This window comes from Chiloscyllium plagiosum, chromosome 8, assembly GCF_004010195.1.
Source record: "Chiloscyllium plagiosum isolate BGI_BamShark_2017 chromosome 8, ASM401019v2, whole genome shotgun sequence".
In the NCBI taxonomy this organism is placed as follows: domain Eukaryota; kingdom Metazoa; phylum Chordata; class Chondrichthyes; order Orectolobiformes; family Hemiscylliidae; genus Chiloscyllium; species Chiloscyllium plagiosum.
This window is the reverse complement of record NC_057717.1, coordinates 95,980,807-96,115,368: the sequence shown is the minus strand read 5'-3', so window position 1 is coordinate 96,115,368 and position 134,562 is coordinate 95,980,807. Positions and strand designations below refer to the sequence as shown.

Genomic DNA, 134,562 nt, shown 5'->3' with positions numbered 1-134,562 from the left:
CATTTAGGAGATATGAAGGAGGGCATAAAAGAAGCATTGGTACAGAATAAGGAGGGAAAGGCTTAGAGACAAGAAAGGAAATTGCCAGAACGTCGATTTCGAAGCTCCTTGGATGCTGCCTGAACTGCTGTGCTCTTCCAGCACCACTAATCAAGAATCTGGTTTCCAGCATCTGCAGTCATTGTTTTTAGGAGAAAGTGAGGTCTGCAGATGCTGGAGATCAAAGTTGAAACTTTATTGCTGGAACAGCACAGCAGGTCAGGCAACAGCAGGTCAGGCAACAGAGAAAATGGACAGGCACCAAGAGAAAGGGGAGCCAGAATTATATTTAAAGCAGAATACAATTTTAAGTAACCTATAGAGATTATTCATTATAATTTTGGGGATTTCTTTAGGTATTTACATTTTTTAATTGATAAGGAATATATTAGATTATTGATTGAAAGACAGCACATTTGCCAAAGATTTACATCTTACTTTCCTGGATGCTGCCTGACCAGTCATTGTTTTTACCCCTGGAAAACCACAGCAGATCTAACAACATCTGTAGAGAGAATCAGCTAATATTTCGGGTCCCGTGACCCTTCAGGAATGATGGTAGCTGGGAAAAAAACATGGTTTTTTGCAGGAGAGGGGAGTAAACAATAGGTGGAGGTAGAGCCCAGAGAGAGAAAAACAGTTGGACAGACAAAGAAGAGGACAAAGAGTATCCCAGGTAAATGAATAGCTGCTAATGGAGACTATTAGTACCTGGTAATGGGTTGTGAGTGGTTGTGGACCATGTGATGACAAGGCCTGGTGTTTGGGGGTAGGGGAAAGTTGCTCAAGTCCTAAAATTGTTGAATTCAGTAAGTCCTGAAGGCTGCAAGGTTCCCAAGTGGAAAAAGGTGCTGTCTTTCACTGGAACACTGCAGCAAACCTGAGACAGAGATATTGGCTGGAGAACACTGGTCTGTACTAATCTCGGAAGGGGACATGATCAAAGTGCTGCAACTGGGCACTGAATGCTATCCAGTAACCTGCTTGAGGCAGCGATTGATGGGGAAGTTTAATCTCTGCTAATCACAAGAATGACACCATTAAGATACAACAATCAGAAAGATGTCAAGGCTGACTGTGAATAAATTACACAGAAATTAACAAATTATTAATTCTGAAATCTTTTATTGTGAATATTCATTTGGTGGTACAGAACTTGAATATTGCTGAATATTAATTACCATTGTGTCATTCATTATCTAACTTGTGAATTTTCCAGGCATCTCTCCACCAATCAGAGTTCATTTGCCAACCAGGATTCACCTTTCACATAGTATAAAACTTGTTTTCCTTTTACATTGTCTTTTCTTATGGATTATCTTGATTGAATACAAGATGTAAATCTTTGGCAAATGTGCTGTCTTTCAATCAATAATCTAATATATTCCTTATCAATTAAAAAATGTAAATACCTAAAGAAATCCCCAAAATTATAATGAATAATCTCTATAGGTTACTTAAAATTGTATTCTGCTTTAAATATAATTCTGGCTCCCCTCTCTCATGGTGCCTGTCCATTTTCTCTGTTGTCGGTGTAACTCAGTCAGTAATCCTATGACCGTTTGTAGCTGAAGTGAAGAATTTAGTATTTGGTTGAAACATTCTATCCAACTTTGAGCTCATGAGATCACCTCCTATTGTTTTGAATTTAAGCTCTCAGACTCTCTACCCAACAGATATAGTTTCTTTCTATTGACAGAAATTCCCTTAAAATCTTACCAGTCCTAATTTTAATCCGTTTAAAATCTACCCAATTTTTAAAGCGTTCCATTCTTGTAATTCCTTCAATTTAACGGTTTACCCTAGCTTTTCCCTTTTAACCATTCAAATTCATTCTCTTCAAGTCCATTACAAATTGGAAATTAAAGGTGCAATGGAATCTTATGCCATCGGCCTTCAGGTAATGTGTTCCTGCTGCATGAAAGGAATTTTCTTAATTTCTCCTCTTGCTAAACTGATGACCACTGGTTATTGCCACATTTGCTAGAGAGAACAATTTCTCTTACTTGCTTTATTAAGACTGAGATGGGGTTTATCAGTTAAAAGTAGATTCCATTAAGGTATTGATAATGAAGAGTTTAGACAAATGGAGAAACTGTCTCCAGTAGTTAAATGGTTGATGACGAGTGCAAATTTTCCAAGCTTGGCAAAAGAACCAGTTGTGACGTGTTTAAGAGGCATTTAGACAGACATGTGAACGGACAAGGAATTAAGGATTATGGACCATGTGCAGGCAGATTAGATTAATTGTATTGTTCGATGTTGCATAATTTTTGTGAAGGTTTGGGATTGGAATGTACTGCTAGTCAATGTGGGGATATAGACTCAATTTCAAAATGAAATTCCTTAAATAATGGGAGGAGAACTCATGACAGAGGTATAGGGAAAGAGCAGATGAGTGGTCCAACTCTGAAAGGGCTTGTCCAGACTCGATGGTGGTTTTAGCTGTACTGGCCTGTGATTATATAAAAGGTAGAGTCCGTTTTTATATTTCTGCCATCACTATTTGAATTCACCACTTGGTGGCATGAGAATGCCACTGAACCTGCCTCCCACTGCAAATAACAACCACACATTCACTCATGCCTGATGTGCATAGAGAAATACTGCATTTCAGTCACTCTACAGTACAGATCATGAATATAGTAAAGTGCTGCATCACCACTTCTAGAAGACAAGGTTCCTTTATCCTCAAAAGCTATGCATTTGTAAAGGAGAAGAAAGAAAGACAAAATGGTGAAGTGGTTTCATAAACCATATGGATAGCACATTAGATGATATGCTCAATATACTTATCCAATGTCCTGCATGTAATTCTGTATCAATATAACTTGCCACTGGGATACTTGTCATTGGCTATAGCCAGTACTATAACCTGGTACATTGAAAATCAGGACAGCATAATTCTTGGGATTATGTTTGTTTAAGTTTATTTACATTTTTATAACAACACAAAAAAGTTTTATAAAATTGTGAACCAGTCAAGGAGAAGGATAAAGCTGTGAGGTGATGAGCTTAAGTTTTTATCCTTAACAATTTTAAAAAATGTTTTGTAACTAGTGTGGCACAGTGCACAGTGTTTGTTAGCCTCCACCCCCCTCCTGTGAGTCCTCTTCTCCAAGAATGACGGGCTGGAACTTTAATTCAAACAGTCTCTCATTCTCAGTTGAATGAAGATTCTGCCATGTAACTGTTTGCAGTTCAACAGGCAGATAAGCAAACTCTTCATCATTGATGTCCCAGTCTCTCATTTTGGAACTAAGGATCCACCATTTGCCAAAAAACCCAATGTCCAAAACTCTGCCTGGAAAATCTGACCACTGTGGTTTCAAATATTCACATTGTGCATTGTATAAACTGGTCTTTGCATCATAGGGTGCTGCATACACGAGAGAGAAGAGGAGCAGGTTCTGATGCCGGAGTCGGCCCTGGTTTTTGACTGTCACCAGATTCTGGATGTGCCGGTCTGACCGACTGTTCCGGACCCAAGGTGACAAGACTAAAAGCTGGTTTGATGCTTCCAACAGAGTTGCCTGAAAGGATTTGTCACATGGGTTTTTGTATCCACAAACACATGCCCCTGTGAGGAGTGTGCAGTAGAAGGCAGCTTTTCCTGGGTGATCTCTGGCCCCCACAACAATCTCTTTACAGGCCTCTTTGTAATCATTAAGAAGACTCAGTGTCCAGACACCTGCAACAGAACAAATTAGCATGTGAAATGGAAGTGTCTATTCTTGTCTCAGTTCATCCACAACTTCCAAAACTCTTAAAATCCATGCAACTATGTAAAACGAATGGGTTAGACACTGACTACCCTTACAGAATTGGGATGACACAAAGATTGGAAGGCTGGTAGTGAGGAAGAAAGCTACAGGAACATATAGATGGGCTGGTAAGATCAGGGGCAAATGATCGAAACATACAAGTTTCTGATGGGAATAGTTGATAGGATGGATGGTGAGGAGATAATTTGCTTTGCTAGGGATTCTAAAACTAAGGGACGCTGCTTGAGAATGGGTCTGTCAGTTAAGACTGAGATGGGAGGAATTTCTTTTCTCAGATGAGTGTAAATTTTTACAATTCTTTATCCAAACTGAGTGTATTCAAGGTTGAGTTAGATTAATGTTTGATATTTAAGGGATTTGGGAGTTATGTTGTGAGTCAGGAAAGTAGAGTTGAGGCCATGATTAGATAAGCAATGGTCTAAATGAATGGCAGGACAGGACCAAAGTGCCATCTGCCCTATTTCTGCTATTTTATTAACAGAGACAAGTTGACAAGTGTAATGCAATACAGATAATACATCTAGATTTTAAAAAAAAAACTTTTGACTGCATGCCACACAAAAGATTAATGCAGTATTATCAGCAGGACAAATTGCTAGCTAGGTGAAAGACAAATTGGACAGTGCAGATAAAGGATAGTTACATAAAAAGGCAGAAGGTGGAAGTGGTGTCCCACAATAATCAGGTCCGGGACGACTATCCCTATGAACAGTTTATACCAACTGTCCAGACGTTGGAATTAGAATTCAATTTCTCAGTTTATAACTGATGCCACATTGGGAAGGCTTGTTAATACAAAGGATATCTACAACAAATTAAAAGTAAATTTTAATATATTTGAAGAGCAAGCTTATTGTTCGTAAATGGACTTCAATCAAAATGAAACAAGAAAGAAAACTAAGGAAGTGTCATATTACTTGGACAAGAAGAACCTACATCTGAAACAAAGGAGCCAAAATATCTGGGAGTATAAATACACAAATCACTAAAGGTATAATACGGATCAATGAGGCCTTTAGAGAAAATAAAACAAACACTGGGTTTCATATCTTGAGGAACTGAATTAAAAGATGGAGAGATTATGCTAAATTTGAATTGAACCTTGGTTAGGTTCATAATGAGCAAGTACTGTGGATGCTGAAAATCTAAAATAAAAACAGAAAATGCTGGAAAAATAACAAGTTTGGCAGCATTGTGAAGAGAGAATTAGAATTAATAAATTTCTGAAGAACATCACTGGACTCTGGAGGGAAATCAGCATTAATATTTCGAGTCCAGTGATGCTCTTCAGAAATTTATTAATTCTAATTTTCTCTTCACAGATGCTGCCAGACCTGCTTAGTTTTTCCAGCAATTTCTGTTTTTATTTAGATTGCTAAAAAAACTCAGGTCTGGCAGCATCTTTGAAGAGAAATCAGAGTTAATGTTTCAGGTCCAGTGACTTTCCTCAGAACAAGTCTCAATAACACACTCAATCATCCTCCAGCCAATTCATTTATTTAGCAAATTCAGATCCCCAAATGAAACGATTGCCTCCATACTTGCTGAGTCTAACTTAACATGGTGGCTCAGTGGTTAGCACTGCTGCCTCACAGCACCAGAGACCCAGGTTGGATTTCCGCCTCAGGCGACTATCCGTGTGGAGTTTGCACATTCTCCCTGTGTCTGCTTGGGTTTCCTCTGGGTGCTCCAGTTTCCTCCCACAGTCCAAAGATGTGCAGGTCAGGTGAATTGGCCATGCTAAATTGCCCATTGTGTTAGGTTCATTAGTCAGGGGTAAATGTTGAGAAATGGGTCTGGTTGGATTACTCTTCAGAGGGTTGGTGTGGACTTGTTGCGAATGGCCTGTTTCCTCACTGTAGGGAATCTAATCTAACAAGTTACATTGAATTAAGTAACAAATCTGGCAGCATCTGTGGAGAGAAACCAACATTGATGGTTCGAGTCCAGTGATGTTCTTCAGAAGTTGATTAGTTCTATTTCTCTCTTAACAGATGCTGCCAGACCTGCTCAGTTTTTCCAGTAATTTCTGTTTTTGTTTCTGATTACCAGGATATGCAGTCTTCCAGTTTTTTGAAACAGCATCAATGTTTGGACAAGTCATCAGCTTATAAATGTTAACTCACTCTTTCCACATTTTAACTGAACTACTCCATACTTCCAGGGTTTCTGTTTTCTCTATTCTAGATTGGACTACTCTCAAAATTACAGTTCTGGCTGTCTATTATTAAAATAAAGATTTATAACTGATGAATGTTCATTTATTTTTATAAGAATAGTACCAGAACTGTGACGCTATAACTACTAAGAAAACATGAATGGGCTTTTGAAAGAAAAGGCTGAGTTAATGATGATGGAAGGTTTTGATGGAGTGGATGATGTTTCATCCTGTGAACAGCAGAATGAGACAGTGTAAATAAAAGACAATCACCCTGATATCCAATAGGAAATTCAGAATAAACTTCTAAAGAGATGTGAGAATGTCCAACTCTCCTGAGCAGGAGGACAAGCAGATGAGGTACAAAGAAACAAAGAGGATTAAGGTGGTAGATTTGACTTTAGAATGCAGGTTCATAATTCCTTAAAAGTAGAGTAGTAAGTAGATAGGGTAGTGAAGATGACGTTTGGGATGCTTGCCTTTATTGGTCAGTGCATTGAGTATAGGAGTTGGAAGGTCATGTTGCCTATACTGGACATTGGTTAGTCGACTTTTGGAATACTGTGTGCAATTCTGGTCTTCCCGCTATAAGAAGGATGTTGTGAAACTTGAAAGGATTCAGAAAACATTTACAAGATGTCTCCAGGATTAAAGAGTTTGAGTTATAGGGAGAGTCTGAATAGGCTGGGGCTGTATTCTCTGGAGCATCGGAGGCTGAGGGTTATAAACCTTATAGAGGTTTATAAAATCATGAGGGACATGGATAGAGTGAATAGCCAAGCTCTATTCCTGAGGGCAGGGTAGTCCAGGACTAGAGGGCATAGGTTTAAGGTGAGAGGGGAAATATTTAAAAGGGACCTGAGAGCCAACATTTTCACACAGAGGGTGGTACGTGTATGGACTGAGCTGCCAGAGGATGTGGTGGAGGCTGGTACAATTACAACATTTAAAAGGTATCTGGATGGGTATATGAATAGGAAGGGTTTGGAGGGATATGGGCCGGGTGCTGGCAGGTGGGACTAGAGTGGGTTGGGATATCTGGTCGGCATGGACGGGTTGGGCCGAAGGGTCTGTTTTCATGCTGTATGAGTAATAACAAAGGAAGTTCGCATGGACTGGTTGGGCCGAATATCCTGTTCCCTTTGACAAGGGTTTTGTGGTGAATAGCGGTTATTCTCTAAGCAGTCTGGACCGAGCGGGGTTTTACCTATTTTATTATTTCGAACTCGACTCCAAAATCCCGCTTCTGCCGCAGGAGCCGAAGAGCGGAACCATCGCCACAGCGCCGCCATCTTGACTGTGTTCCTGATTCAGGGCTCTCCCGGGAACACGGCAGGAAAAAGAAGGTTCCGCCACGCAGCATCGGACCCGATCCCCAAAAAAAGCAGAAAAAGGAAGAGAAAGCAAAGGTCAACGGCACACTGAGGACGTCGCTGCATTTTTACAAACAGTGATCATGATCGGAGGCCGACCAGTATTCAATCAATTTATAGCCAGTAAACGAATGCAACTTGAAACGGTTTTCCCGTCGGACTGAACTCTCAGCTGCACTAGCCCGTCCGCAATAGTGCGCATGTGCACACTTAGTTAAAGGTGAAGTTGCCACCGAGAACTATCGGCAGAGAATAATGAGGTTGAAAGCAGCTTCTTTGTTACATCCTTATTCTAGCGTCTCGTGGCGCAGGGCTCAAATTAAAACCCCACCTCTTCCAGAGAGTGGGGGTAATAACGTCTTTGAGCAGGTCGATTAGAACGGAAAAAAATAAGTTTGAGGCCAGTTTATATTTTGAAATTTCTCAGGCTGATGATTGATTGATGTGACTGAGTAACGTGGGAAAATGTACCAAAAAGTAGATGGAAGAGCTTGGTTCGGCTACCATGGCTAGGGCAGAGATATTTAGTCAAACAAAAACAAATCGCTGAAAAAAAAACTCAGCAGGTCTGGCAGCATATTTGGAGAGAAATCAGAGTTAACGTTTCAGGTTCAGTGAGCTTTCCTCAGAACAAGTCCCAATAACACAATCTGCCTCCAGGCAATTCAATTATTTAGCAGATGCAGATCCCCAACATGAAGCGATTACCTCCATACTCAACTGAGTCTAAGGTGATGAACAACAAACATCATTGCTTGTATCTCACTAAGTAGATAAGGTGTTTGTACCAAAACCTCAGCTGCACTGTGACCTGTTTATCAAGAACCATTCTCACCATTTTGCTTGAAAGTCTGCCATCCTCAAAATGGGTTAGAAACAAAAAAAAATGTAGATATAGGAAGGAGAAAGAGACGTCTGCAGATCAGAGTTGAGTGTGTAGTGCTGGAAAAGCACAGTAGGCCAGGCAGCAGCCGAGAAACAGGAGAATCGACGTTTCAGACATAAGTCCTTCATCAGGAATTGTTTTCTGAACAACCAAGAGTAAGGTAATGAAGACCAGATCAGTGCTATCCACAGCCAGAAAATCAAATAAGTAACTTATTTTCTCCTCAACTTGGTTTTAAATTTGCAGAACGTATCTTACATGAATCTGTGGAATTCTCTACCCCAAACGTGTGGTGGATGTTGGGACAGTGAGTAAATTTAAGGATGAGTTAGACAGATTTTTAAACTGGAGTAGAGAATGTGGTCTGGAAAGTCTTAGGGGATCACCCATCCACAGGTTCCAACCTCATGGTTCAGGAACACTGCACTGCCCGGTTCTACCTCCTATCCAAGATCCACAAGCCTGACTACCTCAGCTGATCTATTGTCTCAGCCTGCTCCTGCCCCACAGAATTTATTTCCACGTACCTCGATACTGTCCTATCCCCCCAGTTCAGGAATTTCCCATATACATTCAGGACACCACCAATGACCTCCACCTCCTCCAAGACTTCTGCTTCCCTGGACCCCAAAGCCTCATCTTTGCTATGGACATCCAGCTCTTCTACACCTCCATCCGCCATGACCAGGACTTCTGAGCCCTCCATTTCTTCCTCTCCAGATATCCCCACCAGTACCCTTCCACTGACATGCATTCATTTGGCTGAACTAGTCCTCGCCCTCTACAATTTCTCCTTTGAATCCTCCCACTTCTTCTAGACAAAAGGGGTAGCTATGACATCCGCACTGGCCCCAACTATGCCGGTCTCTTTGTCGGTTACGTGGAACAGTCTATCTTCCACAGTTACACTGGTACCACTCCCCACCTTTTCCTCTGCGACATTGATGACTGCATCAGCGCCACCTCATGCTCCCACAAGGATGTTGAACAGTTCATCAACTTCACCAACATATTCCACCCCGGCCTTAAATTCACCTGGACCATCTCTGGCACCTCCCTCCATCAATGGTGACTGACTCAACACTGACATTTTCTATAAACCCACCGAATCCCACAGCTATCTGGATTACGCCTCCTCCCACTCTGCCTCCTGCAAAAGTGCTATCCTTTATTCCCAATTCCTTCACCTCTGCTGCATCTGCTCCCAGAAACAAGGACAGAACACCCTGGTCCTCACCTTCCACCCCACCAACCTCCATATACATCGCATCATCCTCCACCATTTCCGCCACCTACAAAGGGATGCCACCAGAGATAAATATCCTGCTCCACTCCGATCTGCTTTCCGTAAAAGACCGTTCCCTCCGTGACTACCTCATCAGGTCCACACCTTCCCCTGCCACCGCAGGAATTGCAAAACCTGCACCCACATCTCCCCGCTCACCTCCAAGGCCCCAAAGGAGCCTTCCACATCCAAAGTTTCATCTGCACTTCCACATATGCCATTTACAGTATCTGCTGCTCCCGCTGTGGTCACCTTTACATTGGGGAGGCAGGACACCTACCCACAGAGTGCATCAGAGAACATCTCTGGGACACTTGCACCAACCAACCCCACCATGGCCAAACACTTCAACTCCACTTCCGACTTGCAGGTCCTGGGCCTCCTCCATGGCCACTCCCTTACCACTAGACGTCTGGAGGAAGAACACTTCATCTTCTGCCTCGGGACATTCCAACCCCATGGCATCAATGTGGATTTCACCAGTTTCTTCATTTCCCCTCCCCCAACCTTATCCCAGTTCCAACCTTCCAGCTCAACACTGCTCTCATGACCTATCCATCTTCCTTCTCTCTGACTTATCACCTTTACCCTCACCTCCATCCACCTATTGAACTCAGCTACTTTCCCCCAGCCCTACCCCCACACCCCTGCCATTTATTGCTCCATCCACTATGCTCCCATTTTCATTCCTGATGAAGGGCTTTTGCCAGAAATGTTGATTTTCATGATCCTTGGATGCTGCCTGACCTGCTGTGATTTTCCAGCACCACACACTCGACTCCAGCATCTGTAGTCCTCACTTTCACCTGCTAGATTTTTAATTGGTAACAGATTGAAGGGATATGGATAGAAGGCAGGAAAATAGGGGTGAGGAGCATATCAGCCATGAACGAATGTGCAGCAGATGGGTGGAATGGCTCAATTCTGCCCCAATATCATTAACTTATAGAACATTACAGCGCAGTACAGGCTCGATGTTGCACTGACCTGTGAAACCAATCTATCCCATCTATCCTATATTATTCCATTATCATCCATATGTTTATCCAATGACCATTTAAATGCCCTTAAAATTGGCAAGTCCATCACTGTTGCAGGCAGGGCATTCCACACCACACCCTTACTACTGAGTGTACATACCTCTGACATCTGTCCAATACCTATTAACCTCAATTTTCAGCTGGTGTCCCCTCATGCTAGCCATCACCAGAGGAAAAAGGCTCTCACTGTCCACCCTATCATGTATGCCTCTATTAAGTCACCTCTTAACCACCTTCTCTCTAATGAAAACAGCCTCAAGACTCTCAAATCTTTCCTTATAAGACCTTCCCTCCATACCAGGCAACATCCTGGTAAATCTCCTCTGCACCCTTTCCAATGCTTCCACATCCTTCCTATAATGCGGCAACCAGAACTTACACAACACTCCAAGTGCGGCCGCACCAGAGTTTTGTACAGCTGCAACATGACCTCATGGCTCTGAAACCAATCCCTCTACCAATAAAAGCTAACACACCGTATGCCTTCTTAACAACCCTATCAACCTGGGTGGAACTTTCAGGAATCTATGCACATAGATACAGATCTCTCTGCTCATCCACATTTCCAAGAATCTTAACATTAGCCCAGTACTCTGTATTCCTGTTACTCCTTCCAAAGTGAATCACCTCACACTTTTCCACATTAAATTCCATTTGCCACCTCTTAGCCCAGCTCTGCAGGTTTTCCAAGTCCCTCTATAACCTGTAGCATCCTTCCACAGTCCACAATTCCACTAACTTTAGTGTCGTCCACAAATTTACTAACCCATCCTTCTATGGCCACATCCAGGTTATTTATAACAATGATAAACAGCACTGGCCCCCAAACAGATTCTTGCGGTACACCACTAGTAACTGAACTCCACGATGAAACTCCATTCTAAAAGATGAGACTTAAGCAATCCAGGTCTTTTTCAATATAAAATTACATCACACAGTAAACTTTTGCTATGATCTTATATTCCACAACCACCTGATGAAGAGCAGTGCTCTGATAGCTAGTGCTTCCAAATAAACTTGTTGGAACATAACCTGGTGTTGTGAGATTTTTAACTCCAGGATGAACATTTCCCATCAACCAACAACCTGTCTTACATCTCTGAGGAGACAACAATTTTCAAGCCCCAATAAATGGAATCACAACAGGAAAACATTCGTGAAATGCTGCTATACAGCATCTTAGAGGTAATTTCCCGATTCCATCCTGCCTCCTAGTTGATGACGACTAAATATGGATACTTAGAAACGTGAAAATAAAAACTTCAAGCTTTCAAATGTAATATCACAAGTTTTATTCCCACAAGTAACAACATGGATTTCTAGAATAATGGCTACAGAATTAACATTTTTGCTACCTTCATTGAAATGATAATGGGTTCTGCCTTTGCTATTTCAGGACAAATCAAGACAACACTGGAGAGCACTGAAGAGCTTACACTAAATAATTCATGGGCTGTAACATTGTTAAGTGAGTTTTCACAACATGGGATTTGAACTCCAATCTCTGGGGTCGAGTTTACAATAATGTGATGTAGTGTCTTGGAACAGGGATAGCTGGTGCACTAGTTTCTCCAGCATGGCCATGAGAAAGAGGTTGTAGAGTTATTGAACCTGACTCGCTGAAATGAGAGTCAAACTTCAAACAGACACAGTCAGAATAGACCCATAAAGTTCACTAAGTTGACAAAATGGCTTCTGAAAAATCTCCGGAAATCTCTGCACTTGCTGATTGACTTTTTAGTTGGACCAACTGAACTGGATTTCTACAGAGTTAATACAATTGAACAAAGTACACAATTGCTAAGTTTACCAGGCACTAATTCATTATGTATATTTCCAAGTGGTAACAAAATGGGTGGGGCTAGATAGTGAATGTTTATCATAAGCGAGGGTAATCACAGCAAGGCATGGGTGATCTTCACCCAAGTTGCACCTTACAGCAGAAGAAAATTGGAGCAAAACATCTCTTTCTTCTGGGGCTATGGCTGAGCAGTAATCTGAGCCTACAACAGTTCTCATTGTTAAGCCAAGCACTACATGGCTTATTGCATAAATGGGCTCTCCATCAGTTGTAGATCGAAGGTTTGGGATAGTCAGTTCACAAGTTTTAAATGGCAAGTTAATGTTACATTACTAATCTCAATGGGATGATGTTGTAGTACGATGCTGCACTGGAGGTTGCAAATTAGTCATCTCTTGGAAAATGCAGAGTATAAGCAATCCTGGTTTGTAGCCCATTGATCAACAACAATAGCTAGAGAAGCACATCACACAAGGAAACTGCATTCTCCCATCTGGACTTTGCAAGGAAGAGAAAAATAAATTAAAGATCACTCAAAACCATCTAATATTAGTGTTTTATTTGATAATTCATGTATTACAGGATGATTTTCTAATATGGTCTAACAATCTCATGTCGCTGTAATAAAATCTACACACAACACAGATGAATAAAGGTCTAGCCAGACTACAGAAACATTTCTAGATTATACTAAAACACTAAACTACATGTTGGTAAAACCCTCTAGCAAGGTTTGGATCAGGATAGCTGTAAATGGATTAACAAGAATAGTTCAGGGTCAATAACAAGCCTCATTTGTAAAGTAGGAGATGATTTTAAAAAGCCCAAAAGCAGAATAAAAATTCGGCCCAATGCTTTGTACAAATTGTACAGGGAAAACATTTACAAGGGCAGATCCACCAGAGTTTAATTCATCAGATGAGCGACATCTTTCCAAAATTATTTGTTCACAATTCACTTCAACACAACTCTAGCTGCATGGATTACAAAAATAGGTCCAATTAAAAGGGGAATCCCAAACTTTCAAATGGGATCCACATTAGTAACTCTGAACTGTTCCATTCAAGTTTCACCAGTTACTATGCCCCCTGCCCAGCTAATCGCAGATCAATTATCCTTGCTGTCAGCCATCGCTGTGATAATTTATCACATTAAACCCTTACCCATTCTAAATTTTTTTAAAATCCTTTTTACTGTAGAAATATTCTACAAAACAGCCTAATTGAGATGGTTGAGGCTAATGTTGAAATCATGCCTGCTCTGTAATACTCAATTAGGGATCACACTGACACAGGATTATGGCGCAAAGTTCACACACCTTGTAGAATTATAGGTGGTGCACACTGCACCAAGATTCAGCGATCATTCACTAATAAACCTGACAATACATTGCAAGTGTTCCTTCAGCTGTGCACAATGACTCATTCATGCCTATATAACTTAAGAGTTCCACACTGTAAAACTCCAATACCTAACTAGCACTTAAGAAGCATTCTCTATATATTGAGCAGAGCTTTGTGGATCCTAATGGGTGCCAATGTTTTATTTATATTCTGAAAAGCCATATTTTCTGTTCCCATTGGCATGGGTTAAAAGCTTAAAAAAAAGAAACAAACAATCTGATAGTGATTAATAGACTAATACTAGTTTGACCCTCAAGAAAAAGAGGAACAATGATACTTTTTGATGTCCAGGTCAAGAAAACATATAGGCAAAGCCGAGGTGTACGGTTTCCACAGAAATATTAAGCAAGTAGCCCAAACCTTGGTTGTATGGAAGTCACTCCAGACAAGCCAAGCTAAGCTAAGCTAAATCGCAGGACAAAGTCTCAACCCCAAAAATAATCCCTCGACTTTAGGATGTATCAACCGATTTTCAGAGCCACAAAAACCTATTGATGTATTAAAATATTTACCAACCAGATTGATCTGAACATTGTGTAGTATATAACACGCACTCTATAGACCCATACAAGATCAGGTCACCGTTTAGGACCGAAACAATGGGTATGGGTTTTGACAGGTTGGGCAGGGAGAAATCACAGGTGCCTTATCCACTAGTCATGGATGGATTATACTGGTGCATTAGCTGAGGCACCATTCACTTTTCTCAGACTCCTCTTGATGCCCAAATGGCTGTGCTCAGTCAGTAGTTGCCAAAAATCCCAATGTTCAGCTCAAAGCTACGTGGAAGGGTTCAGAGTGAAAGTAATCATTTATGAACCCAGATTTATTTCTGATTGGACAGCAAGGCAGAAGGTGTCATACAACTTTTACAAACTGGATACCTTTTGGGAGGTATGGTTCACAATTTAGTACTTTTTGGGGAATGGAGTAAAAAAGAGAGAGTCACTAGGACAATAGTGACTGGTGGGGAAGAGATCAGAGAACAAACAATGACTGTGCTGGACTCTTTCATTTGTACTGCTTGTCAACCAATGTTAAAATCAAATTGAATTAACAGCTCTTCTGAAACAAGACACCCTTACCAGAAGATTGAGGAATAGCAGAAAACTTAAACCTTTTGCAGCTCGTGTGCCAACAGTTAAAACACATCAATAGCCTGTCTCAGGCAACCACTCCAAAGCCATTGTGAGCAAAATAGCTACGGGTGAGGTAGCAAGGACGGGGATTATTAAAGTGGTTCACTTCTGAGTCATAGGACCTTTCTTTAAAATCATCGCCAGCAAAGCAGAGAGTTACTTAGGATCATGTCCAGCGAGACAACAATTTTTCTTCCAGGCAGGAAGCAACTAACAGTTTTCTACTCCAAAAATAAAACAAATCTAAAAAGAATATTCACAATAAATTACGACTAGACTTTGTCCAAAACGCTTCCTTGATAGACAATTCTGCAGAATAATCACTGTCTTGGAGCTACTGCAACAGCATAAGTGACCTGTGACTAACAATACTGTAGATACAAATTTGTTAAAAGTTACCATCTAATAATTAGTTTGGGATCCAGGGTCATTGACATAATGCTGTGGGTATCCACCTCCTGATTCAATGAAAAGTTCAGTTTAAATGAGACCCATTGTCCCAGAAATTATTATGCAAATGAGAATGTAACCAGCCACCTGTGAACAATGGAACTTTCAATGCCACAACAAAGAACTGGAATTTCAATAGGCACCCACAAAGCTTTACTAAATGGGCCAAATGTGCGATCAGCTTTTGTGCACAAAGCAATAGATAATTCTATCTGGAGTACATGTATACCCACCTTGCACAGCAGCACAACTAATACCTCTCCGCCACATCCCACACCCATAGGTTTCCAAAGAGCTCTTACTAATTGCTATGCTAGACCTGTACCAGAGATGCAGGTAAATCTAACAAATGCACCATCAATTCTTATATTTAAAGCCTCAGCAATGACTCAAGACAATGATCAATTGCAGAAGGTGTCTTTCTTCTATAGGTATAGCTGACCCGTTCATTCCGAATCTACTAATCCTCAATACTTCAACTCACCATATGAAATAAAATTTGCCTGAACCAGAAACTGTCCGCCAAATTTACAAAGCTTGAGTGCTTCAAGAAAATCAATACAACCTCTCTCCATCTCCTGAACAAAGCATTAGCATTAATCGACATCTGAAAAATGAAGGCAGTCAACAAACTCATCAGAGTTGGGGTCCAAGATATTGGAAAGCAAAGAATTTGGCTGATTTGAATCCTCTCTTCAAAGAAAAACATCTTGTATGACAAGACAGCTAGGTTCTACAGTCAATCCTCAGTTTAAAGAAATTCTTCCTTCTATCAGAGATTGCTGCCAGTAATAATACAACTATTTCAATAGAAATATACAGATATTGTAACAATCAGAAAATACTGGAAAAACAGTCTGGTTCCCTCTAAGAGCTGATAGAAAAGTGGAAGTTTTCATTACCTTCAATCTATAGATTTGGAAGTTAATCACAGAAAGGTGTGGGCAAATATAACTTAGTTTATCTGGAGTGTGAAGTACAAAATCCCATACCCTAACCACAATGACCTGTTGCTAGTGAATACATCTACCACCAAATCTGCAGCATTCCTTTTTGTGTATGGAGGTGATATTCAATATACACATATACTTGCACTAAGGTAGTCGGACCCGTTTTGAGTGAGTGTACGGTGCCTGCCATTCCAAGAGCAGCGGCACTAGCAGTGGTGCAGGTTGCTCAACTAACTAGCATTGCAGTTTCAACACAAAGCTGAAATCACAACAAAAATGACAGCATAAAGGTAGAACAGAGAAATCAAACAATTGGATACAGAAAGACAAATGATGTAGGACTGTTAATCATTCCCTCTTTAATCTAAACAGTCATAAAGCTAAAAAGCATTAATACGTTGGTTTGGATCAAGAGCTGGCCAGCGCATGGGTGCTCTTGGCATTGTCGAGGAACAGATAAGCTGTGCAATTTTTAGCTACCCCAAAAACAGCACTAATTCAAACAGGTTCAAGCTTCTGGCTTTGTGGAGATGCTGCAAAACGGTCAAAATGGAAGTAAGACACACAAGAAGCAAATCAGACAGGTGCCAAGAAAGAACTCAACAATGTTCAGATACCTGCTCCTTTCCTACAGCTACTCAGTTCGTATCAGCCCTGAGAAACACTTCCTCCATGAGATGAGCCTGGAAACTTTCCAATCACTGTAGGTTTCAAAGGAGTTGGGGAAAAACATTTTTCATGCAGTCTATCCACACTTAAAAGAAATTGCCTTATAGAAAGAAAACCTTAAATGATAAAATGTCTTAATTATCAAAAACATTTGTAATATTTATTACGTTTACAGCCGATATTTGTCACTTTTGAAACTTTCAACTAACAGTCTCCATTAACCCAAGATCTTCAATTAACCAGATTTAGGTTGGGGTTGGGAAGTTGGGTGAGGGGGCGAGAGACATCAGAGAAGGAAAAGTCAAAGGTAAAACAGGTAATGGATAACTCCTATCAACTATCTGCCCCCAACATACTGGACACGTCTGTTTTAAAAGATATGTTAATTGCAGCGTTCCAACATCAAACTGATGAGAAAATTTATGAACTACGCAGTCTAATCGCAGGACCAAAACAGCATTTATTTTCCCACCCCCATTTTTGTTATATAAAACTTTACAAGTCTGGTATCAAATAATTTGTATGTTGTCATTCCCAATGGCAAAAACAAAGCTCGCGCGCGCGCACACACACACACACACACACGCACACACACACACCCCCACCCTCAGGCTGAACTAAATCCATGGACAATGAATTTGGACAATTCAGAGATTGGGTTTTTTGGAGAGGGAACTGAATCTGGATTTGGTTTGTATCCTCTCGAAAGTGTCAGTTCAAAAAGTCGGAGGTGGTATCATGAATTCTTAGCTCCCATAGTGCATTGTGTTGGTGCTTATGGACATTGGAGAAGCCATGGAGATGGCAGCACCGCCAATGGTAAACTGACTGTTGATTGGATAGTGGCTGCTACTGGCAATCACTCCACCCTGTCCACCGCTTGAAGACCCTAACAAAACAGAACAGAACAAAAAGACAGTCATAAATACAATTACACAGGTTAAAAAAAGCCTTACATTATAAATGGCCACTCAAATCTTTCCTGTACTAATGCCCAAATCCAAATTTCAAATCAAATCCTCTCTCAGATGCTCCTGGGTTTCAGAAAGCTAGCTGGATGCTCAAGCAGTGGAACTGCTGGATTTCCAAGCTAGTGTTTCTCCACAGGGCAGTCTGCTGTTTGCTACCCACTCACTTTGGTTGGGCTCTTAGATGGGTCAACAAATCACTCAACTAAATAGGTTATCCCATTCAAACCTATATACCCAGCACTGAAAGCAACCAAAGAAGCAAAGTTAGAAAATATGGCCACTCGGGGGAGTAGATGGAGAGAAGGGGCCAGTGATACACATTTCTTTTCATTATCCCCTTCAGATAAATTTAAAATCTTAATCCCGGACAGTGCTGTGCTATTAGTTGATATCTGGCATATGATTTTGATCCTCCACACTGAGCACTCAAACCCCTAAGTAGCATAAAGCTAAATTTAGGAGCTAACAATATGAAGAACAGTTGGCATAAATCTAAACTTTTTTTGAATATTATCTTGTTGCCAATTCTCTCTTTTCTCCTGAAAACTGCCTTCTGCTAAGATTTAGTTCCACAGGAATTAGCTGCCGTGCTACCTTGCTCAAGCATCACTATTGACAGGCTGAGAGAGAGTGTTTACAGATTATTTAACCACAGTGCATACAGAAGGGGAGAAGGAAGGCCTGATCGTGAGCCTATTCTCATTGGCACTCATTTCCAAATAGTTTGGTGAGTGGGGAGGGGGTCCACTGAAGAGTAACTAGGAGCAGGAAACTTATAAGCCCCCTCTAACTCCAAGGTCTAGTATCTACCTGTTGGTTTTAAACAAAAGGCTAACATTTGAGAGAAATTCATAAAATACATGCAAGTTAGTTATAGGAAATAGCAACATTTAGATCTCGGGCCAATGTAACTGGCCAATGAAAGAGCACAAGACAGACTGTGGGAATGTCCATTTAGTTTAAAAAACTGAAGTTCAAGATTTGAAATGTTGAAGGTGATTATTCAGTTTGTGATGATCTTGGCAAATTCAATCTAACTTTATGGCAAGGTTTGGCTTGAGACGACAGATGCAATTAGATATCAACAGATCAAACACAACACTTCCTATCCATTTGGGCATTCCTCAAATATTTACCCCATGCAATGTTTGAGCAAAGTTTCAGAAACCCAAGAGACAAAAAGAAAAAGCCATAAGTAAAATCTATTTCTAAACTCTCAAATTTTTCACCCCAGGAGCCCTTGTAAGGAGTATTTCTGTTGCAAACAAAGGGACATGCTGTGTACTGCATTCATCAACTCAGAACGAGTATTTCACAGTAGGTTTTAGAAATCATAGATTTTCTTGATTGTGCTATATGCAAAAGTACTCGTGCAAATTCGAAACGCGATAGCATCTCTGACCAAATTCACAGAATAAGTTTCTTCCATTTGGGTTAAATTAGATCCCTTTAATCCTAATTAGATGTACGAAACAGAAATTGTCCCAAAGTTTATCTTTGAGATGACTGAAGGTAAATGAAAAATGAGCTTTAGAGGACCAAAGGGCTGCTTAACTAAGTGCCTAATATAGTCAAAGAAGCTTCTTTGCTTGAAAAAGTCAAACCATGCTGGGGTCAGAGAGAGCGCGCGTTGGTGTATATTAATCACCAGGTTTCATTATCAAAATAATGCAGCCATTTATGTTAAATAAGCATCATAAGACCAATTTTTAAAAAAAAATTTCTGACAATAGCACAAGACTGCTACTGAAATCCTTGAAAAACGCGAAAGGCTCTTATACCTCAATTTATTTTGCTGGTGCATCCAGTTGCAGTGAAGTTGCACGAACACACACACACACACACAATGTGCCTGCATTAAATTTTGCTTGTGGTGATGGCGGAGGAGAAAATTTCGTCCTCTGATTCAGTCCCATGTCATACACCCTCAGTTTCTACTTGTTCACTCCTATCAAAATGCAGACCTCAGCTGTCAAGTGGCTTACAGGATAACTGAGATAGTTTAGTAGGCCATACTAACCAATTCCTATTCAGCAGTGTTGTCTTGGAGAGAACTAAAAATACTGCCAAGTGGTCCCTACATTTCAACTAGGGGAGAGGAGAAGGGAAAGTACAGATCTCTTGCACACACAATCCAATATTATTTGGCAGCTTTAAAAGACAATCTCCCAGTATTTGATTTGTATTTGGTTTCCTTGGAGGGGAGCAAACAGAAGATACCTTTGATAGTCGAGTTAGATTAGATTAGATTAGATTAGATTAGATTTGAACAGCGTGGAAACAGGCCTTTGGCCCAATCAGTCCACACCGACCTTCCGAAAGGTAACCCACCCAGACCCATTTCCCCCTGACTAATGCACCTAACACTATGGGCAATTTAGCATGGCCAATTCACCTGACCCGCACATCTTTGGACTGAGGGGGGAAACCGGAGCACCCGGAAGAAACCACACTGACACGGGGAGAATGTGCAAACTCCACACAGACAGTTGCCCGAGGCTGGAATCGACCCTGGTGCTGTGAGGCAGCAGTGCTACCCACTGAGCTACTGTGCTGCCCCAAAGGCTTTAGATTTTTAAAAGGAAGCTCCCAACCCAGTCTCCCATGTTTGGTAAGGAAGGTTTGGCCCCAACAATAACACAACAAGCAAGGCTAGACCTCATTTGACTTTCTGCACAGTGCTTTCTTTTCTCCACATTGAGATGAATTTTCTAAGCCAAAAACAAAACAGAGTGCGCATTAAAGACCCTGTGTTGTCATATTTTCAAATATTTTTAAAAAATACACCCATAACAGACAGTTACTCAGAGGATCATGTCTTTTGGACACATCCATTCACTATTTCCTGCCGCTGCTGGAAGCCCAAAGCCTTTCAATAGCGACGTACATACCTACCATAAGCTATGGGAAGACACAGGGCCTTTAATCAACACTTTATCGTTACCAGCATGCTATGAACCTTACTGACAGAAATCCGACTCCAGGCACCTGTAGCAGCCTGCTGCCAAGGGAATTCCTACAGGGAAGGGAGCCTGGAAGATGATGAACCATGCAGAGAACAAAACAATCCCATCAACATCATAAACAGCTAGCCTTACAGCCTAGGTTCCAACTCAAGGCCATTCTTCCCCCTCCAGGGGATCCAAAATGGAGAAAAGATTCAACTGTGCTCATTTTTATGACATGATTATTTGTAAACAAATGTTTAACAGAAATAAACAAACACACTAGGTTTACTGAATGGTAACAGAATTGGCACATCATTATTAAAGAAAGTATCAACCAATTCAGGTAAAATTCATTATAGCAGCGGCAATATTGAGGATCCCCTGGGAGAGTTGGAATGATAGCTGGAACACTGGACAACTGGTCTGTATCAGAGAAGAAAGAGATACACACTTGCACAGGGAGATCAATTCAAACCTCAGAGTCAGAAAGACAAAAGTAAAATTCTGAAACCAATTCAAACCTCAGAGTCAGAAAGACAAAAGTAAAATTCTGAAACAGAGTTCCATCAACCTCAACAAAAAAAGGATGAGTTAACATTTTGGTCTGATGAATGATCTGCACCAGAAACATCAAAGTGTCTCATCATTTCAGGGACCAACAAACCAGCTGTGCCTTTATGATGTATATATTTTATGATAAAATGAAATGAAAACTTCAAAGTCACCAACTGCTTTGAGTAAAGGGTACAATGCAACAACCCCAAACAATTAGAACAAACTCCCATGCTTCAGTGTTGTTGCTCAAGCTCTAGGGGTCTGACAGGAAAGAGGAACATTTAGGGTTCCATCAAATGGATGATCTTCCAGTGTCTGTTTCACTGTATGGTTGTACAAATTAACAGCAAGCACCAGCTTGTTACCAGACAAGCATTAATATACAATCATGCATCAGGGCATAACAAAAACAGCATTGAGATCATGAAAAGATTATGTCAACATGGACACTGGCCTGGAGACCTCCCTCCCCAGCAGTGTTCAGCTGAACAAGCATTCCAGATTGCAACCTTCAATTTTCACAATTAGTATAGTTCAACCTTTGAACTATTAGAAATAGGCAGCACTGAAAAAAGAAAAAGAAATATAGTATAATATTTGTAGCGTTCCAATAATTCACATGGACACCAAAACTTGAAGCTGATGGAGAGCACAGTTAAACTTCATGTCATAGCTTGCACTGTGCTTGCTAATACATTTAACCATTCATTCAACAGAAAGTTCAGTTCTCCCTGTGCGAAGTGCATCTTATCAAGCAGGCCAGCCAACCCTTTATTACATTATCAGCTCCTGGGTGCAGTCTGCCAATCCTAGAAGGAACTGGATTGGCTACAGGTTGCTATGGGTGCCTGGAGCCAAGCAGTTGCGTTTCCATTGGCAAGTTTCATTCGACCGGTCAAGCCTCAGAGGGATTCAGGGCCATGTCTTTACCCTGTATAAATCCTGTGCTCATAATGGATCCCAGTCTTGAGTGAGTGTGATTCACTATCCCAGTGTTGGCTGTGAAGAGAGGAGGAGAGAGAAACCTTCCAGTAAAATACAACAAAGGGAGGGAAAAGCACCATACAAAAGCATAAAGCTCATTCCTCATTAATGCATCACTAAAGTTCAACAATGCTTGGTGCCAGTGCTGTGCTTTCTAGAATTGCCACAGCAATCAAATCAGTATCACAGTTTGTTAACATGCCTAATTCATTAATAAGAGTTATGTTTCGACCAGGATTTCTATGTATTGAGAGGACTGAAATCTGGAATTTGACTGGAGGTAATCTGAATATGGAACTTCAGGACTGAATACTAGGTGGGATCTCAGATTCAGAGTAGTGGATTTGCTAAAGTGGAAGATACATCTGTATTACAATATACCCAGTACAATAAATCATTCCAGCATCATTGGAGAGGTAAAACAAAAAAGACTCTATGTGTTGAAAATTGAACACAATCCGAGCATATAATAAACCACAACTTGACTCTCACTCCCAAATTACAGTGTAAAACTTTCACCTCTCATCTTGCTAAAAGAAGGCAATTCTGTCTGGTTACAATTCAATAACGGCCAAGTCCCTGCGAGGAACAGAACTAAGTGGTCTTGATTCATCAAAGTCTAGGCAGTAAATTATTGGCTAGGGAATTGGGAGGGGTGGTTTTTTTTTTTGAAAAAAAGCTTTTCTATATCTCTTTAAGCCAAAGGATGCTCAGGGTCAACTACGGTGTTGTGATTTCAACTGAACTCAACTCAAACCAGAAAATAGTTATCCATAAAGGCAGTAACTGAGACAACCAATTAGTGTTTCCCTTTTGAAGGCAAATGGGACCAAAATTGTGCCTGGTCATATTTTGGTTGAAGCAGTGGTCAATTTGGCTGACATCACTGCACTTCACCACCAACAGTTATGAAGTAGACCATGTGATATCACAATTCTTCTCTCCATAGCATTTACAGATGAAATGCTCAGCCACTGATCAAATGCAATCTAACTTTGCCAGACAATTCTTGGATGGAGTATGGGGAAAAAAAGTGGGTAGAAAGGAAACACAAACCTACACCAGTTATTTATTTTTTTAAAGCAAATCAGCCTCTAGGTTAGTAGCTAGTCATCATAACAGGAAAAAACAAAGAAGTAAAAAAGAGAAAAAAAAATCAGGTTGGTTCCAACACACTGCATTATATTGTCACTGAAAGCAGAATTTGTGAATACAGACAATACCATGGTGGTAAATTTGCTCCTTCATTGACAATTAGAGACAGTGACATAATTATAATGTGCACAGGACATCATAGCAACTAAGCTAATATCTAAACACAACTATATGGAGGCAAGGTAGAGAATAATGTTATTTTCAAAAAACAAAAAAGGGAGCCCTTTCAAAACAGTAACTGCAAACTGAGGTTATAGTGAGCCAACACAGCAGACTTGCACTGACCCTATAACCAGCAGTGCTAAAAGTTGTGGCATATAGGTTCCCATCTATTTAAGTTCAAACAAAATACAAGCTTGAGTCACATCACATTCATTCCCAGAACAAAATACTTACTCCCAAAAATGGCGTTATTATTTTTTGGTTTGATGATAAACCAGATGCCTATTAAAATGTCTGGGAGCTTTCAATAGCTTACTGGCTAAGTACTAATTTGCTGCTGATACAGAACAATGCTGTCAACTCAAAGCTGCTATTGTTATGTTCATCAGCTTGTTACAGAGTTAAGAGTTTTGACCAGGTGATTTGGAAAGACTGTCCAGTCAGTGCTGGATGGAACAATAAAACAAAAATCTTTCCCAAACTCTCATGTTGAAGGTATATGGATGGAGATCATGGCACGGAACCCAACCAAAACTACACAGTAGAAAAAGACAGACAGCAATAGCTTACATATCAAGCCAGACTATACAAAGGTTCACAGCACAAATTCGTGATCAACAACTGTCTGTATGACCAAGACAGATCAGGGGAATTCTGTCGTAGGAAATTAAGTGAATCATTGACCAATAAACAATATGACAGGGAAAGATTTACCAAAATCTACTTACAAGATGATACCCATGCAAAGAGAATACAACTACTGAAAAAGGTTATACATGCAGAGGCTCTTTCCTTGGAGGTCTTCAAAACTATGGAAGAGTTTGTCAGCTAGATATACAGGGAAGTTCAAGCTACAAGATAGTCACTAATTAATCAAATAAAGTATTAAAGGAGAAACTGCTTTGTGATGAGAATGTGGAACTTGCTACCACGTGGAATGGTCGATGACAACAAAGATGCATTTAAAGAGAAAGCTGTAAAAGAGAAAGATATGGAAGGATATTCTGATAAAAAGGAGATGAAATAAATTTACTGGGAAGAACTTGGTGTGGAGCAGAAACTGGTCAGGATGAGTGGCCTAATGAATTGTTAATTCTACATAATAAAGCTGAACAACCATCCCACATCAGTGGCTGCAATTATACCATTAGAGTGGATTATCCCTAACTGTACTCTGGTATGGAGCTAGGAGGCAATACACAAATCCAATAGACCATCTGACTGTTTCTTGTTTGATCAGCATGGCACTCACCAAGATATTTAAACTGTGTTGCATTGGGGGTTAGTTTCCCGCTGGGTAAAACGCAAATAAAATTAATGAAGAACTGTACGCTGAAGGAGTGAACAGCACTTACATTTTTGTAAATTTAAAACTATGCTGAACTAAAATAAAATACAGATCACTGCCTGGACCCAAGTCTGTGATCTAGAAATAGCATTCGGACTGAATGTATGTTCCCTGGCTAAGAAAGCAGATTTTCAGTTTTGCTGGAAGATCCTGGAATCCCAGCTGCCATTACCACTATTGCACTAAAAGTAACTAGGAAGTGGAAACAAAAAAATTAAACTATTCTGCAAAGAAGGAACAGCTTACAAAATAGCCTGATCTCCTATTTTATAAAAACTATATGTAGTATGCAAATGAATGAGAAACAATGAATTCAACCCAACAACAGGTGAACTGTAGACTCTAATATAATATGCAGAGTCTAAACTTTTTGTAAATGGAACAGACCAGCATTTTGCAATGTATTGTATACTGAAAGACTTAAGTGGGTAATCCCTTTGTTTTATACTTTATTCTAATTTTAATATTAATAAACTGTTGTAAACTATGATTACTCGCTTTATTTGTATAGTCCTCAATTCGGCATGTGGGTGATTTTCCCATAAAGTAAATCATCTAAAAGGATCAAGAATGCAAGAAATTATATCCATTCAATGTGCTCACTGCACAAAAACAGATCATTCAAATATCAAAAATCAGTGCATGTTTACAGGCATTGATGTGAAGGATTCTACGTATGAGGAAATCTTTATTTCTATTAAAGCCGCAGGCTTCAGCAATGTAAAATCAACACATCGGGAAAGACCTGATGGCCGGACATATTTATAAAGCCCATGCACAATAAAAAAGACTTTATAACTTAGGAATATGTAAATGATAGAAGCAATTTGGAAACAGCATTTAAAATTAAAAGAATGTTGTTGTTATGTAGTATGTTCATGCTTTTTCAGTTTCTCACAGATACTGAAACAATTAAAATGGCAACAATAGAAAAAAAAAGGTGTACTGTATATTATGGTTAGCAGTTTTGAAGTCCATCATAATATTAACAGTAAAAAAGTTTTATGGGGTATATTTTAAATATGCCATTTAGTTTGCTGTCATATTATATAAATCCAAAAGTTATTAAAAATATGATGACTTGTGGAACTTTTAGAAAAAGAAAATCACACTATAGATTATTCCTATCTTGTGTTCTCCCATTATGACCCGATTGTCAAGAAGTCACTGGAGAGAGACTGGGAATTTTCCTGTAAGGAGGTAGCAACCAGGCTGGATCATGTCTGCTTAGAAAATGAAATCAGCAAACACTTGAAATGGATCTTTCAACAATCTCCTTAACATTGTTTAAATAGGATGTGGCGGAGTTGTTGCTGGGTGGCTTCTTTTTAAAACAACAAAAAAAAAAATCACAAAATAGAGTGACTTTGCCAAACTGGGTCTCCCATTTGAGGCCCAAAGCAACCTGGTCCCATGCTTGCTGAGAGTACATCAGCTCAGGAATGATGCTTTATTTGTATCACATCATTCCAAAGCTTGAGAGAAAGTACTTGACTACTTTCAATATTTCCATACAAAAAAATGTGTCAACATTCAGTGGTGAGGGAATGTGGGAGCCTTAGCTGGACATGTCGTGAACACTCTGGACATGGGTAAATGGTGGAATTATTTCAGGTTTACAGCACAAATAACAGAGTAATCCTTCAACAGGATATAATTCAAGTTAAATTATAAATATACACTGCAAAAGACTGGTGCAAATGCGAGTATGATCCACTGAAAAATCTAGAGTTTTTAATGTATTCAAATCAAAAAATATTCAAGTAATTAAAAGCCTTCTAGTAGATGATCACACAACTGAGAAAAGACAAACTCCAAACCAAAGTTTTACTCCGCTTTACTCCGAGTAGCGAGATATTAAAATCTAGAAAGTGGAATTCTATTACAGTGTCTGGCACAATGGCTCTCTTCCCAGTGCAAACCAATTTAGAATTTGCACCATTGTCACACAGGACTGCACTTGCATTTCTGTCAGTCAATCGCAAAAAGCACAGAGTTGAAAACTATGAAATGAGCTCTCACCCAGCAATGGAGATCCTGAAGACTGATTTTGTTGCATTAATTTGTAATGCCATAAAAAAAAAACATTGCCATGGACAATTACGCTTTCTTAAGTCGTAACACAGAGGAGTGCCATTTAAAAGCTGAAGTTCCTGTGGCTGAGAGGCCAAGATAGCAGAGGAGGGTTACATTAAAGTTAATCTGGTTTGGAGTTTGAACAACTAAAACTTGACTATTAATGTTTCCATGCAACTGTGAAAAATCCTATGACCCTCAACTGCTGAACAAGTAGTTATTCTCTACCTACCTAATGGAATCAGATTGTTGTGGCTGACTGCAGATCCACTGGCAATTACACTGCTCAGATCATATGCCGTTGGGACTCCTTAGAAAAGCAAAAAAGCAGAGTACCATACATTATATTGTTGCCCACCAGTGTGGAATTTAGTACAAATTACAAAATTTCAGCATTATACCAGCTACAAACTCAGCATATGGAACTAGCAGCATCTTACTATTCCATGAGAATGTGCTATTTCTTCAAAACGTGAGATCCAGGAGACTGAATGCACTTTGCTAAAAGTAAAACGCTAGCTAATTTTCCCTCTACTGAAATGCATCCTCCATAAAAAAGAAACAATAACTCTTTGAATGCTGACATCTAATCTAATGCAGTCTCAATTGACAGTGGGTGAAATTTTGCTGTAATAAGGAATCCAATAGCTGCTACTCATCCCTCAACTCAAACAATTTACATTTTTGCAGACAATTTGGAAGTGAGTGCTGGTGTGGATGCAGTAAGATACGAATGCATCTGGAATTTGAGTGAACAAGTATCTCTAAGTTTATTTCTTGATCCTTCAGTTTGATTAACTAAAAGTTAAGAAGGAAGTAGTCGAAATAATTCAATATCAAATCAGGTACAAAAAGAAACAAAACTTCACCTGTCATGCACTCATCAGGACCATTTGCAAGAATACAAATGTAAAGAACAACAACATTTTTATACTGTAAGATAAGCATGCTGCTTGGTTGACAAGTGGACTCTGATTGGTTGAGGTGCTGGTCATAGAAAATGGACCAGTTAGATGTTTACTGACAGTAAACTGTGTTTAATGCCATGAGTATTAAGAAGGAATCAGAACCATTTTGCTTGGTTAATAATTCAACAAAGCTTAGCAGTTAACAGTCAGTCATCATCTAACTAATGCATGCTCAATAGCAAAATCTCCACTAGAATCAATTTGCCAACCAGCCATTTTTCTGAAACACAATAGAAGTGTTGTTTTCCTTCACATTGATATACTTGTGAAGTATTATAAAGTGCAAGACAAAGAGCTTGGACAAAAAATGTCTTTTTCAGCAAAACGTAAAGTTCTATAATACCAAATAACTATCTGAGAGACAGAAGGCAGATGAGAAATAGAGTGCCATTTACTCATGGTTATTTTGAGAGAAAGATCTGCTGGAAGACCATGCAAAGATATAAGCCTAATTCTAAGGAACAAATAAAATTATTCCATTACCAGACCAGAGGAACGTAGCAAACTTTGTAATTTTTGAAGTAAGGTCAAGCAATAACTTAGTGGGATTGAAAAGCAAATCCCAAAAGTCTGCCAAAAAGCTACACGTACACATCGTGGACCAAACAGACTCCTGAAGCACTATCATCAGGAAGGTGAATTAATGGAAAACGGCTAGAGTGTACAGAAGCAGACAGTCAACCTAGCACTAAGCAGAACAAGATCCCACCACATTAGACATCTATTGATTGCACTAAATGTCTTGAAAGACAAGGGTAGAAAATGTATCGGAGCAATGCTATTTGGGAGTTGTCCTCCAAGTGACACACAGTCCAGAGTTCGAACTATATCTCAGTTTCTTCATTGTCATTGGGCCAAAAGTCTTGGAACTCCATTCCTAATAGCACGACTGGTGTATCTACACCACACAGTTCAGGAAAATGCCTCACAACCGCCTTCTCAAGGGTGATTAGGGATGAGCAACAAATGCTGGTCTCACTAGTGATGCCGACATTCCAAGAAACAATATTAAAAGACATACCACAGAAGAAAGAAAGAAAGACAGAAAGAAAAAGATGATAAAACACAACTAAGATGCAACAGGCAGCCTTGAATTTAGGAGATTGCCAATTAGATAATACTCAGAAGATTCAAGAGGTAGTTTAAAATGTAATATTTACAGCTGGACAGTATTTCAAGATACAGGCCATGTGCAACCTGCTAATCTCCAGATTTTGTGCATCCAAATGCCTTAATTTTATCATGGTGAATACAAGTTCAACTCATGAGTTACACAGTGCAAAAGTAAAATTTAGTGATTCTCAATTAAAATTACCCATATTTTGTAGAACTGAGATAATAAGAGTGTAAAATACCAGATACTGCTAGTCCTGAGCTGAGATTGTAAGAGCCAGATGTATTCCACATGGTCTCAGATGGCGATACATAATGCGAACCTGGAGGTGGTGACGGAGTTGTTCCTGTGTACCTGACAGAAGAAGGGAGGGGAATAGAGACAAAATTATTCAATACTGATTTCAGATAAAGGGCATGTCTTCTAGTTTTCTTCCCCTATATGGGCATATACATATATTTCAAGTGTTCATCTTTTAAAAAAAAAAGATGCACTGTAGACAGACATTAAATTCTTTGATGCTGCCTGGCTTGTTGTGCAGGTTGAAGATCAGGCAGCTCCAAGGTCAGGATGGTCACAGCATTTGCTTTGTGATGAAAATGCTGCAGACACACATGAATGGCACCTGTAACTGACATCACTGAAGCATACACACAGAAGTGATGGTGATCATAGAATTAAAAAGGAGCAAAATTTCACTGAAGTGACTGCACAGAAATAAAGACTCATGGTCTGTTTCATTATCTTTCCTCCTGTTTCTTCTCTCACACCATCATCCACTGTTATTTAATTACTCAGTTTTACACTGAATCTCAGACCTAGCCTTTTGTTCCTTACTTGGTCTCTGTATATATTTAAAGCCTGTCAGAGTTCCAACTTTATCTAGTACTGACAACAGGTAATTGACCTACATTTTAGCATACAAACTAGAAGCAGAGGCAAGCCACTCAGCCTCCAGACGACTCTGCTATTCAACTAGATCATCACTGATTGTATACCTCAATGCCATTTTCCTGCAGCAACCCACATCCCTTGATGTGCTTAGATTTCTGGATATTAAAATCAATCTCTGTTTTCAACACACTCAAAGTGACCAAGCCTCCACAGCCACTGGGCTACAAAATTTCAGAGATTAATTTACACACTAAGAAACAAAATAACTCCTGATCTCCGTATTAAGACGACAGACTTTCTTGGTCAGACCACACTTTCCAAACATGCTCAGCATCACTCTCCCAGATACAGTCTAACCTGCTACTTTCAGCATTTTCTATTTTCATCTCTTTTGAAGTCAACCATGTGTAAGCTATACAGACTTTGATTTCAGAGTTTGGAAGAGAAGGCTTTAGGACTCAATACATCCATTGACTATGCAGAACTGAATGGCTCTAATGTAATAAGGGGTACATCGGCTTCCAAGAGATTGACTGTGATAGAGGACTTTCGAGTCTGAGGCACAGACATTTCTGCAGCCGGCAGCAACCAATCAGAATGGTGAGTTGCCTCGCCAGTGCAAGGATCAAGAATATCTGATAGGGTGCAGAATGTTCTCAAAGGGGAGAGGACCAGCAGGAGCTCATTGTACACATTAGAACTAATGACATAAGAAGGGGAAAGGATGAGATTATGAAGGGAGAATATATAAAGTTAGGCAGGAATTTAAAAAGGAGGTCCACGAGAGTAGTAATATCTGGATTATTCCTGGTGCTACAAGGTAGTGAGGGTAGGAATAGGAGGATAGAGCAGCTAAATGTGTGGCTGAGGAGCTGGTGCAGGGGAGAAGGCTTCACATTTTTTGGATAATTGGAATCTCTTCTGAGGGTATAAGTGACCTATACAAGAAGGATGGATTGTACCTGAATTGGAAAGGGGCTAATATACTGGCAGGAAGGTTTGCTCGAGGATTTAAACTAGTACGGTGGGTCATGGGACCCAGGGAAATAGGCGGAAAGAGATCAATTGGAGACTGGTATAGTGGGAAAAGGAGCGAGTTAAACAGTCAGGGCAGGCAGAAACAAAGCAGAGAATAAGGTAGGGCTGATAAATTAAACTGCATTTATTTAAATGCAAGAGGCCTAACAGGGAAGGCAGGTGAACTCAGGGCATGGTTAGGAACATAGGACTGGGACATCACAGCAATTACAGGAACGTGGCTCAGAGAGCCACAGGACTGGCGGCTTAATGTTTCACAATACCAATGCCAGAGGCAGGTTAGAAAGGGCGCGGCGTGAGAAGGGAGGGAGTGTACCATTTTTGATAAGGGATAGCATTACAGCTGTACTGAGGGAGGATATTCCTGGGAATACATCCACGGAAGTTATTTGGCTGGAAATGAGAAATAGGAAATGGATGATCACTTTGTTGAAATTGTACTTGGCAAATAAATTTAAGGAGAATCAAAAAGAACTTTATAAATATAGTAAGGACAAAAGGTAACTAGGGAATAGGATCCCTCAAAGATCATAAGGCAGCCTTTGTGTTGAACAACAAAAGATGGGGGAAGAGACTAAACGAGTATTTTGCATCAGTGTTTACTGCGGAGAAGGACATGGAAGATCTAGAATGTGGGGAAATAGATGCTGACATCTTGAAAAGTGTCCATATTACAAAGGTGGTGGTTTTGGATGTCGAAAAATGCATAAAAGTGGATAAATCCCCAGAATGTGATCAGGCGTACCCTAGAACTCTGTGGGAAGCATTTGCTGGGCCCCTTGATGAGATATTTGTATCACCAATAGTCACATGAGAGCTGGTAGAAGACTGGAGGTTGGCTAACATGGTGCCACTATTTAAGAAAGTTGATAAGGACAAGCCAGCGAACTACAGATCAGTGAGCCTGACACTGGTGGTGGGCAAGTTGCTGGAGGGAATCCTTAGGAGTTACATGCATTTGGAAAGGCAAGGACTGATTAGGGAGAGTCAACATGATTTTGTGCGTGGGAAACCATGTCTCTCAAACTTGGAGTTTTTCGAAGAAGTAATGAAGAGGATCGACGAGGTGATCTATATGGACTTCAGCAAAGCATTCAACAAGGCTCCTTATGATAGATTAGTTATCAAGGTTAGGTCTCATGGAATACAGGGAGAACTAACTATTTCGATACCGAACTGGCTACAAGGTAGAAGACAGAGGGTGGTGCTTTTCAGACCAGAGGCCTGTGACCAGTGATGTGCCACAAGATCAGTGCTGGGTCCTTGATTTTGGCATTGACAAATAATTTGCATGTGAACATTGCAGGTATAGTTAGTAAGTTTGCAGATGACAGCAAAATTGGAGGTGTGGTGGACAGAGAAGAAGGTTACCTCAGATTACAACTGGATCTTGATCAGATGAGCCAATGGGCTGATGAGTGGCAGATGGAGTTTAATTTAGATAAATGTGAGGTGCAGTATTTTGGAAAGCCAAATCAGAGCAGGGCTTATACACTTAGTGGTAAGGTCCTGGGAAGTGCTGCTGAACAAAGATCTTGGAGAGCAGGTTCACAGCTCCTTGAAAGTGAGTCACAGGTAGATCGGATAGTGAAGGTGGTGTTTAGTATGCTGTCCTTTATTGGTTAAGAGCATTGAGTACAGGAGTTGGGAGGTCATGTTGCAGCTGTACAGGACATTGGTTAGGCCACTTTTGGAATATTGTGTGCAATTCTGGTCTTCCTTCTATTGGAAGGATGTTGTGAAACTTGTAAATCTTTTTTGAACCCTTTTAAGGATGATGCCAAAGTTGGTGGATTTAAGCTACGGAGAGAGCTGGGGCTGTTTTCCCTGGAGTATCAGAGGCTGAAAGATGACATTATAGGAGGTTTATAAAATCATGATGGGCATGGATAGGGTAAATAGACAAAGTCTTTTCCTTGGGGTGAGGGAGCCCAGAACTAGAAGGCACAGGTTTAAGATGAGAGGGGAAAGATTTAAAAGGGACCTAAGGGGCAATGTTTTCACACAGAGGGTGGTGCGTGTGCGTGTCTGGTGTGTGTGTGTATGGCATGAGTTGCCAGAGGAAGTGGTGGAGGCTGGTACAATTACAACATTTAAAAGGCATCTGGATGGGTATATGAATAGCAAGGTTTTAGAGGGATATGAGCCAAGTGCTGGTAAATGGGACTAGATTAATTTAGGATATCTGCTCAGCATTGACAAGTTGGGCCGAAGGGTCTGTTTCCGAGCTGTACAGCTCTCTGACTCTATGACTAATGTTGCACCCAGAGAAAGTTCAGCTCCAGTCTCGCTCTTCTCCAGCAATGCTATTAACTATTCAATATTTAGCATAACAAAAAACAGCATAAAAACAGAAATGGGAAGCTTTAAAATAACAAAACACAAAAGCAAAGGTTAACCTCCATTATTTGTAACCAAGATCCTAAAATCTTTGTAGCTCAAAAGAGCAGCTTAACAGTTACACATAAAACATTTGCTGTAATCAAACATGGACCTAATCTATTAATGCCATTTTCTCAATAACTGAAAATGCAGCACTAGACTCTCAGAGCAGAGGAAGTGCTGACTGTTCCTTGGAACATAGATTTTCCCATCAGTACACGACTGGCAGGGTAGTCCACACCTCTGGGACTGACTGACCTTTTCTCCTACCAACTCATCATGCCAATGTTTCTTTACTTCCCCCCTCCTCCATGACGACGACCATTTATACCTCTTCTGGATCAAACCTTTGTTTTAATACTTCTTTTGCCTTGCAACATTACCTCTTACGTTTATTGAAGTGAATTTAATCACTTATTGTCACACCTTGCCCCAGACCCCGTCACAGAACTATCCTTTTCTTTGCTTATCTCTGTATTTGCTTATCTCGATCACTAGTTTCTAATCAGAAACTTTGACCTCTCTCTCTCTCCACAAATGCTGATAGATTTGATACATTTTCAAATTTTATTTCCATTTTCTAAAATCTGCAGTATTTTGGCTTTGTGCAGTAAAACTACATTGAGGCTTTCAGCTCATTACTGCTTCTGAGCTCATTAGCTGAGTCCAGTATCTTTTATTTTGTTTTCTCAAAGCTCCTGTCACTAACAACTTTGTAGTAAGGACTTTCCAGATAAGAGCAATTAGTTTTATGAAATAGTTCACTAGACATGTGGAAGGATTGCAAATAGCTGAGAATTGCTCTACGGAGAAGGCAAAAATTATAATTCAGCAACTGAGGAGAGATAGTCAAGAAAATAAATTTGGTGGTTTCATATTTCCCCTTTATAGAAAGGGATTACTTGCAGATATAAATAATACAAGGCGGTGTTATTTCTACACTGAATCACACTATTTTGCTTGGTAATGGAGATTCTTAGATGCAGCCAACTGTACTACTCGGAAGAAAACATTTGGGAAATGCAGAAATTGCAATGAGTCGTCATTTATGCTTTCTTTATTCAGAAAGGTAGGTGGATAGAGAAAAAGGAGCTAAAACTGGGAATCTCTGCAATGTCTTGTACAATGATGAAAGGAGCACCTGTCAGCTACACTTACCTGAAAAACGGGTTCTTCAGGTCCAGTACATTACTAGATTTTGAACCAGTCTGATCCACCTGGGCTACAATACTAATATCATAACTTTGCCTATGGAAAGAAAAAATAGTAAGTTCTATTACACAGGCTAAAACCAGTTGACAATTCAAACGATAAAGCTGAAGGGACAGTGGTTTTAGATCCTTGGGAATTTAAGAGTCTACACTGGAATAAAATCAAGACCATCAAAAACCCAGGAAACTACAGATCAATAAAAATTAGTGACTTTGTGTCTCTTAAAAAAAGGTTGCTCACCACATCTCACATTCCCATGACATTTTTTAATTTATCAGCAATATCCTTTGACTACCTTGTTAGTCAAGAACCTACCTTTGCCTTAAAAGGATATCTGAAGTCCCTGCCCCATTGATCTATGGGGACAAGTTCCAGGGGCCCTGACAGAGACCAAACAAAATCTCTTCAATCGCCATCTTCAATGGAAGACTCCTTAATTTGAAACTGTCCCCCCTAGTTCTAAGCGGTCTTACAAAAGGAAATATTCTTTCAGCATTCACGCAGTCATGTTCCCTCAGAGTCTTGTACACTTCAGTAAAACCACTTCTTTCTTCCAAACTTAAATGGATACAGGTTCAGCACATCCAGCCTTTACTCGAAATAATGCTCTCAGCCCAGGAATTAGTTGAGTGAATCATCTTTGCATTGCTTCAACATGGTCTTACTAATGTTCTGTCCCACTGGGCAAAACATCCCTACTTTTATATTCTATTCCTCTTGCAATAAATGACAACATGGGCGGCACGGTGGCACAGCAGTTAGCACTGCTGCCTCACAGCGCCAGAGACCCGGGTTCAATTCCCGCTTCAGGCGACTGACTGTGGAGTTTGCACGTTCTCCCCGTGTCTGCGTGGGTTTCCTCCGGGTGCTCCGGTTTCCTCCCACTCTTGAATTATTTGCTGTACCTGCATTCTAATTTTTTGTGGCTCACATACCAGGACATTTAGATCCTCTTGCACTTATGGAATCTCCTTCCATTTAAATAATAAGCTGTTTTTCCTATTCTTCCTGCCAAAGTGAAGTAGTTCACACTTTCCCACATAATATTGCATCTTCCTTTTTTTACCTGTCTACCATATGACAGGCAACCTTGTATAAAAAAGTCGATTCCCTGAACAAAACAAATCATTTTCAGATATCTCATGTATATGTTAACACAAAAAATCCAAATTGCTTGCATCACCCCACTTGCCACTGAAATCAAACTTGTCCCAGTGTAAACTCACTCATTTGACAGAATCTCAGAACAGCACAAACTTGAAGACAACTGTTCAGCTCATGACTGCACAGATCAACAAGTGATGTCAAGGCTTCTACCTTACTATTGCCACCCTCTAATGTGGCAATGTTTTGTCAAGAAGGAATGGCAGATACCTAGCCCAGTTCAAACCTGTTGTTTTTTTTTAAAATATATAAAAACTTCAATACTAAAGGTTACTATTTGACTCCTTTTGATATACATTTTGGGGGTGGAGTTGGCAGGAAGTGTGTCCAGTGTGGTAACTCAGTTGATGGGACAAGGAACCTTTCAAATCTTTTCAAGATATTACTTGCGTACAAGTGGACCCTTACTTTTACTGCTAAAATTCTAATTTTACATAAAAACATATAGCATGTTCTTTGGCAGACTCATATTCCTACAATTTACTTTCCTACTTATCTTTGCCTTCAGCAAATTTAGCATCCATGCATTCTGTCCCTTCATCTAAACTGTTGGTACAGATTGTAAATCTAGTAAAGCCTGAGCACTGACCCTTGTGGTATGCCATTTGTTGCATCTTGCCAGCCTGAAAATGATCCATTAATGCCTATTCCTAATTAACTAATCTTTTATTCATGCTAATATGCTACTGACCAAATCCTTAATCGAATTTATCAATTCACTTTAGCCAATTCTGCCCTTATAAATTTCCCTTTTAAATTTACAACCACACTCTTCTCTCCTTCAAAGTGAAAGCAAAGTCCAATCATGCTGTAATCACTGCTTCAGAGGTGTGGCTTTTTTAATGAGGTAATCCATTTTGCACCGTAACTAGGTACAAGTGACAATATTAAATAAATCTAACTCTTCATTGATCTTGACTTGTTATACAGATCTAGAATAGTCTGCTCTGAGAGTGGCATGTTTTCAAGCCAACCACAGACTATTCCTAAGATAATTATGAACTCCAATTCCAGGCTATCTTTGTCGATCCGATTCATAAAATCTGTAAGAACATTAAAATCATTAATCATCAATGACCCTCATGTTGCCCCCCCCACCTTATTTCTTCCTATATACTTAGTCCAACAAATGTGGTTACTATTAGGCCTATAAACTACTCTCATGAGTGACTCATTACCCTCCCTATTTCTGAGCACTACCTAATATCTCCATTTTAATTTTGTCTTCTTGCTTTCAAACTCAAACATTCTCTGTTGAAATTCCACCTCACTACCCCTTTCTTCTCAAAAGCTACCTCTGCAGTAATCGTTTCTTGAACAGCTCAATGTCAAAATTATGTTTTGTTATGCTCCTGCAAAGGATCTTTGCATACTTTACTAAGGTCACAGCACTAAATAAATACATATTGTTCTTAAATCATTTTATACCTTTCATTAAAAAACAACCAAGAAACAATGAAGTTCAAACTTATATGATCAGCATTTCCAGATTTAATGGAGTTGTTGGGACTTTTTGCAATTATACATGCCCATCTTACCTTTTATTGGCATTCAGCATGACAGTCCCTGACAGCGTATCACCTGCCTTGGTGAAAAGTGGCGATTGAAGCAAACAGCGAACTTGGTACCAATGGGTCAAAGGTTCTGTCGGAGCAGTTGACAGCCACACCGTCATTCTGAGAGAGGGACATGAGGTCAGTACACACCACCAGAACAAAACTGAAATTAGTTCAGTACACAAAACCTTTAGAATTCGTAGAATCCCTACTCCGTGGAAGCAGGCCAACTGGCCTACCTAGTCCACACCAACCGTCTGAACAGCATTCCACCCAGACCTAACTTCCTACCCTATCCCTGCATAATCCAACTGGCTTGCACATCTTTGGACACGATGGGCAATTTACCATGACTAATCCACCTAACCTACACATCTTTGGACCATGGGAAAACCCATGCAGAGAATGTGCAAACTCCACGCAGATAGTTGCTTAAGGCTGGAATTGAACCGAGTCCTTGACATTGTGAGGCAGCAATGCTAACCATTAAGCCACCTCACTAACCTTTGTTCAGGTTTAGAACTCGCATTGACACATTCATCGATTCATTTTTTTCAAATTTTGTATCATTGCAGACAAAAGAAAAAAACCTGTGTGAATTAGGCAAGCCCATCCCTTCCGCAGCCATGTACAAAGCACCTTCTGCTCCAAGATTTTAAAAACAAATTTATCCATTTTCTGGGACTTGGGTATCGCTGGCTGGCCAGCAGTTATGGCCCATCTCTACTTGCCCTTTGAGAAGGTAGTGAGCTGCCTTCTAGAACTGCTGCAGTCCATCTTCTGTGGGCTGACCCAATGCCATTTGGGAGGGAATTTCAGAATTTTGACCCAGCAACAGTGAACGAATGGCGATATATTTCCAAGTCAGGATGGTGAGTGACTTGGAGGAGAGCTTGAAGGTGGTGGTGTTTTCATGTATCTGCTGCTCTTGTCCTTCTAGATGGAAGTGGTCATGGGCTTGGGAGGTGCTGTCTGAGGATCTTTGGTGAATTTCTGCAATGCATACACAACTGCCACTATGGGGTTGGTGGTGGAGGGAGTGGATGCAGTGTCAATCAAGCTGGCAGCTTTGTCCTGAATCGTGCCAAGCTTTGAGTGTTGTTGATGCTGCACTCATTCAGGCAAGTGGGGAGTATTCCGTCACACTCCTGACTTGTGCCTTATGGATGGTAGACAGGCTTTGGGGTGTCAGGAGGTGAGTTACCCCCTGCAGTATCCCTAGCCTCTGACCTTGCTCTTGTAGTCACTGCATTTATGCAGTGAGTCCAGTTGAGTTTCAGATCAGTGATAACTTCCAAGATGTTGACAATGGGGGATTCAATGATGGTAACACCATTGAATGTCAATGGGTGGCTTAGATTATGTCTTGTTGGTGATGATGGTCATAGCCTGGCATATGTGGGGTTGGTAATGTTACTTATCACTTGTCAGTCTTGCCTCTGGCCTCTAAACAGAGTTACAACTTCATCGCAATTAATGGAATTGTCCTATACATGGAATTAAGAGTTATAGAATGGAGGTGGTCAGAAGGCACATATCAGCCATGCCCTAACTGAATGGCAGAACAGGCTAAAGGATCCAAAATGGCCTAGCTCTGCTCCTAAGACTCCAGTTTGGTCTATTGCTTTCTACAAAGGCAAACCAAAATGGTTCCAGCAATACTTATATAACACATATTAAAGCCACTTGTCGTAACAAATAAATTAACAGCAATTTATACAAGTTTGAACTTAAATACTCACTGGGAACCAATGAAGGCCACATCGAACCAGAATGCCAAACCATGGACTAACCCTGAATGTAACATATGGAACTTGAATGGAATTTCTATCCTGTAATAATAAATAAAGCAGTGAAGACATTTGGGAGAATAATGTCAAATTGATATTAAAACTACTAAAAATAGTCACAGTTCTAGAAGTGTGCACAAGGGACATCCTGCTTCCTAAATCTCTCTCACACACACACACACACACACACACACACACACAGTACCTCAGTGCTGTCACAAAACAGAAGAAAGTTAGGAACCACAAACTTTAACCACCCAAGTAACTCTAGAGAGCAGTTTCACTCTAGCCTTGAATTAGTAAATCAACTCCAAGGTGTAAGAGTTAGCTTAAAAACCCTTCAAATCTCCTTCATTCAACACTCACTAAACCTTTCCTCCCCCTTTCCACACTTACTTAAGCCTCGCTGCTCCTGGCAATGAAACTGCTGCAGGGGAGACTGCAGACAATACACTGCAATTGCCTAAAACTCCAATAATTAGATACTGACATTAGATACTAACCTTAATTAACAGGTTTTAATTAAGATGTGACATTTAATTTTTTTTTCAGTGCTGATTGCACAAATGGTTTTCAGAAGCATTGCAGCTGTCTGCATTCAATGTAAAAATGGTACATTAAGTGATCAGTAGCACAAAAAAGGTACCTCAGCAACAGCAGTAAGGTCCAGGCATTCTTTCATTTATGCAAGAGTGCATAGCTGGCTGTACTTCCACTAAGCGGAAGAATTACAGGCAGTAAGCAATTACAATATTCCTACATCTTGTCATGACTACAACAGAGCTGTTAGTGCAATCACTGTAATGCTAAAGAGCATGCAGGTCAGCTGTCAATGGCTACAGAGTGGCAAAAATATTTCAAAGCCATCTCATGAACGTGTAGTACAAATTAAAATTTTAAAAAAAAATTCACCCTAAACCAAGAATATGGGTTATCTGGGAGCAGTGGGGAAATAGTCCAGGCTCTTTGCTCACAAATTGTGATGCAAGTATAGCCCTACTGATTATTGCCTGTGGTCACTCCCTGATATCCACCATTCTCCAATTGATACAAACAACCATCATCTCAGGTGACTGGAGAAGGAGTTCACAGCAAAACAAAAAAAAAAAAGCATGGAGTTGAGGATTCAGGGCTGCAGAGCATCTGGTTGACACTGGAGGTGAGTGTGGCCAGCATCACCATGTGCTACATTAACCAGGCACTGGATGTAGTGTGGATCTAGGCAGAAGTAGATCAGAGCAGACCTACTGTAATTTCACGAAAATCTCACCCCTCCACATGTTTTGTAAAAGAGGACAGAAAAAAGGTCACAGTATTCAATGTGCACTCCTTGACTCAACATTATTCACCCAAGCTTGCTATACAACTCATTGGTTTGGCAAAAACTATACAGCTAATAACTTGTACATTATCACAAATGCCCATTTACATACAACGATACAAGATTCAGCCATCTCCATTCTCACATCAACTTACCAGTGACTGCAGAGTAATCGAACTGGTCAGGCCTTCTGCAAACAAAAGTCGCCCAAATAACCCTCACTGCATCTATCATTTTGTTTTAAGATATACCTTCTGGGTTATTTTCGTGAAATTACAGTACTTCCGCCCTTGTAATAACATTAATGGATTGGCTGTTGAAATAACCAGGAAATTTAGCAGTCCTGCAAGCAAATCCTGATCTTAGCCAATTGACTCCAGCCCCAATAAATACAGGAGATGTGTGGCGATTCTGTGTGACTGGTGCTCCATCAGCCCTGTTCATTGTGACTCCAGCCCCAGACACAGGAGTTGTGTGACGATTCTCTGGGACTTGTATTCCATCAGCACTGTGCACTCTGAGTTCGACATCTTACCGGTGCAAATCATTCTCTTCGGCTTCTAGAAAGTTCACTGTGTACTTCACCGACTTGGCCATTAGAATCCTGATATCAAATGTGTCCTTAAAAACACAGTAAAATAAGTCACTAACCCTTGTAAAGAGAGGCAGCTTGCACCTTCACAACACCTAGGGACACAATGGAAATAAGTACAGAATCTGGAGTTAAGATACATTTAGTTGCCTCGCATGAGTTGCAGGCTTAGATAGAAGTGGAAATTTCCTATACCATCGACTTTTTTTAAAAAAAGTAAACACATACTCTTCAGTCAATTCCTTTCATGTTATCTTGAACAAACCAAAACATGTTGGCAAGGAGTCAAATGGCTAATCATATCGCAGCTCAGCTGCTTCTGTACAATGTTTGACCATCATGAGTAACAGAGCCAAATACAATCCAATCCATACTCAAATATCCATATGCTTATTTTAGAACCCTGGTCACTGAATAAAAGCAATAAAGACATTCTCTTCCCCAGCGCACAAGCTCAAATCTATTTGTCACAATCCAGGTTTTGGCCTGTTATACATCAAATACAGATCAGGTATCCACTCTCCTTAAGTCTGAAAATCAAAAAACCGAAGGTCATTTTGGAAGTTGATCCGAACAGACCTGTTGATATGTTGAGATCTGGTCTTTTGGACATAAGATTTTTTTGGTTGGTTCAAATGGACCTAAAAGTGAAGTTTATTTTCCAAAGGGCCGAATTCAGTGTATCTACAGGTCCATTTGGGATCTTTGATAAGAAAATCTTCGCTTTTCGGCCTATTTGGTTTAGTGATTTTCTTTTCTCTCTCTACCAGCTACCCTCCCTCAAAAAAAGGGTGCAAACCAACTACAGTGGATCCAAAAACCAAAAGTATCCTTTATCCAAAAACTAGGTGGTCAATTCCTGACCTGTATCTTCAGATTTAATATTCAATCCTTGAAATTCTCCCAGCAACACAGGTGAACAAAAATTTATGGTGCACAATTAAATTGATTTTAAATTAGCATACATTAGTAATGCTTGCAACACACTCACCACAATAGGCTGCTTGAAGTATTCATCTACTGCTGCACCTCGGAGGGCTGATAAATCCACACCGTGGAAAGATGGCTGATACCTGGTATCAAGCACAAGATATGCCAGTTAGTCACAAGAAACAAAAAAGAAAAAGCAGAACTGGATTCACCTCAAAGTTAAAATAAAACAAAATCACCCAGTAAGATGTCAGGTTCAAAATGGAGCTAGTAACAAGAAAAAATAGCAAATGCACGAATTGGCAAAGTTCACAAACAACAAAAAGCTTTGTTACAGCCCAAACTGTAATGTCAACAGGGCCAGAATTATTTATACAATGGAGATCAAGACAACCATAAAAATAGCTTGTGGTCAGTTCAATGCTTGGACTGGTCCACATTTACGACATTCCATAAAGATTTGGGTCTCAACAGTGCCAGAAAAGAGGATAACTTTCCCATAATCAGGGCAAACTGCAGAGAAGCGTCTCGTTAAATACTCGTGCAACTCTAAGTTCCAGTGCAGTTCTCATTGCATCTTGCTTGTGTGGACTACTCTCAGAAACATCCCATCTCAGTGCAATGGAATTAAGGGAAGTAGGTCTGTTCTTCAGTTCCCTGTACTGACTGAGTGGCAGCCAGCAACATTTCTAAAGAAACTGGAAAAGCACAACAGCACTAGCTGTTGACAATTTAGGACTTCAGTGGCATCACCTGCCAAAAGTATTACATTTATTTTTAACCAAGTGACAGAATTCCAGCTCCAGCAGAACAGTGTAGACAAATATATTTCTAGAGACCCAAATATACATCTCAAATTACTGAGGGCAGTAGTGGTAGAAAGAGGGAGTTGGGAGAATAAACAATGTTGTAAAAATAGTCCCAGATCACATCAGGAATATTGTATAAAGAAACCTGTGAAATACATCCCTTTGTGAACATCATTTGCTGACATGGATTTTACAAATATAAGTGGTTTCAGACTGCATCTTGTATATTTGGGTCAGGAAACAGGCATTTATTTCAGCTGGTGCATGCTTAAACAGGTTTTACTATACAATGAGTTGCAACAGATGTTGAAGGGATCTGTTCCCACACCAGGAAGACCTGGGCAGATTTGGATTTATAAATGGCAAGTAATATTGGTGTCACACAAGTACCTGGCAATGACAACTGACAAAAGAAGGGGAGTCCAAAACTACAGGGCATAGGTTTAAGGTGAGAGGGGGAAGATTTAAAAGAGATAAGATTTAAAAGAGACCAGAAGGGTAACTTTTTCACGCAGAGAGTGGTGCATATATGGAACAAGCTGCCAGAGGTGGTGGTGGAGACTGCTACAATTACAACATTTAAAAGGCATCTGGATGGTACATCAATTGGAAAGGTTGAGAGTGATATGGGCCAAATGGGACTACTTCAATTTAGGGTTCCTGGTTGGCACAGATGAGTTGGGCTGAAAGGTCTGTTTCCGTGCTGTATAACTCAATGACTATGACACGTTTCACCATGTACAAAAGCACAAACCAGGAGTACAATGGAATATTTTTCATTGCATGATTGAATGCAGCTCCAACAATACTCCAGAAGCTTGACACCATTCAGGGCAAAGAACCTGCTTGGCTGGCATCCTGTCCATCACATTAAACATTCACTCCCTCTACCACTGGTACACAGTGGCAGTAAGGTGTACCAATTATAAAGTAGTGCAGCAACTCGCCAAACCTCCTTGACAGCCATTTCTAAACTGCTGACTTTTACTGCTTAGGATGTAGAAGGGCAACAGATGCACGAGAACACCAGCGCCTACTTGCAAGTTTCATTTCAACTCTCACACCTTTCCTGATTTGGAACTGTAATCACCACTTCATTACTATCGCTGAATTAAAAAAACTTGGAACGTCTTCCCCAGCATCATCAGGTGTATCTACACCACATGGAATAAAGCAGCTCAAGGTGGTTCACTGCCACCTTAAGATTAGCAATACTTCTGTTGAAATCATGAATAAAATATAGTGCAGACTGAAGCTTAGGAGAGAGAAAAAAAGAAAAAAAAACACTGATCCAGAGTGAAATTTAAAAGGAAGCTTTTAAAGACAAATCCAAAAAGACACATTTAAATAGATATTGAAAGGACATGGCTGGACAGTTAGGGTATGGATGCTATACTCAGATGGAGAATTGCAGGATTGATTGATGGACTGATCTAATATCATATGTACTGAGGTACAGTGAAAAGCTTAGCTTACAAGCAGATCACAGTAAGCAAGCATGTACAGATCAAAAAAGACTTACACAACCACCTGATGAAGGAGCAGCGCTCCGAAGGATATTGCTTCTAAATAAATTTGTTGTATTATACCTGGTGTTGTGTGATTTCTAACAGAGGCATACAGGTTACATTGCACAGGGAGTGCGTTAAATGAGATCAGCGTTGGCAAGATCAGAGTAATTTTTACAGATTTAGAATTTAAGTTTAAAAAAGTGCAGCACAGTTATAAGAAATGTTAGATCTGCTGTAGGGAGCTTGCAAGGAGTCAGTGTCGGCTTAAATGCACAGGATTTGTTTGCTCCCAAAGAAGCTGAACACTGAATTCTTTCTGCATTGAAACAGCTCTGGTATAAAGCATTTTAAATATTTAAGGCCACTTGTTTTAACACATTTTACTCACAATATGAAACAAGTGCTTTCTGAAGAGCTTTCAGTTAATAATTACTCAGATGGGGAACACATTGTTCTGCCTCAAAAACTGTCCTCCCACACGTCTGAAGACACCCCTCCCCACCAAAGCAGAACAACCACCATACCAGAAGTTTGCTTTTGTGAACTGTTCCATGTAAAGCTGCTCATCTGTAAAGGGCGCTAGGTGAACGTCACCAAGGGTTGGAAACAGATTACCTAGAATGAAAGCATACGTTCATTAATCATTGCAGGCATATAAAATACACCAAAGCAGGCCTGGCTATCCACCAGGACAACATAATAGCAATACACTTTTGAAGCTTGGATGCCATGATGTCAAAAGCCACATGGCTTAATTTAACCTGAAGGGTGGAGGTCAATTGACCTGGGTCTTCTCTATTGCTGAGTAACAGCAGCGAAGATCTGAGAGTTGGTCACCAATTCATCTGTCCAGCTGGACCTTGACAGGTGGTAGAACAGGGAGGGCAGACCAAATAAAAAGGGAAATTAATGTGGACAGAATGAAGAAGGTAGAAAAATTGATTGCAACACAGCAGAACTTGCACTATTCTTAATGCAGCAATAAAACAAGCCCCGGTTTTTCTTGCTAAATTCAAGTAGACAACTTGAGGGAAAACTATTTTGATGAAAGTTGACATCAAGGTCATAGAACAAAGCCATGCAAGTTACCCTGCTTGCTCGTAGGACATTTGAATGAGCCCAGGAAAGGACATGAAACAGATGAGGCTCCACATTACAGAGCACACACAAACTTGGCAAACATCTTCTTAAATTTTGAACACCAGACCATTGGGACAGTTAAGAGTTGCTGACTGCTGATCAGGAACAATCTACAGACAAGGAGCACACTGAAACTGGTTCCAGGCCTGATTCTTTTTTTACCTGCCACACTGGTCAATACTGAAGAAGGAATATCAGAGGTTTTTAATATATCTGTGCATTTGGAAAAAGTGGATTTGACAGTAGTAAAGATTGATTATGTGATTCAACCCATGACACTCCAACTCACCGTATGTCTCAGTAGGAGATAGCTTGTTAACCATAGCCTTGAGAAAGAAGCTCATGTTTTAGTGAAACAAACTATGAACTTTAAAAATAATTCAAACAGATGCCTTTTAAGCAGTAGTCAACTAGGAGCAACAAACAAAAATAAAACTGAGCGAAGAACCAGCAGACCAAGGGGATGTAGTGATATTATCACCAGACCAACGTTCAGGCTAGATTGCTGGAAGAACATGGGTTTGAATTCCACCATGGCAGATGATAAAATCTAAACCAATGAAAATTTAGAATTAAAAGCTAGTGTTATGGATCAATTAGGGCTGGGTTATAAATGCTGGCCCAGCCATGAACAAATGAAAAGAAATGCCCGAGAATGCTGATTTGAACCCAGGTGTCAAAAAACAAACAAGAAGAACAGAACAATACAGCTCAGGAACAAGCCCTTCAGCTCTCCAAGCCTGCGCCGACACATTTTGCCCGTCCTTACTAAAACTATCTTTGCTTACAGGATCTGTATCCCCCTATTCCCTTCCTATTTGTGTGTTTGTCTAGGTGCTTCTTGAATGCTGCTATTGTGTCTGTTTCCACCATCTCCTCTGGCGACATGTTACAGAGTTTGATAAGCTAGTTTTGTATCCATCTTGCTGGTTCACCCTTCTACCAGGTGATTTCACTTTTAGTACCAGTCTGCCACAAGGGACCTTGTCAAAGGCTTCACTGAATTTCATGTAGACAACATTACCACTTTCCCCTCAATCATCTTCATCACCTCCTCAGAAAAGTCGATTAAGTTAGTGAGGCATGACCTCCCCATACAAAACCATGCTGTCTATTGCTAATACGTCTGTTTATTTCTAAATGTGTAAAGATGTTGTTCTTGAGAACCTTTTCCAATAATTTTCCTACCACCAACGTGAGGCTCACAGGTCTGTAATTTCCTGGATTATCCCTGCTACTCTTCTTAAACAATGGGACAATATTGGCTATTCTTCAGTCCTCTGGGACCTCACCTGTGGCCAAAGAAGATACAAAGATGTCTGTCAACACTCCAACAATTTGTTCTCTTACCTCCTTCATTATTCTGGGATGGATCCCATTAGGACCCGGAGACTTATTCCGCCAATTTCTTCTCTTTGGTGAATACTGACATGAAGTATTTGTTTGGGACTTCACCTACCTCTTCTGGCTCCACATGGAGATTCTCTCCTTTGCCTTTGTGTGGATCAACCCTTTCCCTGGCTACCCTCTCGCTTTTTATATGCATAAAAAGACTTTGGATTCTCCTTAATCATGTTTGCTAATGACTTTTCATGACTCGTTTCAGCCTTCTAATTCCTTGTTTAAGTTCTTTCCTACTTTCCTTATTTTCTTCAAGGGCTTCACCCTCCTAGACTTTACTTTTGTTTCCTTTTTGACCAAAGTCATAACATCCCTGGTCATCCAATGTTCACATAACTTGCCATACCTACCCTTTATTCCCACAGGAATGTTCCAGTCTTGAACTCTTATCAACTGCCATTTGAAATATTCCCACATGTCCCATGTCGATTTACTCTCAAACAGCTGCCTCCATCAAAATTCTCCAGTTCCTGCCTAATATTGTTGTAGTTCACCTTCCCACAATTTAACACCTTCACCCGAGGACTGCTGTTTTCCCTATCCATGAATATCTTAAAACTTATGGTCTTATGGTCACTAGTCCCAAAGTGCTCTCCCACTGAAACTTCACTTCACCTGGCCGGGCTCATTTCCCAAAACAAGGCCCAGTATGACCCCTTCCCTGGTTGGACTGTTTATATTTTGTGTCAAGAATCCTTCTTGAATGGCCCTTACAAATTCTGCCCCATCCAAGCCCCTAACTAGTGAGTCCCACTCAATATAGGGAAAGTTAAAATCACCCACAACCACACTTCTGTTTTTACATCATTCCAAGATCTGTCTACACATTCTCTCCTCTATCTCCTGCTGGCTGTTGGGAGGTTTGTAGTATACCCCCAGCATTATGATTTCACCTTCCCTATTCCTGAGTTCTACCAAAGGTCTGGTCCAGAGCCAAAAGTTGTATCAAATATGCACTAGCATGTATACAGTACACACTGTACGTACACCTAAAGGCACTGCTATAATACAATCCACAGCAGTTGATTAAAGAACTTATCAACTTATCATTGATTTCCCCAAAGACAGAAGCACCATTAGTTCTCATCTCTGAAGATTGGATGTCAATGTTTAATATCATCCTAGACTGAAATGGGCTGGAATCATCTTCACATCTCTTTTTGTCAAAAGAAATAATAAGCATCAAGATGAAGACACATTAAATCACATTCAGTATTCTAGAGTAAGGATCTTGAATCAAAGGAGGCAAGAATGCCACAAAAGGTCAAAACTCAAGACAGATAATTCACCAGGTGAGCTCTTAACCATATGGTTCACATGACACTCCAAGGTCACGCATGGTCTGTGGCTCTCAGAAGACACTATGCCTGAAATTGTCAGCATGCAAAAATATTATATTCTTCTGAATTATACACAAGAAAATACCTTGAGCAGCAAAAACGAGCCGAGATAGCTAACTATGCTCAGAGATGACGGGAGTATTTGTACTCTTGGGTCATACAAAGTTAAAAATCACAACACCAGGATATAGTCCAACAGGTTTAATTGGAAGCACACTAGCTTTCAGAGCATCGCTCCTTCATCAGGTGATAGTGGAGGGCTCAATCCTAACACAGAATTTACAGCAAAAATTTACAGTGTGATGTAACTGAAATTATACATGGATAAATTGATTGTCTGGGTCATACAGAATGTGACACGTTCTATTTTTTTGGATTATGTACAAGCAGGACAGAACCGATCTATTTATAAATCAAAAGCCAGCAATCTAATACCATGCTGTTAAGATAAATCATTCCAAATAAAAGGATACATCCTCAAAATTTAGATCTAGGGAGATACAGCTGATGAGAGTCTAGTGGGATCTAAACAGTGAGACAACCTTGACATAAAACTGCCCTTAGTCTTGGAGCCTGCAATTTAATTATGTTGTCTGGCCAGATTGAAGACTAGATACTGCATGTTATTGCTTTGCACATCTGGAGAAGGGCGTGGGGGGGTGGGCCGAAAAATAAATGAGAGTTAGCTCACAGCTACAATTACATGACCTGTCAGCCAGTAAAGAAGTTAACAACACTTGGTAAAATCTGACTGAGATTACTCCAACACTCATCTGTCAGCCAACCAGAGACTGAGGTCCTCAAGAAAATTATGTGCAAACACTCTTTCTAATCCCTCACTCCCAGATGGCTGGCTCACGCTTCATGTTTGAACAGACTGAACTTTTGTTTAGAAAGGAGTGGGCAAAATGAAAACATTTAAAAATGAAGACCACAAGCTGTACTTCAGCTTACTTGATACCTCTCTGAAAAGGTTCGACTGCTTTATAAATGTGTGAGCACACATATTTTATAAAGACCCAATAACAAGCACAGCAGACCATCAAATGAGCCAGCCACATCAAGTACTGAAATCATATTAAAGAACATCTCAAAGAAAACTTGAAGTGAAAGGAAGACCAGATTTCCAACTCATGACACTCAGGAAATCTGACATAAACTGGGCATTTCCACAAAAATCTCCAATATGTTTGGAACACAAAATATCAAACAAAAATATGAATTTTCTACTGATAGCTACAAGTTGTAACCCCCCCTCCCACCCCCAAATCCTGATCTTTCTCTTTAACACCAAATAAAATGTAAGAGAGAGCGAGAGTTATCTTTTCAAATGGAATCTTACTTCTACAGAACTAAAAAGGAGAACAGTAACCTGATGGGTTTTGAGGAGGCTTGGGCAGGGTGTTAGGGAAAAGAGAGTGCGCGAGACACAGCGCGCGAGAGTGTGAAATTGGGAGGAAGAAAATAAAGGAGGGAGAGGGAGGAACAAAAAATAAAAGAGGATCTGGGATAAGTTGAGGATGGGCCAAATAGGTCATCAATCTGAAATGCTTCTCGTTTCTCACCACAGATGTTGCCAGACCTGCTGAGATTTTCCAACTTTTTGTTGCTGTTTCAGATTTCCAGCATCTGGAGTATTTTGCTTATGTGTTGTTATGGAGGGCAGGCAAGATTAAATGACAAAGATAACTAGAAAATATGAGCAAGAGCAGGCCATTCAAACCTGCTTCACCATTCAATGTGATCATAGCTGATCATCCAACTGAGTACCCTGTTCTTGTTTTCTCCCCATGTCCTTTGATCTCTTCAACCCCCAAGAATTGTATCTGACTCCTTTTTCAAAACATTCAACATTTTGGCTTCAACTGTTTTCTGTAGCAGAGAATTCCAGAGGCTCATCACACTCTGGTGAAGAAATTTCTCCTCATCTCAGCCCTCAATGGTCTACCTCATATTTTTCAATGACCTCTGGTTCTGGACACCACAGTCACCAGTGACATCTACTGCTAGAATATTCTTGGTTTCTATGAAATCCTTCCCAATGCTTCTAAACTCCAGTAGATGGTGCCCTTATTGATCCACTCTTTCTTCATGTGTCATTCCTGACATCCTAGGAATCAAGATAGTAAATCTTTATTATACTCTCTCCACAGCCTGAACACCCTCAGATAATGAGATCAAAACTGCACACAATACTCCAGATGTGATTGCACCAAGGCCCTGTACAATTGCAGCATGACATCCCTGCTCCTGCATTCTAATCCTCTCACTATGAAGGCCAACGTACCATGTGCCTTCTTCACCACTTGGTGCACCTGCACGCTTACTTTCAGTGACTGATGTACAAAGACACCAGAGTCTCATTGGACTTCCCACTTCCCCAATTTATCACCATTCAGATAATATGCACTCCTGTCTTTCTTACCAAAGTGAATAACTTCACATTTATCCATATTGTACTGCAGCTACATGCATTCACCACTCACTCACTGAACCACCTTTGCATCCTCATCACAGCTTTGTATCGTCTACAAATGTAGAAATAATCCATTTAATTCTTTCACCTAAATCATTAAATACATTTTGTAAATAATTGGGGTTCAAGTAACGGCTCCTATGATACTTCACGAGACAGTGCCTGCTACTCATGAAAAAGACCTCATACACTACCCCCAAACCGAAGAGCTAGAACTGTAATGCTAATCTCTTACGTGGGACCTCACTGAAAGCTTTCTGAAAGTTCAAATAAATCCCATTCATTGCTTCCTGCTCATCAATTCTGCTAATTACATCCTTGAAAATTTTAATTGATTTGTCAAGCACGATTTCCCTTTTGTCAATGCATGCTGACTCTGTCCGATCTAGTTCACTGTTTTCCAACTGCTCTGCTATTAAATAGTTTCTAATGGACTCCAACATTTTGCCCATTACCCATGTCAGGCTGACTGATCTATAATTCTGTTTTCCCTATATCATCTTTTTAAAATTGTGGGATTACATTAGCTTACCTTCAATTCATAGGATCTGGTCCAGAGTCAGAGTCAATAGAATCTTGAAAGGTGACCACCGGTTCCACTGTTTCTAGCACCACTTCCAATTATTCTGGTAGGAAATCTGGCTCTGGGGATTTATCAGCCTTTAATACCATCAATTTCCACAACTCCATTTCCATACTAATATGGAATTCCTGCAGTTCCTCCCACTCACTAGACAATCAAACATTTTTAGGATATTATTTACATTCTTATTTGAGAAGACGGAACAAAACTAAATCAATTGATCTGCCATCTCTTTACTCCCCATTATAACTTTTCCTGTTTGACATGTAACAAAAAGGCAAAAAAAAAGGAAGTGGTAATGATTTTAATGAATAAACAAAGCCCAGGTTTGAATAGTAGAATGAATGATGTCTCTGTCTGAAATTTGAAAAAAAAAACAAGCTCAAGACATGGTAAAAACAAAAATTAAAACTAAAGGAAATTGCCAAATTCAATAGGCCCTAACTGTAAGAGGTGCTGCTTCTTGAGCTTACTTTTGACAAGATATTCTCACTTCTCAAGGCTTTGACAAACCGGATGTGAATCACAAACCCCACAGGAGATCCCCTTACCAAGGAATTAATTTTCATATCCTGCACACAGTGAATTTCACAAATGAGCACACATCCTTAGTCCCAAAGTAAAAATCAATTTCCTTTTCTGAGCTAGAGTGTGCTGGTCTCTTCCTGTGTGTCAACCTTTGGCAGTAGGTCCTATTTTAAAAGCAGCATTCCAGATCCCTTTCATATACAATTCCATTGAGAAAGGGAAATATCGACAAGATTTTAAATTGCTGAGAGAGTTATTTATATTACTAAATGCTTAGTGTGTGATTGCAAGTTAGCTGCTGTGACCATGTCATGAAGGATCACGAGAGAAATTTTGAAATCCTGTAATCAATTACATGAAAAAAGTGTTATAGCATGTAACCTCCCAAACCTGAAGTAAAATTAGACACTGGTCTGGATTATGGTGATGGCTGGAGGTAAAGTACAATGCATTGGTTTGTGCTTAATGGGCTAGTTAATTAGACACAGGAGTAAGAATAGTCAGGAGATAAAAACAATGACTGCAGATGCTGGAAACCAGATTCTGGATCAGTGGTGCTGGAAGAGCACAGCAATTCAGGCAGCATCCGAGGACAGGCAAAATCGACGTTTCGGGCAAAAGCCCTTCATCAGGAATAAAGGCAGAGGGCCTGAAGCGTGGAGAGATAAGCTAGAGGAGGGTGGGGGTGGAGAGAGAGTAGCATAGAGTACAATAGGTCAGTGGGGAAGGAGATGAAGGTGATAGGTCAGGGAGGAGAGGGTGGAGTGGATAGGTGGAAAACGAGCTGGGCAGGTCGGACAAGTCCGGACAGGTCAGGGATCGAGTTGCTGGAGGTTAGAAGCGAGGATGAGGTGGGGGAAGGGGAAATGAGGAAACTGTTAAAATCCACATTGATGCCCTGGGGTTGAAGTGTTCCGAGGCGGAAGATGAGGCGTTCTTCCTCCAGGCACCTGGTGGTGAGGGAGCGGCGGTGGAGGAGGCCCAGCACCTCCATATCCTCGGCAGAGTGGGAGGGGGAGTTGAAATGTGACAGGAATGGTTGTTGCAGGTTCCAGGATTTAGATGTTTCAGTAAGAAGAGAAAACATGGCAAAAGAGGGGGAGGTGTGGCATTATTAGTCGAGGACAGTATTACAGTGGCAGAAAGGATATTTGAGGACTCGTCTATTGAGGTAGTATGGGCTGAAGTTAGAAACAGGAAAGAAGAGGTCACCCTGTAGGGAGTTTTCTATAGGCCTCCGAATACTTCCAGAGATGTAGAGGAAAGAATAGCAAAGATAATTCTGGATAGGAGCGAGAGTAACAGGATAGTTGTTATGGAGGTCTTTAACTTTCCAAATATTGACTGGAAATACTATAGTCCGAGTACTTTAGATGGGTCAGCTTTTGTCTAATGTGTGCAACATAGTTTCCTGCCGCATTATGTAGGCAAGAGACCTACACGATATTTATATGGTGCTGGAAAAGCACAGCAGGTCAAGCAGCATCCTCGGAGAAGGAAAATCAACATTCCAGGCAAAAACCCTTCATCAGGAATGAGGCTGAGAGCCTCAGGAGTGGAGAGATAAATGGGAGGGGGTGGGGCTGGGGGAAGGCAGCTGGAGGGTAATAGGTGCATGGAGGTGGGGGTAAAGTTAATATGTCAGAGGGGAGGGTGGTGTAGATAGGTGGGAAGGATGATGGACAGATGGGACAGGTCATGGGGACGGTCTAAAGCTGGAAGGTTGGAACTGGGATAAGGTGGGGGGAGGGGGAATGAGGAAACTGGTGAAATCCACATTGATGCTGTGGGGTTGAGGGTCCCTAGGCAGAAGATGAGGCTTTCTTCCTCCAGGCACGGGGTGGTTAGCGAGTAGAGATGGAGGAGCCCAGGACCTGCATGTCCTTGGCGGATTGGGAGGGGGAGTTGAAGTGGTCAGTTACAGGGCGGTGGGGTTGGTTGGTGCTGGTGTCCTGGAGATGTTCTCTGAAGCACTCTGCAAGTAGGAGTCCTGTCTCCCCAATGTCGAGGAGACCACATCAGGAACAACAGATACAGTAAATGACATATATGGAAGTGCAGGTAAAACCCTGATGGATGTGGAAGGCTCCTTTGGGGCCTTGGACAGAGGTGAGGGGTGAAGTTTGTGCGCAGGTTTTGCAATTCCTGCAGTGGCAGGGGGAGGTGGTTTGGTGGGAGTGATGGACCTGACAAGGGAGTCGCAGAGGTAATAGTCTTTACGGAAATCGGATAGGGGTGGGGATGGAAATATATGTCTGGTGATGGGGTCCTGTTGTTGGTGGCGGAAATGGCAGAGGATGATGCAATGTATACAGAGGTTGGTGGGGTGCAAGGTGCACCGGGGGGCGGGGGTTCTGTCCTTGTTGTAGTTGGAGGAGTGGGGTTCGAGGTGTGGGAAGTGGATGAGATGCGCTGCAGGGTATCATCAACCATGTGGGAGGGAAAATTGCAGTCTTTAAAGAAGGAGACCATCTGGTGTGTTCTGTGGTGGAACTGGTTCTCCTGGGAGCAGATGCGGTGGAGGTGGAGGAATTGGGAATAAGGGATAGCATTTTTACCGGAGGTAGGGTGGGAGGAGGTGTAGTCCAGGTAGCTGTGGGAGTCACTGGGTTTGTGGAAGATGCCAGTGTTGAGTCGGTCACCATTGATGGAGATGGAGAGGTCCAGAAAGGGGAGGGAGGTTTCAAGATGGTCCAGGTGAACCTAAGGTCGGGTTGGAATGTGTTGGTGAAGTTAATGAACTGTTCAACCTCCTCATGGGAGCCCGAGGTGGCGCCGAAACAGTCATCAATGTAGCGGAGGAAAAGGTGGGGAATGGTGCCGGTGTAACTGCGGAAGATGGACTCTTCAACGTAACTGACAAAGAGGCAGGCATAGTTGGGGCCCATGCGGGTGCTCATGGCTACCCTTTTGGTCTGGAGGAAGTGGGAGGATTCTGATCGAGTCTGCTCTGCCATTCAATCATGGCTGATAAGTTTCTCAACCCCATTCTCCTGCTTTCTTCCTGTAATCTTGATCCCCTTGATATTCAAGAATCTATCTAACTCAGTCTTAAATATACTCAACGACCTGGCCTCCACAGCCTTCTGTGGCAATGAATTCCATAGATTCACCACTCTCTGGCTGAAGAAGTTTCTCCTTATCTCCATTCTAAAAGGTCTTGTTTTACTCTAAGGCTATGCCCTTGGGTCCTAGTTTCTCCTACCAATGGAAACATGTTCCCCCATCCACTCTGTCCAGGCCATTCAGTATTCTTTATGTTTCAATTAATCCCCCCTCATCCTTCTAAACTCCATCAAGTATAAAACCAGAGACCTCAAACGTTCCTCATATGTTAAGTTTTTCCTTTCTGGGACCATTCTTGTGAACCTCCTCTGAACACGCTCCAGGGCCAGGACATCTTTCCTGAGATATGGGGCCCACACCCTCTCCTCCCTGACCTATCACCTTCATCCCCTCCCCCACTCACCCATTGTACTCTATGCTACTTTCTCCCCACCTTCCTCTAGCTTATCTCTCCACGCTCCAGGCTCACTGCCTTTATTCCTGATAAAGGGCTTTTGCCCGAAACGTCGATTTTGCCTGTCCTCGGATGCTGCCCGAATTGCTGTGCTCTTCCAGCATCACTGATCCAGTAAGAATAGTCAATCTGCCTGTCCAAAGCAAGTTTGCTGTAAATTGGAGCAATCCTGAACTTGTGATGATCTGTCTGGCATGGCATTGCACCACTGCCCCATGAAATCAAGAGTGCAAACAAAGCAGTTCGACACCACCAACTCAAGTTAGTAGGAGCGGATTCCCTCTCCTCAGAGACTGTTTTCCGTCTCATCATTGTGTTGCCTCATTTCTAACTATTCACCAGTGCCATTGCCATAAATTTTCTCTCGTAGTGATTGAAGTATCTTTTTCTTCCCTCCTTTTATTACCTATGAGTCCACAGGCACTAGAGTCACACAGCACAGAAGAGGCTCTTCAGCTCAACAACTCTGCGCTGATCTGTTGACACTCCTAGCATTTCCCAGCACTTTTCCCTCGCCATCTTCTTCTGATCTCCCATATCAATCAAGTATTTGTTTAGTTGTCTTGTTAATTTCTTCATCCTACTATTAAATGTGACTTTTCCTGCTATGATTGCAGTTCTCAACACACTGGTCCATTTACCAACAGTGACATACGTCCCCGATGATGAAATTATTTCACTAAGTCCAACAGTTTTCTATTTATTAAAATGCTGACCCCATGTCCTGCAAAGACATGGCATGAAACTGGTCACACTTGCTAGCATATAGCAGTTACTTTTCAGATGCACGGTTACTTCCCTGAATGATCTACTCATTTCCCTTTAAAGCACATAGCTATGCACAAAAAGTTAGTTTGCTGCTTCCTTCCTTAGAATTTTAATACCAGTGACCATTCTGCAGCTTACTTCTTGTAACACTCAATTCACACACAAACATCAGGGCTCATACAAATCAAATCATTTTCCTCCACCTTCTTTGTTTCAATACAAATTCACTTATCCTCTTTGGTAACATAGCTGTCGCATCCTCTAAGTCAGTTAATAGTTACCCATCTCAATTTTTGATTGCTTGAATTCTCATCCTTTGACTAATTAAATAATTTGTTCATTCCATACAAACACATGCAACCTTGAAGTGTGTTTCATGTGAAATGTTTCACACAACAGTTTTAGACAGACACCAGATACAGAACATAAACTCTGTCAATGAAAGTTCACAGATGAACAACAGCCAAACACAGATAAATAATAAGTAACATTCATGATAGGCAATGATCATCGCTGACACCCCCTTGACCTTCTACAGCATTACCACCTCTGAACTACCATTATCAACACCCTGGGGTACCATTTAATAGAAACAGGACAAATTGTACAAATATTGTGTACACAAAAACAGACCAGAGCCTGAGAATTTTAAGGTGACTTACTTTCATCCTGACTCTCCAAAATCAGAATGACAAGACACAAACCAGCACCTATGTCAAAGATAAAGATGGCAAATTGTCTCCTTGAACTGCAGCAGTTTTGGAGTGCAGGTTGGTGCAACAGTGTTATTGAGAAGGGAGCTCCAGAATTCTGATGTAATGACAATAATGAAAGTGATAATAATCCCAAATTACAATGGTGGTGGATCTTGGAGAACTTGCAGGTAATGTTGTTCGAATGTTGTTGCCCTTGTCCTTCTAGGAGATGAAGACTGTGGGTTGGGAAGGTGCTGTCAAAAGAATCCTTGGTGAGTTGTTACAGTATACCTTGTAAATGGTGCACGCTGCTGTCAGTGTGCTTCAGTGGAGGATAGTCAATATTGAATGTGACAGGTAGGGCACTGATCAAGGGGTTGCTTTGCTCTGAATGATGTCAACCTTCACAAATGCTGTGGAGTTGCACGCATCCAGGAAATTGGAGAGTCAGGATGAGAGTTAGTGTCGAAGAAGTTCAACCCAATGACCAGAGACCACAAACTAGGATCGCAGCAAAATTGACTTGCAGTTTATTAGGAGAAAGTGAGGTCTGCAGATGCTGGAGATCAGAGATGGAAATGTGTTGCTGGAAAAGCGTAGCAGGTCAGGCAGCATCTAGGGAACAGGAGAATCGACGTTTTGGGCATTAGCCCTTCTTCAGGAAGGGCTAATGCAGTTTATTAGACAAAGCGATATCGCGGAAGAGAAACTGACCAGGCTGACACAGAACCAATTCTCTACATAGATGGCCAGGATTCTCTTCCTCGAACGGAAGGGGCAGGCAGGTTTTATAGAGGCACAACACAAAGATGATAATTGTAAAGCAATTACAATACAAATGGTGAAAATTGTAAAGCAATTAAAACAAGAATAAACTGAAGGGACATTAATCAAGCGTCCGGCAGCAGCAATTCATTTGTAATTGGCACAGGAGATTCCAGCCATCTCTGAGTGGGTAAGAATGTCTTCTTGAGGAATCTTCACTGTATTTCCCATCCACGCGAATATGTGCACATCCCTTCTCCTGGCATTCAGGTCTGTCCGCTGTATTCTTCCTGCGAGTGAAGTCTTCCAGGGTCTCTCGGTCTTGTTTGTTTATGCGGTATTGGTTTCAAGGAAAAGTGAGCCTGCCCTTAGGGTATTGGGACCGCTAATTGGAACTGTGAGCTTACTGTGAAGGCTGTTTGGGAAGTGTATTCTCTGATCTGGGAGTAGTTCGGCCTGGTTTCTATGTTAGCCTGTTTGGCCAAGACTGGTGCATTGCGGGTGTGTTCTGTGTGTGTTGGTAGGCTTGGTCTGTATTTCGCAGGCCGGCTTCTTTGCTTACGTAGTCATGCTGTAGGTGTAGGTGGGCAGGGTAGCAGATCTCTCCCCCCCGCCGTTAGCTTTTATACATACAATTTGTCCTGTTTCTGGTCAATGGTACCCCCAGGATGCTGATAACGGTGGTTCAGAAGTTGTAATGCCATCGAGGGTCAAGGGGATGTCGGTGATCATTACCGGACATGAACGTAATTTATTATTTAGCAGCCCAAGTCTGGACATAGTATCCAAACTTTGCAAGACCTGGACATGCTTCAGTGTTGGAGTAACTGCGAGAGATACTGTATATTGTGCAATCAATGAACATGCACTGCTTCAATATGAGTCATTGCGAATGGTGTTGAACATTGCACAGTGAACATCTCCACATTTGACCTTATGAAGGAGGGAAGGTCATTGAAGAAGTTAAAAATCACACAACACCAGGTTATAGTCCAACAAGTTTATTTGGAAGTACTAGCTTTTGGAGAGCTGCTCCTCCAAAAACTAGTGCTTCCAAATAAACCTGTTGGAATATAACCTGGTATTGTGTGATTTTAAACTTTGTTCATCCCAGTCCAATACTGGCATCTCCTCATCATGGGTGTCATTGATGAAGATAGTTGAGCTGAGAACACAACCCTGAGGAACATCTATAGAGATGTACTGAAGCAGAAATGACAAACCACGAACAAACACAATCATCTTGCTTTTGTACCAGTTATAACTCCAACAGTGAAGAGCAGCAGCCACCACCACCAACACTCTTAAATTTAGTTTCTAACTACTCAGAAGAGTCCTCAACATTATTCCAGACCCACAGTATCAGTGCTTCAGGTTACACATGGGCAAAGAAACTTTCTGCTGGCTATCACATACCATCTTACCTCAGCTGGTGTAACAGTACTCCGTCACGTTGAGCAACATTTGGAGGAAGTACAGAGTGTAGTAAGGGTCGGGGATTTCAACGTCTGATACCAAGAGTAGCTTGGCAGCAATACTCTTGATCGAGCTGGTCAGGTCCGAAAGGACATAGCTGCTATACTGGCTCTGTGGCAGGTGGTGAGGGAGCCAACAAGAGGGAAAAACATACTTGGCATCATCCTTACCAATCTGCCGATTGCAGATCCATCAGTTGACAACAGTATCGATAAGAGTGACTAGCTCTTCTGGAGATGAAGGACCACCTTTACATTGAGAATACCATCCATCTTTTTATTGTGTCATAGCGATGTACAGCATGGAAACAGACCCTTCGGTCGAACTCCTCCATGCTGACCAGATATCCTAACCTAATCTAATCTCATTTGCCAGCACTTGGCCCATATCCCTCTAAATGCTTCCTATTCATATACCCATCCAGATGCCTTTAAATGGTGTAATTGTACTAGTCTCCACCACGTCCTCTGACAGCTCATGCATGCACCACCCTCTGTGTGAAAAGATTGCCCCTTAGGTCTCTTTTAAATCTTTCCCCACTCACCCTAAACCTATGCCCTCTAGTTCTGGACTCCTCCACCCCAGGGAAGAGACCTTGTCTATTTACCCTATCCCTCATGAATTTATGAACTTCTATAAGGTCACCCACCAGCCTCAGACATCATAAGGAAAACAGCCCCAGCCTATTCAGCCTCTCTCCATAGCTCAAATTTTCCATATCTGTCAACATCCTTCTAAAACTTTTCTGAACCCTTTCAAGTTTCACAACATCCTTCCGATAGGAGAGAGATCAGAACAGCACACAATATTCCAAAAGTGGCCGAACCAATGTCCTGTACAGCCGCAACATGACCTCCCAACTCCTACTCAATGCTCTGACCAATAAAGGAAAGCATACCAAATGCCTTCTTCACTATCTTGTCTACCTGCAATTCCACTTTCAAGGAACTATGAACCCGCACTCCAAGATCTCTTGCTTACCCCCCCACGCCCCCCAAGCAAAATTCTTCCAGTCCAGTTACAACATTGGTATCTACCCAACGTGGAAATTGCCCTGGTATGTCCTGCACATAAAAAGCAGGGCAAATCCAACTTGGCCAATTACTGCCCTATTAGTCTACTCTTGATCAACAGTAAAGGCGATGGAGGGGTCATCAACAGTGCTCTCAAGCAGCACCTGCTCAGCGGTGAGCAGCTCAGTGATGTCAGTTTGAGTTCTGTCAGCACCTCAGCTTCTGACCTCATTACAACCTTGGTTTAAATATGGCAAAAAAAAAAGCTGAAGTCCAGAGGTGAGAACAACATCAAGGCTGCAACAATCAAGTGTGGCAAAGAGCCTGAGCAAAACTGGAATTCATGAGAATCAGGAGGCAAACTCTCCGCTGGTGAGTCATAGCTGACACATAGAAAGATGGCTGTGGTTGTTGGTAGTCAGTCAGCTCAACTCCAGGACATTGTGGGAGTTCCTCAGAGCAATGTCCTCAGCCCAACCATCACTTTAGTTACTTCATCAATGACGTTCCCTACATCAGGAGGTCAAAATTCACTGGTGATTACACCAGGTTCAACACCATTCGCAAGTCCTCAGATACTGAAGCAGTGCATGTTCAAATGCAACAAGATCTAGTCAACATCCAGGCTTGGGCTGATAAGTGGCAGTAACAATCGTGCCACACAGATGCCAGGCGACAACCATCTCCAATAAACAGACAATCTAACCACCACCCCTTAACATCCTTGGGGTTAACGCTGATCAGAAACTAGTCTTGACACATAAATACTGTGGCTACAAGAGCAGGTCAGAGGCTTGGAATACAGCAGTGAGCAATTCACCTCCTGACTCCCCAAAGTCTGTCCACCATCTACAAGGCGCATGGTTAAGAGTGTGATGGAATACTGCCCACTTGCCTGGATGGGTACGGCTCTAACAATATTCAAGAAGCTTGACACCAACCAGCACAAAGCAGCCCACTGGACAGGTACCACATCCACCCCCTCTACCTCCGACACTCAGCTGCAGCAGAGCATACTACACTGCAGAACTTCACCACAGATCTTTGGACATGACATTCCAAACCCACAACCACTTCCATCTCTAAGGATAAGAGCAGCAGATACATGGGAACACCAACAGCAAGTTTCCCTCCAAGCGACTTACCATCCAGACTAAGTGAAGTAACAGTGATATATTTCTGTTGCTGGATCAGAATCCTGGAATTCCCCTCCCTAACAGCATTGTGCGGCAACCTACAGCACGTTGACTCCAGTGGTTCAAGAAGGTCACTCACACAATAAATGGATGGGCAATAAATGCAGCCCATATCCCACAAATGAATTAAAACACATCCAGGAAGCCCCCAAATCATATTAATACTCCAGGAGATTTGGTGAAACATATTCTTTCACAATTCCCACATACCTTGAATAAGTTTGTTTTCACCAAATTTAAAAAAACCCTTAAGGGGACGGATTGCCAGATTAAGGAGATGAAGCAGAACAAGAGATTCCTTGCTATGTTATTTAACAAAGGTAAAGCCAATCCTCAGACTGGCTTTCTAGAATGATTCAACACAGAAGGAGGACATTGTCTAGACAATCATTGAAACAGCTATCCAATTAGTCCCACTTCCCTGCAAATGCTTCCCCCTTCACCCGAACCACTATCAAAATCTGATGCCAGTCAGCTCGTATCTTGCTCAACTATTTCCATTCACCCCGTAAATCAAGAATACATGAGCAAGTCTCCCCCAGGGAGACCAAGCACCAATACAGCATCGGATTCAAGTCACCACCTTGTACCCTTAAATCGGAGATAGAATTCTGCCATCACCACAAAAAGGAAGAATGGAGGTTCGAGAGTATATAGGTGAGGAACCAAATGTTAGTGAAATCTGCTCACTTGGAAAAGTTCAGACTTGAGTTAACTTAACACAACATACATTCATAAAATGGGCAAAGCAGCAGTGAAGCAAAATATATGCGCAAATAACGTTTAAAAATTCATTACTGTATTTAGTGTGCAATCTCAGCAAGATTTTGCTTAAACAAAGCACCATTACACTGAATGCAGTCTTTGAAGAGACAAAGGCAAAATGAATCTAGTTCACCCATTCGGCACACTCAAACAATCTTACCATTCGGTTTCAACCATTTCTTAGCATGAAGGTAACTCTCCAGCATTCGTTCATTGAAGAGCATGTAGCCCATGGGTTCGGAAATAATAATATCAACCTGTTCCGGGATGTTAACCTCCTCCACCTTCCCAGGGATGATGAAGATGCGATCTGCTAGGTTGTTGCTCTTTACCAGAAGCTGCAATGAGAATAACCATTTTCATTAGCACCTGACAATGTCTCAGAAATGGCCAGATATCCTGACATTTAATTGTAAATGTTGTGTCTTACTGCCACCAGATTGCAAATAAGGAACTCAGCAGATTTTCCTTTCTGTACTTCTCAACTCCCACTACACCATGCAAGCCATACAATGAACATAAAAAGGGACAGAAAAATGCTACCTGGTTTATTGTACCCCTTTCTCACATTGATATGTTTGAACAGGCATCCAAATGACACTTTGCTACCAATACAGCTGACACCATTTGCTGTACACTACATGATTCTATTGATTTACTACATCTATGACGATATCAGAAAATAAATCAAATTATTGATTATGTTGTCACAGACAAGAGGTGAAAAAGGAAACAAAAGAAAGTGTGTGTTAAGGGGGAAAAGAGCAAAAGGTAACATCAGTAATTGTCATACAGCCCAGCTTTCAATGACAGATATTAGAACACCAAACTCAGCCAAGTGTAACAACTTCTTGATACTTTCATTACATTAAATTGCTCAGAACAATTTAATGTAGGCTAATACCTGCTCCCAGGTCCTATGTTCCTAAAAGAGGGGCAGTGTGTCACATCTTGGAGAAAAAAAAAATCAACAGTTTTGATCAGTAATGGACAAAAATTGGTATGCCTGGTTTCTTGGATAGGACAGAGTAAGGGTTAACACAAATTCTTCCCACACATTTGAAGAATTTCCCCTGCTGAGGATAGTTCTTTTAAAAAAAAGTCAATTTAGGAAATACTGGAAGATTTAACTTTTTCCACATTCCGTGTAAGGTTTGAATGTTTCAAAAAGGGAGTTAAGGAAATGGGGATAAAGTGAGGACAGGGTACTGGGTTGGATGGTCAGCCATGGCGATGGTACAGCAGATCTGAAGATTGAATCGTCTATCCCTGCTCCCATTTTCCATGTTTCTACGTAAGGTACCACAAACCACCTAGTTTTTACTGGAAATCAAATGACTTTGGAGACACTGCAAGGCAAAGCTCAAGGAGATTTTAAAAATAAGCATGATACTGTTTTAATTACAAAGAAAACCTTTCTTTGAGAGGATTAGAGACCCCATGGCCTAGCAACTCTCTCTAGCCTCAGAATTTGGTTTTGTAGAGCCAGCAACCAGTGAGTAAAGAAGCTACCTCAGTAGCTGCAGCCTTGCAACTGAAATCCTGTTTCTTTTTCAAAATAAAAGACCCCAGGAATTTGATAGCTTATAAATGTCAGTATTTCTGGCTAACTGGTAAAACCTGAAGTAGCGTACTCTGACCAATTAGAGTCATAGTGATGCACAGCATGGAAACAGACCCTTCGGTCCAACCCTTCCATGCCGACCAGATATCCCAACCCAATCTAGTCCCACCTGCCAGCAACCGGCCCATATCCCTCCAAACCTTTCCATTCATATACACATCCAAATGCCTCTTAAATGTTGCAATTGTACCAGCCTCCACCACATCCTCTGGTAGCTCATACACGAATTCAAACAGCAAAGGCGGTAACTGTGCAGGTTCTCTCCCTCTATCTCCTGCACTGTCCTCACCATGTGTTAACAACTCAAATGCAAGTTACTTGGATTAAGAGCTGGATATTAAACAATCTACAGCAGTCAGTCATTCAGCTTCAGTGACAGGAAATTGAAGGAGATATGAGAAGACACATTTTATCCTTTGTATCCAGACTTTGGTCCACAGGTTTGGACTGTCTAAAGAAAAATCCATCACTTTTTAGAGTGTGCCTATGTGATTAAGGGAACGCAGTTATAATCCTGGACCATAGCTTAGGTGCCAACCAGAGTTTGCCATTTGTCCATGAAGACACTGTGCTTATAGAGAACACGAAAAATAGGTGGAGCAGGCCATTCAGCCCCTTCAACCATGCTATAAAGATCATGGCTGATCTGTCCAAGGCCACAACTGCTCAAAATTTTTTTAAAAAACCTACCTCCAATGATCTAGCCGTCACAATTTTCTGGGGTAGAGAATTCCACACATTCACTATCCTCCTAGAAGACATTTCTTCCCACCTCAGTTTTTGAAGGATGCCCCTTATTCTATGCCTCCTAGTTAGAAATTTCTCCAGGAATGGAAGCATCTTCTGTCAAGTCCCTTTGGAATCTTGTATGTTTTAAGATGATCAATTCTCATTCTTCTAAATTCCAAAGAAGAAAGCCTGCTCAGCCATTCCTGAGAAGTCAACCCCTTCATCCTAGTAATCAAGATCAGCCGAGTGAATCTCTTTTGGACTGCCTCCAATGCCAGTATATCGGTCCTTCAACGGAGTGACCAAAGCTGCACAGAGTACTCCAGAAGCGTCCTCAGCAACAAAACACGACTTCACTATTTATAGTCCATGCCCCTCAGGCCAAACTTCCACTTGCCTTCTTCATGACTTGCTGCACCTGCTAACTTTGTGTTTCATGCACAAAAATACCCAGAATCCTCTGCACTGCACATTTGTGGAGTCTCTTTCCACCTAAGTGGCCTGTCTTTTTATTTTCCTAACCAAAGTACATCACCTCTCACTTTCCTTTATTAAACTCCATCCACCAAGGTTTTTTTGGACACAAGGGCAACCAAGCCAGCTATGCCCATCTCTAGCTACCTTTCAACTGAGTGGCTTGCTGGGCCATTTCAGTTGGCAGTTGAGAGTCAACCACATTGCTGTGGGTCTGGAGTCAAACCACATGAGGATAGCAGATTTCCTTCCCTGAAGTACATTCGTGAGCCAAATGGGTATTTCCAACAATCAACAATGGTTTCATGGTCATCAGTAGATACTTAATTACAGATTTAAAAAAATGATGAATTCAAATCCCACCATCTACCATGGCAGGATTCAAACTAGGAGTTCCCACATCCTTACCAGAGTTTCTACATTAATAAGATAGCATTAATACCACTAAGACCATCACCTCCCCAATTTTTGCCCAATTACCCAACCTGTTATATCTACTTGCAGATTCCTCAGGTTCTCGTCTCAACATACTCTCCCATTTGTTTTTGAATTATCACCAAATTTGGATATAGTACACTGCCCCAAGTCATTTATATGGACAGTTAAAATATTGAGGCCCTAAGGTTGATCCTTGTAGCATTCCACTACTTATGTCATTCCAATTGGAAATTTAGAGAGAGAGAAAAAAAAAGTTATCCAACTCAAGTCTTTTGTATATTAGCCAATTATCAATCCATGCTAATAAATTACCCGTAATACTGGGATCGTATGCAATGATGTGGTGCCTTATTGAGTCTCTTCTGAAAATCCAAACAGATTAAAACTGCAAGTTTTCCTTAATCAACTTTACCTTTTGTATCCTCAAGGAACTGTAGCAAGTTTATTAAACATGGTTTTTGTGAAATAGAAATCATGTTGACTTTGATTGCATAAGCTTCTCCAAATGCTCTATTTCTTCCTACTAAAAGATTACTTTGGAATTCACCTTTTTTTTTAAAATAAGGGAGCCTGGTATACATTCCCTATCGTTTTTATAGTAGCACGAAAGAGAAACAAATGGCCACTTTGGTAAAAGGGGAAAGACTGGAACAGTAGTGTGGCTTGATTACCATCTTATTCCTCCTGTCATTGTTGTAACACCCTTTTCACATCAAATACAACTGGTGATTCAATAGCAGAGTACTTGAACCAGTACTGGTAGGGGATGTTCTGCCTCACAAATGCACTGCTATTGAACATAGGTGCCTGTGGCTAGTTTCAAAATGCTAATGCAGGCTATGAATGGCAATCATATCTTCAATGCCTCAGGATAAGGGACTCAGCCCAGTCAAACTCATGTAGCTGCTCATGATGACGCAGCATTTGCAATGCTTAGAATGCTGAAATACTGGGTAGACATAACCTCCCTAGTACTCAAACAGAACCAAATGAGCTATTGAATCCAGTTGGGAGTATTTCACATTTGCAAAAATCCAGGACAACATTAACTAAATATTTGTATCGACAAAAGAAACATCCAACACAAATGCAACAAAGCATTACAGATCTATTCAAAGGTTTAGATTTACGCTACTATAAGATCTTCCTACTAAAAACCTAAAAGGTGACTGAAGTTCACTTATCATAGATTTTTGCAAAATACCTTTGTCTATCCCAATCTAATTTGGGCTAGTAATTCACATACAAGGTAAAGTGAAGTAGGCATTGCTGATAAATATTCCACACCATATAGACTTCAAATTCTTTTCGACCCAACTTTAATAGTTAAGCAGCTGTAAAATCAGTGCTATTACTTTAGAGATATGCAGAGAACTAGTGCTACCTGTTCAATGTCAACCTCACCAAAACCAAAAACAAACTGCAACAATGCAGCTCTTTTAACAAGATTATGTTGTCCTTGATTTCCTCTCCCCCCAGAGGGGATGTAACCGCAGAGGCTCCGGGGGATCTGGTTTGGATGGATTTTAGGGCCAATTTGATTACAGCTAACAGATACTGCCTCAGGCAAAAAAGCTTTTAAAGTTAAACAAAACATTTATACAATGAAAGGGAAGTACTCCCAGCTCAGCTTTTCTCTGGTTTGGTTTTTAGCAGTCTGGCGGTTCAGAGCTACTGGTCAGTTGTTAGTTGGGAATCCAAAGACAACAGCTACATGGAAGAAGGTGTTCCATGCTGAATCTCTTATCTCTCTGCTGCAAGATCCTGCATTTGATTTTATCAAGTGGTATTTATGGGAGTTATTGTAGGAATTTGGAATAACATCATTAGAAGTTGGGATCATCTGTTGGGTTTTCTGATCGGTTAAATTAGTCTTTTCTCTTTTGTTTGTGTTTCATTAGGCACTCCGTACATAAATTCTGTTTTAGTCATAGCGTCAGAGATATACAGCATGGAAACAGATCTTTCAGTCCAACTCATCCATGCCGACAAGATGTACCAACCCATTGTCCCACCTGCCAGCATCTGGCCCATATCCCTCCAAACCCTTCCTATTCATATACCCATCCAGATGCCTTTTAAATGTTGCAATTGTACTAGCCTCCACCACTTCCTCTGGCAGCGCATTCCATACACGTACCACTCTGTGTGAAAAAGCTGACCCATTAGGTCTCTCTTATATCTTTCCCCTCTCACCCTAAACCTATGCCCTCGAGTTCTGGACTCCCCTACCCCAGACAAAAGACTTTGTCTATTTATCCTATCCATGCCCCTTATGATTTTGTAAACTTCTGTACGATCAGTACAGAAATTTAGCATTCATCAGCAGAAATATTAGACAGGTGAGAAGGAGACTGAGCTTGGTGTTGGCGTTACAACACTTCAATGGTTATGTTACCAGTAACGTATCTGAGACAACCACATTCAGTGATCATAACCCATTGAAGTTTGTGGAGAAATTTAAAGACAAGAATTCCAGACTGTTTAGATACAGCTTGTTGTTACAGCCATTCAATTTTAAAATTGTGTATGCGGCAGAATGAGAAAATGTGACTGTCCACACATTGTCGAGACTTGGATGAGAAATTGAGGCGTTCGATGGCAGGAGTAAAACAGACTGTAATAGACTTGAGCGCTTTTTATAGTCCATGTAATGTATATAGGTGTTGTAGTGTACCAAGAATGTAAGATGGAGAAGTTTTAAAATGAAGCCATCTTTGGATATTGATGGTTCTCTTCTTAAAAAGAGAGTTGGGGGGGGGGGGGGTGGAGGTGTGACGATGCTGCTCCTTTAACAAGGTTATGTTGTCCTCGTTTTTTTTCCCCAGAATGGTTGCAAGCGCAGAGGTTCTGGGGTTTGGATGGATGGGTTTTAGGGCCAATCTGAATATACCTAACAGATAATAACTCAGGCACAAAGCTTTTAAAGTTTAAAAAACACGTACAACAAAAGGAGAGTGGTCAGTTCTCCCAGCTCAGTTTTTCTCTGGTTTGGTCTGGTTTCTTTAGTAGTCTGGCTGCTCAGAGCTGCTGGTTAGTTGTTAGCTGGGAATCTAAAAGAAACAGCTACATGCAAGATATCCCTCTGCTGAATCTCTCTGCCATCTCTCTCTCCTGTAAGATCCTGTTTGATTTTACCTTTTTTGCCAAGGAGAGTTTATGGAAAATGTTGCAGGAATTTAGAACAACATCAAGCTGGGATAGCCTGTTGGGTTTTCGGTTAGGTTAAATTATTCTGTATTCTGTTCTCTTTTGTTTGTGTTGCATTCAGTACTCTGTAAATAAATTCTGTTTTGTTTAAAACAGAGGGGTTTTGACCAGCTGCATCACTCCTGGAATATCCACTGTACACCTGCTCAAAACAGCTAGGAAAGTTAGGGTCTGGGCTACCATGTTTTGAGGGGATTTAGTCTGGCCCATAACACAAACAAATATGGGAACTACTTCAGCTCCAGTCTTTGGGTATGGATGCTCATAGTCAACTGTCAACTTCTTCAGCTGCAGGTTTCACAATGTGGCCCCCTCCACGTGTCTCTCCTTTCTCCATCACAGCTCCTCATTATATCCACCTTCAAGGATGACCAGAATTGTGCTATGGATTAGTGGAAGTGCATTTGGATCCATGAGTCTACTTAAGGGGTCTCAATATCTTTAGAGGAGAACAAGAAAAAAAGAGTCTCAGACACAATGATTGGAGAAGGAACTTGGAGGGGGAGAAAAGGGTTAAATGATTTAAGCATTTATGGAATTGCCATTAGCTGCTACATGGTAAGAACTGTCGTAAACAAATGACGAAAATGATCAATTAATGTTTTTATTTGGTGAAATAATGGATAAATCTACACTTTTTTTTATTAAAAAAGAATGCAGTGTAGTAAGGAATGATGAGTTTAACAACTCATCTGATGGACCACTGAGACAGCACCACTCCTTCGGTACTGCATGTAAGTGGAGAAAAGATCAAGCACACCCCGTTTTAAAAAAAAGTGTACAACAAATGCCTTAGGAATACAAGAAAACAACACAGTTTATCATGAGTCCAAGCAAATTTTAAAAGAAATACATATGTTAAAAATGCTTACTGCTCTGAGTTTTGGACAAATCAAGAATTAATGAACACAAACGAAGCACAGTTCAGAAAAGAATTCCAGACATTAATAGCTCTGCAGTTACACCTTACGATTTCAATTGGCTCTACACCACGAAAACGTTAGATTGGGAACAGTTGACTAACCTCAGCATGCTGAGCCATGGTGCTTGCTTCCACTGCAAACACCTTTCGTGCTCCTGCCTGCACAGCAAAAAATGATAAAATTCCAGAGCCACATCCCACATCTAGTACAACCTGTAAGAAATCAGAGCTTAATAAGATTATCCAACAATCTCAGATCCCCAATGAAAAAGAAACAGCAATAGCATCTTCAAGACAAAGCAGTAATTCTCTCTCATAATTTAGCTTGCAGTTCCACCTCGCTAGCTTTATGAAAGGGAAATCACATCAAATTTATCTGAATTCCTTGAGATGGGATCAAGCAGGTAGATAAAGGGGGAAGCAGTGGAAATAATAGATTTGCATTTTCAGAAGATATTTATTCATGTATCATGTTATGCTATTTAAGTTACGAGCCCATGATGATGGAGGTACTCTTTACGTTTAGGAGAGGTGATCTCATTGAAACAAACAATTCTGAAGGGACTAGACAGCGTAGATACTGAAAAGGTTGCTCCCCAGGATTGGGAACCTAGAACATTGAGGCACATTCAGAGAAAGTGGTCAACCATTTAGGACCAAGATAGAGAAAGTTCATAATTGAATATTTGGAATGATATGCCTTAGACGGTTATAGATATTTCATCATTGAATATATTCAAGGCTTTGATTGATTTATTTGACATCTCAGGGAATTAAGGGATGTGGGGAATGGGCAGGAAAACTGGACCCCAGGAGGAAGATCAGCTGTGATAGCACCAGATCATGGTGCAGGCTAGAGGGGCTGTACATTTCTAACTACAAAACTAACATGGCTATTACTTCAACAAACCACATGGCAATTTGCAATGTGCCAGAACTCACCTCCAATTAGGCTCAAGAGTTGCAATGTCAATTTCAAAAGTAGAATGAAGAAGAAACAGACTCATGGTAAAAATAGCATAAAGGACGAGTTGCATATTTTAGCTCAAACTTGTTCTAGTTACCTTGTCTTTAAAGTCTGCATGGTTTTGGAGTATTGCCCTTTGGTAAGTGCCTGTCCGTATATAGTCTTGCATCATATTCTGTTGTTGCGATAAGTATCCATAGAACTGCAAAGAGAACAAGAACTTAAAAAAAGACAGTCTGAAATAAAGACAGCTTTTTTTGAAAAAGAAAACCCTAAACAACAGTTATTAGAAGTTAGTTGCTTTGTTGAAACATTTCAGGCAATGTGCTTCTGCTAAGAAGCATGTTCCATTACATTCTGCAGCTGTAGTTTTGGCATGACCTTGTGACAAAAGGAAAAATATGGGAAGGTCAAACAAGTATGAGGACATTGGTTAGGCCACTGTTGGAATATTGCGTGCAACTCTGGCCGCCTTCCTATCAGAAAGATGTTGTGAAACTTGAAAGGGTTCAGAAAAGGTTTACAAGTATACTGCCAGGGTTGGAGGATTTGAGCTATAGGGAGAGGCTGAACAGGCTGGGGCTGTTTTCCCTGGAGTGCTGGAGGCAGAGAGGTGACCTTATAGAGGTTTACAAAATCATGAGGGGCACGGATAGGGTAAATGGGGTAAATGGGGTCAGGGAGTCCAGAACTAGAGGGCATAGGTTTAGGGTGAGAGGGGAAAGATATAAAAGAGACCCAAGGGGTAACTTTTTCATGCAGAGGGTGGTATGTGTATGGAATGAGCTGCCAGAGGAAGTGGTGGAGGCTGGTACAATTGCAACATTTAAGAGGCATTTGGATGGGTATATGAATAGGAAGGATTTGGAAGGAAATGGTCCAGGTGCTGGCAGGTGGGACTAGATTGGGTTGGGATATCTGGTCGGCATGGACGGGTTAGACCAAAGGGTCTGTTTCCTTGCTGAACATCTCTATGAGTTGAAAAGTGTGATGCTGGAAAACCGCAGCAGGCCAGGTAGCACCTGAGGAGCAGGAGAATCGACGTTTCAGGCATAAGCCCTTCTTTAGGAATGAGGCTGGTGTGCCAAGCAGGCTGAAATAAAAGGTGGGGGGAGCGCTGGGAATACGATAGTTGGAAGGAGGTGAGGGTGAGGATAATAGGCCAGAGAGGGGGTGGGGGCAGAGAGGTCAGGAAGAAGATTGCAGATCAAGAGGGCGGTGCTGAATCTGGGGGTTGGGACTGAGATAAGGTGGAGGGAGGGGAAATGAGGAAGCTGGAGAAATCTACATTCATGCCGTGTGATTGGAGGGTTCCTAGGCGGAAGATGAGGTGCTCTTCCTCCAGGCGTCGTGTGGCCAGGGTCTGGCGATGAACGTCCCTATGACTCTGAGTATGATTATCATTTCTGGTGTTTAATAGCAGCTACCTAGTCTTCAAGTAAAAACCAACAAAATGCAAAATACTAGATGGCACACCCCAGTCACAATCAGCATCTTCAAGAAAGGAAAGGATACTGGGGTATGGAGAAGAGGAATAAAAAAAAAGAAACAAAATATTTGTAACTAGAAGAGATGGAAACAAACATGTTGTCCATGTAAATCACAAAATTAAAGGACAACTGAAAGTCTACGAAACAGTACCTGGAAATACTGCACAGCAGAAGACTCCTCTGTTCGGTCACTGAAGACAGATCGTTCAATGTTGTGACCTCTGCAGTTTTTCAGAATATTGAAAAAGGAGTAGAACTCTATAGAGACAGTACAAATGGAACTGAGCAAAGCCAGACCATTTAAATAACATTTACAACAGATACTCAGCTAATGCATATCCTGTCATTTTAGTTGAATATTTGGATGGTGGTGGGAAAAGAAAAAGACATTTCAGGAAAAGTTTTGGCATCAGAATGAAAAAGAAACTTAAAGCTAGCACCAACTAGTCTCTCAATTCCACTGGACCATTCTGGACCGAAAACAGGTTACATCTAATCTGCTCTGGCTAATAGCTATGGGATTGGAGCAATGTAGGAGCAACCTGACTTTTATCTTCTGCGAAACTCAGAACAGAACCTCAAAGTCAGGGAGCAAACTAGATGGATTAGTCTCCAATATAGCTGAGATCAAAACCTCCCTAATATATACATTGCCTGCCACGGTCTGTTTGCTGAGGGAGCTTCCTACTCATCTTGCAGTCTGTTGGATTTAAACCCCGTAGTTTGACATTTAAACAAAAAAGACAGGGTAAGCATGTTATTGAGCTGTGTTCAAGACTATCAAAACCAGCATTACGATGAAACTCAACACTTACTAGAACAGCATTTCATCTCAGACTTTGAGCTGTTTACAACCTTCTGGATCCAACACAGTTCAACAATTTTGACTACAGATTCTGTACCTATTTTGGTCAGCGTTTCTTTACTGACAGAGTTGTTTCTGGTTTCTAGTTTCTCTTATGTCCTTGACAATGCATTAAGCCAGCATCTACATTGCTATTCACACCTCCTTTAGACATCTCGTCTTTTACTTGCCCCATTACCACTTCCTTTGACTTTGAACCACGAAACTGTCATTTAATCTAATCTACCCTCATCTCTCACCTTCCCTTTTGTTTCTCTTCTCACCTTCACCATTTACTTTCTAAAGTCTTCTAGACATTTTGATCTTTTACTTATAAGAAGCTTCCTATGCATCCTGCCCCACTAGCTACCTGTCGAAGGAGCAACGCTCTGAAAACTTTCAAATAAGCCTGTTGCATGATAACCAGGTCTCGTGATTTTTAAACTTAGTTCTAAAGAAAAGTAATTGCCCGGAAACACAATTCTGTCTCTCTTTAGGGAATCTAATGTAATCCTTCTACAGTATACTTTCAGCACATAGTATTGCTGTTTAATATTTCCACCACCTATGTAGTATTTGGCTTTCACACTATACTATACCAAGACGACAGCACTTATTGCACATTTGCCCTGAGGCATTAAGAGTTCACAGACAAGTTGACCAGTATGATGGGGTTTGGATATTTTGGAATCAACTTGTTCAGATGCTCTTTCATGCCTCTGCCGCAGGTGGGACTTGATCAGAGCCTTCTACCTCAAAAGGAAAGGAAAGGACTACTGCCTTCTCATGAAGGTGTTTAAACTTGGATCACTGATCAGGATTCTGCGTTACCCCTCCTGGTGGCAACAGTGTCCCACGTTTACAGCCGAACTCCAACAAATTTGGTTCCACTCATGAAGAATGAGAAACTTGCTTTAAAAAAAAAACCCATCTGAAATTGCTTCTCTCAAATTTAACAAATTAACTAGTTAAATTACAACCTCCTGTGACAGTGCAACACCTGTAAGTGGCACCATGAGAAAAGACCAAACTTGCATTGTTACCAAACCTGCATGTTAGAAATATTATTAACCCAAAGTATGAAGGATGCTGGAAATTTAAATTTAAAAAGTTTGAAATATTCAATGGGTCATTTCTCGTTGGAACATTCATGGTAATTCTCTCTCAAGTATGACCTGCCTGGAGTATGTCCAGCATTTCCTAGAGTGTGCCATTTCTATGCTCAACTTCAGCTGCACGTGAGGGATAGCCCTTACCATTCTGTGATGGAAATTGTAGGAGGACACTGCTACATCCCAATGTGACAATGAAAGACTGTTTGCCGACACGACTGCATTCCGTTTCCCGACTCACTGCACACTTAAATACACAGACCGTCTCATCTGCAGAGATTAAAAAGTTTGTAAAAGATTAAAAAAAGACTATACAGTGCATCTACATTCATCTCAACCCAAGGCAGAAGTGCCCACACGCAGAAAAATACTGCAACAAGATTCTGTACTATTTAAAAGCAGCAGTTTTCACACTTTAATGAATGGACCTTTATTTTGGGAACATAATATATTCCAGTTCTTCATCCATGCTACATGAGCTTTGAAAGACTAATGTTCCATCAAGTATAGGAGAGAACGTTTGACGAGCATTAATTTATTTGATGGCCTGCACTTGTCAAGGTTTCACAACACACCAGAGAAGATATTAGAGGGACACACAGAAGATTAAGAACATTCTTTGATAAACTTCCCTCCCTAGTCTCAAGAGCAAATAGAGAGATAATAGTTCAGATGTTGCAGCTTTCTTCTAATGCTCTCAAACATACCCCAATCACAATGTGAACCTAAAACTGCATTATGATGAAGATGCAGAGTCCCCAGTTTTTTTTAAACACACTTTACGAATTACATCCAAAGGATGGGCTGAGGGGGTAGAATTACTAGCAGAGGACAACACTCGACTCCTACATCCTAAATGATCCGCTCACTCCTCTTGCAAATGACAGCAAACCCCAAATTATGCAAAGGTAAATTGAACTCAAATATGTTCTCCATGATCAATTCCTCCATACGGTCTTTGACCCAAGTTACAAATCTCTCCAGGGTGGATTAGTTCCACCTGTACCTAATGTCTCAAAAATAGGGGACTGTATAACTCTCTCTCATATTTTCTACTACACAACAGGAAACTTATCCTTTCATTACAGTACTGGCCTCTGATCAAAAGTTACAGGACACGAGAGGGGAGACTTTGTCATTCTGTATGTCTCACTTGTTATTATATTAAGTCTCCCAACCCAGTTTCAAAGCAGCAACAGCAAGGACCTCAAATACTATTATGTTAACTAGAGTGACTGTGCAATCAATTAAAAAGAGAATACTTGCAAGGCAAAGTAAAGGGAACATCTGCATAACATGCTGGACAAATGATTTGGAGTGCTGTTGATAAAATAAATTAATTCACTGTAGATTTTAACATAGCTTTAAAAAGGAGCATAATTAATTTCCAGATTCCTTCACATTTGAAGAAAGCCCTGAGCCTAATTATGGGAAAACTATAACATTTCCCAACTGAGAATTTGGAACAGGGATGACATCTAAGCCAAATTTCACAAGTGAGACTGGTCCACGTTACAATCAAGATTTTGCAGTATCTTGATTTTTGGAACGGGCAGGTGGCATTCTACAGAATTAATATTATTTCAAACTGGAGATTCTTAAACAGAATTAATCCATAATTCCAAAAACATTTTCATTTAATGTTCTCCATTAGCCAAGAAAATACATGTGCTTTTAATTATCCTGAACTGATTACAGCTGACTAATTGAGCTGGATACAGCAGTGTGGTTTGAGGGGGGGGGGGGGAGAATCAACATATATCACACAAGAATGAATGCAACATCAATGCATTGTAGAGCAGTGCTTCCCAAACCCTTTTCCCATTGTGACCCAATTGCAAAGCTTAAAAATTGCTATCCTGCTCAGTAAAATGCGAGAGACCATGGAGATGGGGTCACAGGTAGAGGGTAGGGTGAACAGTTTAATCTTAAGGGATTTTTAAACCTACTTCCCTTTTTCAACACAGGCAATAGGTCTCAAAGAGCAATCTTTTTTTAAAAAATGCTACGACACAGCTGTTAACACTTGGTTGAAGCCACATGGCAGGCATCACTGCCTCAAGGCCCATAACTCCAAACAAAGTTTTGGGGAAGTCCTGTCCTACAGTAAACATTGTGGCCACATTTAAACTTTGTTCAGCTCGTTAAAACACGTAGAAGCGTGGCACAAGATCAGTCAGTCAGTGTTTCACAAACTTAAACTGAAATCAGTGATGAAAAGCCTCCCACCCCTTCTGCATTGATCTCACTTGTTCTGTAAAGTAATGCAGATCCTTAGAAACAACCTATCGTGTCAATCAAACAAAGTCCCATTAACAGGTTTCAATGCAAGTTGCTAGCCTAATGCTGAATCTAAGACGTACAACTCGAGGCATGCAGTCACAGATGTTTGCAGCAAAGATGATTGCCATTTTGCCCATTGCATATACACTTGTCAACAAAGGATCTGACTACATGAATCCATTTTTTCAACTTTTACCCCTTAGCCCTGGAGGTTATGGCAACACAAGTAAACATGGAAATACTGCTTCAATGTGACTAGAGTTTCAGACTCAACCAAACTTTCAGAGTGTTCCAGACTCCCACCACCCTCTAGGTGAAAAAAACTCTACTTGCCTTGGCTAGAGACTTTTCAACTTATGAAAAAAAAGTGTCTCAACATCCACTTCACCAATACCTCTCAAACTTCTCTCTCTTTCTAGATGGTCCCCTTGTAGCTTTCATTGCTTGAAGGAAAACAACGCAAGCTGATCAATTTCCTCATAGCAACATACCCTAACAGCATCCTGGTAAATCTCCTCTCAAACTCCTCTAATAAAACTACATCCTTCCCATAAATGGAGTTCCAGAATAACACACAGTTCACTAGTTGTGGTATCGTAGAGTCATAGAGATGTATAGCACATCAACAGACCCTCTGGTCCAACTCGTCCATGCTGACCAGATATCCTAACCCAATCTAGTCCCACCTGCCAGCACCCGGCCCATATCCCTCCAAACCCTTCCTATTCATATACCCATCCAGCTGCCTTTTAAATGTTGCAATTGTACCAGCCTCCACCACATCCTCTGGCAGCTCATTCCACACATGCATCACCCTCTGCGTGAAAAAGTTGCCCCTTAGATCTCTTTTATATCTTTCCCCTCTCACCCTAAACTTATGCCCTCTAATTCTGGACTCCCTCACCCCAGGGAAAAGACCTTGTCTACTTATCCTATCCATGCCCCTCATGATTTTATAAACCTCTATAAGGTCACCCCTCAGCCTCTGATGTTCCAGGGAAAACAGCCCCAGCCTATTCAACCTCTCCTTATAGCTCAAAACCTCCAACATTGGCAACATCCTTGTAAATCTTTTCTGAACCCTTTCAAGTTTCACATCTTTCCGATAGGAAGGAGACCAGAATTGCATGCAATATTCCAACAGTGGCCTAACCAATGTCCTGTACAGTCACGACATAATCTCCCAACTCCTGTACTCAATACTCTAACCAATAAAGGAAAGCATACCAAACTCATTCTTCATTATCCTATCTACCTCCGACTCCACTTTCAAGGAGCTATGAACCTGCACTCCAAGGTATCTTTGCTCAGCAACAGTCCTAAGGACCTTACCAGTAAGTGTACAAGTCCTAAGATTTGCTTTCCCAAAATGCAGCACCTCGCATTTGTCTGAATTTAACTCCATCTGCCACTTCTCAGCCCATCACTAGAATTTTAATGCAGTTCTTAGTCAGTAGACTTGATGAATTCACAAGTATGCATAATACTTCCAAGTTCTTGGAAAAATCATTCCATATTTTGGATTTAAAAGTCAACAACCCTGTTAATCCCACCCCATCCCCAATAAACAATAGTTCAAGCCACTTAACAGCCAATGAAGCACTCAAAATAATGTTTATTTTAAATATAGAATCCCTACAGTGTTGAAACATTATTATTGTAATGTAGGAAAAGTCACAGCCAATTTGCACAAACCACGAGGAAAGTGGAGGAATTGAAGTTTCGTTATTAAGTGTGGAATTAAAAACACTACTCTGTAAGGATGATCTCTGAAACTATTGGATTGTTCCAAAACCCAGCTGGCTCTCTGATGCCCTTCAGTGGAAGGAATCTGACATCCTTACCTAGGCTGGTCTACACAAGACATGAGACCTATGTACAGTAACTGTTGTTGATGGGCTGAGATATTGGCCTTTGACATTGCTGCAACTGTACCTGCTGCAGAGTCCTAGACTCAAATATGCTCAACTATTTCAATGAACTTTTCTGATGCAAAAGTCGGGGGTGGGGATGTTCACTGACAATTGCATGATATTTTAGGATAATTCACAACTCTTCAGATACTGAAGCAGTCAGTGTCAATATTCAGCAGTACCTGGATGACATTTAGGTTTCTATTGATTGTAATGTTTGCTAAGATCAAGGCAGTGACCATGTCCAACAGAAGATCATTCAATCATATCCCTTTCACATTCAAAGGCATCACCAAAGCAGAAGACCCATCATCAACATATAGGGAGTTATTATTGATCATGAACCGAAGATATGTCATATAAATAATGTGACTGCAAGAGCAGGTCAGAGACTGCAATTCTGTCATCCTCTCTTGACTCCTTAAAGCCTGTCCAGTCAGTACTCTGCTATTTTGGAGTATAGCTTCAGCAAGGACAATTCAGCCCACTTAACTGGCACACCAACTATCTACATCACATAGACTGCAGTGTGCAAATTCAAGGTTACACTTCACCACCATCTTTTGAAGGTACTTTGGGGTGTGCAACAATGTTAGCGATACCCTTACCCTGTAAAATAATGAAAAAAATTAGGTAATCTTTTCTCTAACTAATTCAGATTCTTTCCCCTATTCTTTAAAAAAAAAAGTTCCACAGGATGTTTTACATGTAATTGGGAATGTAGACCTTGTCTTGACTCAACACTTCATCTGAAATGGAACTCGGTCAGAGCAGTATTCTTCCAGTTCTATGCTGGGGTGCTAGCCTAGATGTTTGCACTCAGAGAGCAAGGGTATTTCATACAGAGCTAGGATCGCCATTTTATATCACATTGAGACACTTGCTAAACTTTTGAGCCTCAGTTCGTCAAAAAGCCTTGCTTTGTGAATGATACATGTCTCTACTCAGTATATTCAAAATGTTCTATTATGCTAATTTTGCGCAAGTGAAGAACTTCAGGATCTGAGCAACAGTGAGGAGATGCCCACATACTAAATAGGCATGGAAGACTCATGCATTGTTCACAGCTTCCACTAAAACCACAAGGTGAGTTTTTTTTTTAAAGCCATCTGCTTCATATAGAAATACAACATTTCCAGGTTTAGAATCAATCATTTGGTGATTGCAAAAATTTATTCTCTGGCAATCCCCAAGTGCTTACTCATGTCAAGAGTGAAGTCTGTCCCCTTTAACGCCCTTCCACTGCGCTGCACACAATTTTTGAAAAAGTTCACACGAGTACCTGTTGACTGCCAACAATCCCTAAACGGAGTTGAAATACATTTCAGCTACAATCTGATGGGAGAGGCTGAATAAATCCTCCTATTGCTTGTGGCATGTCGGCTCAGTGGTTAGAACTGCTGCCTTATAGTGCCAGGGGCCTGGGTTCGATTCTACCCTCCAGCGACTGTCTGTGGAGTTTGCACATTCTCCCAGTGTCTGTATGGGTTTCCTCCGGGTGCTCTAGTTTTCTCCCACAGTCCAAAGATATGCAGGTTAGGTGGACTGGCCATGGGAAAGGAGGGCCAATGGAGAGAGGGTAGGGAATCTGGGTGGGATCCCTATAGGGGTTAGTGTGGACTTGAAGGACCAAAAGGCCTCCTTCCACACTATAGGGATTCTATGAATAGACCAGTTTGCAATCACAATAGTAACCATACCCTCTGCTAAATGTTTGAATACCAATGAGGCATTTAGCTTTGAGTTCTTGCTCTTTTCGCCTCTTGAAATATGCCCTTATTAAATGCTCAAAAAGCTCTTCAGCAGTCTGATTTGTCACTCACCCCCAATTTGTTGTAAGAAACTAAGATTTCAGATGGGCCAGCATCAGCTACTGCAAACTTAACTAAAAGGAGGACAACAGTAGAATAAAAAAAAAGGAGACAGTTGCATAGTGGTAATGTCTCTAGTGATCCAGAAACCCAAGCTAATAGAGTCAGGTGAACAGCATAGAAACAGACCCTTTGGTCCAACTCCTCCATGCTGACCAGATATCCTAACCCAATCTAGTCCCATTGGCCAGCACTTGGCCCATATCTCTCTAAATCCCTCCTATTCATATACCCATCCAGATGCCTTTTAAATGTTGTAATTGTACCATCCTCCTCCACATCCTCTGGCAGCTCATTCCATACACGCACCACCCTCTGCGTTAGAAAGTTGTTCCTTAGGTTTATTTTAAATCTTTCCCCTCTCACCCTAAACCTATGCCCTCTACTTCTGGATTCCCCCACCCCAGGGAAAATACCTTGTCTATTTACCCTATGCATGCCCCTCATCATTTTATGAACCTCTATAAGGTCACCACTTAGCCTCTAACATTCCAGGGGAAAACAGCCCAAGCCCAACCAACCTCTCCCTATAGTTCAAACCCTCCAACCATGGCAAAAGCCTTGTAAATCTTTTCTGAACCCTTTCAAGTTTCACAACATCCTTCTGATAGAAGGGTGACTAGAATTGCACACAATATTCCAAAAGTGGCCTAACCAATGTCCTGTACAGCCATAACATGATCGCCCAACTCCTGTACCCAATGCTCTGACCAATAAAGGAAAGCAGACCAAACATTTTCTTCACTATCCTACCTACCTGCGACTCCACTTTCAAGAAACTATGAACCTGCACTCCAAGGTCTCTTTGTTCAGCAACACTCCCCAGGACCTTACCATTAAGTGTCTAAGTCCTGCTAAGATTTGCTTTTCCAAAATGCAGCACCTCACATTTATCTAAATTAAACTCCATCTGCCACTCCTCAGCCCGATGGCCCATTTGATCAAGATCCCTCTGTACACTGAGGTAACCTTCTTCACTGTCCACTACACTTCCCATTTTGGTGTCATCTGCAAACTTACTAACTATACATGCTCTGTGGACATCAGAACTAATCCCACTTTGCCAAGTGATGGAATTTATATGTAATCAATAAAATCTCTCTCAGTAGTGGCTTGAAATGATCATTTTTGATAAGGGATAGCATTACAGCTGTGCTGAGGGAGGATATTCCTGGAAATACATCCAGGGAGGTTATTTCGGTGGAACTGAGAAAGAAGAAAGGGATGATCACCTTATTGGGATTGTATTATACACCCCCCAATAGTCAGAGGGAAATTGAGAAACAAACTTGTAATGAGATCTCAGCTATCTGTAAGAATAATAGGGTAGTTATGGTAGGTGATTTTAACTTTCCAAACATCGAGTGGGACTGCCATAGTGTTAAAGGTTTAGTTGGAGAGGAATTTCTGATTCAGTATGTGGATGTACCTACTAGAGAAGGTGCAAAACTTGACCTACTCTTGGGAAGTAAGGCAAAATCGTAAAATCTTGGATTCACTAATGTCCTTCAGGGAAGGAAATCTGCCATCCTTACTTGGTCCACCCTACATGTGAGTCAAAATCCAAAGGAAATTGAAGTGAACTTAATGGCCCTCAAATAGCTGAGCAAGCCACTCACACTTCAGGGACATTTAGGAAATGGACAATAAATGGTGGCTACGCCAATGACATCCCATGAAGGAACAAATTCTATAAAAGTAAGCCAAAAGTCTGAAATCACAAAACAAAATTAGTTATTTTTAAAATCTGAATACTGGAAAACTTGCGGTTCAAAGCACTGGGTATTAGCAATTGCCTAACAGCGTTATCAATTACCATACTGATCATCTACTAAAGGCTGCACATCATGCTTTTCTACATTATCTGCTTCTTGCGAACATAAAACAAAACCCATCTCCACTGCACTGAAGTTAAATCAGGGTGCACTGCAGACTGGAATTACTCATACTAACCCCTGCTGCTAGTGATTTCCATCCTTTTCTCTACATTAGCTTCTAGCCATCAGCAAGATTTATGTGACTTAATTGAATGACATAAGTGCTGACTCAGATAATACAGATTCCAGCACCATGCAATGAGCTAGCTGGTTCAGCATATAGATTGATCAAAGAGCAACTGCACACAGAAAATATCCAACAATCTGTTGTACTGCTGGGTTCAAGTCTTGAAAGACACATCCAGGTGCACAGTATAAAACACTAGGAAATCATAACTGCATCACTGCCACGCCATGCTGGCTGGGAGAGCACTTCTGCACTGCATAAATGTTCTGATTAAAACACGGGTGATTTGCCTCCTGCCAATACATTTAAAGGAACTATTGTGTCTGCGATCGGAGTTTCTGCCTTTATCACTAACCCCCACACTGTCCTTTCAGCATTTTCTTTGCAGCTCACTGCTCAGCGGGCATTAAATGCAAATTCAGGATAAGCAGCCTGCCAGTGCAATTCTGTACTTCTCATTGGATAAAGACCAACAGATGTGGAAGGAAACTACATTTGCTGAAGAACAATAAAGGAAAATAATAGAGTAGATAAAGCTGCCGCATGGCAGAGATCCCAACTAACTTCAGAGGGTGTGTGTGTGTGTGTGTGTGTGTGTGTGTGCGCAAAAAGAAAAGAGCCATTCATTACATTTGAGGCACTAGAAAAGCTTCTCGAACATTTTTACACCTCACTACTTATTAATTCAAATAGAGCAGGAATCTTCACTATTTCTTTTAAAATGGTCACTATCAATTCTCCACTTTGGCTTCAAGTCACTCTTGTGACTGGTTCTGAAGAGAGGTTCCCAGTACACATGATTTTTTCAAAAGTAATAAACGCTGCATCTTAATGAGAAGATTGTAAAATTGCAGAACTTCCCTCCCACAGTCACCATTGTGCAGTTTGAGAAACGCCAGCCTTTGAATAGAGGGGTCGCAATCACTGTGACACAATTAATGATCTCCGAAATCTGGGATCAGGAACCAAGCCTCAAGTGAACAGATGTGTGCCTGGAAAGCAGCTTTACACAAAAACAGCATATGCATATCAAAATGAGGAGAGAAAGTATTTTATCCTTAAGCTGGAGTGAGCATACAATTTGTTTTGAGATTCAAAATGTTGGAGCAGTGAAACAGAAATTACTTACACTCACCCTTCACTTAACAGCATCTGACATTAACAGGACAGTCAAGAAAGATGTTTTTCAGCAAGCGCCTGAGGGACTTTCTAGGCAGCGTAGAACAAGCAACAATAAAATGAAACTTTAGCAGAAAACAGAATGTCATGGCAGACTGGACACAGTTTTTTTTTGGACATCAAAGCAAACAAATAACTGTAATTCACCAGTTACCATCACAGCCAGTGCTTCGTATTGTCACAAGAATTGTGCAACACGTTATCCAAACTAACTTTTAGTCCTCGCTTCTTATTCAAGTGCTGCTCAACTGAAGTTGAGTGGAGAACAAAGTGTTCACTGGCTCTCAGCAGAAACCATTCAAATGCCCATGCACAGAGTGCATCGAGACAAAGCTGGTTTTAAAGACAATTTGCATTTCCACCAAGGTTGCAGATGCGGAACATATTGGCAATTTCTCAGAATCTCACAGGATGCAGGACCCACACTTCTGCACCCTCACTTGTGATGGCTCACATGATAGTGCTGGCTAAACTGTTCTTTTCATCCACATGATGTTCCAACCACTACCTGAATTTCTTTTTTTGGAAAAACACCAGACAGAGCATAAACATACCTCAATCCTGACCCAGTTTGTGAAAGCAGCCTGCAATATTGCGATAAACAACTTGCACATGGAACTTTCAACCTTTTCACAGGGTCAATTCTAACAGCTTGGATCTTTGACTCCATTCAGTTTCTCACCCCATTTGTACACTTTCACTATGCCTGCTTATTCCTATCTCTATAAACACTGCCTGCCTCTACTCTTCCCTCAGCTCATCTCTCATGCTGCACGTCTTGGCTCCCTTTGGATCAAACTACTTCCATGCACTTCTAGTCAACTTCAGATGATCTACGGCTGGTGTCCGGACTTGCACCAAAGCCCCTTGCTTCTATGTTCATCGTCATACACTGGCTCCCAACTAAACAATGCCCTCTTTTTCCAAACAGTCCAAGGCCATTCCCCACCTTATGTTTGACTCTGTTCTTGTGAGCATCCCCTTTTTAAAAAAATCACATAATTAATGACACCATCTTCAGCAAATCAAGACCTCAATTTCAAGAGGGAATTTCAATCTATTTCTGCCCCTTAAAGATTCTCCCTGGACTCTAGCCTACTAATGCAGACTTTGGTCATTCTCCCCATACCTCAATGAAGTGGTGTCAAATTCTGATCATCACATTTGTGAAGTGCCTTGGGAGTTTATTGTTGTTACTTCAAGTTTCTTGAGAGAAAATTGGATTAACAGGAACAGAGTTACTACGTATATGAAAAAGAAACATGCATTTATATAGCACATTCATAACCATAGAAGACCACAAAATGTTTGCTTGACATGCAGCCACAGTGATAATGCAAGAAAACTGAAGTCAACTTTCATACAGCAAGCTCAAACAGGCAAGATAGTAACATGATAAACTGTTTTGCATTAGTATGAAGAGAGAGAGCATGCTTACAATGTCAGAGCTGAAAATGTGTTGCTGGAAAAGCACAGGTCAGGCAGCATCCAAGGAACAGGAGAAGCGATGTTTCAGGCATAAGCCCTTCTTCAGGGCTTACAATGTCAGCACAATAACAAGCAGCTGATAAAAGCCCCAGGGCATGGGTAATTAAGAAAAGAAAATAACCAGGTTCCAAATCACCAAATAAACACAGCTTTATTTTCTCAGTGTATGCAGATTTACCCAATCTCACTGTGGGAGCCAACAATGCTGCATTAGAGCAGTAAGTTTGCACTACTTTGCCTGCATGACTATAGGCATTGGGGGAAGACAGGATGGGCCTTGGTTGTGACAACCCTGCAGTAAAAAAGGAGAAAGCAAGGACTGCAGATGCTGGCAATCAGAGTCGAGAGTGTGGTATTGGAAAAGCACGGTAAATCAGGCAGCAACCGAGGAGCAGGAAAATAGAGGTTTTGGGCATAAGCCCTTCACCAGGAATGGGACAGGGCTTATGCCCGAAACAGCGATTCTCCTGCTCCTCGGATGCTGTCTGACATTGTGCTTTTCCAGCCCCACACTCTCGAACCTGCAATAAGAAAATCTGTTGACAAACACCATCACAAGACCTACAATTAATAGCTATTTGGTAAAATAATCGAGAATGTCTGTAACCAGCGTCCAGGAAATGATAGGAGAGAAAATAGCCTAAGTACACATCGAGAGCTACATACACAGAAGCTACCAGTGAGTGAGAACAAGTTGTTTTGTTGTCTAATAAAAGTATTTACAGAATAGAAATAGCAAAACAGGGTGTGCCACTGTTAAAGTCAAAAACATTTCCAATTCTCAATCAACATTGCTCCTTCTCAGTTTTTATTTAACTTTTTCTTAAATATCACCACTCAAACAAAAAGCTAGTGAACTTGGGGTAATAAGTATTGATGTCTTGAAAAATGTCCATATTACAGAGGTGGTACTGGACACCTTAAAATGCATAAGGATGGATAATTCCCTGGGACCTGATCAGATGTTAGCCAGAACTTTGTGGGAAGTTAGGAAAGAGTTTGCTGTGCCCCTTGCTGAGACACTTGTATCATCGATAGCCACAGGTAAGGGACCGGAAGATGGGTGGTTGGCTAATGTAGTGCCATTATTTAAGAAATGGGCATTGAACATACATATGGATAATAATGGAACAGTGCAAGTTAGATGGGCATCAGATTATTTTCACAGCTCAGTGCAACATCGAGGGCCAAAGGGCCTGTACTGCGCTGTAACGTTCTATCAAGGCTGTAAGGAAAAGCTCAGGAACTACAGATTGGTGAATGTTACACCAGTGGTAGGTTGTTGGAGGGGTTCTGAGATACAGGATTGCCATCCACTTGGAAACAAGAACTGATTAGGATAGTCAACATGGGAAATCGTTTCTAACTTGATTGACGTTTCTGAAGAGGTGACAAAGAAGATTGATGAAAACAGAGTGGTAAGACATTGTCTATACGAACGTCAGCAAAGTTTTCACATGGTACCTTGATTAGTAAGGCTAGATCACATGATCTGGACAAAATAGGCTTGAAGATAGGACAGGGCGCTGATGGAGGGCAGTTTTTCAGACTGAAGGCCTGTGACCAGCAGCATGCCACAAAGATCACTACTGGGCCCACTGCTTTTCATAATTTATATTAAATGATTTGGATTTGAATACAGGAGATATGGTTAGTAAGTTTGCAGATGACACCAAAGTTGGAGGTGTAGTGGACAGCGTAGAAGGTCAGAGTACAACGGAATCTTGATCAGATGGGCCAATGGGCTGAGGATTGGCAGATGGAGTTTTATTTAGAGACATGTGAGGTGTTGCATTTTGGTTAGGCAAACCAGGCAGGACTCATACAGGGCCCTAGGGAGTGTTGCCAAACAAAGAGACCTAGTGGAGTCAGGATGGTAAAGATGCTTGCCTTCATTGGTCAGAACATTTATAGGAGGGTGTCATGCTACTGACTTTAGAAGGCATTGTTGAGGCCACTTTTGGAATACTGCACACAATTCAGGTCGCTCTTCTATAACAAGGATGTTGTTGACAGAGTACAGAAAAGATTTACAAAGACTTTGGCAGGATGGAGAGTTTGAGCTTTCAGGACAGGCTGAATATGCCGGAGCTGTTTTCCCTTCAGCATCCAAGGCTGAGGGGGTGACCTTAGAGGTTTATAAAATCAGGAGGGGCATGGATAGGGTGAATAGCCAAAATGTTTTTCAGGGTGGGGGTGGAAGGCCTCCACAGCAGGACGACATAGGCTTACAGCAAGAGGGGCAAGATTTAAAAGGGACCGGAGAGGTATATTTTTCAAGCAGAGGGTGGTGTATGCCTGGAAAGAGCCATCAGTAGAAATGTTGGAGGCTGGTACACTAACAACATTTAAAAGGTATTTGGATGGGTACATAAATAGGAAAGCTTTAGAGGGATATGGGCCAAATGCTGGCAAATGGGACTAGGACAGATTGGGATGTCTGGTCAACATGGATGATTTGGACCGAAGTGTCTGTTTCCATGTTGTATCAATCACTATGACTCTATAATCTTCACTAATCACCTTAACTACTCACAGTGGTAAAAAAAAAACTTCACACAATCTCAGTTAAAAAAAGTCCTCCCAGAATTCATGACTGATTTTAAAAAATCGTTCTCAGGAAGAGTGTCACTGGCAAGTCCAGTCCTACCATTGATCCCTAATTGGCTGGAAGTGGTGGTGGAGGAAAGCTGCGTTCTTGAAGCACTGCGATCCTTGTGGTATAAAGAGAACCAACAGTGCTCTTAGGAAACGAATTCCAGGATTTGTCCATGACACCAAGGGAACTGCAATACAGTTCCAAGTCAGGATGGTGAGCCACTTGGACGGGAAACTGCAAGTGGTGGCCCTCCTATGCACCTGCTGCTCCTGCCCTTTTAGATGGTAGAGTTTGAAGGTTTACAATGTGTTTTTGATGGAGATTTGGTGCGTTATGCAGTGCATCTTGTTGATGGCTCATACTGCTGCACGCAGCAGGCAGTGGAAAATATTCTATCACACTCCTGACTTGTTCCTTGTAAACTGTGAACAGATTTCAGGGAGTCTGGAGTGAATTCCTCACCACAGAATTTCTTGCATCTAACTTGGTCTTGTAGCCACGATATTTGCAGATGGCTGGTCCAGTTCAGTTTTTGGTATCCCCAAAGCATTGATAGTGGAGGGATTTAGTGTTTGTAATGCCACTGAATATCAAAGGAGGGGAAGCTGGGTTCTCTCTTCCTTGAGATGGTCATTGTCTGACATTTGCTTGATTTGAATGTTACATGCCATCTTTCACCGCAAACCTGAAAATTGTCCAGGTCTTGCTGCATATATAGACAGACTGCTTCAGTAAGCAAGAGTTGCGAATGGTGCTGAACATTGTGCAATCATCAGCGAACATCCCATTTCTGACCTTATGATGGAGGCAAGATCATCGATGAAGCAACCAAAGATGGTTAGGGCCAGGACACTAGCCCGAGGAGCAACAGCATCCTGGAACAGAAATGATTAATCTCCAGAAACTACAACTATCTTCCTTTGTGCTAGGCATGGTTCCAACCAGCAGATATTTAACCCCTCCTCAATTCCCATAGACACCAATTTCAGTATGGCATCAAGAAGCCATAACAAGTCAAATGCTGCCTTGATGTCAAGGACAGTCACTCTTACCTAACCACTGAAATTCAGTTTCTTTCAATGTTTTTGGACCAAAGCCACAACGAGGTTAGGAGAGGAGTGGCACTGACAGAACACAAACTCAGCAGATTATTATTGAGGAAGTGCCACTCAATAGCACCATCTACAACCTCTCCCTTTGATGATTCAGAATAGATTTATATGGCATTAATTGGATTTGTCTTCTTTCCATGGATAGGACACATCTGGGTAATTTTCCACTGTCAGGTAGATGACAGTGTTGTAGCTGTTGCCAGGGTGCAGCTAATTCTGGTGGGCAAGTCTACAGTACTATTGTCAAAATACCATTGGGAGACATCATGTCTTTGAACACTTTGATATCATGTAGGATGATTCAAAAGTGGTATCTGAAATGGCGGAGATCTCAGGAGAAAGCAGAGATGTAAAGTTTACCATCACTTACTTCTGGCATTTATAGTCCTTGGGATTCTTCACATCTACCCTATCAAACCTGTCTAAAACCCTATAAAACACACACACTCTAGCAAGTCCCTCTCATTGCCTCCATAGAGCTCAAGCCTGTTCAATCTTTGAAGCCCAGCACAGTCAGTTAAAAAACAAGTGGAAAACCATGATTCAGTTTATACAAACTAATCACCATCATTGGGAAGGGTGACTACAACACTGCAGTCAGTCAGTCTGAGACACAGAGACAGACAGAATGCAAGAACTCTCACATACAGGCCTGCCCACCTACCCAAGGTCAGAAGAGGCCTGATCCAACCCACTTACAAATTACTGAATGGTTATTTTATAAACCAGACTATAATGTTGGTGCGGTCTAGACACACTCTACATGTCACCCAACTAAGCAATGACATTAAGACAATCTGTCGAATCCCCCTCAACCTCAGAGCGAGAGCGCATAGGTCAGAGTCATCACAATGAAATGCTCCAGCATTGTTCCCTTTTGGTAGCATCGCAGTGAGCTCAAAAGCCCTTCCAGAATTTGAGAGCACAATTGGCATAGACACTGCTCTACCACAAAGATGCTAAACCATTAATGTGGCTGTTCTGAAAGGTCCTTCCATTTCCTCAGTTCAGAGCAGGGACCTGCCAGCAACAATGTGGCAAAGTTAAGTAAGTTTGCAGATGATACAAAGATAGGACAGCTAATGTTGAGGAAGTGGGGAGGCTGCAGAAGGACTTGGAAATGCTAGGTGAGTGGGCAAAGTAGCAGCAATGGAATAAAATGTAGAAAAGTGCAAGGTTACACATTTTGTTGGGAAGAATAGAGAAGTAAATTATTTTCTAAACGGGGAGGCTGAAAATAAATCTGAAGCAGAAAGAGACTTGGCAGTCCTTCTTCAGGTTAAGATGCAGGTTCAGTTGGTGATTAAGAAGGCAAATGCAATGCTGGCAATCATTTCGAGAGGGCTAGAAAACAAGAGCAAAGACGTACTGCTGAAGCTGTACAAGATTCCGGTCAGAACGCATTTGAAATATTGTTGGCAGTTTTGGCGCCCATACCCAAGGAAAGGTATGCTGCTGTTGGAAGAATCCTGGGGATGAAGGGCTTGTCATATGAGTGGTGGTTGAGGACTCTGGGTCTGTACTTGGGAGATTCAAAAGATGGGGTGCAGGGGGACCTTTAGAACAGAGATGAGGAGGAATTAACTCAGTCAGAGGGTGGTGACTCTGTGGAACTAATTGTTGCAGAGTGTTGTATAGGACAAGTCATTGAGTGTATTTAAGACAGATATAGATAGATTCTTGATCATTAATGGATCAAGGGTTATACAGTCATAGAATCATAGAGATGTACGAAAGCAGACCCTTTAGTCCAACTCGTCCATGCCGACTAGATATCCCAAACTAATCTAGTCCCATTTGCCAGCACTTGGCCCATATCCCTTCAAATCCTTCCTGTTCATGTACCCATCCAGATGCCTTTTAAATGCTGCAATTGTACCAGCCTCCCCCGCCTCCTCTGGCAGCTTATTCAATACACACACCACCCTCTGCGTGAAAACATTGCCCCTTGGGTCTCTTTTTATCTTTCCCCTCTCACCCTAAACCTATGCCCTCTAGTACTGAACTCCCCCACCCTAGGGAAAAGACCTTGGCTATTCACATTATCCATGCCCCTCATGATTTTATAAATCTCTAAGGTCACCATCAGCCTGTGACGCTCCTGGAAAAACAGCCCTAGCCTATTCAACCTACCCCTATAGCTCAAACCCTCCAACCCTGGCAACATCCTATGGTTATGGAGGGTTATGGAGAGAAGGAGAATGGAAAACATTCTCAAGGGAAACAATAGAGAAACATATCAATCATGAACAAATGGCACAGCAAACTCGATGTCTGAATGGCCTAATTATGTTCCTATATCTTATGGTCTAACATTGTTCCCCAACTGACAAGATCACACAGCAGCAGCATTTTCAAATATGTGAAGGGTTTGGGAACATCAGAGTAAGTGACTTGATACAGTATGAACAGTCAACTTTCTCTTCAATTATATCTGCTCCCTACCTATTTCCCCATGGCCCTTAAGTGGTAATGTAACCACCATTGGGACAGAGGGATGACAGTTTCATTCTGCTTGCCTCATACAAATATCTGTCAATGAAGAGAGTAGAACTGTCTCAAAATGGTTGGAGAAGGTTTATCCCAGGCCATTAACACAATCTCTCCCTACTGCACGCTCAGAGAACAAACTGCACTGAGACAGGCAGCAACAAGAGACTACAAAATCAACTACAGATAACCTCTTTGAATAGCCAGTTTCTGTATTACCAGAACACAACAGAGTCACACCAATAGGCATCCACTGTCACACTTAAGTCCAATTTATTCTGGAGTGCACAAGATCTCAGGTGAAAGATTCTCTGCTCATTACTTTTTAAAAAATGCTTTTGAAGCCAAGGGGAAGAAAAACAGAATTATTATTTCCTGCTAGTACCTAACAATCACAACATTGCACAATATGGTTAAATACAGAGCAAAGCTGCCTCTACAACAGTTCCAAGAAGGGTCGCTTACCGCTGAAAAATGAATCAGTTATTTACTTCAAAACAATCTGGTTTATCCTCTTGAAAACTGCAGATTTTGCTGTTCAAAACTGTTCAAAAGGATCGCTAGTCAAGAAAGAGGAACATTAGAGTGCGTAGAGAAGAATGAATGGGTTTTAGCATCAACTGTGTTATTATACTACATTCCAAGACAGTTGGGTCATATCTAAGGTCATGTCACTGCAAACAACTCCCAAACCTAACTTGCTTCTAGTGGTACAGAACCATAACCAATACCTAATGCAGAGGTAAGCTTTGTACAAGATCAGAAAAAAAAATGATGTGGAGGTACCAGTGTTGAACTGGAGTGGGCAAAGTCAAAAATCTACTTTAAAGAAAGGCTTTCTCCACAGCCCAGCTTGGTGACAGTAAATAAGTGTTGCACGAGGATATGCAGTGATGAATAATAAAGCAGGTGCTCAAATGTGCGCACATCAAGAGGTACAAATTTCATTGCTAGTAATACAAACTGTCTCGTGGGACAAGGATTCTTGCAGCCATCTGACAAGAGTAAAGTGATGGCAAATATTCTGCCAGCAAACATTTGGGTCCACGTTGAAATAATAACGTTTGGCTATTTGGTAATAACTAACACATGCTGTTGAGCCCAAATCAGGAGCTAAGGGGTGTAACTGCACTTATTGCAAGAAGTTTTAGGGACTGGTCACAGCTGCTGAAGGCTAAAATAGTTAAGAATCGCCCCCACAAAATTTCCAGCCACCCTACTCAGTAGCAGCACACAAGTATCACCTCCAGCTCAGAAATGGACAATCCCACACTAGGTTCAAGTTGATCTCTTAGAATCTAGAATGTGCAGTTCTAAATCTTGGCCTCATCAGGTTGATAGCTGCCTCAAGTCTAAATCAGTAGATTGCAGCTCTGATTCACACTTGAGGAAGCTGAGCAGAAAATATAGGCTGGCACTCCCAGTACAGTGCTGAGAGAGTGCTTCAGTGCACAGGCTGCAGTCTTTTGGCCAAGATGCTGAACGGAGGACCCACCCGTCCCCTCAGGTGGTGGTAACAGATCCTTGCTTACTATTTGGAAGGAGCATGGATGTTCTCCCCAGCCAAAAGCACGCAAAAAAAAGTAACAATCTCATTGCTATTTGTGGGAGCTTGCTGCAAGTACTACATTAGACAAATAAAAACTAAAAGGACTGCAGATGCTGTAAATCAGAAACAAGAACAAAAACTGTTCAAAAAGTTCAACAGCTCTGGCAGGTGGACGGGGGCAGTGTTGGGTGCATGTGGGGAAGCAGTGTTGGACGGTGGTTGGGGGCGGGGGCTTGCGCGCGGTGGGCTACTGCCTCGTCTCCTGAATGGGGAGCAGACTTAAAAAAACTCCGAGCCCAAGAGGAAAGGCATTTAATAGATTAACCGAATAATCGATTATCTGAACAAAATAGTGCCCGCCCATCTCATTCGGATAATCGAGGTTCCTCTGTATATCCAGGGTTACCACAGGAAGTGAGGAATGAGACTGCTGTACCTCTGGCGATGATCTTTGCATCCTCACTCTCCACAGGAGTGGTACCGAATGATTGAAGGGAGGCAAACATTCAAGAAAGGGAATAGGGAAATTCTTGGGTATTACAGAGAAGTCTGTCTTATGTTTGTGGAAAGCAAGGTCCTGGAAAGGATTCTGAGAGATTGGATTTATGACTATTTGGAAAAACAATTTGATCAAGTCATGCCTCACACAGCCATACTGAGTTCTTTGAGGGTGTGACAAAATAAGTTGACGATGGTCGAGCAGTGGATATGGTGTACATGGATTTCAGTAAGGCATTTCATAAGGTTTCCCCCGGTAGGCTCATTCAGAAAGTTATGAGGCATGGGATACAGGGAAATTTGGCTGTCTGGATACAGAATTGGCTGGCCAAAAGACGACAGCGAGTAGTAGTGGACGGAAAATATTCTGCCTGGAGGTTGATGACTAGTGCTGTTCAGCGGGGATCTGCTCTTTGTAGTTTCTATAAATGACTTGGATGAAGAAGTGATTGGTATGCCTGCCGATGACACAAAGGTCAGTGGTGTGGCAGATTGTGTTGCAGGCTACAAGACATGGACAGGATGCAAAGCTGGACTGAGAAATGGCAGATGGAGTTCAAACTTGATAAATGAAATGATTCATTTTGTAAGGTTGAGTCTGAATGCTGAATACAGGGTTAAAGACAGGATTCTTGGCAGTGTAGAGGAACAGCAGGATCTTGGGGTCCACTTATATGGATCCCTCAAAGTTGCCACCTAAGTTGATACGATTGTTAAGAGGGTTTTTTGACTTTCATTATCTGGAGGACTGAGTCACAAGGTTTTGCTGCACCTCTATAAAACCCTGATTGGACCACACTTGTAATACTGGGTCCAGTTCTGGTCACCTCCTTGTAGGGAGGATGTTGATGTTTTAGACAGTGTGCAGAGGAGATTTACCAGGATACTGCCCAGATTGGAGGGCTTGGCTCATGAAGAGAAGTTGAGTAAGCTGGGGGTTTTCAAACTGGAGAGAAAGAAGAGAAGGGACTTGATAGAGGTGAACAAGTAATGAGAGGCAATAGATAGAGCAGATAGCCAAAGACTTCTCCCGAGGGTAGAAACTGCTGTCATGGGGGGGGGGGGGGGGGTCGTAATTTTAAGGTGATTGGAGGAAGGTATTAGGAAGATGTCAGAGGTAGGTTGTTTACACAGAGTGGTGGATGCATGGAATGCACTGCCAGCAGTGGTATAGAGTCAGAGACATTAGGGACATTTAAGCAACTGCTGGAAAAGCACATGGACAGCAGTAAATTGAGGGTTAGGCTGATCTTAGATCAAGATATATGTTCAGCACAACATCGTGGACTGAAGGGCCTGTACTATTCTCTGTTCATAGCTGTCGATCGTGGAATAATTGAAAGATATATACAAGTCTGAAGAAAAGGCAGAGGATTGCAGGAGTTAGAGATATTCAAAGGTAATTGTATTAATCTAAAGTTTTGGGTATTGAGGAACTAGGAGCCTAGGTTAGCAAGAGTAAGAGTGATGAACAGTCCCCCAATTCAAAATCATACATTCAGCAAGTGTGGTGGGTGCTTATTCTACCAGTGGATTGTCTAGGCACAAGGTGTAACATTCACATGCATCTCAAATCAGCTAGCTTTGCAGAGAGAGAAAAGATTGGCTCAGCGTGTATTTGATAGCTCTGGGTAATGAACACCAACCCAAAGTCAACTTTAAAATGTAACAAATTGAGCAATCAACACCAGGCTTGCAACTGGAGTAGGATCAAAAGGTAACGGTCCAATTATTATAATGGGGAGGAAGATAACTTTTTAGAGATTTAAAGAATCATGTTCAGTAACTGTCACAAAGTATCATTGGAAGTGGATAACATCAGGAGTCCATGAATTCTGCAAATAGTCGATACTGTAAAGACTTGACCTGAAAGCAGTACCATACAGGATAAACAACAGGGTGTTACCATAAAATGAGTAATTTTTAAAAGTTATTCAAGCCTCTCCCCTCCTGCTCCTGTTTAGTGTCACCAAACTCTGTTTAGTTGCAGCATTTTCTTGTGCAGATAGAATATGACAATCTAATAGATGAGTTAATGCTTTCAACATCCACAATTACAGATTGTAACAACTCACTTAAATGTGGGGAAATTACCCAAATTGACAAGTTACAGCAAACCCTGAAGATCTGAAATAAATAACAGGACAATCTGGAGATTCTGCTAAGAACTGAGACATGTTCAGGTTTTTTAAGATCTGAACAAAGATATTCACAAGATGAGAAGGACCAGAACAAGGCAAAAAGAGGAGACTCACTCACAAAGATCACTCAGAAAATGTGCAGGAAGGGAAATGATGAATTAGTTAAATGGAAGAAAATGATCAAGGGAGACACACCGAGGCAGAGTGTGTCTGTGGGGAAGTAGAGAAATAAAAAGATAGAAAATACTGATTAGATTAGATTACCGATAGTTTGGAAACAAGGCCTTCGGACCAACCAGTCCACGCTGACCCTCCGAAGAGTAGCCCACCCAGACCCATTTCCCTCTGACTAATGCACCTAACACTATGGGCAATTTAGCATGGCCAATTCACCTGCACACCTTTGGACTGTGGGAGGAAACCCACGCAGACACGGGGAGAAGGTCTGCGTGGAGCTTGCACAGTCACCCAAGGCTGGAATCGAACCCGGGTCCATGGCATGGTGAGGCAGCAATGCTAACTACTGAGCCACCGTGCCACCCCAGCATCGTCCTCCATATTGAATGATCTCCAAATTCATGGTTGGTCACTGATAGATCCAAGGGCAGTACGGTGGCTCAGGGGCTAGACTGCTGCCTCACGGCGCCAGGGTCCCAGGTTCGATTCCAGCCTCAGGTGACTGTCTGTGTGGAGTTTGCACATTCTCCCCGTGTCTGAGTGGGTTTCCTCCGGGTGCTCTGGTTTCCTCCCACAGTCCAATGATGTGCAGGTCAGGGTGGATTGGCCAGTGTTAGGTGCATTAGTCAGAGGGAAATGGGTCTGGGTGGGTTACTCTTCGGAGGACATGTGGCCACATGGAAGAGGAGAATTCCACAACAGTCTGTAACCCGATAACAAACCTGTTTAACAGCAACAACGGCACAGACTGGGTCTGCCTGACGGATTAATAACTCAGGCAGCATCTTCCTCGTGTTTATTTTAAAATGCCCAGACGGTCAGTTTTAAACAACCCTGGAGCCCGGGCCCGGGGGGAGAGCAGACGCCACAGGGACAGAGGCCTCGGCCTTTCCTCAGGAGCCGCTTCCTCAGCGACAACATGTGGGAGAGTTACCCCACAGCCTGGACCTGGGCCCGGGAGGACAGCGGGCCCCGGATCCCCGGTCTCTCTCTCACCCCCCCGCCCCGTCCCCGGGCCCGGTCTCTCTCTCTCCCCCCTGTCCCCGGGCCCGGATCCCCGGTCTCTCCCTCCCCCCTGTCCCCGGGCCCACACTCACTGCTGTAGAGGCTGATGAACGCGCTGTCCTGGGTGGTTTTAATCTCCAGTTTAAGCGGCTGTTGGTCTGAGCGCCGCTGGATCTCCCCGTTCTGATCCCCGATCGACACCAGCCGCACGCCCGGGAACACCGTGGTCGCCATTTTCTGTTTTAAAAAAAATCACCCAGTGGAGCCCTCTCTCCCTCACGCGCGCGCGCCCTCGCTCGCTCGCGACACCCTCCGACCGGCTCAGGGAGCGCGGGCCGGGCCCGGCGCAACCCTCCCCCTTTTTAACAAGGCGCGGGTCCGCGGCGGCGCGCGTTCCCGCCACCACATGGGGGAGCCCGAGAGCCACGGGGAGGGGAGCTGTAATACCGGGATCTGACCACGAGAGGACGCGCGTTCCCGCCACCACACGGGGGAGCGCAAGAGTAGGGGGGTGGTGCTGTAATATCGGGATCTGACCACAAGAGGACGCCCGTTTCCAACACGGCGGCGTTATGCTGTAATACTGGGTCAAACCATCGGAGGCGCGATGTTAACAAATATCACACAGCAACCTCATGGAGAAGGAGCAGCGCTCCGAGAGCTTGTGCTTCCAGTTAAACCTGTTGGACTGTAACCTGGTTCTGGATTAGTGGTGCTGGAAGAGCACAGCAGTTCAGGCAGCATCCAAGGAGCAGCGAAATCGACGTTTCGGGCTTGGGTGATTTTTAATTTTGTACACTCCAGCCCAGCAGGTTTATTTGGAAGCACCATCTTTCTAAGCGCTGCTCCTTCATCAGGTGGTTGTGGAGCAGGATCACAAGACGCAGAATTTATAGCAAAAGGTTACAGTGTCTTGCGATTGAAATATATTAAACAAACGTAGATTAGGTCTTTCATCTTTTAGAGTGGGCTTGCTAGCTTCGGTTCGTTAATATGTACTGTAAATCATAGGAGGCGCAAGAGCTTCGTGTGGAAAAAGCGATTCAGACCCACAGGCGGGGGGTGTTCGGGAACACTGTTGTAAACCGCATTAGACCACAGGAGGGAGGCAGGGAACACTATGTTGTAATACCGGAATGGACCACCGGAGGGAGGCCGGGAACACTATGTTGTAATACCGGAATGGACCACCGGAGGGAGGCCGGGAACACTATGTTGTAATACCCGATTGGGTCCGCAGGAGGGAGGCCGGGAACACTATGTTGTAATACCGGATTTGACCGCAGGGTGGGGGGGGGTGAGAACGCCATGTTGTAATACCGAATTGGACCACAAGAGGGAGGCCGGGAACGCCATGTTGTAATACCGAATCTGACCACAGGAGGGAGGCCGGGAACGCCATGTTGTAATACCGAATCTGACCACAGGAGGGAGCCGGGAACGCCATTTTGTAATACCGGATTGGACCACAAGAGGGAGGCCGGGAACGCCATGTTGTAATACCGTATTGGACCACAAGAGGGAGCACAGGGAACACCATGTAATAAAAATAGAAGTTGCTGAAAAAGTGCAGTTGATCTGGCAAGGTCTGATGACCCTTCCTCAGAACTGATGGTAGCTGGGAAAATGTCGGTTTATGTGCAGAAGATAGGGCAGAGGGAGGGAATAAGGAGTAAATGTTAGGTGGGGAAAGAGCTCAAAGACAGGGAAGAGCGGTTAGATAGACAAAGGAGTAGATAATGATCGGGCTGGGAGGGTGAATCACTGTGAATGGAGACAATGAGTGGTGAACAATGAGTTGTATGTAATGGTAGATTATGTGATAACAAGCAATAAAATCGACGTTTTGGGCAAAAACCCTTCATCAGGATGCTGCCTGAACTGCTGTGCTTTTCCAGCACGCCTAATCCAGAATCTGGTTTCCAGCATCTGCAGTCATTGTTTTTACCTATGTGACAATGAGGCCTGGTATGTGGTGTAGGGGGCTAGGACATGGGAGAGTTCAGGCCCTCAAATTACTGAACTTGATGTTAAGTCTAGAGGGCTGCAGGGAGCCAAGGCAGCTTGTACTGAGTTTCGCTGGAGCACTACAGCAAGCCTGAGACAGAGACGTTGGCCAGGGAATAGGGTGATGTGTTAATGTGGCAGGCAGCTGGAAGGTCAGGGTCTTTTTTTGTGGGTAGAACATAAATGTTTTGCAAAGTGGTCACCTAGTCCATGCTTTTGTTTCACATTGTGAGCAGCAAATGCAGTAGACTAGATTGTGTGAAGTGCAGGTAAAGTGTTGCTTTACCTATGTTATGAAGATGTAGGTGTACTGTACCTTTAAGGGAGTTAAAAGCTAGCAGAACTACCTGACAGCACCAAGTGTTCTGAACAAATTAACAATGTAACACGTAGTCGAAAGTTAGATTAGCTGGGTTGCCTGGAGATGACAGAAACAAATTCAAATTTGGCCAATCAATTCAAATTATGCTCCAAAAGTACCAAACTCCAATCAAATTTGAATTTAGTATATTGACAATCTTAAAAGCCAATGACACAATCTGATGCTTTGGGAGGTGGAGAACAAGGAAAACCTGAACAGTTGGGAGGAGAACTGCCAAGCCTCCAGCATCTGCAGACTGCCAGGAGAATAGCTCTCTTAAAGGTATCTTTAACGATCAATAACCTGTGAAACAGAAATCCCTAAGAAGAAGAAAAGAAGACAAAGGAAGATCCAAATAGAAGATTCGACAGCTGGCTGGTTTTGAAAACTTGAATTTTTGGTAATTCTTAATCATGGGCTTTTGTCAGACTAGTATTATAGAATGGAAGGTAAAAGATAGGTTAGAGGAAGGAGTTGTATAGTTGTTAGTTAGTTATTCTCTGTTATATTTTAAGAAATTTGTTAATTTTTACTTTAAATAGATCTTGGCCTCTCGAATTTTCCCAGATTACTGCACAGGATAAATCTTTTCTATGTTGCTGGTTTAAATTAAGCAGGAGGGTTTACCCTATGTTGTACCAACTTGGAAGGTATGTTTGGGCCCCTGGATACTGAGGAGGTAAGTAGGCAGCTGGTACACTTATTATGGTTGCTAGGGAAGGTAGCATGGGGCTGTGGGGGAGGTGTTGGGAGTGAAGGAAGAGTGGACCAATGTGTTCCTCACATGCAGGCACACACACATAAGTCAATGGGATGAAATTGCATTTGCAGCATTGTAATTGCAAGATACATTCTATTTTGTTCAAAAAGCACACAATCTGCAGGCAGTCAACCCAAGCAGTTAATCCATGTAATGTTTTATCAATTCCTACTTTGGAAATAGAACCAGTCTGGCTCAACTTTGAGATATACACAGACTCTAACCTCACATTGCCTGAGCTGAGATGTCACCTTTTTTTTATAAAACCTTAAGTTATCCCAAGAAGTTGACTGGAATGATGTTCTGGGATTTACATATTAATGAACTGAAACCTGCAATCCATTCCAAAAGATGAAAGCCTGAACAGTAATCTAGGTTGTTCAATGTATAATTTCAATTGCATGACACTGAGATCTTTCACTATAAATTCTGTGGCTTATGATCATGCTTCACAGCTACCTGATGAAGGAGCAGTGATCTGAAAGCTGGTACTTCTAAGTAAGCCTGGTAGACTATAACCTGGTGTTGTGAGATTTTTAACTTTGTCCAAACCAGTCCAACACCAGCACCACATCTAATTAAACCATAGGAGAGAGAGCTGAAGAAGCATGCTGTAACACTGGATTTGACCACAAGAGGGAGGCCAGGAGCACTATGCTATAATATCTAATCATAGCGTCGGAGGCTGGGGGATGACCTTGTAGAGGATTACAAAATTATGTGGGGTATGGATAGGATAAATAGACAAAGTCTTTTGCCTGGAGTTGGGGAGTCCAGAACTAGAGGGCATAGGTTTAGGGTGAGAGAGGAAAAATATAAAAGAGACCTAAGGGGCAACCTTTTCTCACAGAGTGTGGTACGTGTATGGAATGAGCTGCCAGAGGAAGTGATGGAGGCTGGTACAATTGCAACATTTAAGAGGCATTTGGATGGGTATATGAATAGGAAGGGTTTGGAGGGATATGGGCCGGGTGCTGACCGGTGGGACTAGATTGGGTTAGGATATCCCAATATCCTAACGGTGGCACAGTGGTTAGCACTGCTGCCTCACAGTGCCAGAGACCCGGGTTCAATTCCCGCCTCAGGCGACTGACTGTGTGGAGTTTGCACATTCTCCCCGTGTCTGCGTGGGATTCCTCCGGGTGCTCCGGTTTCCTCCCACAGTCCAAAGATGTGCAGGTCAGGTGAATTGGCCATGCTAAATTGCCCATAGTGTTAGGTAAGGGGTAGATGTAGGAGTATGGGTGGGTTGCGCTTCGGCGGGGCGGTGTGGACTTGTTGGGCCGAAGGGCCTGTTTCCACACTGTAAGTAATCTAATCTAGTCGGCATGGACGGGTTGGACCGTAGGGTCTGTTTCCATGCTGTACATCTCTATGACTCTATCCAAATATATGCATGAAGGAGCTCATGAGCACCATGCCATAATATCTGAGTAGGCAAGCAGGAGGCTGGAAGAACACAGCAAGCCAGGCAGCATCAGGAGGTGGAGACGTCAATGATTTGGGTGTAACCCTTCTTCAGGACTGGGGGCGGGTGTAAGGAGACCTGCAGATGAAGGAGGGTAGTGGAGTGTTTTGGGTGGGGAGAGGGGTGGGGTGGTGACGTAGGAATAGGTGAACACAGGTAGAGCGTATTACCTGGTTGGTCGGGGTGGAATGAATCTGGTTGGTAGCTCCAATCTGAGGGCTGATTCGCTGGGGCAAAGGAGGTCATGTTGGAAAGGGCAAAGTTAAAAATCACACAACACCAGGTTATTTACAAGTAGCTACCTGAAGAAGGAGCAGTGGTATGAAAGCTTGTACTTCCAAATAAACCTGTTGGACTATAACCTGATGTTGTGTGATTTTTAATTTTGTCCACCCCAGTCCAACACTGGCACCTTGACATCATGTCAGAAAGGGAATGGAAAGGGGAATTAAAATGGGCGGTGACTGGGCAGTCATGTTGGCCCCTACGGACCCGGCTGAGATGCTTGGCAAAACTTACCCTGAGTTTACTTTTGTCTCACAGATGTAGAGAAGACCACATGGGGAGCACCGGATACAGTAAACAAGGTTGGAGGAGAGGCAAGTGAACCTCTCAGTGAACCTGGAAGGACTGTTTGGGACCCTGGATGGAGGTAAGGGTGTGGTGTACAGGCAGGTTTTGCGTCTTTTTGGGTTGCGGGGAAGGTTCTTGGGGATTTGGGAGGGCTAGTGGGGAGAGTGGCGCAAACCAAAGATTGGCAAAGGGACCGAAGGCAGAGAGGGATGGGGAAGGGAAGATGTTCTTGGCGGTGGGGTCTATGACTCTAAGTCTTTAAGGATGATATGTTGGATGCTGGTGGGTGGCAGACATGAGGGAGCCTTGGAGCAGCATGGTGTAGTATCTGATTATACCGCATGAGGGATCCTGGGAGCATCAGGCTGTAATATCTGATTATACCACATGAGGGATCCTGGGAGCAGCATGCTGTAATATCTGATTATGAGGGATCCTGGGAGCAGCATGCTGTAATATCTGATTATATCACATGAGGGATCCTGGGAGCAACATGCTGAAATATCTGATTATACCACATGAGGGAGCCTGGGAGCATCATGCTGTAATATCTGATTATACCACATGAGGGATCCCTGGGAGCAGCATGCTGAAATATCTGATTATACCACATGAGGGAGCCTGGGAGCAGCATGCTGAAATATCTGATTATACCCCATGAGGGATCCCTGGGAGCAGCATGTTGTAATATCTGATTATAGCACATGAGGGATCCTGGGAGCATCATGCTGTAATATCTGATTATACCACATGAGAGATCCTGGGAGCATCATGCTGTAATATCTGATTAAACCACATGAGGCAGGCTGGGAGCAGCATGCTGTAATATCTGATTATAGCACATGAGGTATCCTGGGAGCAGCATGCTGTAATATTTGATAGTACCATGATTTGGAGATGCTGGTGTTGGACTGGGGTGAACAAAGTTAAAAATCACAACACCAGGTTATAGTCCAACAGGTTTAATTGGAAGCGCAATAGCTTTTGGAGCGACGCTCTTTCATCAGGACTACCAACTGATGAAGGAGCGTCGCTCCGAAAGCTAATATGCTTCCGATTAACCTGTTGGACTATAACCTGGTGTTGTGTGATTTATGATTGTACCACATGAGGGAGCGTGGGAGCAGCATGCTGTAATATCTGATTGTACCACATGAGGGAGTGTGGGAGCAGCATGCTGTAATATCTGATTATACCACGAGGGAGCCTGGGAGCAGCATGCTGTACTATCTGATTATACCACATGAGGGAGCCTGGGAGCAGCATGCTGCAATATCTGAGTATAGCACATGAGGGATCCTGGGAGCAGCATGCTGTAATATCTGATTATACCACATGAGGGATCCTGGGAGAATCATGCTGTAATATCTGATTATACCACATGAGGGAGCCTGGGAGCATCATGCTGCAATATCTGATTATACCACATGAGGGAGGCTGGGAGCAGCATGCTATAATATCTGATTATACCACATGAGGGATCCTGGGAGCAGCATGCTGTAATATCTGATTATACCACATGAGGGATCCTGGGAGCATCATGCTGCAATATCTGATTATACCACATGAGGGAGCCTGGGAGCATCATGCTGTAATATCTGATGAGAGCACATGAGGGATCCTGGGAGCAGCATACTGTAATATCTGATTATACCACATGAGGGAGGCTGGGAGCAGCATGCTGTAAAATCTGATTATACCACATGAGGGATCCTGGGAGCAGCATGCTGTAATATCTGATTATACCACATGAGGGAGCCTGGGAGCAGCATGTTGTAATATCTGATTATACCACATGAGGGAGCCTGGGAGCAGCATGCTGTAATATCTGATTATACCACATGAGGGAGGCTGGGAGCAGCATACTGTAATATCTGATTATACCACATGAGGGAGCCTGGGAGCAGCATACTGTAATATCTGATTATACCACATGAGGGAGCCTGGGAGCAGCATACTGTAATATCTGATTATACCACATGAGGGAGCCTGGGAGCAGCATACTGTAATATCTGATTATACCACATGAGGGAGCCTGGGAGCAGCATACTGTAATATCTGATTATACCACATGAGGGAGCCTGGGAGCAGCATACTGTAATATCTGATTATACCACATGAGGGAGCCTGGGAGCAGCATACTGTAATATCTGATTATACCACATGAGGGAGCCTGGGAGCAGCATACTGTAATATCTGATTATACCACATGAGGGAGCCTGGGAGCAGCATACTGTAATATCTGATTATACCACATGAGGGAGCCTGGGAGCAGCATACTGTAATATCTGATTATACCACATGAGGGAGCCTGGGAGCAGCATACTGTAATATCTGATTATACCACATGAGGGAGCCTGGGAGCAGCATACTGTAATATCTGATTATACCACATGAGGGAGCCTGGGAGCAGCATACTGTAATATCTGATTATACCACATGAGGGAGCCTGGGAGCATCATGCTGCAATATCTGATTATACCACATGAGGGAGCCTGGGAGCATCATGCTGCAATATCTGATTATACCACATGAGGGAGCCTGGGAGCATCATGCTGCAATATCTGATTATACCACATGAGGGAGCCTGGGAGCATCATGCTGCAATATCTGATTATACCACATGAGGGAGCCTGGGAGCATCATGCTGCAATATCTGATTATACCACATGAGGGAGCCTGGGAGCATCATGCTGCAATATCTGATTATACCACATGAGGGAGCCTGGGAGCAGCATGCTGTAATATCTGTTTATACCACATGAGGGAGCCTGGGAGCATCATGCTGTAATATCTGATTATACCACATGAGGTATCGTGGGAGCAGCATGCTGTAATATCTGATTATAGCACATGAGGGATCCTGGGAGCATCATGCTGTAATATCTGATTATACCACGAGGGAGCCTGGGAGCATCATGCTGTAATATCTGATTATACCACATGAGGGATCCTGGGAGCAGCATGCTGTAATATCTGATTATAGCACATGAGGGATCCTGGGAGCATCATGCTGTAATATCTGATTATACCACATGAGGGAGCCTGGGAGCAGCATGCTGTAATATCTGAGGTCTCTGTTCAGCAACACTCCCTTGGACCTCACCATTAAGTGTATAAGTCCTGCTCTGATTTGCTTTTCCAAAATGCAGCACCTCGCATTCATCTAAATTAAACTCCATCTAGCACTTCTCAGCCGATTGGCCCACCTGATCAAGGATCCCACTGTAATCTGAGGTAACCTTCTTTGCTGTCCACTACACCTCCAATTTTGGTGTCATCTGGAAACTTACTAACTATACCTCTTATGCTCACAACCAAATCATTTATATAAATAACAAAAAGTAGTGAACCCACTACCGATCCTCGTGGCACTCCATTGGTCACAGGCCTCCAGTCTGAAAAACAACCCTCCACTACCACCCTAAATTAACCTAGTCCCATTTGGCAGCACTTGGCCCATATCCCTCTAAACCCTTCCTATTCATTTAATCATCTTCTACCTTCGAGCCGGTTCTGTATCCAAATGGCTAGTCTCCCTGTATTCCATGAGATCTAACCTTGCTAACCAGTCTTCCCTGAGGAGCTTTATCGTACACCTTACTGAAGTCCATATAGATCACATCTACCGCTCTGACCTCATCAATCCTCCTTGTTACTTCTTCAAAAAACTCAATCAAGTTCGTGTGACATGATTTCCCACACACAAAGCCATTTTATTTAAGTTTTGTTTCTTCACCTATATACTCTTTGTTTAGCTTTTTTTTCATTTTTAGGTATTTGTCAGGTGCTGGGGAGTGTTGCTGAACAAAGAGACCTCGGAGTGCAGGTTCATAGCTCCTTGAAAGTGGAATTGCAGGTAGATAGGATCGTGAAGAAGGCGTTTGGTATACTTTCCTTTATTGGTCAGAATGTTGAGTACAGGAGTTGGGAGGTCATGTTGCGGATGTACAAGACATTGATTAGGCCACTTTTGGAATATTGTGTGCAATTCTGGCCTCCCTCCTATCGGAAGGATGTTGTGAAACTTGAAAGGGTTCAGGGAAGATTTACAAGGATGTTGCCAGGGTTGGAGGGCTTGTGGTATAAAGAGAGGTTGAATAGGCTGGGGCTGTTTTCCCTGGAGCATTGGAGCTGAGAGGTGACTTTTATAGGTTCATAAAATCATGAGGGGCATGGATAGGGAAAATAGACAAGGTCTTTTGCCTGGGGTGGGGGTGTCCAGAACTAGAGGGCATAGGTTTAGTGTGAGTGGGGAAAGATATAAAAGAGACCTAAGGGGCAACATTTTGACGCTAAGCTTGGTATGTGTATGGAATGAGCTGCCAGAGGAAGTGGTGGAAGCCGGTATAATTGCAACATTTAGAAGGCATCTGGATGGGTATATGAATAGGAAGGGTTTAGAGGGTTAATATTGTGCATGCATTGTCTGAACAAAATCACAAGTGAGCATGCACAGTTGCTATTGAATTACAATTGTTCGTATCCCCAGACATATCAAACTAAAATGCAAAGGAGTGCCTGAAGAAACACTGATGGGGAAAGGAAAGGAAAATCTAAAGGCATTTTACAAGTACACTGGAGGCAAGCAAATACCCAAGAGTAGGGCCCATTAGGAACCAAAATGGCAAACTGTGTAGGAAGCTGGAAGAAGTACGTGAGGTTTTAAATGAATACTTTGCATCTATATTCATCATAGAGAAGGATGGTGCAGGTCTAAAAATCAGGGAGGAAGACTGTGATATACTTGAACAAATTATAATTGAGAGGGAGGAGATCTGAACAATTTAAATGGGTTTAAAATTGGAAAAGTTCCTAGGTTCAGAAGAGACAGATAACTGGTTGCTGTGGGAAGCAAGAGAGGGAATTGCAGGGGCCTGACATTAGTTTTCAAATCTTTCTGGTGACAGGAGAGGTGCCAGAGAACTAAAGGATGCTTCATGTTTTTCTTTAAGTAGGATGGTAGGGATAAACCAGAGAACTATAGGCAGGCCAGTCAGGCTATCATCAGTGGTAGGGAAAATTTTGAAAAAAAATTCTGACAGACAGAATTAATCTTCACTTAATTAGTCAAGCATAGTTGGCATGGTTTTATCAGGAGAGATCATGTCTCACAATTTTGATTGTTTTTCAGGAAGATAACTAGGTGTGTGGATGAGTGTGGTGCAGTTGATGTATCTACATGGACTTCAGTGAGGATTTTGACAAGGTGGAGCATGGGAGACTGGTCATGAAGGTAAGAGCCAATGGAACCACCACCACATTTCAGAAATTATTCAGATCTATACTTGAAACGCCATAGCACAAAAGGCGCAATGTGTGAGCGAATAATTTTGAAGCAATTAGATGGTTGATGACTGGTGTGGACACGATGGGCTAAAGATCCCCTTTCCATGCTAATGGACTTAAGGGCCCCTTTCCATGCTAATGGACTGAATGGCCCCTTTCCATGCTGATGGGCTGAAGGGCCCCTTTCCATGCTGATAGGCTGAAGGGCCCCTTTCCATGCTGATGGGCTGAAGGGCCCCTTTCAATGCTGATGGGCTGAAGGGCCCCTTTCCATGCTGATGGGCTGAACGGCCCCTTTCCATGCTGTTTGGGCTGAACGGCCCCTTTCCATGCTGATGGGCTGAATCCTAGGTTTTGTTTCTGCTATGTCTAAGACGTGTTGAGTGTTTTTGGAAGGCTTCTTGCCAGTGGGTTTTCTCACCCTATCTTACAAGTCTTGCCACATTAACTATCTACCATACTGCTGCAGGATCTCTTGCATCCAATTTCCACCCCATTTTACGATGTACCATTCCTAGAATAACCTCTCACTCAGAATATAACTGGCTGTGCCCATGTTATGTTTGAAAAACCAGTGCATGGCAGGCCAATGTTGGCAATCCATTGTCCCTCCCATTGGAAATGTAGTGGCAAAACAACCACAAAGCCACTCTGCCCGTGGCACATAGCTAGCATGGCTAATGCTCTCTCACTCTTACAATCTCCATTCTCTCAGTCTAGTCACTGTTTAACCACCAGGTCTCAAACTTTACCTGTCCATAACTGTGTCTTGTTTAAACACTCTCTAAGTCAGTTCTCTAAGAACCTTGAGGAGAAAGTGAGGTCTGCAGATGCTGGAGATCAGAGCTGGAGATGTGTTGCTGGAAAAGCGCAGCAGGTCAGGCAGCATCCAGGGAACAGGAGAATCGACGTTTCGGGCATAAGCCTGAAGAAGGGCTTATGCCCGAAACGTCGATTCTCCTGTTCCCTGGATGCTGCCTGACCTGCTGCGCTTTTCCAGCAACACATCTCTAAGAACCTTGTCTTGTTGTTGTCTAGTTGGGGACCATCATTACCAAGCAAACAATCAGACAATGCCAAACATGAGCTTTTGTTTACGGAAAGCAACAGGGAACACAAACAAAACCAACAGAGGCTAAAGTTCACCCCCACAAGACTATTAAGATTTCTGTATCATCAGCGAAGATTAAATGACGGTCCACGATTGTCTCCATCTTGTGGAACCGAATGTCAGTCAAGTACTGTCGGGCTAGCGATCAATGCAGCTGAGCTTTATCATGAACAAGGAGAATCTCCTCCTGTCCAATGCCCTCTTCCTTGGAAACTTGCTCCTGGCTCATCCGCATCTAGTGCATCACCCTATCACCTGCTCCAATTGTGCAGAGCTCAGCATGCCAAGACAATGGGGTATACTCTTGTACAGACTATACTGGAGACCCTCAGAGCTGTGCACCTACTCCACCCTGGCCCTAGTCGAAGCATAGGCAACAGTTTACCTGCAATCTGCAACATGCATGGGACTTCTGCAATGGTGTGGTGAGCCATAGTTGTAGTGGGTATCCTTTGTTTCTAGGTAGCCAGCTTTGTAGGGCATCTGAACACCCAAACACGAGATGTAGGAGTCAGGGCAGCTGGCATGCACCTCCAGGAAGTGGCCACAGTGATCACATGAACATCAATGGGGTGGAGCTCCTTCCTGTTGATGAATTCGACAGTGCTGTGATAAGTCTTTCTCAGAGCTATGAGACTGCTGGACCCTGCACCTGGAGGTAGCTGGCTTTCTTTCTGAATCCTACTGCCTGACCTGCAGCACTGATCTTGTCAATGGGGAAACAAAATGAACTTACAGAGACGGCATTGCTCATTGTCCTGATACACTGTGGGAGATCCCACATAAGTCACCTGTCGCTCCCTGGGACAAGACACAGAGTCACAGTGAAGGTTCACCTTATCCATCACCGGGAGAGAATGGCCTCCCATTCTTACAGCCGTTGGGTCCGGCAGCTAACACTGTTCCATCACAGTATCCCAGGGCATTTGGAGCCTGCATTGGCTCTGTCCCTTGATCATCCCCAGGAAATGGAGTCAGGTTCCAAAAACTCTGATCCTCCTGTGGGACCCCAGTCATCCAAGAGGTGCGCTGCAGCAGTGACCACTCCCTGAACTGGTTGTTCCTTGGCTGTCTGACCATTGTCCCTGATCCTCCTGTACCCACCTTCTTTAGGAAGGCAGCTCCAGCCACCAACATCCCACCAGTATCAGAGCCCAGGACTCTCAGTGAGAATGACTTACAATAGAAACAGGAGTGATAGAGTTCCTTTGCTCCCAGAAAAGTCATTGGTGCCATACTGTGCAGATGAGGACTGAGCACGTTTCTCCACATGGTGAGACAATCTACACCCCAATAACAAGGGACATATCTACCTCATCCATCCACATTCAGGTTCAGTGTGTACAGCAACTTAGTGAAAGGGGCTACACCTGCTGAGGGCTATTGAGAAGGGGGAGCCTGCAGCAATCTGACACCATCCCTACTCCAGACCCACATCAAACATTCAACACCTCACTGCATTCGGTACAGATCATTGTTACATGAAGTGACATTGTGTAGCTCACACAGCGTCCTCAATTGTGGTGTCTCCTCAAATAGCAGTGACCTTTTATAATGTCAGTGCTGCTAATTTCTAGAGAACTTATTGAGATGCCCAAGTTCAAACTACAAGCAGGAAAGAACTATTGCAAATTGTCTTTGACCAGTACTTTCATTCCCATGGATAATAAATGGGCGATGGAATAACTACACTGTAAATATAGCTGGTGTTTGCAAACAGCTCCATCATGTACTTGCCACTTCAGTGTCCGAGTGTGCAGCAGACATGGATCCTGTGCTTTGACCCATCAAACTGACACTGACACTGCCCACCCTGGGCGTTATCCCAGCCATTTTCCTGTAGCACTTCACATCTAGAGAACAGCAAATGATAACAGGGAACACCATTCACAGTGGACACTGTCAGCTCTGGCCCACCCGATCACCTACAATACCCCCATGTCCCCTTTTATAACACTGATAGCTCATTTCAATCCATTGCACCAACATGGGGGAGACCCTCAGCACAGTGAACGTCACCTCCAACCTGTGGCTGGAACCCTGACATTGCATCTTCATGATAATCACTGCTCCTCTACTTTCCCCCTGAGGAGGTCATAGAGTCATAGAGATGTACAGCATGGAAACAGACCCTTCAGTCCAACCCGTCCATGCCGACCAGATATCCCAACTCAATCTAGTACCACCTGCAAGCACCCAGCCCATATCCCTCCAAACCCTTCCTATTCATATACTCATCCAAATACCTCTTAAATGTTGCAATTGTACCAGCCTCCACCACTTCCTCTGACAGCTCATTCCAAACACGTACACCCTCTGCATGAAAAAGTTGCCCCTTAGGTCTCTTTAATATCTTTCCCTTCTCACCCTAAACCTATGCCCTCTAGCTCTGGGCTTCCCCACCCCAGGGAAAAGATTTTGTCTATTTATCTTATCCATGCCCCTCATAATTTTATAAATCTCTATAAGGTCATCCCTCAGCCTCCGGCGCTCCAGGGAAAACATGCCCAGCCTGTTCAGCCTCTCCTGAATAACTCAAATCCTCCAACCCTGGCAACATCCTTGTACATCTTTTCTGAACCCTTTCAAGTTTCACAACATCTTTCCGATAGGAAGGAAACCAGAATTGCACACAATATTCCAACAGTGGCCTCACCAGTGCTGGCCATTGCCAATAACATTGCCTCTTATAGCTAGCCATCCCCTCCGATATTGTTCCACATAGCCTCCCTTGCCCCTACAATTCACCTTGAGTTTCCCTTATCAAGTCCTTATCCAAAACCCTATTAATCCCTCTGTTATTCCCTTCCCTCAAGCTTTACATCCAACCGTTTTTGGCAGCTTTCTGACTGATGATACACAATTCTCACGATTGCTTGTGCTGACCCTGAATATACTATGGACTGTATTGGGATAGGTTGCCTGACCATGAGCATCTCAAATGAGTGATTAACCGTGTTGAAACTCCCTGTTTCCCAGCCAGTACCAGGGTGCTTTGACCAACAGTGGCTACCCTCTTAAGTGAACTGCGGATGAGCCCTTACCCAGTGTCCAACATGATTGAATGAATTTGCATTGTGTTTGCAGGCAGCTGGCAGGTGTTAGATTGACACCACGACATGCCCTTCATCAAGCTGTATTGGCACGGTTGTAGGCAACACTGAACCTGGCCCAGAGGCTGGTATACTACCACTATCCCATGAAAGCCCTAAGGTTCCTCAGGATAGTGTACTAAGCTCAACCATTTTCAGCTGCTTTGTCAATAATCTTCCCTCCATCTTAAGGACATACATGGGACTGTTTGCTGATGATGCATAATATTCAGAGCCATTAATGATTCCTCTGATGTTAAAGCAGTCCATATCTAAATGCAGCAAGCTCCAGACAACATTCACGCTTGAGCTCTTATGTGGCACATGAATACCAGGCATTGACTATCTCCAACAAAGGAGAATTGAACCATCACCCCTTGACATTTAATGGCATTACCATCTCCCATCATCCACATTCTGGCGTTATCATTGACAAGAAACTGAAGTGGAATAACCATATACTGTGTCCATGGAGTAGTAGCAATGTAGTATACCACTTACAACATGCCTTCCAAACCTGCAATAGTCCACTAAATTGAAATAAAGGGGCAGAAACAAAGGGACATCACCATCTGCAAGTCCTCTCCAAGCCACCCACCATCCTGATTTGGAAATACTCCAGTCTTTAATTGGCTATTTAAAACCAATTTTGCCCATTTATTCGATAGAATCGAACAAGACCTTCGAAGATGGGAGGCATTTCTGATCTCTTGGCTAGGTCGAATAACCCTCATTAACATGAACATTCTCCCCTATCTGCTGTATCCTATGTGAATGCTTCCTCTATGTTTTACTAAGCAAACGTTTAGAAGACTGAATGGCTGATTCAGTTCCTTTATCTGGTATCACAAGCGGCCCCTTATTAAACTGACCAAACTACGGCTACCCCACAGACTGGGAATAGACCTCCCAGATATCAAAAACTATTTAATAAGCTCGTTGCTATCTTATGTGAATGGCTGGGCCCGGGGGGACCCTCACTCACTATAGTTGGACATCGAAGCATCTCAGGCAAGATGCTCCCTTGTTAGCCTGCTGTTCTTGAACAAAATGACAACAGTTAAGGAATATTACCACAGCCAAATAGTTATTAATACTGTTAAAGCATGGAGGGCAATGCGTCAGAGTGAGGGCAATATTGCCAAAAAATCATTTTTTACACCCATAGTTGGTATGCTGGGTTTTCAGCTGGAGATGATGGACTCAGGGTTTAAACTCTGGGCAGCTAGGGGCAGGTCTTGCCTGAGTGACTTATTCAAGGGGGATATACTGATGTCTTTTGACCAGTTGGCTCAGAAATACAAATTGCCCAGCAGGGACCTCTTCCATTTTTTTCAAATTAGAAATTTCATAAAAAAAAGACCACACTTGTGATTCTTACAGATCTGACACAGAGAAGAGGGTGCTGGGTGCTGGGAACACACTTTCTGTCAGCAATGTCTATCACCTATTGGGAAAGGGTCCCTCTGACGAGTCCGAACAGCTCTGTAAGATATAGGAGAGGGAGCTGGACATTGACATTTCTTCTGAAATATGGGAGGAAATCTGAGAAAAAGAGAAGGATATCGATTTGCAACAGGACCCATGCCATGCAATTGAAAATTCTCCACAGGGTCCACTTGGCTCCATATAGCCTTTTAAAATGTAAAGCTCAAATGTGTCCGAAATGTAAAGTGAACATGGGCATGCACACTCATTGTCTCTGGTCCTGCCACAGACTGTGGGATACTGGAGTGCTGTTATAGGCGAAATAGAGAAGGTCTTGGACACAGAGGTGGAGATGGACCCGGTATCTCATCTTCTTGGCCTAGTTAATTCACTTCCATTAGGTGTACACAAAAAAAAGCTTTTCTGCATCCTCACTTTTTGTGCTGTCGGGCTGGCATGGAACACATCTCTTTGGACTTTCTTACAAGTATGGTGCACCATAAAACTGAGAATTTTTATAAGACGTAGCGGCCCTTTCTGGACTACTTGGGTACAGATTTGTCTGCCAGACTAATATAGTTATTTTATATAGTTATATATAGTTATATAGTTATTTAGTCTTTATAGTTATTTAGTCTTTATATAGTTATTTAGTTAGTTGTTAGTTATTATTTATTTATTTATGTAATTAGTGGGTTTCTTTGTATTGTTTTGTTTTGTATTTGTTGTAATATCCAAAAAATTGTTTTTTAATAAAAATTAAAATATATTTTTAAAAACTCACATTATAAATATTGATTTGTAAATGTTGCCTATTATATTATTGTCCTGTTTCAGGAGAAGAGCTATTTTATAAGTGTACATAATCATTTTAAAATGCTTTTTAAAATTTCAAATACATACTTTATTTGTAAAAAAAATCTTTATATACATTTAGAGTCACTAAAGCAGCTCGGTTCTATTCAGTCTTAGCATATGAAGAACAAACCAACATTGAAGGTTCACTCTCCTGACAGTTCCAAGGCATTTCTCCCTTTTGCAAGATACTATTTACATATATTTGAGGCACTGGGGGGGGTATCCCATCACTGAAAAGACCTTAGATGTTGGTCTTTCCCATTCCGCCTTGGCAGCAGCTGCCCCCGGCTTTTCCGCATCCTTCAGTATGCAGTCCTGGCCCTTGGAATGTGCCAGTCTGCAACACTCTGTCAAAGTCAACTCCTTGCTTTGGAAGACCAGTATGTTTCAGGCAGACCAAAGAGTGGCTTGAAATATTTACATGTGGTCACGAATTGACTAAAGAATATTGACTGCAAGGTCTGAAATTTCCTTCAGGAAGACATAGAAGTGCTTCACAGTCATTGTAGTATAGTCACCTATCACATCAAAATGGTTTAACTGCTTTATGATTTCCATTTGAAGGTATTGTTGTTTCAATGTTTTACAAAAAAAACCCGATTTGAGCTTTTATGAAATGATCAGGAAACAGAATCAAAGCCAGAGATTGAAATAAAAACCCTGAAATAATTTAACAATGTGTAATTGGGGAACTATGATGTACTTCAAGATAAATGATGTTGATTGGTCTGGATGAGATAATGATTAATGAAAGATGAATGACTTTCCATATCCATCTCATGTTCTTGAAATCTCTACTTTGATTCGTACCATCAGTGGCCTCTGCAAACCTCTCTTCGTGCCTTCTCTGTTGTGAAGTGCTTGAGGATATTTTAATTTATTATAACATTGGCTCAGGCTCAATTTGCATGATAGTAAATTTTGCCTCAGTACCTGTGAATGGAACAGCACTGAGTAGAAATTAGATATTTCAATTTCAACTCCCTGTTAACTGTGTACACCATTTCCAGGATACACTGCTGTAACTCATTGAGGCTCCTCTGACAGCACCTGCCCTGCAAACCTACAACCTTGAAGGGCACAAGGGCTGCAGATGCATGGAACACCACCACCATCTGGATGTTCGCTTTCAAGCCACTCACCATCCTGAATGAGAAACACATCATAATCCCCTCACTGTTGTCAACTCAAAAACCTGGAACCTTCTTCCTAACAGTATTTGTGGGTGTTCATACAATTAAAGGACTACAATGGTTTAAGAAGACAGCTCCCTACAGTTGTGGGGAAAATCACCAAAATCGGGATCCAACGGCAGAGTTTATTGTGCAAAGAAACCGGAGCTCCGGGGAGAGAGAGATGTTCGTCAGCTCAGCTGTCAGCGACGAGCCTCCTCTCACTCTCGGAGCACGTCATGATATTTTATACATGTTGTGGTACCAAGTCTCGAGTCTTGGTTTGTACAGCATGGTTTGTTTACAGAAAACATTATAAAATCATTGTCAGTTTCAGTGACCGTGACTGTTCTTCCTGAGAAGGAAGATCGTTTTCCATTACTGCAGACCTGAACTATTAACACTTGTATACAAGCAGTCTCAGGTAGTTAACATTTCTATTGAAGCTGGACTCAGACACTTCAGCGGGCAGTAGACGTTACTGATGTGCATTCTCTCCCCCACCTGCCTTAAATTAATCATCTTTGCTCTGTGTCTATTGTGCTGATATGCTGTTAGCCTCAGCCAGTATCTGTGTATGCTTTGCTGTATTTTTCCATGTAATGGCTCAGTGGCCATCGTATGTCTGTGTGTCCCGTGTCAGCATGCTCCGTGTCAACTCCCACTTCGCTACCTTCTCAAGAGCAATTAAGGATGGGCAGTAAATGTTGATCAAGCCGGTGACACCCGTCTCCTATGGACAAATAAAAGCAACAAATTCCGGTGTTTTATATCTGCTCTTTTATTTAAAAGAAACACTACAAAAAAGTAGAAAACAGCTTTTGCACCAGGACTAAACACTCTTACAAATGCTTACATATCACCCCAAGCTGAATTACAACATTAAACAGCGCAGTACCAGATACTGCTTCCTTCTCGTAAGGTCCATAGTTCAGCAAAAGCTGATCAAAGCACCCAGTTTACAACAAAACTAAGCATTTTTTTGTTTATACAAAATACAATATTTACTTTCCCGATACAGAACAGCATACAACTATATATCACAGATGTTTATCAAGACAAAAGTTTCAACAAATAAGGCCATAATGGTTCAGAAACAAATATATCAAATAATCATTTTCTTTTCACAACTCACCCAATATTAATACAACGTTTAATAAAGATTATAATTACATACAAAAGCACAGGAGATTTTAGTTTTGTTTTTCAAAACTATATGTAATTTTGAGTTACAAACTGGTACAACAAATATATTACAAGTGCCTCAATTAACTGCAAAATACGTTAAACACATCACACACACTATCTGGAAAAGGAGAAAGAAAAATCCTACAAATAACTTTAATGTCATGGATTAACAAAAGGCAACAAACTGCTCTGCCATTGGACTGTTTATGTTAGCCAGAAATCTGTGAAGGAAACTCAATTCACTATATTGGCATCATACAAATGGTGAAAGGAAGTGGGTCCTGTTTACACCATCCCTGCACATTACCTTTCCATGAACATACCTTCAGATGGTTTAACAGAGGCACTTAGCTTGAGGCTGTATCCTTTAGATATTATCTAACATAATAGAACTATGAGACATCTGTTAAGTTCTGCAGTGAAGAAAGAAATTGAGAGAAGACAAGAGGTAAGATTCTTCTCAACCATAATACAGCTTCCTAAAAATCTGCTGTTACTGGTGAGAAAGAAAGATAAACCCAGTGATGTCAATTTTAAAAAATATTTACTCCTAATTTTTTTCAGATGATGCAGAATATTCCTCTAGTTATGAGTGGGTTGCTACAAGACAATCAAATTTACCTCAATATAGAGCTTGCTGGCATTTAGTGGTTTTCTATTGGAGTTAACTATATGGGTAATGACATTTTTAAAACATGAATACCGAACTGAGAATCTATGGGAGTTGGTCCCATTTCACTCCTGTAACTTTGCTGGTAATGCATTAGAGATTCTGTTTGTTTTTCCAGCAAAGTTACAGTGACAGATCATGAACAGCACCATGGAAATTCCTGGCTCTGATAACAGCCCCATGGTTACAGACATACATCCTGAAAACGTTTATATCTGCCAATCTTATATGGTGGAGAGAACACAAGATGGATCAGGCTTACGAGATGGCCATATAGCAAATTAGTTGTTCTCACAGTGAAACTCAAGGAATTGACTCAGATCCTGCCTTTTTGATTGAAAAAGGATGTGGAAAAGTTTTTATACAATTGTGTTGAGAGCTTAGGAATATCAAAGTAATATGGCAATAGATATGAAAAAAAAAGATTAGTAATTGTCTACAAAACAGAAGCTTCTAGCTAATGTATACAGTAATTCACAAAATTACGTTTTAACTTAAATAAAAATGTCTTCATGAATTAATTGCAATAGACTATATTATCTAGGGCATTGCATTGACTTAGGCTGTAATCCCTTTGATAAAAGCGGCATGTTACTTCAGCATTGTATCCTTTGTGTATGTACCACAGTGTTTACATCTGAGGTCACTGAAATGCAACTCTTGGTGTAATCTAAAAGCCTAACTAGGAAATCAGAAAATAAAACGTGAACACAACTTTAATACAGAAATTGCTAGAAATGCTCAATAGCATCTATAGACAGAGGGGGGAAAAAGTTAATAAACCCGATTTTAACTCACTTAAAAGCGAGTTAAAATAAAGCCCAACAATGTTTCAGGTTAATGGACATTGACCTGGTGAACATTTCCAGCAAATTCTACCACATTTAATATTTTACAGCATCCACTCTATGTTGTTTTTGTTCAGTATAGTACTGTTTAAAGGTGCTATGGGAGAGAGAGTTCCAATTACTGTCCAAGATGGTTCTCACACATGCTCGAATGTTACAGTCACAAATGGAACGTTCCACTTAACCAACTGCGCCAAGCGTAAACTGAGTGAGCTGCAAGACTGTTTTCTTATGTAACACTCAGAATGGACAGTTGGTATTTGTACTATTGCCAACATTGACAACTTGAAAGAACTTCACTAGCAATTTTTTGAGAGATGCCACATCCATTCGATTCGGTTTAAGTTGATAAAATACTTAATAAAAATTACTTCTTTCTGAGGCTTTCATATGTTAACATCCAAAATGTTTCTCCCACTAGAGTTTCTGTTCTCAAACTTTACCTGAAGTCTGGACACAAGGCCTCTCCGTCAACTGTGACAGTAATCATCAATATACTGACACTCAGAATGTCGTCACAAATATATGAACCAACTACAACCAAGATCAACCAAAGAGGTCATTCATAAAGGGTTACTGATTTAAAATTTAGAAGAAAAGTCAAAGAATAACTTTTATTTTATCACAGTGAAGGTTTTGTTCTATTCATCTGAACTTCCTGTACCATCAATGCTCATTCTCCATTGACCACAGGAACCTGTAATTTTATTCCCTCTCTCTTCCCTTCAGAATAGCTAGCTCAAACTGGAGAAGTGTGTACTTTAGGGAGCAATAAAATGTGAATTCAAGGTCTTGAACTTGCTCTTGCTAGGGGGCAGCTGTCACTGGATTAAATGATAAATATGATAATCTAGTGATGTCGAACGCATATGGTAACTATATGCTAGTATTCTGCAATGCATGTAATTTAAAGGCACACCCAGTACGTTCTCTTTCCCACAGAACAGGCAAGACCTCCAGATATTCTATCTAGCATTAAAAAGTTAAAAGTTAAATATTTATTATCCTTATAAATTAAGTATCTTTTACACCATCACAAATGAAATGTCCATTCACATTCCAACCTGACAAGTTAATGGTTTTCTTTTTATGTTCAAACAACTCAAACAGACATTTCAATTTTGGGTGGACACCGAGATAGTGAGTTTTGAGATTTGTAGCTCAGGTTGAGGTTCTGGATGTAGATTTGCTCGCTGAGCTGGAAGATTCATATTGAGATGTTTCATCACCATACTAGGTAACATCTTCAGTGAGCCTCTGGACAAACCATTGCAGATGATTCCTGCTTTCTTTTTATATGTTTTGGTTTCTTTGGATTGGTGATGTCATTTCCTGTTCTTTTTCTCAGGGGTGATAATTCAGGTCCAAGCCAAACACATTGACTTGGACCTGATTTACCACCCCGAGAAAAAGAACAGGAAATGACATCACCATAGGAAATGACATCACCAACCCAAAGAAACCCAAATATATAAATAGAAAACAGGAATCATCAGCAATGCTTCATCCGGAGGATCACTGAAGAGTTACCTAGTATGGTGACGAAACATCTGAACTTTCCAGCTCAGTGAGCAAACTTACATCCAGGACACTGAGATGTTGAAGTACTCAATACCAGAATCAGATATTCACATATTGATTGCCAGAATAAGTTAAGAGTGAAAAGTTATTGTAAATTCCATGGTTAGTTTGTACTGAGTATACAAAAAAAACCCCCAAAAATGGATGTCAATTCCCGATGAATGCCTTATGCCCGAAACATCGATCCTCCTGCTCCTCGAATGCTGCCTGACCTGCTGTGCCTTTCCAGCACCACACTCTCATCAATGCAACTACTCAAGTTACAAGTTATGGTTATTCACATGAGGAATGGAACTGCTGCACTCCATATATTTTGTATTTTAATTTTATCACCCTCTAAAGATCAACGAATCATTGCAGACTTCAAACTATTTTAGCTTCAAATGGTTTTGACTTCCATTTTGTATTTGTTATGGCAGGCCAGCACCCACACTCCAATATCAGATGAGAGGAAACTTGGGCTCTGATTGATTCCCTCCTGCAATCAAGACTTGCACATGAATAATGCCCACCCCCAATGGTATATTAGACCTTGTGATATACTGTGGCAATTTAGGGTGAGTTTCCCAACTAGTTAGAATTAGTATGCAGAAAATTCAGCCTCATCCTCAAGTCAACACATCTAGAAAAGGGTGAAAGAACTGGTGAGAAACTAAACAAATTAAATGCTGTGGGCAGTGATAGTGCAGGAGGATTTTTAGCAGCTTACTTTCAGATATTTTAAGTGGTTCTCTTCAATTTAGTTTAATTGACATTTAATTAGAAAATGAACAGCAGCAATTATCTACTTTATACTTTACAAAAACTACATAGTCACTTTACTTGGGTAGCATTTAGATAATTATGATGGAGGTGAAATAGTTACGGGTACATTGACAAAAGCTTTGATCTAAGGAAAACTGATTCTAATTTTCCATTTAATCTTGGATATGATCTAACAGGCTCAGGACAGTGTCTTGGCTCATGGTGAGATGGAAAGGATCTTTATACTAAACTTTCCACATTGAAATTATATTAATTTGAGTGAATTTTCTTACCATCAAAACAGATAAATATAACATTTTAATTCTTCTCCGGTAGAAATAATTTTTGACTGGTTGAGGGTGGGGGCTTACAGAAAGAAAAAAATTGGAATGCGATACTACAATCCCATTTTCAAAGGAGATGGTCATTCATTAATTAGCTTCACAGAAGAAACTTGGATCTTATCTTGGTTGAGTGGTGATTAAGACTGACATCAATTGGTGAAGAAAGTGAAATCACTGCTAGATCAGGAGGATTGCTGAGTTTGTCTCAGTACTTTGCAACTAGGTTAAAAATCACACACCAGGTTAACCTGGTGATTTTTAACTTTGTCCACCCAGTCCAACACCAGCACCACCACATCATACTTTGCACACACACTGAGGTACCTGAAGTGTTTGTAGTAGGAAAATATCGGATTACAAAAGAGGGACTGTTTTCTCTAACCGATTTCTGAGGCCAATGGGAATTGAAGATTTATGAAGAAAACTACATAAATTAGTATGAACAGTAGAAGATCTAACACCCTGTATTTAAACCTATGTTGACACATTTTGGTTTGTGCTTTAGTGTAGGAGTGGCTATAATGCCTTACTTATGTCTCTATCTGACCTAGAATGATTATGTTCTTGACTTTTGAGTTCAAACTGCTTTCTTGTATTGTGCTATTGTGTGGTGGACCAAGTGAAAACAGCATTTCTTTTTCCAATCTGTTTTTGATATTTTAATAATGAGTCATCATCAACTAACTATGAAGAGACAAGTCTAATATAACCTACTAGCAAAGCTAGGTGCAAAAATGTATGGATGTTAAGTGACTGAAGGTAAGGTAAATTCAAATGCAGCAGCAAAAAAACAAAGGTTTGTATTTTCTCCAAGAACATAACCTGACCAAACTCACTGTCCTAACACCAGGGCTTCAAAACAGAAACAACTATAAGACTCACAGAAAGTATTTAAAAAGTTGCAGGAACAAGTAACTAATTGATGATTAACTATCGAAAATACTCAACTTAATAGTGAAATGAATAGTTTTTACTGGAGTGTTGAAAATGAACTGTAATGCATTATGTTATATGCAGGAGTTGTGGATGATCACATCACTTCCATGACTTCAGAATGAAAAAGGTTTAATGCAGGAGGAGTGTTTAGATGAGAAGCAGCCTTTTTGGTGTGTACATGCAATTTACATGAGAAGATCGTAAATATGGCTCCCACGTTCATCTTTTCAATCCAGCATAACATGTGCTTGGTTTTATAATACTTTTCAAGTGAATACATGTTCTCCAGGACTGACAATCTGAATACAAACATTGTCTCTCCCAGACCCCACATATATTTAAGAGAAAACCAGGTTGTCTGATTATGAAAGAAAAAAGAGGAAATGGCAGATGAGGGGGCGACATTGCATTTGAAATTGGAAATATAATTGCGTCAACAGATAGATTAGAGATAGATGTAAACAGAGGCACATCAGGCCAATGTTAGTTATAGTGTGTACAATTGGATGAGTGTGCCTAAAAGCTCCTGCTCTTGTCAATCCAAATATTGGAGCCTTCAAAGGTCTCGTCAGGCCTGTTTAATTGTTGCCATCTGGCCCACAGTACTCAATTATAATTCAATTTGTACACCTGTGAACATAAGCTTCCAATTAAATATACAACTAGTAACAGTGTCCCTAGGTTTTGAACAAAGGTATAACATATTGCAAATTGCTACCACTTTTTGGTTTTATAACAAAGTATCTAATTTTCTCTCTCTCTTTTGAGGCTGGCCACAATTCTCAGATCTTGTACTAAATCAGTACTAAATGGATATATTAATGAAACAGAGAATAAACCTGTTCAATTGCACTTGGAAAAGAATAAAACAAACACAGACAAAATAAAACTATCAGTCACAAGAGGTTTAAGGGAACTATCTCCTCAGCTTTTGTTTGAGAGTCTGGCTATGGGCCCATACTGGCTTCTTCAGACATGACAAGACCACAGAAAAGTCTAGTCAAATAACCTTGTACTTACATGGGAGCTTTCCATCTAAATTTCATCATCGTATTGAAAGAAGCCAGTTAGATTCATCTTTAAGCTTTGGAAAGAACACTAATCTAGACTGGAGAAGTAAACCATAGCACTAAATACTTTTTTAGATCATCACACAGGTGAACTAGAACCAAGATTACGTGGGCTTAACTGCTTTCTTAAAATAACTGTGATCTAAAATAAAATCTAATTAAACTCTATCAAAGATAACGTTTTAAGAAGATTTAAAAGATATATATTGGTCACCTTTTTCTGTTACCAAAAACATTTTATTACACCATGAAGTTACCTGCCATTTCAACCTTATTGCACTTCTTTTTCATTCAGTTAAAGGGAAATTCAGTATTTTTACAACACTTCTTCCTTCACCAACCTTTACTTTCCCTTTCATTATCAAAGTCACTATTTAATGCTTTTAGTAGAATCACAAAATAAAATATGAAAACAGGATTTGATCTGTTATTTTATACTTCAGTCTTGCCAAGAATCATCATTCAAATAAAAATAGAAATAACATGTCTAACAGAACTGAATTTCTTTATATTAATTTCCTAAAACAAGTTAAATACCATATCGTAGAGAATAAGGTCACCTGCTAGTTTAATGACATCAACACAAGTGAAATTAATAGCTATTTCTTGCTTTACTAACACAAAGTAAAACAATTATTTGATAAAGAGCAGTTTGAATAATTTCCTTTTTTTGGGTTGTTTTCCTGAAGGATCCTGTTAGTAGTGTAAAATGCATGTTTATATGAGGTACCTTTACTTTACCAGATCTAATTTAAGAGAGGAAATTTTTCAGCATTGAATTAGTCATTCATTTACAGCTTCAGTATTTTGCACTCAAGTCTTGACTGACCAAGTATCCAAATACAGTAACCTCTCAATATGATGGTCACTTGAATTAGTTGCAGGGAGAAAAGCACAGCCAAAGAAACAGACCTTGTGGCACAGTGAGGTTCACAGATTGAAACTTCATGGTTCTGCTCCTGGTTAATCATTAAGCTTAAATTTTAACAGAAGAAAATGACCATTGCTTCCTTTTTGAAAAAAAAAGCTTTTTTACATTTAAATTTTTTAATTCCCTTGTGAGGAATTTCCACCGGTATGTCAGAAGATTACTTCAATCATCCAATAGTGATTGCATTAGATACAACATGGGAAGGACTGCTCAGCACCTGCCTAGGCAAAGCTGTAGCTCATGCTGCACTGAAATAATACCTTTGCTATTTTTAATGGTGTCACATGGGCAAATCATTTTTGTTGACACCACTGGACAGTAGTGCAGGGAGGGAGACTATGTATGTTAACAGGTGAATGAACATTTATTGGCAGTGGATTACAAAGACAAACAGCATCAATGTCAGCCATTAAACTAATGTGTTCCTTCTGGGTCAATCATGTTGTGGGATCTAATTGATCAGAATACAATTAAAGCCCAATATTTTCCATTACCTCCAAAACAGGTTAATTTGCAGGGTCAACTGCTCAATCCATTTTACATTCACTAAATATTTAAATATCCTTCTTCACTGTGTGTAGATTGTAAAAGTAAAAGAAAATTGGAATTGTAACAAAGTTTGTTGATCACAGCTGAACAAGGCATAGGTCAACAATTTCTTGGTTTCTACTGATATTTTCTATTAGTTGAAGCATGACCATTACGGCTATGATTTACACTTTAAAGGCATATTTTAGACAGTGAGTGAACTTTCGACTCAAAATTCCTGCACCTGGTACTGAGATGATATGTTTTGCATTTTGATGAGCTGATAACCTGCCCAATTTCTGAGTGGCTTTAGTGTTACCGCTTCAACTAATAAGGCTGTGCCACCTATTGATTTTTGCTCCTTTCGTTCTTGTCTTGCAGCCAATTTAATATTGCGTTGGTCATTATTTAGAATTAATATTCAGAATTAGACTTTGGACCAGGTGAAAAGTCAACCTTAGTGAGGCAAAGCATTGGTTTGTAACCTTAAATTTATAAAAACACATTATTAGATAACTCTTTGGGAACTGTTGCACTCTTCCTGCATAAATTATAAAGTAATTCAAAGACTGCAGAGTATTTCATTTAGCTCTTCTTACAAGCTTAAAGACTATGCTTTGTAGCATGACAGGACTGGGGTCTCAAGTAGGAAATCCTCACATGAATTTACACTCTAGCGTCACTTAAGAGATAGATTTCTGAAAGACAACAAAATCTAATTCAGCTCTTCACTGCTTATTTAACGGAAGGAAAGAAGAGTGAGGAGATAAAAGAATTCAAAACAAGATAATCATCAATGGATAGTGACCATACAGGCCTTGACAGAAGAGGTTATGTGAAAGGCTAACAAAGTGAAAAAGTTGTCTGATTATTATCTAGTGTTTCCTCGTATAAAATGTGCATGGATACGTGGGTTAAAGACAGAATCAAATTCAATTGTGATGTCACATTGTTGACACCCACTGGCCAGGCTCAAACATTGAGAATGACCATATGGGTGAAGACATTGCAGCACCGTCACCACTGGATTATATTCCAACATGGGTCAGTATCTTCAGTAGAGAGCAGAAACTGAAAAAAAAAATGAAAAGAAAAAGTATAATTTTCTTTAAAATGCAAGTATTTTGGGTTTTTCCCTACTGACAGGGAGGAGTCCCTAAGACTAAAACTTGTTATTTACTACATTTTTAATGGTCAGTTGGATAGAGCTTTGTTTCAGATAAGGAAGTCAATTTTCGATAAAGACACTGCTCCAAATGAAATCATGGTAGTCAGAAATATAACAAGCTCAAAAGTTTGTTGCAATACAATTTCTCCATTAATAATATTTCCCAGGATGTTCATAATTATAGAAGGCAGTGATGCCTGATGAATCAGCACGGTTTTGTTTCACATATATGTTTTACATATATACGTTCACATATAAGGCTGATTCTGAATATTTTTCAGTTTGGATTAAGTGAACTTTTAAAAAAACACAAGCTTAAATTTGGAATCTGAATAGATGTTTACCCTTGTTTGATGACTGTGCTTTAAGTTGGTGCTAAACTATATTCAGCAGGTAGATTGAAAAAATAAATATTTTGCACTTATATCAGTATAGCTGGTGTCATCCAATGATCTTTACCAAGTTTAATGTAATATGTACAATGAGGATTGATAGCGTTCAACAGGGCTCTTCATAATAATTGTTTGTGATTTCAATTCATTGACTTGCAAATCAGGTTCAGTATAGCAAAGATCAGAAGGCCTCTGCCTGAGAACAGCATGGAATAAAAAGTGCTAACAATCTAAGCTCTATCCCTTTTACTGCAACATTTTAATGGGCCATCCTTGCAGAACAGAACGAGAATAATCAATATGGAAACTTAAAATTCCATTAAATATTGCAACATAAATGATTAAACTACATCAACAAATCATACAGGAAAATATGACAGTTCCTGAAAGTTATGTCAATACACCAGCAAATTAGTGTTAGTTAAATTTTAATGAACATTGACCTAATCATATTATTGGCAAAGGATTTACATCTTAATACTTTTCTCCCCATTGCCTAAATTCCTGTCTTCCTTTGTGTTACATTTTGCAGTGGACAGAAAATACCTATAAAAGCTTTAGTTTGCAACCTGTGAGATAATACAACATAGCTAATACTTCCAGTGAGCTCATCCCAATTTTCTAGCCCTCTCTAGGACTCCAGATTCATCTCCAACTCACAAGTCTGATATACCTCCCATGAAACACCAGGAATAGAAAGTGACTGTGCAACACACTTTCAGCCCAAATTCCCTATTTCCTTTGAGAAAATTGCCTCATTATGTCCTATGTAAGTGGTCAATTCTTCAAGCCCATCACCAACAACTCGGGTCACCTTAAGAAGGACACTGAGTCAAAGGATATAATAACATGGAAAAATGTATCGTATTTCTTAGGTTTCACTTGAAATAAACTTTCATTCTATGAGCAGTGTAGGTAAAGAGAAATCCAAATGGTTACTAATTTATTTGTGTGAAAGTCAAAGAAAAATAATTGCAAATGTGTAAAGTCAGTGTTCTGTTACAACTGCTGCCACTGCACAAGCTAATGCGTAGCCTTTCAAAATGTGTCTTAATAAATATGTTTAACTTGTAAAACAAACTAACATATTAAAGATAAAAGCCCATAAAATAAGCAGAGGAACGTCTCCAAGATTGGCTTACAAGAGGTTTATTGGTGTGAAAGTATCATCATACTTGTCAATCTAGAATGTGTAATCTTTGATTCAACTCAATGTTATGTTCCCAGTTCAATCTGTGCTTTCTTGGCAGTAGGATATAGTTGATTATTTTAGCTGAATGAAGTTGCTTGTGTGATCAAACAGCTTGTAATTCTTTTAAAACGTGAATATTTAAAATAACATGTGTAAACTGACTCAATAGTCTAGTTAGTTTCAGAGTTTATTTTAATTAAAGGTGCATCAGGGGCCCACATGTTAAACACACTAGCTCCTATACCTGTACAATGTTTAGTAGCACACTTATAAACAGACCTAATTTAATTTGAAATAAATTTTGTTAGAAATTCTAGTGGGATTTTTCATTTCACCTTTCGTTTATTCCAGTGGCAGCAAACAATACTCGTGGATGCAATGTTTTGGTTACGAAAATAAAAGTAAATGCAGCTGAATGAGATGAAATCGTGGTATTTGGGCAATAGGTTACTGTTTTGTCTGGCTGGCATGGTTTTCAAAGAAAGAATGTAAGCAGCAGAATGCAGCATGATCCTGAGCTTTGTAAAGCTTCAGTTTCTTTATATATCTTGTGAGCTAAGTGGCTTTAAATTTGTAACTGTGTGAAGATATTCATTTACCAACATGCTCTACACCTAGTGCCCAAATTTTTCTTCTTTATTTTTAATATAACTCATATAAATAAATGTTGAACTAAAATAATTTTGGCAGATGTTTGAGATTCGTGATAACTATAGACAATGTCTTTCTATGCAATGGCAATTAAGTGCCATGGGTAGTGAGCGAACTGCATTAAATTCAAGCAAAAGCTTTCTGATTTTTGTCCTACGTTTTATTCTCAGTTGGTTGGTGGTGCTTGGACGAACACTCCCCTTGAATCTGTCCGTGGCAATTTGGCTGGTGGCTCCATGGCATCTGTTACTAATGTTGGTTCATTGTCCATTGGAATTTCCTGTTGACTGTCATCATCACTTTCTTCTTCCTCTTCCTCCTCATCTGATTAAGGTGATTTAAAAGGAAAAAATGATACAAATTCAGAATCACCTAAATTAATTATTTACTCTTCCTCCACAAAAACCATTCAAGGAATATTTACTTTATACAAAAGCTTTAGATTAAAAGTTGGGCATAACGATGAACATGGTTGAAAACATTAAAAAAAAATCCCTAGGAATTATACAGTGCTTTTAAAACTGAAAAATATCCTAAGCAAGAGATGTAAGAAGTTTAAAGGTGACAAAGATGAAAGCTAAGCAGTGGGTTTTGGGGAGGAAAAGAGGTGAGATTGTTTACAAAACCAGGACATGGAGCCCAGTCTAGCTTTCCGAAGGCAAAGCTTTCAAAAGTGAGAGAGAGGCAGAAGTACAAGTAGCTGTAGAGGTAGGGCATGATATACTAGGAGAGGCTACAGATATGGGAAGCAAGGTAAAAACAATGACTGCAGATGCTGGAAACCAGAGTTTAGATTAGAGTGGTGCTGGAAAAGCACAGCAGTTCAGGCAGCAGGGGACATGAGGAAATTGTTGAAGTCCACATTGATGCCCTGGGGTTGAAGTGTTCAGAGGCGGAAGATGAGGCGTTCGTCCTCCAGGCGTCGGGTGGTGAGAGAGCAGTGGTGAAGGAGGCCCAGGACCTCCATGTCCTCGGCTGAGTGGGAGGGGGAGTTGAAATGTTGGGCCACAGGCCAGTGTGGTTGATTGGTGCGGGTGTCCCAGAGATGTTCCCTAAAGCACTCTGCTAGGAGGCGTCCAGTCTCCCCAATGTAGAGGAGACCGCATCGGGAGCAACGGATACAATAAATGATATTGGTGGATGTGCAGGTAAAACTTTGATGGATGTTGAAGGCTCCTTTGGGACCTTGGATGGAGGTGAGGGAGGAGGTGTGGGCACAGATTTTGCAATTCCTGTGGTGGCAGGGGAAGGTGCCAAGACGGGAGGGTGGGTTGTAGGGGATATGGGAAGCAGACTGATCACAAAGGATAAGAATATAAGGATAAGAATTCTAAATTTGAACATTTGAGGACCAGAAATCTGGCAAAATCAGATTAGATGGCTGAGTGGCATCTACTGCACGGTAAGATATACAGATAATCTTGGTGCTTTGAGGCAGGAATCAGATTAAGGTTGAACAGCATACTGGGGTAGGGAATAGAATTAATAATTGAGGTACAAATCTTGGACAGGAGCTGAAGATAATGGGTTTAGTCTCCCCAATGTTCATCAGGAGAAAATTGTGGCCAATCTGCAGCTGAATGTTGGACAAATAGAAAAGCAATGGAAAGACCAAAACAGGGGGTGAAAAGGTAGAGTTGATTTTTGATAGCACCACATAAAAGATGATTCCATGATAGGTAAAGAAGAGCAGGCCAAAGATCTTTTGATCCTCAAGAGAGCTGTCTAGGAGAAAAACCATTGTTGGAGATGCAGTGGCGATGATCAAATAGATAACAGCAGATCCAAGTGAAATCAGTCCCACGGTGCCTGACAACACAAGGGACATTGAATGAGACTAGTGTGGTTGATTATAGTAAAGTCTACTGGCAGGATGATATCCATAGTCATGCAGTATGCCATTTGCAACTTTACTCATAGCTGCTTTGGTACTGGGCAGGAGTGGAAAGCTGACTGCATGGCATTACAGGAAAAACCCCATCACAAATCTGGGAGGTAATGTCATTTTGAAAGACTTCAGACAGAAAATGATGATTGGCAATGAGGAATGTGTGTTTAAAACAAAAGCTCAATACCAATGACACATAGATATAAATTACACATAAATATAAATAAATAGGCCATTCATCTCAACCAGTCTATCTTGATGCTTATTCTTTACATGATCAATCATTTAAACCCATCATAGAGAATCCCTACAATGTGGAAAAAGGCCATTTGGCCCAACAAGTCCACACCGACCCTCCGAAGAGTAACCCACCCAGACCCATTCCCCAACCTTATTACGCTATATTTACCCCTGACTAATACACCTAACCCTCACATTCCTGAACACCATGGGCAATGTAGCATGGCCAGTTCACCTAACCTGCACATTTTTTGGATTGTGGGAGGAAACTGTAGCACCCGGAGGCAGCCCCAGTGGCTTAATGGATAAGGCACTGTTCTCCAGTGCCAGCGACTGTGGGTTCAAGTCTCACTGGGGCTTGAGTTGGGTTTGCAATGAGGGGGAAGCTGAAGTGCTTTCTGTAATTCATTATGGGTGGCATGGTGGCTCAGTGGTTAGCACTGCTGCCTCACAGCATCAGGGACCCGAGTTCGATTCCAGCCTTGGGCGCCTGTCTGTGTGGAGTTTGCACATTCTCCCAGTGTCTGCGTGGGTTTCATCCCATAATCCGAATGCGTGCAGGTTAGGTGCATTAGTTAGGGGTAAATGTAGGATAATAGGGGAGGGGAAAGGGTCTGGGTGGGTTATTCTTTTGAGGGTTGGTGTGGACTTGTTGGGCCAAAGGGCCTGTTTCCACACGGTAGGGATTCTATTCTACTCTAACCCATTGTTAACATTGGGATATATATAATCTGAGCAAGTCCGTACACATTCCAAACAACAAGATTAGTTAGATATTGTGACCAATCTAATTTCATTCCTATCTTTGCATACCTCTGGATATTTACACATTTATCTTCCATATGGAATCACACATCAAAAAATTAAAAAAAAACTTACTTGCACAGAAATACTTTAAGGAGGTGAAAGGATGTTGTTAAGGAAAAATGACTAGCACTTCGCAGCAATGAACAACCACAATATTCAGTACCAGGACATGAGGTACTCATCATTCTCAATTAAGTGATTGTGTTTGTTGAATCAACATAAGTACCCAAATCAGAGAAAGGATGAAAGGCAATGCCTCTCACTCTCCAAATTTGAATAAATGATCAACCTGTCCCAAAGTTTAGAAATCTTCCAATACTACAAACTCAATTATAAAATAAACATAAATGTGGATTTGCTTTTTGTGTTCAAGTACATTGCCTACCTTTGTCAGGATCCAGAGGGTTTAAAGCCCGTCCTAGATCAGCAAACTACATTAAAAGAAGAAACGTGTCTTATTTTGCCTTTAACTCATTGCATTACAAAACTGGAGGAGAACTAGACCAGCAGCTCTAGCAGTTGAGTACTACATGACATATTTTTGTGTTTAATCATTTAATTTTACAATAAATACTTCTACCACATGTTTTGCAAAATCAAACTGTGAATTTAAAATACATTGTATTTTGCATGAACTTGTCATTCTTTAGGAGTATAGATTTAAAACTAAATGCATTCTACATTATCTTTATACAATACAGTTAACAATTATTTATCCATTGTATTTCAAAAAGTAAACAGTATTTCAACAATTGATGCAGCGATTAAAGATTTGGCAAATAATATCAGTCAGAATTTAACATGAAGATTAAAATTACCACATTAGCACTTTACAAATTAAAACATATGCAATTATGAGAACAAAATGGAGACAGAAGATGACATACAACTTACCTCACCCATGACAGCAATGGGTGTTTCTCCCTTTGCTTGTGCCACACGATGCTCTATCAAATAGTACATGTATTCATCATATAGAAGGCGAATGAGATGAAAGGACCCAAAACTTGCTGCACTCCTTAAAGTTAAATCCCGAATCACCATTGAACTAAAATAAATAGAACAGTTCTTTCTGAAGTGCTGCTAAATTTTCTGAAGTGCTGTCACTACAAATTTTCTAAAAGCATACATCATTCTGGAAACCTATAAGCATCCAACATTAGCTTTTGGCTTGGAAAGAAGACAACATAATGAAGAAGTGTTTTTACAGCTGGTTTCCACTTGCCACCTACCCCTTAATTATCTAATCTTAATGGGAAATGTATTAGATGGAGGTTATGATAGAATGATAAAAATGTTTGCAGCACAAAAGAAGACCATTAAGCCCACTCTGCAAGAGCAATTTAATTAGTTTTTTACCCTGCAACCTTTCTCCACATTCTGCTAATTTTTTTTCTTTGTTCAGGTGTTCATTTAATTCACTTTGAAATGTTCAATTAAATCTGCTTCCACCACCCTCTCTGGCAATCCAAATCCTAACCACTCACTGTATAAAAATGGTATGTCTCATGTTGTCATTTGTCCTTAGTCATTCATCTTAAATTGGTGTCCTCTGGTTCTTAAATGCAGGTCTGCCAATGGTAAAAGTTTGTCCTTATTCACCATCCTAATTCTAAACATGGTTATCAAATTACTTAGCAGAGCTGATGAAGAGTCATCAAGACTTGAAACATAAGCTAATTGTCTCTCCACAGATGTTGCCTGATCCACTGTGATTTCCTACATTTTTTTGTTTTCAGTACAGATCCCAGGATCTGCAGTAATTTGCTCCTACTCAGTTGTATGATCTGCCATGATCATAATGAATGGTGCAGCAAACTCAAAGGGCCGAATGGCCTACTTCTGTTTCTATTTTCTACGTTTAAAGGGAAAGATTTCAAGGGTGGATTCGAGACTGTCTTAGTCTTGGATTTATTGGAGTTGACTTTATAACCCAAGAAGGAGCCAAATAACTTAACTACAGTCAATATGAAAACGATCTTGAGAGAAATAATTAATCATAGTTATTTACCAGGAGACTTGTAGAAGTGTACATACTGGATACAGTTTAACACAGCATGTTTACTAAAGAAGTTGAATCTCTTGTCAAGAGAAAGAAGGAGGCTTATGTGAGGATGAGACGTGGAGGCTCAGTTAGAGCACTTGAGAGTTGAAAGTTAGCCAGGAGAGGACATGAGAAGTCTTTGGCAGGTAGGATCAAGGAGAACCCTAAAGCTTTCGATAGGTATGTCAGGAATAAAAGAATGATGAGAGTAAGATTAGGGCCAGTCAAGGACAGTAGTGGGACGTTGTGTGTGGAGTCTGAGGAGATAGGAGAGGCCTAAATGAATATTTTTCATCAGTATTCACACTGCAAAAAGACAATTTTGTCGAGGAGAATACTGAGATACTGGCTGTTAGACGAGACGGGATTGAGATTCATAAGGAGGAGGTTTAGCAATTCTGGAGTGTGTGAAAATGGATAAGTTCCTTGGCCTAGATGGGATTTATCCTAGAATTCTCTGGGAAGCTATGGAGGAGAATGCAGAGCCTTTAGCTTTGATTTTTATGTCATCATTATCGACAGGAATAGTGCCAAAAGACTGGAAGAAAGCAATTGTTGTCGCCTTGTTCAAGAAGGGAAGTTGGGACAATCTGTAATTATAGACCAGTTAGCCTTTCTTTGGTTGTGGGTAAAGTGTTGGAAAGGATTTTAATAGATAGGATATATAATCATCTAGAAAGGAACATGGTTTTGTGAAGGGTAGGTCATGCCTCACAAACCTTGTGAGCTCTTTGAGGTGACCAAACAGGTGGATGAGGGTAAAGTGGTTGATGTGGTGTATGTGGATTTCAGTAAAGCATTTGATAAGGTTCCCAATGGTAGGCTATTGTAGAAAATATGGTGGTATGGGATTGAGCATGAATTAGCGGTTTGGATTAGAAACTGGTTAGCTGAAAGAAGACAGAGGGTGGTGGTTGATGGGAAATGTTCATCCTGGAGTTCAGTAACTAGTGGTGTACCACAAGGATCTGTTTTGGGGCCACTGCTGTTTGTCATTTTTATAATTGACTTGGATGAGGGTGTAGAAGGATGGGTTAGTAAATTTGCGGATGACACAAAGGTCGATGGAGTTGTGATCACTGCTGAAGGACGTTGCAAGTTACAGAGGGACACAGGTAAGCTACAGAGCTCAGCTGAAAGGTGGCAAATAGACTTTGATGTGGACAAGTGTGAGGTGATTCACTTTGGAAGGAGTAACAGGAACGCAGAGTACTGGGCTAATGGTAAGATTCTTGGCAGTGTGGATGAGCACAGAGGTCTTGGTGTCCATGTACATAGATCCCTGAAAGTTGCTACCTAGCTTGGTAGGGTTGTTAAGAAGGCATATGGCATGTTAGCTTTTATTGGTAGAGGGATTGAGTTTCAGAGCTATGAGGTCATGTTGCAGCTGTAGAAAACCCTGGTGCGGCCGCACTTGGAGTGTTGCGTGCAGTTCTGGTTGCTGCATTATAGGAAGGATGTGGAAGCATTGGAAAGGGTACAGAGGAGATTTACCAAGATATTGCCTGGTATGGAGGGAAGGTCTTATAAGGAAAGGCTGAGGGATTTGAGGCTGTTTCGTTACAAAGAAGAAGGTTGAGAGATGACTTAAGAAAGACATATAAGGTGATCAGAGGATTACATAGGATGGACAGTGACAGCCTTTTCCGAGGATGGTGATGGCTAACGTGAGGGGACATAACTAAATTGAGGGGTGATAGATATCAGACAGATGTTAGAGATAGTTTCTTTACTCAGAGTAGTAAGGGCATAGAATGCCCTGCCTGCAACAGGAGTGGACTTGCCAACTTTAAAGGCACTTAAATGGTCATTAGACAAACATATGGATGATAATGGAATAGTGTAGGTTAGATGGGCTTCAGATTGGTTTCACAGCAACATCGAGGGCTGAAGGGCCTGCACTGTCATATTCTATGTTCTATGAAACAAGACACCAACAACTTTAATTTTACTTCCCCAAATCAAAGATATCCCTTCCATAGTTACATAAGATAATTTTAATAATTATTGGTGCTGATGATAGCATATCCTATATTCAGACACAAGCTATGAATTTGCATTGATGAAGCATTTTCTGGGATTCAAGTCACAGGATCAACAATTAGTTATTGTTGAAAATGATAACTGAATTTGGGAGGTGGTGGAAGATCAGAGGAATCCAAGTCTCCCAATGCTACTTACCTTAATAAAACTTTCAGAGTACTGATTGCATTAAAATAACTTCGTTTAGATAAGCAGATCCAAAATCATTACATCCAAACAATTAAAATTTTGAAACTTTGAGTGTTGAAAATTTCATCCAGCAATGAAAATAGGACTAACACTCAGACATACTCACTCCATTTTATACTGCATGAAGATTGTGGCTTAGTTTGAGATATTTACCAATATTATGACATTAAAATCTCTTAACTTCTCTCTGCAGGTGTGGAGGAAGCCCACTCCAGCACTATGTGGAGGATGCCAGAGGAACAAGAATGTCACTTTGTCTAATCAGCATACTTTGAAGTTACATGTAATCACGTGTTGTTCTTGTTCAACTACAAGACAACTGACTACATTTTAAAAGTTACCCATTGTTTGCCAAAGTTTTTGGGCGATCCAAATGAATTTTTTTTAAAAATGCAACTCTGTCTCCTCCTCCACATGACTGAGTTCAGAAATGACACCAGACATATTTGAGAAAGCAGATCTGCAGCTGAAGGACCACTTTATTCAAGGTGAGGTAACAAGTTTATTATTCACTGTCCCTTCATAACAACCAAATAGCGTACAAAGAGAACAAATGTTGTTAACTGTACAAAGTTTTTGACATTTACTCATTAGTATTACTTACATAAAAGCACAAGAAATAAAATGCATTGTATAAAACTAATAGTTTGGTTCAAATGAGTGAAATATATTGATATAAAATATTTAAATTCAAATACAGTCATTCCTCCATATCAGCGAGAGTTCCAATCCTGAGAATCTCTGTG

The 134,562-nt window shown here is 41.3% G+C and overlaps 3 protein-coding genes across 10 annotated transcripts in view; all 3 read right to left on the bottom strand.

Moving 5' to 3' along the window:
• Window positions 1-2,952: 2,952 nt before the first annotated feature.
• On the bottom strand, window positions 2,953-7,646 carry timm29 (translocase of inner mitochondrial membrane 29). Its single transcript, XM_043694811.1, has 2 exons — window positions 7,190-7,646; window positions 2,953-3,730 (listed from the first exon to the last, which is right to left on the bottom strand). Exons 1-2 carry the CDS (start codon window positions 7,272-7,274, stop codon window positions 3,123-3,125), a joined length of 693 nt encoding a protein of 230 aa, XP_043550746.1. The 5' UTR covers window positions 7,275-7,646; the 3' UTR covers window positions 2,953-3,122.
• Window positions 7,647-12,909: 5,263 nt separating this feature from the next.
• carm1 (coactivator-associated arginine methyltransferase 1) lies at window positions 12,910-96,574 on the bottom strand. 3 transcript variants are annotated; one of them, XM_043694808.1, is made up of 16 exons: window positions 96,336-96,574; window positions 74,079-74,204; window positions 72,130-72,236; window positions 70,586-70,690; window positions 69,624-69,734; window positions 62,285-62,462; window positions 44,983-45,073; window positions 42,200-42,281; window positions 41,152-41,237; window positions 39,248-39,337; window positions 37,488-37,625; window positions 34,732-34,821; window positions 29,501-29,613; window positions 27,410-27,487; window positions 22,383-22,451; window positions 12,910-17,867 (listed from the first exon to the last, which is right to left on the bottom strand). In XM_043694808.1, exons 1-16 carry the CDS (start codon window positions 96,475-96,477, stop codon window positions 17,725-17,727), a joined length of 1,749 nt encoding a protein of 582 aa, XP_043550743.1. In that variant the 5' UTR covers window positions 96,478-96,574; the 3' UTR covers window positions 12,910-17,724. The 3 variants fall into 3 exon arrangements, with proteins under 3 accessions (XP_043550743.1, XP_043550744.1, XP_043550745.1); XM_043694809.1 differs by lacking the exon at window positions 22,383-22,451; XM_043694810.1 differs by lacking the exons at window positions 22,383-22,451; window positions 27,410-27,487.
• Window positions 96,575-114,653: 18,079 nt separating this feature from the next.
• rfx1a (regulatory factor X, 1a (influences HLA class II expression)) overlaps window positions 114,654-134,562 on the bottom strand; it is a 155,926-nt gene continuing 136,017 nt past the window's right edge. For 4 of the 6 annotated variants that reach the window (XM_043694805.1, XM_043694802.1, XM_043694806.1 and 1 more), the window contains exons 16-18: window positions 130,435-130,588; window positions 129,926-129,971; window positions 124,807-126,929 (exon numbers count right to left, since the gene is read on the bottom strand). In XM_043694805.1, coding sequence (XP_043550740.1) covers window positions 126,772-126,929; window positions 129,926-129,971; window positions 130,435-130,588 — 358 coding nt within the window. In that variant the 3' untranslated portion in view covers window positions 124,807-126,771. Of the gene's footprint in view, window positions 115,096-118,625; window positions 124,274-124,806; window positions 126,930-129,925; window positions 129,972-130,434; window positions 130,589-134,562 lie in introns of those variants that run through there. The other 2 variants (XM_043694804.1, XM_043694803.1) reach the window with 2 other exon arrangements.

Bases quoted from the DNA above. Each gene is read 5' to 3' on its own strand.
- timm29 (XM_043694811.1), bottom strand. From the start codon at position 7,274: ATGGCGGCGCTGTGGCGATGGTTCCGCTCTTCGGCTCCTGCGGCAGAA. The intron at 3,731-7,189 runs GTAAAACCCCGC...GTTCTGTTGCAG, and splicing joins AGTTCGAAATAATAAAATAG to GTGTCTGGACACTGAGTCTT.
- carm1 (XM_043694808.1), bottom strand. From the start codon at position 96,477: ATGGCGACCACGGTGTTCCCGGGCGTGCGGCTGGTGTCGATCGGGGAT. The intron at 62,463-69,623 runs GTTAGTCAACTG...TTCTCATTGCAG, and splicing joins CCATGGCTCAGCATGCTGAG to CTTCTGGTAAAGAGCAACAA. The intron at 27,488-29,500 runs GTATTTTACACT...TGCTTTTCTAAG, and splicing joins CTCAGGACTAGCAGTATCTG to GAGTCCCAACGGCATATGAT.